This window comes from Mixophyes fleayi, chromosome 1 (genome assembly GCF_038048845.1).
Source record: "Mixophyes fleayi isolate aMixFle1 chromosome 1, aMixFle1.hap1, whole genome shotgun sequence".
Taxonomy (NCBI): domain Eukaryota; kingdom Metazoa; phylum Chordata; class Amphibia; order Anura; family Limnodynastidae; genus Mixophyes; species Mixophyes fleayi.
In genome coordinates, this window is record NC_134402.1 from 37,863,517 (window position 1) to 37,996,053 (window position 132,537).

A 132,537-nucleotide genomic window follows, 5' to 3' on the forward strand; every position below is an offset into this window, starting at 1 on the left:
CCTGGATACAGCTCAGTTGGTGCCCACATACTCTGCCCAGGAGGGGGGAAAGAACAAGGTTAAGGTCACGTCTCTGCTGGGTCATAGTATTTTGTATATTCTGGCAGTTAACTTAAAACAGAGCCCTTTCCATAATAACCCTAAAAGACATCTAGCAATATCAGGGCATCTAGGGTGCACCCCTTGGGTATAGGCAGTGTGTTTCAGTAATAAGGATTATAATGGCGGTCTGTAAAAAAAAAAAAAATAAAAAAAAAAAAAAATAAAAAAAAAAATCGAAGAATGTGTCTGGTGCTAGTTTCAGGCGACAGCTGAACCAGGAACATTAAGGCATATTTTACATTCTTATTTTTTAGGTGCTTCTTTACTTCCTGAAATGTTGGACACATTGTGTGTCTATAGAGAAACAAGATGGTGATCACACTTTATCAGGAGCTCCTTGCGAGCCAAATTAAGAAACTTCAAAATGACAGTGGGAGAGAGAGTGGCTGGTTGGGGAGCTCTAAAAGGTAGTCTGTGAGTTCCCTTCACACACAGCATCGGGGAAGAGTCTTGTGCAGTAACGGTATTAAATAGGTCACAGCAAAGGCACACACAGCTTTTCCCAGTACCTTTTCGGGTAAACCAACTAACCTGATATTATTAATATATAGAGATCTATAAGAAAAAAATAAAAATCTAATTTTGATAGACATTTTGATGATGACATTTAGAATTTTGATGATAGACATTACTCTGATCACTTGCTAATGGCCCTCACTGATATGGTGACAGTGTGTGAAATATATACCTGGGCCCTAAACCTGTGTTTTGTTTCATCTGCTCAATCCCAGAGCTTTTGCTTATAGTATCAGCATAAAGCACATCATAATACAACGACAAGAGTACAGAATGCAGCAGGTCAACCTTTTCTGTGCCAGCTACAGTAATAGAAAAGCAACAGAGGGTTTCACATCAGACCTGGGGGTAAATGTATTATGGTCCGATTTTTTCAACTCGCCGGAAATCGGCGACTTTACAGCTAAAATTTAAAGTGGCGCGGGCTTGTAATGGCAAGTTTGCCTTTACAAGCCATCGCCGCTTTAAATTTTCAATGCAAACTGGCCGATTTCCGTCGAGTTGAAAAAAATCGCAGCATCATACATTTACCCCCCGATATCTTACACTTCAGCATTAACCCACTGCAGCATCTACCAATGTTGATTACAAAATAGCATTGGCTCCTGCCCCTGTACAACAGCCATGCACAGCAGTCACCTAATGACAACTTACGCTAGTTAATAAACGGTTACCAAGAGAAGCTATTGCTATGACACAAAATGAAAATGAATAAGCTACTGAGGGTGAGAAGCATTAGAGATAACAACTGCAGATCCACAATGTAGATACATTTAAGATATACATGAAGGAATTCCGAAGGCAAGTTATAGTCTGTTTTAATGTGGCCACACACATTAATACCTGACCATTCAGAATAATCTCTGAACAGCTGGAACTGTACCCAAGTTGGCTGCAAATCTGCTTGCCACAATCTGACCATAGTAACTGTACCCCATGCGATCCGACCATTCCATACGAGTTAATGGATCTTTCCCTCTTCTTGGATTGTGATTATTAGAAATAGAGGATAATAAAAACTACTATCACAATCCAATTGTATGTGATTAGATAGAACAGGAAATCTAACTAGCCGATGCCCCTATAGGTATACATTTTGGTTCCCTGGCTTACTGGAAGAAGGGTGAGCAATCTGTCATCTGGTCTTTTGACACAATCCCCTAAAGAGGATATCTGTCCAAGCTGCTATACGCCTATGGACAGACTAGCCATAGAGGCAATTGTATGGTGGTCATGCTAAACACCCCAGATTGCATTGTGAAGCCAGCCTAATGCTATGCTTAAATAAAGTTGATAGATGGACAGAGAATACAGTGTAGCTTAATAACTTTGTAGAAGTAACATTTATCAACAATGTAGCTATAGATATCAACTGGATAGGATTGACCTTTAATTCTGCATTATTTGGTATGCGTGTAGGTAGAAGTGTGTGTATATTTGTATATACATTTAAATTTACAATATGACCACTGTAAATCAATGGAATTTGATAGTTCTACAATTGTTCCAGCAAAGCGTAAAAGGAAAATGTGTTGATTTTGGACGCTTAATGATTGTTTAAAACTTCATACAATTTTTTTATTGCTCTGCATTAAAAATATGTTTACTTCATTTCCATTACTCATCCACCATAATTAGTGAAATATTAAAATCAATGATTATTGAGTAGCGTGAATTTATATATAGTTAACTGTTAAAATAGCTGGTTTATACTGCTAACCATGCTGCTGCTTGAATAATTTGTTATAATTATTAACAGGAGAACTCTTTTCTCCTTTTAATCTTACTCCATCTACCTTTAGTCCTTGTGTAATAATCAGTTCAACCCAGTCTCAGCATGATCTTTCCAGGTTAAGCTAGGTACACACTACGCGGTTTTCGTCCAATAATCGGCTCAATCAGCCGACATACGACCGCTCGTTCAAAAGTCGGGTCAGTGTGTGCAGTGACACGATGGTGGAAAGTCTGCCCAAATGGACGATTGTCGCCTCATTTGGTTGGTCGTACCGTTTAATATTTTCGTTCCAATCTCGTTTCCGTTGTGTAGTGTGTATAAACTTCCGACCGATCCACAACAGTGAGTACGAAATTACAGTCATTGCTCACGACAACATGGTTGTAAAAAGTTGCTAAAGGGACGTCCGCTCTTCCCTTTCTCGTCCTAAACAAGGTTAGTGTGTATGCAGTCCATGGACCGAGCGATCGGACCATCGATCGCATGTAAAATCGCTCGGCATAAAAAGTTGGTGGAAAAATTCTGTAGTGTGTACCCAGCTTTAGTTGTGGAACTGGCCTCATTAGTTATTATTTACCTATGGATGACCTGAGTGCAATGTGATGACTTAACCTTTAATGATTTAATATAAATGTTGTCCTGCTTTTCTTCTCACCAGGTTATTTAATAGCCTTTTCTGTTACTTGTATTAACCCTCAGTCTGGCAGTTGCCCTGGTATAGGAGGACACCTGGGCAGTAACCTGAGGGCAGATGCCTGGATCTCCCCAGCTGTGACTGGCAGGGAGTGCTGAGACTTGTAGTACCACAAGCTGGAGGCCACCCTCTGCCTGATCCCCCCCCCCCCCAGGACACACCGATGGACCTGGGCTTACACATCTTACCCAATTCCCGAAGCCAAACTGCTCGATGGCATCGAGCAGCAGCTGCTCTTCCCTGCTCGTCCATCCTCCCTCCGCCTCTGGTCCCCACAGAGTGAACCGGCCGCCGTCCACCAGCTGATAGCCGTGCCACCGGCGGTGGTTACCGATCTCCGCCCCGGCCGAGAAGCATTCCGTGCACAGCTCGATGTCCTGGCACTCGGTGCAGCGGAGCCGCAGGCTGGTGACATCGGCCAGGCAGTAGACGCAGTATTTCTTGCCCAGGTCCGCCATCTTGGCCGCCGAGCTGTTGTTGGACTCCAACCGCTAAACCCCGCCCAGCATTTCCCGTCACGGGCGCTGCGCATGCGCCGGGGGTGCTCCCGCTTCTAATAGGCTCGGGGGCCCGTCTCTACCCGTATTGGACGTTAGAGGAGGGAGAGGTCTGGCTAGGGTTAGCCTACCAATCGGCAGCTGGAGCCGGGCTGGAGTCCCGCCCCCTGCACGCCGTCTCCATGGAAACCCTGGGGAAAGGTAAATACACAACTGGAGGGATCGGAGGCGAGCGATGCAGTCACCGGCACCCAGCACCGGCCAGACTGCAGCCACTGGCTTCACCGCACAGGAGGACCGGGCTGGGACCCAGCCAGCTGGAGACATGAGTGAGGGCGGAAAACAGCCAAGTACCGGTCAGGAAGATGCTGGAGAGGCAATTACAGGTCAGGAAGCTGCTCAAGAGCCAAGTACTGGTCAGGAAGATGCTCGAGAGCCAAGTGCTGGTCAAGAAGATGCTCGAGAACCTGGTACCAGTCATGAAGGCGATAGAGAACCTGGTACCAGTCATGAGGGCGATAGAGAACCTGGTACCAGTCGTAAAGGCGATAGAGAACCTGGTACCAGTCGTGAAGGCGATAGAGAACCTGGTACCAGTCGTGAAGGCGATAGAGAACCTGGTACCAGTCGTGAAGGTGATAGAGAACCTGGTACCAGTCATGAAGGCGACAGAGAGCATGGAACCAGTCATGAAGGTGACCGAGAGCCTGGTAAGGGGGTGGAAGGTGATAAAGAGCAGAGTGCAGAGGAGGAAGAGGGCAGGATTACCATAAATGAAGATATTTATTCATCACAGCCGCAAATTGAAGACCTTATGGGCTCACCCTCAGAACCCCACCCTGAATCTGCAGAGCAGGCTGTGATCCCAGAGGAAGGGGAGCTGGAGACGTCTGTGGAGACAGATCAGCGGGGTCCATATACAGCAGAGTATCAGGAGACTCTCCCTGAGGAACAGGAGGAGGACACCCAACCTCATGTAGACAAAGAAGAGGAAGGAGAAGATAACCCCCAAGAGGAAGTTGAGCAGTCGCAGGAGAACCCAAGGGAGACGTCTGAAAACGACCAGGTTCAGGAAGAACTTATCCAACTGTATCATTCTCTGGTTTTGGAAAGAGAGAAGGTCCAGCAGCAGAACTCTCAGCTCCAGCACAAATTGTATGAGTATTTCAGACGAAAGAAAGGAGAAGAAGCACGGCCGGAGATTGAGAAGCACATCTCTGATCAGGAGCAACGCTACCTCAAGTACCTGACCACACTGGAGGAGATGAGAAAGCAGTACCAAGAAAATGCTGCTCATCATGAGGAGCAGATTGAAGAGCTCAGTGGCCAGTGTCAGGCAGTTGTAAGTCAAATAGACAGGGAGTGGACTGCTTTCCAAGAGCAGAAGAAGAAAGTCGCCTTGTTTGGAGGCAGTCGACGAGGAACTGGGAAGCATGCAACAACTTCCTTTGCCCAAGAATTGGAACAACTGCAATTCAAGGAGGAGCGCAAGGAGAAGGAAGTCATCCAAGTACGTCTAGAGAACGTCAAGCTCAAAAATCAGATACATCGCTACGAATCTACTTTACGTTCCAGAGAAGAGTTGGCTGAAGGTTTGCACCTTATTGACTTTGAGCAGCTGAAAATTGAAAACCAGACATACAATGAGAAAATTGAAGAAAGAAACGAAGAGCTACTCAAGCTCAGAAAGAAAATTACTAACACGGTACAGGTGCTGACCCACTTGAAAGAAAAATTACAGTTTGTTCAGGCAGAAAACCAAGAGCAAAAAGAAAGATTGATGGAGGTAGAAGCACTGCTGGCCTACAAAAGGGACATTTTGACCAAAACCAAACAGGCTAGAGACAGCCTGAGGATGGACAACCTGAAACTAAAACAAAAATGTGGGCTGCTTGGCAACAAGGTTCTTCTTAGAGACTATGAAGACAAAGTAGATTCTACGGAGAAGCTTAGTCAGAGACTGGAGAGCCTAAAGCGACGTCATGCCGAACTAACTCTGACCAGTAAAGGCATAATAAAGAAAATAGATGAAGCCAAGTTTGTCTTGGAAGATTAAATAAAGTTTTCCAAACTTACTGTTATGATCTGTCACAAAAGTGTTTCTCAAAAAATATTGTATCACTTTAATTCTATATTAAAACTACATATTGTCCAATTTGTCATAGAATTATTATTATTGTACATGATGTGAGTGAGTTCTCTGTACAGTGCTGTGGAATCAGTGGCGCTATATAAATAAATGGTGATGTTGATGATGGATATAAGTGCAGGCGTTTGCAAAGATTCTTAACATTCTCAACAAATGCAAGCATTCAAGTTGTTATATAATTGCATGTTTGAAAAGTTACCATGAGGTAGCATTTGTTATGAAAATCCAATTATTCCTGTGTTGAAGTTTTTTGGGGAAAATATTCATTTGCAATAGCAGTGAAAGCTTCCACTTTTCCTGATCTATGAAGGTAAAATGTAATCTTATCCATAGATAAGCTAGAACATTGCCACCTAGAGGCCAAATAGTAGTTTACATGGCTAGTATTAGCAAACAGTGGTCATTGAACAAATCAACTAGCCCTAAATTAATGACTGTAAAACATATATTGTCTTTTTATTTTTTTTTTAAAGTATGTTTGCAGTGTAATGAGCTATCTTAAATCGCTAATGTTTAGAGAATCAGTACATGTTTCTGAGTGATCTAAGCAGCAGTTAAAGACTGCTAAACCTTAAATACAATTTGCTGTATATAAAATATGAGCTAATAACATTCTCACATATATGTCTCCATACCTTGACCAGAACCTCATATATTTGGCATGCAGCTATTGATCTTTTAAATCATCCTGGTATGATGCAGGTGAGCATATTATAACTGTCATATTTATCATTGTATCCATGTAGTGCACATGATATTTTTTCCTTTGGTGTTTCAACTTGAGAAAATATAGAATCCATTACATGAAAGATTTCCTCTTTAATCAGAGACTTGCTTTACGAAGAAATGAAACAGACACAGTATTAAGTGAGCACATGTACTTTGTATTTTTTTTTAATGAAGAACACCATATTCTACTATTTTCCCCTCTCCTCGTGGTCAAAATTGAGGAAGATGCAAATAGCGAAAGTCCATCCTTTAAATGAATGACCTGATTTTCGACTCAAAGGGTGAGTGTGAATTTTATTATAGTGTTTGCTGAAACCACTTCTTGTACATTACACATTATATACCGTTCTTTATCTGTTCCAACTGTGCTGGAGTCTATATTTTGCAATAAAAATGTTGCTGTAATACTTCTATTATATTTTCACTCTATCGTAGTTCATCTATAAACATATTAGCATTACAATGATAGAACACCTTTATGGCTTTTACCAGTCCTTATTTCGGAGGGACTTTTCCGACTTGAGGACCCAGAAAGGGGAATGGTCTTGCGATAATGTGGGCCTAGTTTGGACGGATCTGTGTGTGGGAGGAGCTTATTTGCATCCTTATTTTGCTTTTTGAAATGTTGGGAGGTATTGACCTATGATTCAACTTGGTTTAGCCTGACGTAGGGTACAAGATGGATGGAAACTAACAGTCATATGTTTTTTGCTTGTGTGAGATGATGTAACATAATGATTACACATATGTTTATTTAGTGAAATGTATTTGTAAAATATTGCCTAGAGGCTGGAGCGGCATTGTCCCAAAGGATTAAAAGTGAGTAATGGCCTTTAGATTTACAGTGATCAAATCATTGATAACCTTATTCGGTGCAGGCTCTGTGGAGTGTTTGGAACGATAGCCTGACTGAAGAGAGTCCAATAGGTTGTGTGAGGAAAGAAAGCCTGCAAATGTAGGCAATTCTCGAGAGAGAGATCGATCGAGAGAGAGAGATATCGAGAGAGAGAGATATCGAGAGAGAGAGAGAGATATCGAGAGAGAGAGAGAGATATCGAGAGAGAGAGAGAGAGAGAGAACAGGAGACAAGGATCTATATATTTGTGAGGGAATAGGATCAAGAGGACATGTTGTAGAGTAGGAACCTAAGAGGAGAGTAAATAGTTCAGAGTAGATTTACTAAAGCTTCTAAAAGGAAAAGTGGAGGTGTTGCCCATAGCAAACACTTAGATTCTAGCTATCATTTTGTAGAGTGTACTAAATAAATGATAGCTAGAATCTGATTGGTTCCTCCTCATTTGATCCCACAAATGAAGAGGAAGTTTCTACTCTCTTCTTATCTTCCTACTCTACCTCCTGTCCTCTTGAACCCATACCCTCACAAATTGGTAGGTCCCTGTCTCCTGTGCTCATTCCATCTCTAACTAAAATCTGTAACCTCTTTCTCTCTACTGGTATCTCTATTCAAGCATGCAGTGATTACTCCTATTCTAATAAAACAAAATTTTGACCCAAACTCTCTCTCAAATTACCGCCCCATCTCTCAGCGCCCGTACCTCTACAAAGTTCTCGAGAGAATTGCCTACACTCGCCTCACACGTTTCCTTTCTTCAAACAACCTATTGGATCCTCTTCAGTCAGGCTTTCGCTCTCAACACTCCACAGAGACTGCGCTGACCAAGGTTGTCAATGATCTGATCACAGCTAAAACTAAAAGGTGATTACTCTCTTCTAATTCTCCTGGATCTCTCTACTGCATTCGACAGTGTTGACCGCTCTCTCCTCATACAAATGCTACAATCCCTAGGTCTTGAAGGCACTGTCCTATCCTGCCAACCAAACACCCACAAAGGTGATAAGTTCGGCGCTCTCAGGAATGGGTAATGTATAATACCGAATAAAAAATGTATAAGTATCCAATATAGCCAATATAAAAGTGTAATACATTACTTCCAATAGGGATATATGCCAATACTGGCAAAAAAAGAAATGATGGTAATAGTGTTCAGGAGGATCACTATTTCCCCCTGCAGCACATTAAAGGGCTATAGACACCTTGAAAACCACAAATAAAAAAGATAGTAATGGCACTGGGGTAATAGAGGTTATCCAGACATATATACATACGTAATAATAATAATACGTGGAACCTAAATAAATATCCAGATCTGAAATTTAATAAAACAACCAGGTACATAAATATAAAAACAATAACAATCAATCTGGATCTCTCTACTGCGTTCGACACTGTTGACCACTCTCTCCTCATACAAACGCTACAATCCCTAGGTCTTGAAGGCACTGTCCTATCCTGGTTCTCATCCTACCTATCTAATCGCTCTTTCAGTGTTAATTTCTCTGGATCCACCTCTGCTCCGCTTCCTTTATCAGTTGGAGTTCCACAAGGCTCAGTCCTAGGTCCTCTGCTATTCTCTATCTACGCCACTTCACTCGGAAAACTAATAAAAGCACCTTTGGCTTTCAGTATCATTTCTATGTGGATGATACACAAATCTATCCATCCTTTCCTGATCTTTCACCATCTGTGTTGTCTCGCGTTACTGACTGTCTTTCTGCCATTTCATCATGGAAGTCCTCTCGCCAAGTCAAACTCAATCTATCAAAAACAGAATGAATAATTTCTCTTTCCTACCATTGCAGGACACTGCAAGACATTGGAGTATAGTAGTAGGACTAGGAGTTTAGGTACTTATTAACTTGTTTGATGTTCACACTCCTCCCCAAGCTTTGGGCGCAGGGTATTACGCACAGCCGTTCCAGAGCAATCCCTCCCTTAGAAGAAGCCTTGGTATGTCCCCATTGTCTCGCAGTGTCCCCCAATGGTAGGAAAGAGAAAAGTTGATTTTTACTTACCATAAAATCAATTGTGGGACACTGCACACCCTCCCTTGCTCTAAATAGTTCTGTTGTGTGAATTTTATAGTTATATTTTTTCCTCTATTGGTCTCTCCCTTTCCTCGTACGCTTGGTTAGTCAACACTGAGGTTTCTACAGGAGAGGAGGGGCATAGTATGGGAGGAGTGTGAAGATCAAACAAGTTGATAAGTGCCTAAACTCCTAGTCCCACTACTATACCCCAATGTCTCGCAGTGTCCCCCAATGGAGTCAGAGAAATTGATTTTACGGTGAGTAAAAATCTACTTATTCCCACCCAACAATAGAAGCTTCCTGCCTGACATTTCTATTTTTGTTGACATCATGACCATAAATCCCACCCTGCAAGCTCGCTGCCTAGGTGTATTCCTTGACTCACAATTATTCTTTGTTCCCCACATCAACTCTATATTTACATCATTCATACATCTAAAAAAAACATTTCCAGAATACGCACATATCTGACACAAGACACTGAAAAAACCTTAATTCATGCACTCATCATCTCCCGCATCGACTATTGTAATTCCCTCCTTACTGGTCTTCCCAAAATCAGACTTGAGCCCCTACAATCTGTTTTGCACACAGCAGCTAGATTGATTTTCCTTGATAATTGTTTTTCATCTGCTGAGCCACTCTGTCAGTCTCTACATTGGTTGCCTGTTTTTCAACAAATCCAATATAAAATTCTTCTACTAACCTACAAGGCCATCAACAAAATTACACCAACATACATCTCCTCACTTGTCTCAAAATATCTCCCAACTCGACACCTCCGTTCTGCATAAGATCTGCGTCTCTCTTGCGCTCTCATCACTTTCTCCCATTCTCGATTACAGGACTTTTTTCGGGCTGCACCCACTTTATGGAATTCACTCCCTCGCACTACAAGACTTTCCTCTTGTTTTCAAACCTTCAAGCGTTCTCTGAAAACCCACCTCTTCAGACAAGCTTTTAATATTCCTCTACCATCCTCTCAATCTCCCTAGGTTACCCTATTACCACCCTCTACACAGCTAACACAAGACGACAACCCTCTGACCAACATAGTTGTGTGACTAAGCATACAGCCCACTATACACTTTGTAACATTTGGATTGTAGCTGGACAAATATTTAATATGATGTAGCACTTAGCCTCTCTGTATGTATTACCCAGTATAGTTTTATTACTGTTTGTTCCCAAATGTAAAGCACTAGGGAATCTGCTGGCGCTATATAAATAAATGATGATTTGTCGCAACACCTCCACTTTTCCTTTTAGAAGCTTTAGTAAATATACCCCTTCATCTTCATTTGTGGGATCAATTGAAGAGAGGGTGCTAGTCAGGAATTGAGCTGGCTGTTTCTCGGGGAAGAGGATACCATTTCATGTCGGATTTGATCAATCTTGTCCTTGAAGCAGGAAGCAAGATTTTGGGCATTGATTGTAATTTGAGGGTTTGAGGTGGGAGAGTTGAGATGAGATTTAAATGCATTAAAAGGGCATTTGGGGTTTGAAGCCTGAGCAGAGATGAGAGAGTGGAAGTATGTTTGTTTAGCAGTGTCCAGAGCATTTTGATAGGAGTGATAGGTAGCAGTATATGTGAGGAAATCTGAAGTATGAGAAACGTTCTGCTTTGCGAAAACATTTTTGAAGATGTTGTGTTACTTTAGTGTGGCATGCTTCACACCGGAGTTGACACAGAGTATGAAGAGGAGCTTGAGCCACTTAATCAAAGACTGTTGATAGGGGTTTGGTTAAAATGTGCTACTGCCATATCAGGAGAAGAGAATGTAGGAATTGGGGAGAGAAGGTGTTGGAGAGAGGTGGAGAACTCTGTTTTGACAAGAGACTTTAGACTTTGTAGAAATGATCTTTTCTCTGGTTTACAATGCTGTGACAACACTTTCTAGCATTTAACAGAAACACCGGAAACAAAGTACAATACAATGGTAGATATTTGTTCTGAATTTTATAGTCTTCCTATTCACAGTGTTCTAAATGGAAATTTAGAAGTGTCGGTTTGGAAAATTTAAGTGAATGGAATTTGATAGTTTTACAATAAAGCAGCTGGAGAAGTGGCGGCAAGGTATAACACTGTATACTGGACCACCTTGACCACTGCCTATACACTATGATAGTCTGGACAGAGTGCTGCAGGTCTACTGTATAAGCCCTGCCCTTAATCCTATATCCCAAAGAAAGACATGAATTACTTTATTTTTCCAAGCTGTTCTGTCCTCATACACATACCTGCCTACTCTCCCAGAATGTCTGGGAGAATTCTGAATTTGAGGCTGCTAGGAGAGTAGGTCACGCTCCCACACTTGACCTTTGGACCTCCTGGAGGGGAGGGCCAACATATAGGTAAGTATGTGCTTACAGTATGTAGATGATTTGGTTCTGCTTCTCCAGAGGCATGCAAAAGTCATTCTTTAGATTTACTCACGAGCCTTGATCTAAATCAAGCCTGGCCAACCTTTGGCTCTACATGTGTTGTGAAACTACAAGCCCCAGCATGCTTTGGCAGTAGATAGCCAGGTGATAGCTGTCAGGGCATGCTGGGGCTTGTAGTTTCTCAACATCTGGAGAGCTACAGGTTAGCCAGGCCCGATCTAAATGGTCATACAACCTCTAAAGAAAACTGCTTCAGGAGATAACATAACACACGTCCATTGATACATTTCCAAGAGTAGTATTGCCCCATTACTCTAAACCCTGTACACATTTACAGGGATAAACATCATCTTGTAGCTTAGTACAGCACATCTATAGTAACTCAGGTCTCCCCCTCCTCATGCATGAAAGCTATTTCACCACTATATGATCTGTACTTAAACCTACTTCTGTGCTGCCATCTACAGGTGAACAAGCAGAATATAATTTTGTTCAAGTCTTCACTTAGGAATCAGGATTGACCTTCAAGATATACCTCTGCAGACCCCTGACTTTACTTTCTAGGTTGATGACTTATGCTCATATTTTGGTATTTTATGCTTTAGAATCATATTGCTTTATTCTACTTTTCTTGAGGTTTGTGCGGACAATGGAGTTTGTGGTCAATCTTTACAGCCTTCCCCACCTCACTATTAATCTGTCCTGCCAGGTTGAGCTCTTTCTAAGGGGCTGTGAGTATTAGCACACACTGGTTCATGTGGTAAGAGTGCCCATGTTTCTACACAATAGGCCGTGTGCATTCCCTAGACTGAGGGCACAATAATTCCTCTTCCCCCTTCCCGCGTACAAGTGCGAAGTTGAGTTCTACCATTTTCTTCTTTCTTTGTGCTAACAAAAGAACAATACTAGTAATAATTACCTATACAGGACAGTGATATTCAGTGGCTTCAAAATAATGGGTCAATTTCAAATCTTATCTTTGATATGTCTAAGCAACTTCCCAGATCATCAACAGTAAATATTACCCACAACGTATGCATCTTACTCACATACAAACCTGTGTATATGATATTCCCTGCCCCATATTTTTACAGTTGTGGAAATACATTCATAAATGGCTTCTACAATATTGGTCAGGAAACTATCACAGAAGCTATGTTTCAGCAGCATAGAGACGTTTCCCATCCCTTCACTGTATGGAAATAGACCTTCTCTTTAAAACTTATTTTGTGTGATTTATATAAACATTAAGGTTTGTTTTGCCAATATCATGGTGGAGATTCCATAAATATGTGGAACCCAGCTGGACGTTCGCTTTGGTCAGGCTAATGCAGAACTCAATTCTCCTCATGTACCATCAAACGGTCATCTCTAAAACTTTCTTCTAGGAGAACATGTTACATGATTACTGTCCAGGTAAAATAGATGCTGACACTTGTTCACAATGACAAAGAAATCCACAAAAAAAATGGTCTTTAGGGGTTATGTGGTTTCTGTAAAGCAAAATTATCAGTCACCAAAGTTAAAGCAGCCATTGGTGACAATGGAAGGAGGAGACAGGAAATTGAAAGTTGTTGAGGCAGCTAGTTCCATTAAGGAGACCGGGCAGATTACCAAAGATAGGTGATCTGTTCCCCAGCGCTTCCAGAGAAGGGGGTACATTGAGGCTCTGACAATTCAACTCTAGGGGTCATTTGGCTTGGGAAAACCATGAAGGAGTAGAAGACTGTTTAACTGCTGCCCAATGTTTTAGGAGCCCAGCTGGAATGCTAAATAACTGGTTCATTAGTTGGTCATAGTTACAGAGCTGCAACTTCTGCAAATGTGACTCATAAATAAAGCATAGTCTGTATGGCTGCTGGTGCTATATAAATAAATGTTGATGATGATGATAGAGCAAACACCATAGAACTTTACAATTGGGAACAAACAGAGAGAGAGAGAGGTAAGAGGGCCCTGCTCATAAGCTTACACTCTACGGGACAATGGGCGTTTGTTACATGAGGGTACATGCGACATATTGGTCCAGCCAGATTGCAAAGCTAAAACATTGCTATAACTTGATCATATAGCATACAAATCACATTTTGTCAGAGGGTTGTCTTGTGTTAGCTGTGTAGACGGTGGTAATAGGGTAACCTAACAAGAATAAGAGGGTGGTAGAGGAACATTATAAGCTTGCCTGAAGAGGTGGGTTTTCAGAGAACGCTTGAAGGTTTGAAGACTACAGGAAAGTCTTACTGTGCGAGGGAGAGAATTCAACAAAGTGGGTGCAGCCCAAAAAAAGTCCTGTAACCGGGAATGGGAGGAAGTGATGAGATTTGGAAGAGACGCAGATCTTCTGCATAAGAGGTGTCGAGTTGGGAGATATTTTGAGACAAGTGAGGAGATTAATGTCAGTACAGTTTTGTTGATGGCCTTGTATGTAAGCAGAAGTATTTTATATTGGATTCAGTAAAAAAAAACAAAAAACCACAACCAATGTAGAGACTGACAGCAGCTCAGAAGTGGAAGAATGGAAGAACAGTTTACAATAAAAATCAATCTAGTTGCTGCGTGGAAAATAGATTGCAGGGATGAGTCTGATTCGGGGGAAGACCAGTAAGGAGGGAATTGCAATAGTCAAATCCGTTTTTGAAGTGTTTTGTGCGAGATACCTGTGTATTCTGAAAATGTTTTTTAGATGTATGCAGTATGATGTAAATATAGAGTTGATCTGGGGAACAAAGAATAGTTCTGAGTCAAAGACCACAGCTAGGCAGCAAGCTTGCGAAGTGTGATTTATGGTCATATTGTCATCAGAAATAGAAATGTCAGGTAGGTAACTTCTGTTGGTGGGTGGGAATATCATTAACTCTGTTTTTGAAAGATTGAATTGTACTTGGCGAGAGGACATTCAAGATTAAATGGCAGAAAGACCGTCAGTACCACGAGACACAGACGGTGAGAGGTCAGGAGGGGATAGATAAACTTGGGAATCATCCACATAGAGATGGTACTGAAATCCAAAGGAGATTACTGTTCTCTCTACACCACTTCTCATGGAAAACTAATAGAGGACCTAGGACTGAGCCTTGGGGTACTCCAACTGATAAAGGAAGCGGAGCAGAGGTTGTTCCAGAGAAATAATCACTGAAAGATCGATTAGATGGATAGGATGAGAACCAGGATCGGACACTGTCTTGAAGGCCTAGGAATTGCAGCGTTTGTATGAGGAGAGTATGGTCAACAGCCACAAATGGAGCAGAGACCCAGGAGAATTAGAAGAGAGTAATGGCTTTTAATTTTAGCAGTGATCAAATCATTGACAACCAGTATCTGTAGAGTGTTGAGAACAAAAGCCTGACTGAAGAGGATTCAATATGTTGTTTGCGAAAAGGAAGCGTGTAAGCAATTCTCTCTAAAAGCTTGGAGGGGCATGTGAGAGATGGGGCGGTAATTTGAAAGTTTGGGTCAGAATTTAGTTTTTTTCAGAATATGAGTAATCACTGCGCACTTGAAGAATGACGGGGAGTTACCAGTAGAGAAAGATTGCAAATTTTAATTAGAGGTGGAATGAGCACATCATCATTTATTTATATAGCGCCACTGATTCCGCAGCGCTGTACAGAGAACTCACTCACATCAGTCCCTGCCCCATTGGAACTTACAGTCTAAATTCCCTAACATACACACGGGTCAATTTGATAGCAGCCAATTAGCCTACTAGTATGTTTTTGGAATGTGGGAGGAAACTGGAGCACCCGGAGAAAACCCACACACAGGAGACAGTGTTCACCGATTTGTGAGGGAATAGGATCAAAAGTACAGGAGACAGAGTAGGAAGATAAAAAGAGAGTGATAACTTCATCATTGGTAACCAAATTTGTGGGATTAAATGAAGAGAAGGTGTCAGTGTGCTGGGAAAGTATTGAGCCGATTGCTTGTTGAGGAAGATAATACCATTTCTAGTCTGATCTTATCAATCCTGTCCTTGAAGCAAGATCCTGGGCACAGAGAGTAGTCGGAGGGTTTGTGGTGGGAGGCTTCAGAAGAGATTTAAAATGTGTTAAAAAGGCATTTGGGGTTAGAAGCCCGAGCAGAGTTGAGAGATTAGAAGTTTTGCAGTGTCCAGAGCACTGCAGTTGATACTTGATAGGTGATGTCTCAGGGCAGTTTACCAGTCTGTCATCAAAATTATGTACAGTAAGATTTGTACAGCTGGTCAGGATCATCTGTCAACATATACTCTGGCTTTGTATGTCCAGCACCCAAATAGAGTAGGCAACAGCAATGAAAACTCGGCACAATGGGATTATTGTGAGGAGATCGATAGCGACTTGCGATCACTTAAGTTTCCGATCCCATTCCGGAAATGTAAGTTGGCCCAGTTTGCAGACATCCTGCTGGGGAACAGGTGGAAAAGCCCCAACCCCCATCACTTAAAACGATTGCTATACCAGAATAGAATACTATAGATGTTAATTGGAAGACCTGATCTCCTCAGCAAATGATAAAGCCTCAGACTTTGCTGCCATATGACTCTTGGCTGTAGTTTAAGGCCATCGATTGATATTCGAGATGTTCACTAACCCCCCCGTGTTTTTAGTTTTGGATCTGTATTTTTAAAGAAAAAAAAAAAACTGCTAAAAAATGCCAAAATCACATAATTTGACTTTTTTTTTTTTGTTTTGTTCCTACATTATTAACCTCGAAAACAAATCAATGAACACGTTCTTGGGCACCCAGGAACGTCCAAGCAAGCGCCAGGACAGTCTCCTAAATTCAATTCAGATGTAGGATTGGGGCACCAGCAGTGCAGAGCTTGCTCAAGAAAGGCAGCAGGCAGGTGCGAGTGCATCTGCACGCACAGTGAGAATTTTGGAGGATGTAGGATGGCCTGGTGTCAATGAAGGCCAGCAAAAAAGCAACTTCTCTTAAGGAAAAACTTCAGGGACAGACTATTATTCTGCAAAAGGTACAGGGATTGGACTGCTGAGGACTGGCGTAAAGTCATTTTCTCTGATGAATCCCCTTTGTTTGGGGCATCTGGAAAAACACTTGTCTGGAGCGCTACCATTAGTCCTGTGTCATGTCAACAGTAAAGCATCCTGAGACCATTCATGTGTGGGGTAGCTTCTCAGCCAAGGGAGTGGACTCACTCACAATTTTGCCTAAGAACAAAGCCATGAATAAAGAATGGTACCAAAACATCCTCCAAGAGCAACTTCTCCCAATCATCCAAGAACAGTTTGGTGAATAAACAATGCCTTTTCCAGCATGATGGAGCACCTTGCCATAAGGCAAAAGGGATAACGAATTGGCTCGGGGATCAGAACATCAAAATTTTGGGTCCATGACCAGGAAACTCCCCAGACCATAGTCCCATTGAGAACTTGCACTCAATCCTCAAGAGGCAGGTAGATAAACAAAAACCCACAAATTCTGACAAACTCCAAGCGTTGATTAGGCAAGAACAGGTGGCCATCAGTCAGTATGTGGCCCAGAAGTTGATTGACAGCATGCCAGGGCGAATTGCAGAGGTCTTCAAAAAGAAGGGTCAACATTGCAAATATTGACTCTTTGGATAAACTTAATGTAATAGTCAATAAAAGCCTTTGACACCTATTAAATGCTTGTAATCTTACTTCAGTATAACACAGCAACATTGACAAAAAAGGTCTAAAAACACTGAAGCAGCAAACTTTGTGAAAACCAATACTTGTGTCATTCTCAAAACTTTTGGCTATGATTATACACGTGAGCGCCAGAACTGGACCATGGAGCTATGGAAGAAGGTGGCCTGGTTTGATGAATCACGTTTTCTTTTACATCATATGATGACTGGACGCATAGGAGTCGTTTACCTGGGGAAGGAATGAAACCAGGATACACTATGGAAAGTAGGCAAGCCTTGATTCTTAGCGTTCATGTGGATGTTACATTGACATGTACCACCTACCTAAACATTGTTACAGACAACAGACCAAGTACACCCCTTCATGGCACCGGTACTCCCTGATGGCAGTGGCCTCTTTCAGCAGGATAATACGCCCTGCCACACTGCAAAAATTGTTCAGGAATGGTTTGAGGAACATGATAAAGGATGACAAAGTTTTCCAGATCTCAATCAGATCAAAGATCTGTGGGATGTGCTGGAAAAACAAGTCCGAGCCATGGAGGCCCAACCTCGCAACTTGCAGGACTTAAAGGATCTGATGTTAAGGCATAATTTCCACAAGAGTTCTGAAGGTCTCCTGTGGTATCTGGCACCAAGACCTTAACAGGTCAGAGCTGTTTTGGCAGCACAAGGGGGGACCTACACAATATTAGAGAGGAGGTTTTAATGTTGGGGGCTGATCGGTGTAGATAGAGAAATATGTCCATCTAGCTATATCAAACATAGAGGGCACTCACTGGTGTTCTTACAGAATTTTTAGATTGAAATAGTGCAACACATTGCTGAGTTCTGAGATCGCATAACACCTCCTTTACCAAGCCAACAATGAGAAACTCAAAAGTCATATTCATTGTTACTCAACAAAGTAGGCAAAAATACATTAAATCCACAGACACAAATTTTACATAAATTTATTTACTAAAACCATATTTACACTTCAAAAAAGTACAACCGAATACCTTCTTCCCAAACAAACAATTCTACAGAGATAACTGTACATTTTAAACATAATTGCATTGGGTTTTATCATTTTCATACAACTGCACAAGAAAGTGTGGTCTATTTTTGTTTGCTTTGTATTGTTTTATGATTTCACATGTTAACAGCATGATATCATTGAGTATTAAACAGTATATGTATTTTCAGGTCCTATAATGAAAAAACATTTAGATCATTGCATAAATATGTTAATTCTTAAAGCTGCACTAACCTCATACATTTCATACTTCAGTAACCTTCTCTCTCCCATAGCCAGGGCCCATGCAGAACCAGCAAATTAATTAAAATTTGCCATTTTAAAATGGCAGCAGAGCAGGCGATAATGCAAAGACCAATGACAAGCTGCAATCTCTTGGTCTACTTCCTGCTCCCATCCCAGTTCTCAGCCAGGGCTCAGAGAAGCACTCGATGAGCCCTGGGTAAAACGGATGCATGAAGGTTAGTAAAATGAAGCTTGTAGGTAGTAGTGCAGCTTTAAAAGAAAGTTTCAGAACCTTTGTCTTTTGTTCCCGCCTTCAACCTTCCAATATCATTATATAATTGCATTTTTTATTTTTAAGTTTCTACCCACAGTGGAGGCAGCCATTTTGTTGTGGTGAATATTGTGTTCCGATCACAAAAAACAGTTCCCTTCACTGTGTGTTAAGACACTTTGAGAGGAACTGTCCTTAGAGATTACACCAACATCCAAAGTAATGAAGCATAGGTACACAAGAGTTCCAGTGGTATAAATTAAAAAAAAAAAAAAAAACCACCCAAAAAACACTGATGTGCACAAATTCAAAATATCAGTAGTACTATATTCCAGATCCATAAAAAAACAAAAAACATTTAATTGCTGGGTAAGTCCACACCTTTCCATATTCGATTTGAGCGATATTTCCATCATTATTTACCACATATACACAAATGGCGTTTCTTTACGTCATGATCCCTGAATTGATGAGGAGACTCTAGTTCCTTAACAGTTTTTAAATAATGATTTGGTAGAATACGAACCAGCGAAACTGTATGGAGAAGCTAAATCCCGGACACACATCTTAATGTATTCTTACAAACCGCCATGTAGGAAAATGGAACGTTGCATTGGTAGTATAACTGTTTTTTTTCCCTGACACTATACAGAAGACAAAATATATACAAAAAAATATAGACATTTCTATAAATCATTTCCAACTATACACAACTAAAAAAACAGCAAAAGTGAACACAGAATTAGAAATTGATATTCCACTTCTTTTAATCATTCTGCATTGGGGAAGACTGCACACACGTGCATGAATGAATGAACTAACATATATATAATATTAGAAGTTTGTTTTAATGTGTGTCTATCAGTACCACTTTATATGGTGACAGCGACAGGCATGAAGTACCAGACAGTTGAGTGTGCTTTCGATTACTTCTCTAAACATTATGTAAGTGAAAACATCCTAGTGTTATGCATCTTTAACATGTAAATGAAAGTAATATTTCAGCTTCAATGCTTATGACAATAGGGATCAACGCTCATTGTAGTTTTAACAAACGCCAGTCAGCTTGTGCACGCTGCGTTTTTGCTTCATATAACGTTAATGGGTTTAGGTCATCAATTCCTTTGTCATATGTGAAGGGATTGTAGACGAACATTCCGAAACATTATCTTCCTTCCATCACTAGCAAAAGGATCTGGGGACACAATTTCACTTGCTCTGAGCCCCTCGGGTCTGCATTATGGAAAATACTCAATTGGTCCAAGCCAACCACAAGGGTGGAGCTCAGGAGTGGACCGGACTTGTTACCGTTTTCATATTTTTATTCCACCCAGCATTTGCTAAACTATGCTGCATAGTTACAGAAGTAATCATTAGGCACCACAGAGACCTATTTCTACAAGCACCCAGACTACAATTATGGAGCGCTACTCACGCTGCAAGGAACAGCACACTGAGCAGATGTAGAACGGCTTGTGAGTATGAACCCTAATACTGGTCCAGTTAGGCTATTAAAGACCTCTTAATGTTTTCGTATGCCATCAAATCTCTCAGATACTCATAGTAGCATATGCACCCTTCTTTACATGCGTTGACTGCCAGAAATTCCCTATACAAAACCACTGTGGACAGATAGAGCCCCCCCAAAATAAATAATCGTGTTTCCCTACCAAACTAAACTTTATAGTGCAAAGGCGCAAAAGTGAAAATTCAAAAAATGTCTTCTCATACGAAAGTGATCTTTAAGATAAAATGTACATATATTATACATATATATTAATCTCAACTCAGCAAAAAATTCTACTTGACCCTTACAGATTGCAAAATACATCATGAACTTTGGGGATACATAGATTTAGTCATGTTTGATCATTTTAAAATCACTGAAAAACAATCCAGCATTAGCCCATTATTTTTAAAGTGCTTAGTAGAACATAAATGACTGCTTTTTGATCACAAAATGCCAGCTAACCATTTAATAAATAAACAGGTATGTGTTCATTGAAGTCTAGTTTCCAGTGAATTGAACAGCGCATTTCAATATAAACAAACTGGCCGTGTGCGTTTTTCTCATGCTCCAGTGTTGTGACTGGTCTAGTCTTAGTCTGGACAACCTATGGATCTCCAGGTGTTCTGAAACTACAAGCACCAGCATGCTTTGTCAGCCCATAGCTGGCAGAGCATGCTGGGATTTGTAGTTTTTACAACACCTGAAGAGCCACAGGTTGTCTAGGCCTGTTCTAGTACACTTGGTGCAGCCTTCACTGATGGGTACACTTTAAAGGGTAAACCACCGGACATGCGCTGGATCAAGCTACATTATGGAATTATTGTTAACTACACAATCAGATGTTTTTAACTTTTTTTTTTTTTTTTAAGAATAATGGTGCAAACACCACAAAATATGCCTTAACCCATAGCAACTAATTAGAAATGTTATTTAGTACAATTTGCACTAGAATGATCAAAGCCAATAATGCTTGCTATTGTTCATAGGAGGCGGTCCTCACAATGACGGGTGGCACCTACTATACCGTATTCATGCAGACAGACAAGTGAACTGAGCAAGTGCAGTAAGAGATTTGTGCCTTTGAATTTTGGATACAGACATTGCCCCATATATCACACTTAGCCACCCAATTTCCAACCTGAAAAAAGGGAGAGAAAAAAAAAAAAAAGTGCCCAATCCCAAAGTACTGAGACATCTCTCAACTTCATAAATGACGACTGGTGCGATTTAAAGTGGTGACATCATCTCTGCCTATGTGGAAGAAGACTAGACCTTCCCAGGGGTAGGGGAGGCCCAGGGGCAGCCAGTTCCTCTATAACAGTGTTGTCTAACCTGTGACACTCCAGGTGTTGTGAAACTACAAGTCCCAGCATGCTTTACCAATATATAGCAGCTTATTGCTGGAAGGGTATGCTGGGACTTGTAGTTTCACAACACCTGGAGTGCCACAGGTTAGGAAAAACGGTTCTATAATACAGCATCATTCCACCTGGTCCCGGCAGTGCAGGTTTTCCAGATCTCCCTATCTATACAACTGATGTCTACTGATTAGGGACAAATTCATTTCCCCAGCAATTGTGAGAAGATCTGGAAAACATGCCCTGTTAAGCAGTCCAATAAGGGCCAGTGTTTAGAAACATTACTCAGTATTAGAATACCTTCACAATATAGAATATATGTAACAACCTCAAAATAAAACAGTTTTGAGTCTCTGATGGCTTAGTGACTTAGTGACTTCGTGATGTTCCTCCTCAGTAGAGCCGTATAAGCCCAACTACAATATTACTGATTTACGTGCATCTTTGGTGAGTGCCCATTGGATGTCAATAAAAGTACTTTTTTTTCTAAACAATTAAATGCCCATGTTTACAGGTTTACAAACCAATTGAGCAGCAGGTATAAATGTACAATAATCGGGATAAGGAAAATTATAGCAGATTCTGTAACATTCACATATGTGCTGTGGCCAAAACAGAAACACGGATATTAACATTATCCAATATGCCCTTGTATACTGTTAAATAAATGTTTTTTGTTTTATTCTTGCACCCCCAGTTTTAAATTAGACTAACACTCCCGCAAGCAGCAGAATGGCAGGTACAGTATTCAGCATTCCCACTAATCATGACATTATCTAGAGCCAGATCATCCACTAAACAACCTAGGCTACTGCATTGTGAGGCCTGGTTTACCGTAACCCATTTTTACATGTTTTTGTCAAAAAGAGTGGAATCTTGCCTACTTATGCTTCGATACTAAACCCCCAGCATAAGCCAAGTTAATCTTCGTGTCGCGTTACTTAGGACCATTTGGAATGTTAGTACTGTGACACCTCTTATGATGAGCTCTGATTGGACAGCTGCCCAGACATCCAATCAGAGTTTGAAAGAACAAAGTACCGATATGTTGTCAGCAATTGACATGACTCTGTCCAGAAGGGGCATTGGCCATGGATCACTTGCCAGGAATAAGAAACTCATGAACTTCAGGGGTTACCAGACCCTCATAGTTCTGCTAGCTGCATGGATGAGGTGTTACAGCATTCATTTTATTTTAGTTTTGTCTGGAGTTGTTGAATTGTAATGGGTAGAAAGGAAAATCAGTACAAGATATATATATATATATAATATACATATATAGTATATATACACACATATACGTATAATATATATATATATATATATATATATATATATATATATATATATATATATATATATATATATATATATATATATATATATATATATATATATATATATTATATATATATATATATAAATAATATATATTATTTTTTTAAATTATACTACAAAATGGTCTTTCACAATGAAAGCTACAACTTTCCTCCAATAGGATTCATCAGCTGCCGGATTACCTACTAAAAACATGGTCCCACGTGAAAAAATGCTTATTATGCCAGTTTTGTTCTTTGCAGTGGAAAAAGCAAAACTAAAATGGTATATAATTACACTACAGAGACACAACCTCATGGAACCAAGCCAATATGTGCCAGGCATAGCCTTGTTTCCCTATCCAGCGTCAACGTCCTGCTGATTTAACAGTGCCGAAACCATTTTCCGGAATAAAAGCTGATCAGAAAGTACAGACTTAAATAATTTAAGGCCATTTCCAGTGTTTTACACAGTCCTGAACTAGAATTATGTTCTCTCTCCGTGGAAAACAAAATCCATGACATTCCTGGGAACTCTACTCCATCCTGAGATAATATTCAGAGTTTAAGGTTGGGGCTCCTGTTCTCCATTTCACGATTATCTTTCTGTAGTGCTGACAGAATCTGGAACATAAGAAATAGAACAGACATAAAATTTCACTAAAGTAAAGAGAAGAGAATGAACATTTCAGAAGTGGCTTTTAACTGAAAGATCCAAGACACCTGCCGAGATCCAAAAATGTGCAGAATTTACAAATATTTACCTCAGACTGTGTCCTAAAAGTGTATATTTTACCTAAAAATACCAACCAGCAAAAACTTGGATTTTATTTTTCCCCCTTTTTGGTTTAAAGAACAGCTGAACAAAAATATATACCCAGATGTCATTCTGCAGGACCATCAGTGTTTGGGACCCTGACCAATACTGACATACAGGCTACCAAATATGGCATTCTCTCGGCTCAGTGACATGACCAGAATCTGCTCGCTGAAACATCAGTGTACCATGCAATCATAAAGGTCATTTCATCCTCATTGGGCCTCCGAAAATGTATCACCTGTATATCAAGTGATAACTAGCTTATGCCTATATGCAGAAGAACAGACCATAGCTGAAAACTAGAGATGCTCAGGCTTGGTTCCTCAAGAACCGAACACACCCAAACTTAGGGGATCAGAGTACCGAGCAGAGTCGGCTCGGTACTGTCACGTGCCCTCGGAATTGAAAACAAAGCAAAACGTCAGTGTGACGTCGTTGAATCTCGCAAGTTTTGAATTCCTTTTTAAGATCCAACATAGCGATGGGTGGGAGGGGGGGCGGACCCCCATTTTTCATTTCTGCCACTGCTGTGTGCCAATGTGTCCTAGATGTGCTAGGAACCGTGTGTTTGAGTCATTGCTCTGTCGCTTAGCATCCAGCCAGGTCGCTGCAGTATTTGTCCGAAAGTGTATGAAAATAATATTGTGACCTGTGAGGTGGTCAAAATTGACTGCAAATGACTTGAAATTAGTTTTAATAATAATGTAGGAACAAAAAAAACAAAAAAAAAAAAAAGAAAAGCAAAATTATGTGATTTTAGCATATTTTAGGATTTTTTCTAGAAAAAAATCAAAAACCAAAACACAAAGCTAATCCAGATCTAAAACCAGTTCATGGGGGTCAGGGAGCATCTCTACTGGAAACTCAACTTTATTTTTTTCCCATTGATGATAAAATAAAGTTGATTATGGTACTCAAAGACCAGTGTTTGAGCTGTTGAGCCTTCTGGTCATATGCAACCAAGTCTAAAGTTACCTAGTTCATCTGGAAAGAAATCCCAGTGGCTACACCTACATTTAGCAATGCCATAGTGCAGGCCTGGCCAACCTGTGGCTCTCCAGGCGTTGTGAAACTACAAGCCCCAGCATGCTTTGCCAGTAGATGGACAGCTGATAACTGGCAAAGCATGCTGGGACTTGTAGTTTGACAACAGCTGGGGAGTCCAGGTTGACTAGGGTGTAGTGGTTCATAAGGTATATACATGGTGTCCAGGGAAGTTGGCGGCAGGACTGTGTAAGCAGGTGTCAGTACCCGTCCAATCGGCTGCCGTCCAGCAGACACAGGCCGACCTGTACAGTACAATGTATAGTAGCCGGTATCTGTGACTACCCAATCATCCACTAGTCAGGGGAAGAGGAAATGTGTGCAAAACAAATTCCTTAACAAGGTAGACAACACTTTTAAATTACAAGAATAACTGGCGGCTATTGCTTACAGGGCTGAAAAAAATCCCCTATTTATATTTCGGGTTTATTTTTTATTTTCTACACGGTCTGATAACTTATTTCTGTATTATTGTAAGCAGTCTTTTGACTAGGCTACCCCAGGCTTGTCACACCCCCAACCACAGCCGCACCTGAGTCCACTTCTTGTTCCGGCTCTGCATCTGGATCGCAGCGATGGAGATGAACAAATCATCGGGGATCAAGTCCTCCGGCAGCTTCGTCAGAAACTGGGCAATGTGGATGAAATCCATCTTGGTTAAAATGTCTTCAAAAAGTTTAAGTATTCCTAAGGCAGTCCTGAACAAAAACTCCTCCCCATCACGGCAGAAGACGTCCCACACTCTGCACGCCAGATCCAGAGGTAGAGACTTACTGTACAGGGTGAAAATCCTGGAAGAGAACCACAGATGAATAAGCAATATTATTACACCGTAAGGACCATTCCAAAATCCTATGGTAAATAACTGTGTACTAATCTGGCGAGAGAGACTTGGAGGATTAAAAACAAACGGCTCCAGCTAAGTTTAATGTAAAAGAAACGCATAATATGTAAAATGCATGTATATTTCTACCCTAATTGAACCCATTACCTAATAACAATGCTCCAGTGCAGCCCATGACCACCAATTACTCCAGAGTCCAGACTAAGCTATTATACCTGAAGTCATTGGAGTTTCCAAGTTCCATCTGCCCTGTAGCCTAATGCCACCCGTAAATACTTGTAATGTCCTAGTATATGAGAGCACATCTTATACAGGATCTTGTATGTATATTAGAAGGTAGCAGACTGTAGGTGGAAGATTTTTACAGAGATCTTAGGTGACTTACAGCCGTAATACTTCACAATAAGGGGGCACATAATGCCTTGCACAAACATTACTAATTAATACTGAAGAGACGACTGGCCAGAAAGGGCCTTTAATAGTAATATATGTTTTTAAAGGAGTTTATACATATATTAAAATAACTTGTGTATTATAAATATGCTACAGTATTTAATTATAATTTAACCACGATTGGTGTTCTTCAAAACACACTTTTGCTTTATATTCATAAGTAGATGATCTTTCTTCTGGATTCTATACTGCCTACAAAGCTCGTACATTCTTCTAGTATCTGGAACTGGAGCTATATATTGAAACATGAATGTTGTATAAAAGAAATTGCATCAAAAAGACAAAAACTAAACACAGAAAATGGATTCATGCTTTCCATTAAACTGCACCTTCCTACACACCATCATCATCTATTTATTTATATAGCGCCACTAATCCGCAGCGCTGTACAGAGAACTCATTCACATCTGTCCCTGCCCCATTGGAGCTTACAATCTAAATTCCCTAACACACACACACACACACACACACCATACTTACCAACTCTCCCGGAATGTCCGGGAGACTCCCGCATTTTGCGAGAGTCTCACGGACTCCCGGGAGAGTGTGGCAATCTCCCGCATCTGGCTGAATTCTGCCCACTTCCTAGTGAAGTAGAATTAGGTCCAAAACGCAGCGATTCACCGGGAATCGCTGGGTCTGGCCCTGCCCCTACTGCCACGGGGCGGGGCCAAAATAATGCACATTCTGGAGCCCCGCCCCCATCACGTCCACCTCCCCCCCGGCAGGCTCCCGGAAGCCAACTTCAGCAAGTATGAGACACACACAGACCAAGAGAGACTAGGGGCAATTTAATAGCATCCCTACCAGTATGTTTTTGAAGTGTGAGAGGAGACCCACACAAACACGGGTAGAACATACAAACTCCACACCTTCTGTGGTATCTATAGACTACTCAAACTGCGTTCCTCAGACCGACATGGACCTAAACCTATCACTCCCTTTATTATCAAAAGTCCCATCCCCCTTGGAATAAACTACTTCAACCAGCTGGACTACACTTGACATTAAAAGATTTAAACATTCTCAAAAACACCCTAGGTCGGCCTGTAACTCCACCCTACATAACTTCTCTGTACATATACATTTTTGCCACATGAACATATACGTGACTGGTCCTCAGTACAACACAAGTTCTTTATTCAGTTTCCTTATTGCCTTTAGATTATAAACTATTTGGAGCAGGGCCCTGTAACCATGTTTTACTGTATGCTCCGGTATGGTTATCATAGTACTTTCAATGTATTGCATAGTGCTGCATAACATTTTGTAGCTATATCGGAAGATCTTGGTTAATTGGCTGCTATCAAACTGACCCTAGTGTGTGTGTGTGTGTGTGTGTGTGTGTGTGTGTGTGTATTTAGACTGTAAGCTCTATTGGGGCAGGGACTGATGTGAATGCATTGCGGAAATTGTGGCACTATATAAATAAAATGATGACGAACAGGACCCTGAGACAGCCTTTCCCTGGGGCATAAAGTCAGCAGCAGAACAGAGGAAGCCAGCAACCTGTGTCTCCCCTGCTGTTGTGGAAGTATAAGTCGCAGAACACCCTGCCATCCAGCAGTGAGGAATGCTGGGACTTGTGGTTCCCCAGGTTGCTCACCTCTGTTGTAAAATAACGATGTACAAAAACTAGACTACTCTGTAGTCTTGCAGTCATAAAAAACACTGTACTGGAATTCAATTCAACTCAACACACATTTGTACGTAAATATTTATAAAGTAAATATTTGTTTAGTATTCTCCCAGATCATTAGCGCTCATACTGTGTACAATACACACAATACAATTTGCTTCATGTACATTGCCTGCTGTGTTGTTGATCAAACCAACAATAATTATACTGCAGTGACAAATAACACACTTCCAATGTTAGTCTCCGCTGTGTGATGACACAGGTGTGCAGAAAACAGACTATAAAACAGCAATGGAAGCAGAAGTCTGCCGCACTTTGTAACAAAGACATGTTCCATCCAAGAAAATAGAATTTACATTGACCATTAAATGCATACCTTTGAAGATTTTTTTTTAACATTAATAGAGACAGCCTAATAAGAATGTACATTTATTACCACTTACACCATTATTGACAATAAACAACTATGAAACTGTGTCCCTCCCGCTCAGATGTGCAACACTTTCAAAACTGCTCCTCTGAATATTTATTTGCTTCAGCTGAGAAATTTTAATTTGGCCTAAAGTAAAGCCTCCCACAACCACACAGCAGAATTAAGTAGTCACCCCAGCTCTACTCGTAGGCTCTTGGATTTTGTGGAATTTGTAAATACATTGTGAAATATTGAAGCAAAACTCTGATTATATTGCCAGAATTTGGCACCTCTGTGAAACAGTCTGTTCCGTCGCAGGTTCGCTTATCCCTACCTTATACATTATCTAAATTAGCTGTTACAGTGGGCAGCAGCTCCTGCGATACTGAACTCATGTGATCATTTGAGCGCCACTGTCCTGAAAGCTGGCAGCTTGATGATGTCACAGGATGTTTCTCAGGAGCACACCGAGCATGCTCCTGCCAGTACCTGGGTGTGGTTTACAACTGGGCCTATGAGACAAATGGAAAAAGAAAAATGGCTGCACAAAGCGGGTCCCGGGACTTTGGGTATGGGGAGGGGGTAGTGCACCCCCCATATAAGTAAAGCTCAAATATATTATCAAGTTTCAAAATACTTTAAGCTTAGTATAAAAATTTGCCTTCTGTTTAGCATCTAAAAGACTTACTGGAGTTCACGTCAACAGGCTTAAAAAAGGTGCCCACCAGCGGCGAAACTACCATCAGTGCAAGAGTACAGTTACTATGGGCCCCAGAGGTCCCTGCTCTGCTCTTCCGAGCATGTGAGGGGCCAGTGCATGCTCCGTGAATCCACATTTGTTGTGCCCATTCCCCAATTTTGCTATACGGCCCAGCAATTACCTGTTCCGTTCCCGGACCCACATAGGTGAGATTCTACTCATTAATAGTTAAAACATCTGGTGTTCAGCCCATTAACAAAGCACGGCCGTTTTTGATATAGTAGAGAAACGGACACAGTAGACCAGGCTCACATGTACTGCAATACGTCGAACAAACAATCCCTGTTTAGACAGGTGTTGGCATTGTGAAGCGTGCCATGTGTATAGGTTAATAAACACTGTTAGGGCAGAGGCTTTAGTGCTGCTTGTTTGTTTGTGTTCTACAAGACTCCAGACTTGTCATTGACAGACATGAGTGTAGTACTCATTCTGACCAGCAGATGTCACACTGTGTTGGGTAAGACAGGAGTCATTTTAAATAAAATTTAATATACTCAGCAGCTATTTATATAGCGTTAGAGACCAGACAGACACACAGACTGGGGTCAATTTGATAGCAGCCAATTAACCTACTAGTATGTTTTTGGAGTGTGGGAGGAAACCGGAGCACCCAGAGGAAACCCACGCAAACACGGGGAGAACATACAAACTCCACACAGATAAGGCCATGGTCAGGAATCCAACTCATGACCCCAGCACTGTGAGGCAGAAGTGCTAACCACTAAGCCACCGTGCTGCCCATATACTCTAGGCCTAGCTCTAGAAATTATACTAAAATCCCTTATCCAGTGACAAGCATTCCAAATAATAGATCACATACCATTACATGTATGACATATTAACCATCGGGTTCAGACCGGTTCAACAGCACACAAAAAACATTACTCCAAATCAAGAAACAACAAGGTGCAAACCCAGACCATTTGTAGGCCTCCATTAAGGATTTGTTTAAAAAAAAAAAAAGTTAAATGTAATGAGTATTTTATAACCCTTTATCATAAAAATTAAAACATGACAAACACTAAATAGCTATAGGTCAAAAAGCTCAAACTCTGAAAGGAAATTTTCAAGCACGCTGGCTTTTAATTTCAGTAACTTCAGACAGATGTCTCTGGTTATGAATCCATCACTGTGTGCAGACCATTCCCGCTACCAACAAGACTGCAAGCTAACCCCCCAATCAGCGATACAAGATTAACAAGCTTCAATGCGTCTGCTTTGAGCAGCTGCTACATTGTCATCTAAAATATATTCAGACTTAACATAAATGTAACCAAGTTGTTAGCCTCTGTAATGCACAATGTTTGACATGTATTCATTGTTCAATAGTTGGATTAACTGTTCTTTAGAAGGAATCTTCATGTTTTAATAGATTTGAAAACATGCTGACATTGATTGACAGACCCCACTTACCAGTCTATTAGGTAGATATCTGGCGTCAGATTATTTTTCTTGAAGTGAGCAAACAACCTTGGCAAATTTTCTTCAAAAAAAACTTCAAACGATGCAAAGTAAGTTAACATCTGCAAGAACAAGAGATACATATGTAATTACTGCAGCAGACCAGCCAGTGTGTATTTGTGTGTATGAAATATATATCAGGTGGAAAAAAGTTAGAGATTTTTTCCCCCCAGGTGTATATTTTTTTTTAACCAGTATAGATAAAGACTACCTGCAGTCTGAAGCCCATGTTTACAGCTAATTGTCACGTCTACCTTGTCTAACAACCTGTTGTCCTAGACGGACACCATGAGGTCTTAGTATGACAGAAGTTCTATCATTTTCTTTCTGATATTTTTGCATAAAACCAAAGCTTTTCAACCCGTCACGGCACTAAGCTGACTGTTACAATCATTTAAAAGTATAAGGAAAAAATACGCCGGCGCTATGTAAACAATAGTAATATGCCGTACAGATTGTATGAACTATATTTTAATTGTGACACATTAATTGTAAATCCTTGTATTGATACATGTACCCCGATTCTGGTTTGGTGCGTTATGAATATATTAAGTGTGTTATACCACCACAAAGGCTGGGTACCCCAATCACATATGGAATGTTATGTCAATGTCTATCCAAGAGCAGCATAGAACCACGGTGCACTAATCCTTCCTTCTGTACCTTGGTGTAATAAACACTCTGCTGGTTTCTACAGACACACTTAATACGAACAGTGAAAATTTGTTTCTGGATGTTACAATGAAACTCTGGATGCTTGTACAAAGAGATCTCAACAATCCACAATATAATAATTTGTACAGAGACTTACAAGGCCATGGTCCACTCTGAAAAACGCCATCTGACAGGGTTTATTTAAGAGGTTAGAGAAAGCGATAAAGGCATCAGCAGTATCTAGGTTGAGAATCAGCACAGCAGCGATAAAGGACATGCCTTGTACCTGGAACAGGGATGACAAATGAGAGATGTTATCGGGGGGTACACACAAGGGAACGGCAGGTTCTATATTCACAGGCTGGAATCTAGGACAAACCTTATTTATGGTGCACAGTGGGAGCAGCATCTGCACCACAAGATAAAGGGTTTCTATTAAAACCAGAGGAAATATGTATTCAACAAAGCGGATACTTACATAACCCACATCAGGTCTGTAACAAGTGTAGGCCCCTAAAATACTGTGCAGCATATCGTGGTAAGGGCCACCCTGAAACAAGACATCAATAGTATTTTTAGTTACATCATTACTTAGCAGAGCCCCCTAAAGCCCAAGTCACATTGGGTCCCTGTAATAAACTGCAACATTATTTTCCCAGTTAAAGAGCAGCGACTCGTGTGACATACCCTATGGAAAACACATAATCCTATCTCTGGCAGCTACAGAACAGTGCATCGATCCAGGGCATATATGTAGGGCAGGCATGCTGGAACTTGTGGTTCCAAACAGCTGGTGTAAGAATAAAGGTTCCTTGTACACATCACATTCTCTGTAAAGATTATGGGCTAGATTTACAAAGCTGCGGGTTTGAAAAAGTGGGGATGTTGCCCATGGCAACCAATCAGATTCTAGTTATTTATTTAGTACCTTCTACAAAATGACAGCTAGAATCTGATTGGTTGCTATAGGCAACATCCCCACTTTTTCAAACCCGCAGCTTAGTATATGTAGCCCCATGTCTTTTGGTGCAGAAGCCCAGATGACAATCATACAAAGTCTCTCTCTAGCAGCAGACAGATTTTTATGTATTATATATGGTGCCTAAATTATGATCTAATAAATGTTGCACCGAATTGATTTCACACAATAGTTTTGCCAACATAAGAATTCTTTTTGCCCCCTTAACCAATAAATAATGCTTGTCCTTATAATTAGAGTATTATGTCTACTCTTAGGTTGTGAATGGACCGCATGTGGTTTGAGCTATCTGCAGGGGCAGGATCTGCCCCTCGGCCGATGCCATAGTGGGCTTAACTTGGGCTGGGTCACCATCATATTTCTTTTTCCCTTTAAAATGTTCCTTATAGGCTGCCGGTTCAAGTCTTGCCCACCCCAGGCCAATATTTGCCAGCCCACCCCTAGCTATCTGCCCATTCTGAATTGCTAGCAGTTGTGTCAGGACGTACCTTTTGGAAAATACACAGGTTTGGAAACGTCCGGGAAATATCCAGTTTTATGAGCTCCAAGCTGGCTTCCCGGTCGGCTGCAGACAAGCCCGAGTCTAGGTAAAGACATTTTTAGTAACGTCAGAATGTGTGAGCTACATATTACCTAGTTACTGTCAGGGCAAAGAGGATACCAGCTTCAGGCAGACAAGTCAGTCTCCCTGAGGAGTAATTTATTCCAGGGCAGTCAGGTTCCAAATACCACGTTTAATAGTCACTGTCATGGCCTAAAATAGCCGGTGATCATCTGTTACAAAGTCTATATTTCTTTTTGTATTTAATAGGTCACCATTTTTTTAATGGTTATTGCTGTAGTATTGTTATTGTAATATATATACAAGTGCTCATAATACAGATACAGATTTTCAACTGCTATATGTGAAATATATGGGCTTCCCAATTTTGGTAAAAGAGGGCAGCCGAGTAAATGCCAGTGCATGCCAATAACTGCCAACAGTTGTGTCATGACACCAGACTCGCTGGGTCACCGATGACTATATGTAAACTACAGTATATATCTTGGTTGTACATTTAACAATTTAGCTGCATTTCCTTTTGGTTTCCAAATATATTTATTAGAGGAATACTCCACACAAGTGGAGAAAGTCTCCCTGGCAACTGCACCACACCGAATTCTTAGTGCTCCGTGAGTCTCTCTGACAGTCTAATGTTATAGGACAAATAATAAGCCCGGCTGCCAGCCAGTAATTGGTGCAACTCTTCAGCAGAAGGATATAAATTTAAGTCCAGTGCTATATTGTATATAACAAGGCAGAATAAAAATGCAAAAAATGTCATTATAATGCCAACAAATATACACTAGACCAACTGCTTTTAGGTAGTACATTAAAAAGCTGCAGTACTAGCCCCTGGCTTCCCCCGCCTCTCGTTAAAGGGTGGTGCCTTTTAGTCATCTCAGCAACTGGGTTTCCTATGCACCACTCTGTATGGAAACGTGGGGGTAGATTTACGAGAACTTTTAAAAAGGGAAAGTGGAGATGTTGCCCATAGCAACAAGAGTCTAGCTCTCATTTATCTAGTACACTGTGGAGGTGTTGCCCATAGCAACCAGATACTAGTTATTTGCTAGGATGTGCTAGATAAATGATAGCTAGACCCTAATTGGTTGCTATGGGAAACATCTGCACTTTTTTTTTTTTTTTTTTTTTTTAAGTTCTAGTAAATCTACCCAATGGTGTACAGAGGTTAAACGTTGTCAGTCGCCCCTTTATACATTTCTTGGACTATTCTCCAAACCAAATAAAGAGGGAGAGACAACAAACTGCGGGGAACAGTCACCAGTACGCCGAATGCAGACATTTAAACAAGGTTTAGAGCAGCTGTGTAAAACACAAGTCCACCCGGCTGTAAGTGACACATTAGGAGGTGGAACAGTAGAAACTATTACCTTCATTTTCAACTTCAGACCCTCCCATGCTCAATGATTTCCATCGGTCCTTTGCACGAGATAAGCAAATGTCATAAAGCTCTACAAAATACACAATAATACACAATTACTCTTTAATAAGTTTCTAGAATACATTCACAAACATATGTAGAGTGGTTAATGGACACGTCCGAGTCTAATGATCTGCAATCATAACTCTTACTTAGACCTCTGTCCTTCGACCAGCACCCAAAGGATTATTAGTTAATGCATGCTAAAGAAAAGGACACTTATTTTTGCCTGCTCAATTATAAATGACAGCCTTTAGTTTGGCTTAGAAATTAAAGTGGCATATGTTAAACCTGCATATAAACTACAGGAACTGTAACATAGGTGATGCAGATTTATAGGCATATCTGAACAGCCTTTGTCTCCTTCCCATCTCCTGTCCAATCTTAGCCCCGGACATCATCCGGTGCCAACAAATTCTGTAACTATTAAAATCATTGCACCACTCTCTTGTAACAAGCGTCCTATCACAATCTAAAGCAAGTTGGGACAGTTTCTGTATAACTACATCTCCCATGATACTTTGTTGTTCATTCCTAGTAGAGCACAAAGCTCAGGTCAAATTGGGTCGTTATTGCAGTTTAATCCATTTTTATTGGTGAATATGCAGCTTTCTTATTGTCAATTAGAAATTTTTACTTAAGTTCTACTTTACAGTATAGTGGAACCGAAAATGACTGAAACAGACACAGACGCAGACTGCAGCCTTACCGTGAGTGATATTTAACTCATTGCCAATTGCCAAACTCCAGACTTTCCCTCTCACACTGGGTGGGATTCCCTGCCACCACAGCTCCCGGACTTTCCGAGAACAACACCTAGTGGGAAAACAGGAGGAGGAAAAGCGTGAGCAATATTTCTTGACACGTGTCCTATTTTGCAAATGTGGCGCTATGTTCTAACAATAGAGGCCAATCTGGGAGACCAGCTCTGCTACCACCACCTGCAAAAAAAAAAAAAAAAAAAATCCTATCTCAACCACTCGCCACCATGTAGCATAGAGATGGGTCCGAGGGAACCTGGAGCTGGGATCTTCATGGAAGAAAAGAAACCTGTGTCCTCTCCCGTACAGCAGAGTAGAGGGTTCCTATTCATGCATTATTGGATAGTACAGGGTGGACAAAGTCCTCCTCTGCTACTAGCTCGTAGCATAATATGGCGCCCAGCTTCTGGTACATGGGACAGGATGACCCCTCCTATTTATCCCCAGTCCCCAGTTAGTCTGCCCTCCTTGTGGTAGAGAGGGCTGGCCAAAATTGGCCTTCCCTTTAATCATGGTCATTGACCACAATTAAGAAGTCATTCTGCAACTGACAAGGATTAGGGAGGGGGCGGCAAAGTGGTGCTTAATTCCAGGACCGCCATTAAACATAAAACTAATGTTAAAAACCAATGTTTTAATCGTTATATATCTCGTTATGATGGACCTCAAATTAAAGTCCTTTTATGAAGAAGGCATGAACATAAACAGCGAGTATCGCACCTGAAAATCTCCCTCTCTGCCCCTTTATCTGCCTTTTAATAATCTAACTCTGTAAAAGGGAATCTGGTTGTTGCACTGCTCTACAGAACTACTGTCAGTGCATCTGCTCCATTACCGTAAGGAGCACCCTCACTCTCCTAGCTGATGCCCTCTGTCTGCGCAGACCACCGCTACACAAAGCCATGTGCCAAAGTAGAAGCAGAGGAGGCACTTGTACACCTAGTGGGGCATGGTGGGTCCAAAAGCTGCATATGCAGAGCGCAGCTACTGCTTGCGTTTCACTATTGAACTCCTATGTGCTTCACACCCTAAACCACCCTGTCACCTTGTGATCTTTGTATGTGAACTTAATCACCACAATAGGTGGCGTTCCAGCATCAGAGCATACTACCAACTTCTACTATGACAAAACGCCAAACACAACGTAATTAATTTCCGAAGGTCCCAGTCTATCTAGAATAACACTGGACAGTCAATAGGAATAACCTAATCTGTAAGATTAGTATAATATAAGCATCAGGAGGCCAATGTTCACATTATTCCAGCACGCTTACATTACGTCCAAAAACTAAAAGGGTATGTAAAGTATGGTTAAGTATTGAAAGCTGTGTGGTATAAAGCTGTATGCTATACCTGAAATAAAAAAAATACTTAATCTGTCCGGCATGCTATAACTTATTTCAGTGCAGTAAGTGCTTTCTGTATATCTCAAGTACAGCGCTGCGGACCTCTTGTGGTGCCTTATAAATAAAAGCTAAAAATAATATTAACAACAAAAACAACAGCAATTGTTCAAACGTTCAACTCCTTGCAAAGAGTACAGAGAAGGCTAAAAACTGCACAAATTTCGATAACCGGTTTGCAGCCACCTTGGAAATGGGAATGTTTTGTGTGTAGTGGAATCTCCCAAAAGAACAGGGACAAAAAAATTCTATATAACCAAACACACAGCAATTCTGTTTTTTTAAAATGACAATCACGTTATACTCCAAGTGGTTAGTGTAAAATAGTAAAGGAGAACTATATATTATTGGCAAGTTGCCAAAACCAGGCTTAAATGTCAGTAGAATTCTCCCCTTTGTGTCATTGTTGCACTTACATTGTTTCCCAGTTGGGTAGAATTTCATTGTTCCAAGTTAAAGCGGCATTCCCAATACTTTCTTCCACTTTACACCTCTCTTCCAATTGTTTTTTCCTTCTCTGGGCCTCTTTAAATTCTGAAAATAAAAATCCCAAAAATAAATCAGGATGTAGTGTACAACGCTCCAAGCTGCAATAAGAGCCACTTTCTAGGGGATGTTAAACAGCCCAGATGAAAGGAGATTAGTTACATACTTTGGGGACATTAGAAACTCTCTCAATGAGAAATCTGGCAGGAGGTAATGGTAAGATATTAACAAATCTTGGAACAGAAACAATCAGTGATAGACTGTGAAGTACATTCTCTAATGACTCCGCCTTAGAATATTTGTTAACTCTCCCCAGCAAGACTATGTACCAGTATCACCGGTTTGGATAATGTTGTTGGTAAACTATGAACTGTGCCCCAGCATTTTTGAAAAAAATTGCAAAACCCCAGACACAAGTATTTATAGCTGGTGAGGTCTGAACCATTATTTATAAATATGCTTATGGATTATACAGAGCCATGCTATCTATGTGGTACTGTATCTCTTAGTGTACATTTTAATGATGTATACAAAAAAAGGAAACAAAAAAAAGGCAGCACACAATCAAATTGAAATTCAAAGAATTATATTGTGTAGGAGGGGAAAAGAAATAACTGCGGCAGAGAGGAGAGAGTGACAGAGGTTTCCCAAAAAACTTCCTTCTGTGCACTCCCCATAGCACAACTCTCAAAGTGATCATACATACCCTAGACAAATAGCAATTCTACTATTACTATACGGGTCAGTGGTGGAAGTGGACATTTATAAGTGGTGCTATGGAAAATGTAATGTGATAGTGTTACAATGAAGGCAGTAGGAGAAGTGACAGTATGACATACCACCGTATACACCCCACTTCTACCACTGTATATACTGTATATATAATGTAAGTGACTGGAATGTGATAGTGTTACAATGAAGGCAGTAGGAGAAGTGACGGTATGACATACCACCGTATACACCCCACTTCTACCACTGTATATATAATGTAAGTGATGTAATGTGATAGTGTTACAATGAAGGCAGTAGGAGAAGTGACGGTATGACATACCACTGTATACACCCCACTTCTACCACTGTATATACTGTATATATAATGTAAGTGATGTAATGTGATAGTGTTACAATGAAGGCAGTAGTAGTAGCGACAGTATGGCATACCACCGTATACACCCCACTTCTACCACTGTATATACTGTATATATAATGTAAGTGACTGGAATGTGATAGTGTTACAATGAAGGCAGTAGTAGTAGCGACAGTATGACATACCACCGTATACCCCTCACTTCCACCACTGATAACTAGATAATGTATACACTTTAGGCAGCACAGTGGTTAGCATTGCTGCCTTACTGCACTGGGGTCATGGGTTCGATTCTAACCAAGGCCCTATCTGTGTGGAGTTTCTAGGTTCCCCTCGTATTTTCCTCTGGGTGCCTTGGTCACAGTCCACAAACATACTGGTGAGTTAATTGGCTTCTGATAGAAACAGCCGATATATTATGTGTTTGAAAATTTAGTATGTAAGCTCCAATGAGGGAGGGACTGATGTGACTGACAATCTCTGAACAGATACAATTGGTGCTATATAAACAACTGATAATAATAGTACACAATGCAAATGAATGTCAATTGGCAACACTATAATGAAACATTAACAGTAAATTGCAAATAACAAAAAAAAGGCACATACTACATGTTGATTTAAACAAGCGCACATACACTATACACATACACTACAAACACAAGGTGCTTACTTGCATGATCCAAGTGAAATCGATAAAAAGATAATCAGTATGTATTTTGTTGATGCCAATTTGCAACACCTTAATACAGTCACATAGCAAATAGCATACAAGTTTGCTGGGTAGGTTATTGCTTGTAAGACAAGAAGTGTTCCTTATGAACAAGCGATAGCATCCCTACGATGTTCACATAGAACTGGTTATACTGCTCATATTATGACAGCAAAAAGGGAGATTATTCATTGGACAGATTGTTCAGTAAATTACTGCCAGATATACAAGTCTCTCTCTTGGTGGAGAAACATGTGATACCGTTGTCACATTTGATTTCCTGGTGACTATAATGCTATTAACATGAAGTTGGGAACTGTACAACTGCTGCAGGGACACAAACACCTGGCCGCCGCGGTGAGGAGCCGTATAGGAGGTGCACCAGAACCTGCACCAGATAGGTGTAATCATCTCGCCATGATTATGTGGTGGAATTATTGGTGTCAGCATAGAGAAGGACAATGACTGTGGGATATTTATCCGGACCACTAAATCTGAAACGGAAAACAATCCAAGCTGAAAAAACCCATCTAGCACTTATCTTTTGTGGAGGTTACTGCTGAAAAGTGAGCAGGCGTGCAACATTGTGCACCAATCTAGAGGCGCTGTACAAGGAAAAACACCTTTGTTTTGCACCAGCATATGCACTTTGCATATGACCTTCACTGATTCTACCAATTACCTAGGGACACATTTATCGATGTTCGCATAAAGTGATGTTCGCAGCACAGTGGCTAAGTGGTTAGCACTTCTGCCTCACAGCACTGGGATCATGAGTTCAATTCCCGACCGTGGATTTATCTGTGTGGAGTTTGTATGTTCTCCCTGTGTTTACGTGGGTTTCCACCGGGTGCTCCGGTTTCCTCCCCACTCCAAAAACGTGTGTGTGTGTGTGTGTGTGTGTGTGTGTGTGTGTGTGAATTTAGACTGTAAGCCCCAAAGGGGCAGGGACTGATGTGAGTTCTCTGTACAGCGCTGCGGAATTAGTGGCGCCATATAAATAAATGATGATGAAGTGAAAAATAGTTTTCAATCCTTATCGCATTCATAAGGATTGAACAATTTCTGACATTTATGAAGAACGCAACACAAAAATAGCAGTTCCAAAAAAAATAACTTACCCCCCTCTTCGGAATGCGCCGCCTCCGGATCTCTTCCAGGTCTTCTTCGTTTCTTTTCTTACTGCAACTGCGCATGTCTAGTTCGAAGACCTGGACATGCGCACAAACATCTCTGCTTTGTCTCTGCAACTATAGCAGTGAGTGACAGGGAGGGATCATGTGATCCCTCCACACATGCACTGTCCAGCTCTGCTCTTCGGAGCAGAGCTGACATTTTTCAATTATGAAAAAGTTACCGAAAAAAACCCACCTTTTTTTCGGAACTTGTTAAATTACGGAAGGGAGTAGTCACCATGCTATTGAATGGTGACTGCTCCCAAAAACTAAAACAGAATGCAAAGCAGCAGATATCCACGATATCTGCTGTGTTGCACCTTTCATAAATATGCGGGACACTACAAGTGGCGTGGAATTTATGGCAAGTGTCTGAAAATGTAACATCACTACTTGTTAAATATGCCCCCTAATATGCTACATGACAGTGTGTATGGCTTAATAAAGACAGTAGATCTCATTCAACATCTGATCAGGATCATTCATATGCTCCATGTAATGGCTAAAAAAAAATAAAAAAAATAAAAAAATAAAAAAATAAATCTGGTGAAACGATGACAACATCCGTCAGTGTACAGTAATCACCCGGCCACACCAGCTCAGTAGGACCCGATCTGGCCACACAAATGAATGGCAGTACTGGATATGGACGCATTCAGGTTGGCCAATTTTTGGGTCACCAGCTTTGGTTGACCTGCAAGTCTTCGCAAGCCTTGCCAACCACAACTGGTTGTCTACCAATGCACACAGCTACAGTGCCATCTAAAAGGTGATTGATCAGGATATGGCAGGCGTGCGTAAATCAAGACAAATTACAGATTAAGTATCAGACTTGCGATAAAAAGGTCAATGTAGACAGACACGAATTCCGGCGTGTAACAGTGACCGGTTTCTAAGCATGTGTAAGGATAATGTAAATGTCATGTACAATCAATGGTTGCACTGTATTTCATTTAGAGTAGTGTCTTACTCACAGACAAGCTCCACTGGCATTTAAACTGTCATGGATGGACATAAAACAATGAAATAGTGGAACCACATTACACGATGCAGGAAATGTACACCGTTACCGTACTTCACCCCAATATGAATAAAACATGGACATTTGCACAAGTGCCTACACAGCCTTGTATTGATTGGAATGTTAGACGAGTGCTTATGGGTTGAAACATGATCTACATTTGTCAGCATACAAGTTTCCAGAAGGGAAGTTAATCAAAGACCCTAGCGATTACTACTCATTAACCCAAGATTTGCCAGATGGGCACACGTGCCCTTATCTAGCTGTCCTCATTTAAAAAGGTGAATCCGAGAAGATCATTTACTATCCTGTTCCGAGAAGGGATTTTGTTCCAGCATTCTGTGGTTTCCATACGGCTTTAAAAACCTAAAAAAGTTCTCCTTGTGGCAGTTTTTATGTATCTTTTTTATTTAACAATTTTAAAGCACTATAAGAAAACAAAGCAACTGAACAGGGGAAAGCATATCAAAATTTTATACCATCTCTCTTTAAGGCTATAAGCAAAGTTGTGAATACCAACAACTTGCCTGGGTCAGAGAGCCTAGAGGAAGCTTTCAGGGACTGCCATGGGCTCATTTGGAATCTGTGACAGACACCACATTCGATGTAGAGGATGTAGATTATGAAAGCAGGAAGTAAATGGTCAGTTATGTACAGGAAGCACTCAAACGTATTACTATATAGTTTGTCCCAGGGGAGCAATAGGGAGATCTCAGAGTTTAGGGCATTTTTGATTCAGCCGCTAATTTCCAAGGACACTCCTAAAGCATGCTGCAGCCCTACACCTGGCTTATGGAGGAGCTTGGAGCCAAGATGTGACAATCAGCATTTATGCATCGTAGCAAAGCAGGTCCATGTAACTCAATAGGTGCTTAATCTGCCTCTGCACAGCATTACTGTACAGCCCTGGTACATTAACATCCAGATGAGCCTCTCTAAATGAAAGGGCCCCAAGTGTAAGATACATGCCACTCTAAATATAACGGTAACTTACATAAAATGCTATAATCAGGTCCTATACAGGCAAGTACACACCATGAGGTACACTTCTGTTGTAGAGCTATGAACACCGACTACAATAAGCTGTTCATACAATCTGTATTGCTCTTTAGTATATAGACCTTGGTTGTCCACTGCGGTACATAAGGAGATCCAGCTATCGTAGACAATTATAGCAGCATCATGTGTAAAGATAAACAAAAGGTATGACAAGCTATTAAAGATATCCTAATGAGGAGAAAGTCAATATACATATTTAAAATGATGCATTATGTCCCAATATATTTTAAATTTCATTTTTACACAAGCTATTTAAAAATCATATTGTGAAAACACCCCTTTATCCCGGGACTCCCACTTGCTCATTTTACATCATTGTATATAGAACAGCACCTGATTTATGTATTTTTTATTTCTCCCCTGCAATATCCTGACGTTTAATCAAATGTTTGTTTTCCAAGGTCTGACACATACCGCATACACCACTGGAAACTAAATTATACTGCACCTCGCAGCAGCCATTCAGATCCAGGATCAAACAAACAAGACTGATAGATTGCTGCTTCCTGCGCTGGAATGTAGCAGCAAATAGAGGTCCCTTTATTATTCATACATACCTGATTGTTTATATTTATTTATATATATATATATATAGGATGTCAATATACATTAAGCGCACACACACATGTACATCTATACATACACACCTGATTATTATATACTACATATATAGGGGTTGTCAATATGCATTAAGCACACATGCAGGAATAAATAAAATCAACGCAACAAACATTAGTCTAGAACTGCCGGATCTCTCACTGTTGCGTAACTCTGATTGTCTTACTCCTGCCACTGGCTGAGGATCATGGGAGTTGTAGTCTGACAACGGCTGGACAGTGGCAATGTATTAGATATTGGGACTTGCCTCTCCTCTTAGCTTGGGCCACCATTTCTTCATATTCCTGTCTGTGCTTCTGGGCTTCCTCGGCAGGTTTGGCTGGCAGGTTTCTGGGAATAAATATAAACATTGCTCGGTCAGTTTGCTTATATCTGAACATACAGAATAAACATTTGCTGTATTAAAGGAGAACCAGTCACAAAGCTGTTCATTGTACGGGCTGAGCCATTATTGCTGCATTATTATGAATCTAAGGAGCACCCAATTGATATAGGCGAAAGTGCTCCGCCCACAAAATGGCTGCCTCCATTGGGTGTAGGTGATAACACGACCCATCCTGTAAACAGATATTTAACCCTTAATTTTAAAATCACATTTAAATATCATGCTGAGTAGGGATGTGCACCGGCCACTTTTGGTGTCTCGTGTTTTGGATTCGGATTTGCTTGAGGTTTTGGGTTCGGATTTGTTTCGCAAAACACCTAACGAAAGGTTTTGGATTCGGATTTATTTTGAAAAAAACATAAAAAGTGCTAAAAACCAGTTTTGTGTTTTTTTTTTTTCACTCTTACGCTATTATTAACCTCAATAACATTCAATAACAATCATTTCCACTAATTTCCAGTCTTTTATGAACACCTCACAATATTGTTTTTAGGCCAAAAGGTTGCACCGAGGTAGCTTGAGCACACAATGCCAAAAAAAGAGGTACAAGATGGAATTGTTCTGGGCCCTCCCTCCCACCCCTCGCGAGATTCGACGCGAGACTTGGACAGAGCCTCATTTTCATTTTTTTGCCTGCCGGAAATATCCGAACAGTGCTCGGATCCCGTTCGGATCCGCACTGTTCGGGTGGGCTCGGATTAGCGGAATCCGAGCCTGCTCATCTCTAATACTGAGGACTGTGCTCTTTCACTTCTTAGTGTGGGCAAATTTCTACCACACAATTAATCATTCTGTGTCTGGATGTTCTGATTGAACCAGGTTATCGTTAGATAGGGTAGTACATGTTATTTTTCACAGTGGTCATTATAAAGAGACTAGACTCTAAGAAGTATATTTACTAAACTGCAGGTTTGAAAAAGTGGAGATGTTGCCTATAGCAACCAATCAGATTCTAGTTATCATTTATTTAGTACATTCCACAAAATACAGCTAGAACCTGACTAGTTGCTATAGGCAACATCTCCACTTTTTCAAACCTGCAGTTTGAGCTATATTAACTTCCATCACAGTCTTCACATACAAGTAAAACATCTTCCATATATCTGTGTCTAAGGTGGTGCAACAAAAAGTTGTAGTATCATCATCATCAGCTATTTATTTAGCGTCACTAATTCCGCAGAGCTGTACAGAGAGCTCACTCACTCCAGTCCCTGCCCCATTGGAGCTTACAGTCTAAACTCCCTAACATACACAAACACCCAGACAAAGGTCAATTTGATTTGGAGGCTTCTGGGGTACCTCTTGGTAAGTTAGCTCAATTTAAAAACACATATGTATGGCCCAAATATATGGGACTCTCAATGTTTAGCGTTAGGACCACCCTATTAGCAAAAGCGCTGTGGAGTGGCGGGTGACTTAACATACATTTGCAAATGTGTACAACTGACACTTTTGCATTTTTATGCACAAGTAGAAATGGCAGCTCCTTTGCTGGCTATAGCAGTGTGCTAGGGGATTTTTCTCTGTGTTTGTTCCTTTCAGGATAACCCCACCCTTTCAAGCACCTGCTATGAGCCTATAAATTGATTAAGCAACTTCCACTTCTGTAGGGTCAATTTGATAGCAGCCAATTAATCTACCAGTATGTTTTTGGAGTGTGGGAGGAAACCAGATTACCCAGTGAAAACCCACGCAAACACGGGGAGAACATAACAAACTCCTCACAGATAAGTTCATGGACAGGAATCCAACTCATGACCCCAGCGCTGTGAGGCAGAAGTGCTAACCACTGAGCCACCGTGCTGCCCTACGAATTCATCTCTTATATTTTACATTAGACATCTACAAAGGTGAAAAAGCAAGTCTGACCATCTTTTAATATAACCCACACACTTGTGTGCTGTTCCACAGATAACATACATTGCAGATGAACTACACCAGGATTTAAAAAAGAAAAACAAAAAGCTGTCTGTAGTGACATTTCTCCTCATCATAAACCCAGTCACATACACTACAATACATCTCAGCCAGACAATTCATGTTTAGTTTATAAATCCATCACAAGGCTATAACTGAAAGCTCTCCTGTGACTTTCATTCTACAGAGCTGCTATCAGACTAAGAGATTAAAACCACTGCTGGGGCAGAAAATTGCAGTCATTGTGTACCATGAACCCAGAATATAAACATAAGTGCTGTACATATATCAGCAACCGCCCACGAAATACTGTGTGTGCAAGCTTCGTCCAGCTAGTGGGTGTATCTGCCTAAGACTGGGTGACAATCCAGCCCAACAATTTTTCAACGTACCAAAATGGTCACCATATATTTATTAATGGGCTCATTATCCTGCATATCAGAGACACACGACCTTGGTGATACAGCTTTGTGTGAGGGGTGACCTATTCATCATTTTAATATGTACAGTTTGGAGCAGAGAAGGGAACGGGGACATGATAGAAACTTTTAAATATACTAAGGGTTTAGATTGTACGCTCCTCTGAGCAGGGCCATCTCTCCTCCTGTTTCCACCACTTCTAACTCTGCTCTCCAGCTACTTAGCCCTCCTCCTCGAGGGTCCTCACCCCACGTCCACTCTCGCTCCCTCCTCCCCCCTGGGGGTCTCCCTGTCTTCCGCGCCCTCCTTCTTGGGCCCCGTCGTTTGCAGATCCTCGCTCCCCCTTCCCCGCCCTCTCTAGCTGTGCATTGAGCGTACTGAGTTGCTGTGCTTACTGTTTACTGTACTGTCTCCCATTGTATTGTGATTTTGTTTGTCTCTGTACGGCGCTGCGGATGCCTTGTGGCGCCTTATAAATAAATATTAATAATAATAATAATAATAATAATAATAATAATAATAATAATAATAATAACAACAACAAGGTGCAGGAGGGAAACATCCTTAAAAGGAAGAGAAGTATTAGAACACAAGGACATGGACTGGCACTGGAGGGAAGTAGGTTTAGAGGAAATTTTTTAAAAAATTACTTCAGAGAGGGTAGTGGATAAGTGGAATATCCTCCCATCAGAGGTGGTAGAGGCTAATACAGTAGAGCAATTTAAACATGTTTGGGATAGACATAAGGATAGCCTTAAAAGGATCAAATAGGTTCCGAGTTTGCAGTAGGTTAAAAATTAGGCAGACTAGATGGGCCAAGTGGTTCTTATCTCACGTCAAATTCTATGTTTCTATCTAGAACACCATGGCACACTGAAAAGTTCATCAATTGTCTTATTTTTCCCTTTTGGTTGTGGCCCTTTCATTTTTTTAATAAATCATTTTAATTAGCCCATCTTCTATGGTATCCAAATTAATACGACTAATAAGAGTAAATTCGGACACACATTTTTGATATTATTCCTATACAGTTCTGGCATTAGGGTAGGACAATAGACAGAAATTAGGAGGCAGGATTGCCAACACTTACAAATATTTTTACTGACAATTTTATACTTCATAACGGTCGGCGTCTTTTTTAACAAACCTGTTATGCCGTCTTACTTTTAATCCCACTAATGAAAGTAAAAAAAAAAATATAATCTACAACAAAATGGGGTTGATGGATTTCCAATGAAAGGTCTGCAAAAATATTTAATCTCATCATTCTTAATACAGTTCTATGTGTATTCTTGTAGTGACGATTGGGGAGTATTGATTTTTACTCACCATTCTTTTCTAACCAATGGGTAAAAATGTGACATTTACTACGGTCAGTAAATTTACTAACGCTTGGTCACCCTGACAGACAAGATTTTCTCTGCATCCCCCAGTGGTCTTTGATCGGACAGGAAGGACATAAAATTGCCATAAAATAAACACTCACGCTGGCCGGTCCTCCAATATCAGTGCAGTTGTTGACAAGGGCTCAAACACCAGGCTCTTCCTCACGTTCTGCTTGGGAGACGGGGACTTTGAAGCTCGATTTATCCTCTCTTCATATTCCTGGGGATAGACACACAAAATGAAGATTACGCATCTAAGACAATATTATTTTTGCGTGCCTTTCCCTCAGTTAGTGCTTGCAATATGAGATAATGATTGACAGGTTATATCCATATATAAACAGTATATAACTCATCATATAATCCTAACCGGCATAGCGAAAAGTCCAATCTTGTGCTATACCACGTTACCCATCAGTATCCCCATCCTGGTTCTACATAAAACCATTGTGATAATGGTGTGCATCAGCGGCAGAACGTTCATTTACACATTTAGATACAAACAAAAACAAACAAGAGGAGACATAACATTCTAAATTTAATCTGTATTAGTTTGGAAGGGAAACAAATACTCTGGATGATAGAATAGCAGTTTTTATTTTTGATCAATAGGTTTCGCAGTTTGGTCTTTTAAATAATCAGTGCAGTTATTGCTGCCTACAAAATAAATGTACAAATAAAAAGTGCCCATCCCTTGCCTTCATTCAGCTGCTGGTACCAATGCTCTGACAGCGTGCCAAGGAGGTAGCATTGCCACAGCGGCGTGGTGGGAGATTACTATAAGTGTCAGGTGACTGGACAGACAGCCAATCATCTATCCCACACACTGCACACCCCCTCAGGTACCTAGATGATTGAATAGCTAGGAGAGAGAGTTAGTCCCCTGCATTGAGCAGAGCTCTTCCCTGAATGCCATCAGCATGTGCTGGGAGCTGAATAAATGGTAACAGAGGGGGAACTCCCATTTATAGACTACAGTGGAGGGGTGTCCCTGAATATAGAGCAAGCATGGCCCAAAAGTGGTCACTCGTTAAACATTTCTACTGTCAATTAGTAAACTTGCGAGCAGGGCCATCTCACCTCTGTCTGTTTTACCCAGTTTGCTTATTAGTTTACTGTGTTTGTCCCCAATTGTAAGGCACTAAGGAATATGTTGGCGCTATATAAATAAATGATGATTGATGATGAATTAGTAGTCACTGACACGGCATCGGAGTGTCTAGTGAAAGTGAAAATAAATCCGTACAGACCTCTTGGACAAACACGGTCAGGTTTATCAGTCACAGCGAGCTCTGACCTGCTGTCAATCTGACAGATTACACAAAGTGTTCAGACTACAGCTGGCCTGATACAACGTGAGGCCCGACTGACGGAATGGATTACTAGCGGGCATGCTGGTAAATTCAGTTGGAAACTGACTGCAAACGTGGCCTGGAGAAGATCATACTGTTTGCCCAGGGGCCAAATCTCATCCAACTTGGCCACCTATTTTTGTGAACAAACTAGACACCAATCCGGTTGTCCGATGCCGGAGACACGTAAGAGGATCTGCCCGTGTGTAGCCAGATTAAGGGCAAAGGCACAGAGACAATCTGTAATAAATTAGTGCATTTCTCACAAGCTTTTAAAAATCAAGATAAAAAGTACTGTAAAAGCACGCTGCTGATAGCAGTAAGTTATACTACTGTGCTGTTAAAACAAGCTCTCCAATACATTCAATAAAGTAAATTTTTGGAAATATTGTTCTTTGTTTTTTTTTTTTTATTACTGCACCACTATGTGCCTATTGCGGATGTGTTCAGTGTTTGAAGCTGCCCTTTATTAATGCACCAAGAAAATGCAGAGTCAAAAACACATATGCATTGGCCTCAGCACCTATAATCATTAGTATATTACATTACACCGGATGTCCAGCAGTGGAGAAAATACATATTTTAGGAGTCTATTAGATTAAAAGGACGCTCAAAAGTTAGACGACACCAGACATAATTTCTTATTCGCATTGGCTCCCTGGCACCTGGGAGGAGTCCAGCAATGACTTGGATATATCAGAGCGTAACTCAATCAGAGCTAAAACTTTGTTCCTTTTTTATGACAGTGCACAGATAACAGAAGTGCAATATATGAAGGCTCTCAGAATTAAGAGCTGACTGTATTACATTCAAAGTACAAGGTGAAACATTGGTCAACTGCATTGTATTTTAATAGAAAAGGGCATTTAGCAAAAAGAGTGTGTGAAAGACAAATCAAATTTATTTTTTCCAAGACAAAATATCTCTATTGATTCAGTCATTGGAATTGTAGAATCTACAGTATGGGATGGAATACAGTCTCACACTCCCATTAATTATACAAGACATATCACATGGAAAGGCACTGTGCAAGTTTAAGAAGAAACTGAACAGAGCCCTTCAAATAATAAAAGGCTTAAAAAAAAAAAGCACCTCAATAAAACTTTAGCCGTATATATCTCCCCGTTACACAAGCTTCTTGCATAAAAGCGGGTCCATCGCCAGGCCACATTGTAAGGGATCATAAAACAGGGAGCACTTTCAGCTGACAGTCACAGCTAATTTTGATGACGGGCACTTTTTATTTACAGAGACTTAAGCAAAATATGCTGCCAATAATGCAGTATTGCAAAAGTCCATCATATAAATAAACACAAACCAGCAAGAATATTTTACGCTCATCCAACATTTGTCTGGTTCCGGTAGAAAAAAATAAAGCAACGATTTAATGCACTAATAAAATACAAGGTATAAAAAATAAATACATGACAAATGAAGCAAGCACATAAAACCTATAGAATGAAAGTCAAAAGGAATGCAATTAAAGCGTAAACAATTGCCCAAGTTGCTGAACAGAAACAAGAAATTTCAGCTATTCGCATATTTGAAGGGGAGTGTGTAGCCGAAATATACCCTATAATACATATATACTGTACACACATATATACACACCCTGTACTGAAGCTGCCCTTGTAGTGAGAGCATAACCTGAAGAAACAAATGGGAAATAACTATAGTGAGGAGGGGTTTTCATGCATCCACACCCAACAAGGTCACCTGTAATAAGGAGACCCACATACCACAGGGCCGGTCATACATTGTTACACTGTGACAGTCACACCTAGTAAGTCACCAGGACACAGGGTAGTGATGCTGGCCAAGACTCACTTACCATGAAAGCTGCAGTCCCCTCACAGACACCGAATCTGCTGCTGCCCCATCCTGATCATAAGAGGCCCTGCACGGAAGAGACAGGCGGCTGCAGAGAAGCATCCCAGAACGCCGGCAGCAGCCAGCTAGCACATCACGCCTGGAGATTACCAGGATCCCCACAGAGGCCCGTCACTTGCATCACAGGGCAGGGAGACAGGAGAGCTGGCTGCAACAGCCATTTCAATCAGCTGCAGATAGAGTACATCCAATCATCTAGCGCCAGCCTCCCCTCTCATGTCTTGCTGTACACAGAGAATGGCAGGAGGCACCAGCAGCTCTCCTGTCTCTCTGGACCACTAGATGTGGATTAACCCCTCTCAGACTCTGAGGAAGCAGCAGCAGAAGGACACACAGTGATGTTTGTTACCATATTAACAGCAACGGTTTCTATAGAGTGTTGGACATTTTTATGCAAACATGACCCTTTTCTTTTTATCAATACTCCAAATCTGATTGGCCAGACAGAGAAACGAAGATTCTGCAAACTGTCAGAAAGTTAAATCAGTCCCAGGCAAAACCCTAGAGAGGAGAGGGAATTTCATCAATTGTTAAAACCACTCTTGAGGGAAGATTTAAGAATTATTAAAAGTTCCCCACCATCCACCACCTCCCATAAGAATGACGTGGCTAATTATTTCACCATCTGTTTTGCTTCTGTGGCACTGGAATAAGCCACTATAAGCTAACTTGCTGCTTATAAGCTGACATCCTGTGATGACAGATCCTACATGCCGCAGAATCTCTGTAGGGTACAAAGCTGTTGGAGGCCACTTGTACACATGCACAAATCCGATGATTCTATTATATTGCCAACTATACTGAACGCTTATAGTCCTTAAAATAAACATGTGCACCACAGTTTGAGTTTACAGACAAAAGGAGAACAAGACCCTGACATCAGGTAGCTGTAACATCAGAAGTACACTGCTGCCATCCAGTTTTAGGAGTAACTTTTATAAATCTTTATGGATGTAAAACTTACCAGGGGCGTTAACACCTACCAAGTACCCTGATGCACCTATTTTGTTTTATTTTCTTTTTAACAATGCATGCACTAACATATGGAAATAAACAAAATGCACATAATGCAGTGGTTCCAAAAGTTTTGCAGTTCGCGGCACCCTTAGAGTCTCCAAAATTTTTTCAAGGCACCCCTCCAAAATAATTACTGAGCAGTTCTGTTTTAGAAGTAGTTGGGTCAAAAAAAATGTAATAAGTATTTAGGTCAGGACAGAAATACTTATTTAGTTGTATGTAAAAATGCCCCCTCTACATCCAGACACACTGCCCCCTCTCACACTGCCTCCCTCCTCTGCCCCCTCTCACACTGCCTCCCTCCTCTGCCCCCCTCTCACACTGCCTCCCTCCTCTGCCCCCTCTCACACTGCCTCCCTCCTCTGCCCCCTCTCACACTGCCTCCCTCCTCTGCCCCCTCTCACACTGCCTCCCTCCTCTGCTCCCTCTCACACTGCCTCCCTCCTCTGCTCCCTCTCACGCTGTCCCGCTGCCCCCTGTCCCTCCTCACTCTGCCCCCTCTGCCGCGGGAAAGTCAGAAACAAAACCAAAAAACAAACTCACCAATCCGCACGGTGCCGGGACCCAGCATTCTCCCTCTCTCTCACCCAGCTTGGCACTATAGTGACAAGCTGCGTGAGAGAGGAGGATGCTGGGTCCCGGCACCGTGCGGATTGGCGAGTTTGTTTTGGGTTTTTTCTGACTTTCCAGCGGCACCCCTGGGAGCCGCAGCGCACACTTTGGGAACCGCTGACATAAGGTTTATATGTATCCATAGAGGCTGATGGCTCACAAAATACAGCAGAACTAACAAATATAAAGAAAAAAGGGAAGTAGTAATAGAAGAAAGTCAAAACAATAGGATTTATATAGGGGTCTATCTATACCAGATTTTCTCTAACCACCCAAATTTGACATTTTCTTGGGAAATCCCTTTCTAACAATAACTAATTTTGACTTTATTTTTAAATTAACGCTCATGATTCCAAAAATGTGTATTTTATGGAAAATAAATCAAAATCACTGCTGGCACCATATTGCCTCCTCCCCATACTAAAAACAACCAGCCCCAAGCTGATCTTTACGGTGTCTGGTTAACATTACCAGGGGGCATGGTATCCCCAAGATCACACTAGACTGCCACAACCAGCTAGCGCAGAGGCTGCATGTAATACCACAGGGTGAATGGTGGAATTGATTTTTGGCCGTGACCAGCATGCATGGGGGCGTGGCTATAATATTAGACAGTGCTTGGCTGCTCTCCAACTCTTCCTATCCCTGTAATATACATGGGCAATGCTGCGTGCACTACTGTTAGGTGCACGCAGCTCTCCCTTTTCAAGCAGAGCCGTGTGAAGCGGGGGCAGGGTCCAGCCACCTCAATTATACAGTGCCCCAGGCATGGAGGGGATTCCAGGCACTAGGAAATCCCCTAGGACTGAGTTTAGTAAATAGGGAGGCTAAGTAAGTTCAGCCAGAAGGCCCCCTGCTAGTCAGACCAGGGTCCGGTTACAATCCAAGCCTAACTATATCGATTGTAGACACTGCCCATTTAATAATAAATAAAAAAAAAAAAAAAATCTTAGAATTAGTAGAAGTGGCGACTGATATATTGAAAGGCCTCTCCATTCAGGTGATAAAGTTACATGAAGGTGTATTACATTATATATACACACCATATATGAGCCATCTAGTAGGGTGAATGGGTTTGTCTGCCATTTGTTGCTCGTGACCGACAACGTGAAATTTGGAGGCTTCAAAATTTACAAGTTGGAGAAGTCTTATGAAAAGCACATAGCAAAGACTGGAGAATGCATTAATGGAAATATTAAACAAACAGCAAGCATTCGCCAAGACTTGGCATCCAACATAAAGGCTCTATTAAAACAGCAGTTCTAGTTTATTTGTCTCTTGTTTAACCAGGTCTGCAACCGGTACAGATCTATTTTTAAGTCTCATCTAGAACTCCTCCGGCTCATTACAGCTGATCCTTTCGCTGACTCAAATATTGTCTCTGCATTCAATTATTAAAATACTGTAAGAGGTAGTAATGTGCTATACATTGGTACGGCCTTTGAGATAAAAGTTTTTACAATGCAAAAAGACCTTTGCTGTTCTCCCAGCATAAAAGGTGGGATATATAGGTGTAGGTTTAGAAAACTGTGCTTTAAATAGTTATTTTTAGAAAATAAGGTAGAGAAACGTCATCTACGGAAGACTTTCATTTTGCCACACAATGGAGACTGAAACCGTTCTCCTCACCGTACAGATTGATATAGAAATTAAAATGTAACAACTAAAACTAAACACTGATAAGTGGAAAGCACAGAGGAGATTACTGGGTCACAAATATCGAACAGGGTGTTTAATAGGAAAAAAAGCTAAGTCACGTCATTGTAATTTCATATGTTGTGTGCAAATTTTCAAGGCAGATTCACAGTGCTTGCTATGTTTTGCATATTTTAAGGGTGTGTATAACCTTTAGGGTTTACTACGAAGAATATTTTTGCGACAAGCAAGATGTGATCAACCTGTATCACGATACAAAGGTTTAGGTTTTGTTTGTATTGCAAGAATAAAAAGTTGCACCACTTATACTGTAGAGTGCAAAAAACAGAGTGCGGATACAGCAATATATTTTTAATAGAAATTCCAACAGCAAAATTGAATAAGTGTCAGTGACAAGTAACCTTTAAGATCAATATGCATACAATGTGTTTGCTGCCCTTAAGGATAGTCAGTGTGCTGACCTTTCATGTTAACATGTAGAGAGGATTATGACGTACAACAGTGGTTAACAAAAAAAAACACATTGCAAGGTCTTCAAACACATTCACAGAGAAGAAGTCGATGGAATTTGAAGAAACCCAATGACAATAGAAATCAAATGGCTTCAAACGCATTTAGAGGTTTCCACTTGACTACTAATTATTGTAAAACTCCTTCCCCCGCCTAGGGGTAAATTAATTAAGCGGAGAGTTTTTTCCGTCGGGTTTGAAAAGTGGAGATGTTGCCTACAGCAACCAATCAGATTCTAGCTGTCATTTTGTAGAATGCACTTAATAAATGATAGCTAGAATCTGATTGGCTTTTCAAACTCATAGCTTGATGCATTTACCCCCTAGACTTTCTTTTTGGGTCGACAGACTGCCTCTAAGATTTGTGAGTGCCAGAGGACATGACCCCGGACTCTACATATTAGAGTACTGACTGAAAGACTGCAGCACTCTTCAATAATTATGTCATTGCTTCAAAATCTCCTACATAATTTATGTAAATACGTTTTGATTGCTCATAGCCCCGTTGTTGAAAGGCTTCAATTAAAAAGCTAATAAAATGAATGACAATTGTAAACTGTTTATACAGACAACTGTCTAGTCATAAAACTTATTTGTATATTTACAAGTAATTTAACTGTATTTCTAATTGTTTACTTGAACTTGCTATTCAGATGATGACACTATTTGGTGCTCTGATATGTTTATTTACATAAATTATAATTGCATTGAAACAATGGCAAAACACAGACCCTTTGCTCTCATTGGCCCTTAAACACCATCATCATCATTTATTTATATAGCGCCACTAATTCCGCAGTGCTGTACAGAGAACTCACCCACATCAGTCCCTACCCCATTGGGGCTTACAGTCTAAATTCCCTAACAAACACACAGACACACAGACACAGACTGGGGTCAATTTGTTAGCAGCCAATTAACCTACCAGTATATTTTGGGAGTGTGGGAGGAAACCAGAACACCCGGAGGAAACCCACGCAAACACGGGGAGAACATACAAACTCCTCATAGATAAGACCATGGTCGGGAATTGAACTCATGACCCCAGTGCTATAAGGCAGAAGTGCTAACCACTAACCACCGTGCTGCCCAAACATCTAAACACTCAGGCCCCAGGAAGCTATTATGCTTTGTCTTGCATCAATATTTAAACTAATTTTATCATCTCAGTAGAAAATGACAGCTAATTGCTGCCCACATTATTGTAGTATGCCAATTTATATGCATACAATTATGTAACACTGAATTCAATTAATCGCAAAGTGTCTCGCGGGCATTCCGGAGACAATTTGCGCTCATTTCTCCTCACGCCCGTAGAGGTGCGAGGAAAACTGAGCAGAGATTTAGACTGTAGTAACGGCAAAAGTACACAGCCACAATGTTCTGAGGAATAACAAATCAGATAACATTTCGGGTACAAATAATGCAAACTTTTTCTAAATTTTCTAGCAACGTTGGAACCTTATTATTTAATGCAATTTTCACTTGAATCAATGTTAATTTGGACAACAGGTAATTTTAAACCACAGACAAAGCATAATACGTTTTTTATTACGTATGATGATTGCTAAATGGCAGTTGACATAGCAATTTAAAGTACAATTAAGCATAACTTAAATAGCTGTAGGCAATTATCTGTTTGCAGAAACACTTGTAACATCAGGTATCCAGAATAGTCTGTGTACTTACCTTAGGGCTCATATGCATGAGTATTAAACAAAAAATGCAGCCTATTAAAGCAGCAATCCCACATTTATTTGTTCTTTAAATAGCAAGTTAAGCATGAATCCGATTGTCATTTTTCATAGCCATCATCTTACAAATCATTATCTCTTTTTCAAAAGCTCTCTGTCTGGCAAACAAAAATGGCTGCCAGACACAGACACCTTCAGTCTCCTACTGAGATACAGGCTCACCGCATGTCATGTGATGACAGAGGGGGGAGAAGGAGAAGGCCACTGTGCAGACAAACACCCTGTCTGCTCATTACATCATGTGCTGTGTGACTGTGGTTGCCATGGTAATATAGAATAATAAATCATTAATAGCTGCCAGAAGAGAAAAAAAAAAAAAAAACGCCACAACATTATTCTAATAGCCTGCCAAAACGATTTGTAAAAAAAATAATAAATAATAAATATACAGACAGGGTTTTTTCATGGGATTGCCACTTTAAGCATAGAAAAATCCTGGTACGCGTTTTTGTCAGAAGTATGTTATTTTCAAACCTCCCCGCAGCATAGTGTACTAAATACTTTAGGAGAGCTCCTACAGTCCCCCAAGCGTCAATGTTGAAACTGATAAAATGCCCGGTGAACGCCTGTCAGAAAGTACAGCATAGCTGGCTGTGCTACTTTTGCCTAGGTTCTACTTTGCTTGACAGAAAGTGACTGTACAGTTCAAGTTACTTACAGTATTTGGGGTGCTATTCGCATCAAAGCACATTCAAGGGGTTTTAAGAACACACGTTAAACACTTCAAAATAAACCCTGTGCATACAAGGCTGTACAGCTGTGAGTATCACATGGAGCAGAGCACGCATTCTTTATAACACTCCCGGGTCTTAGCACAGACATGTATGAACATATCAGAGGACTGAATCTTACCAATAAATGGATGTTCTGGGAATAGACATTATTAATAATTGAGACAGCACAGACTCCTTTGCCGTTTATTAATTTATTCACAATTGCTGATAGTGCTTATTATATGCTACCCAATCTCATACACCGGTATACTTCCTTGTCTTTCCAAATATAGGTTTATTTACCCAGAATGCTTGGGATTTCTACATATAGGGTTGTTTACTTGTTTTTTCAGTAGCATGCCTAAAATCTACAAGAACATTTACAAATAATGATCTTGTGTGGTACCCCAACACCGAAGGACTAGTATTGGTTAGGGTGGGGATTTAGTACAAAGGGAAAAAAAAAAAAAATGTATGAAAGACTTCATTTCTCAACTGCAATATAGCAGATAACATGGGAAACGCAAAATGTCTTTCATAGTGCAAAAATGGATTAGGGTTACTGCTGCCAGCAGCCAATTACCCTACCAGTATGCTTTTGGATTATGGGAGCAAACCCACACAAACACGGGGAGAACATACAAACTCCACACAGATAAGACTCTGGGTCAGGAATCGAACTCATGATCCCAGCGCCGAGAGACAGCAGTACTAACCAATGTGCCACCACACTGCAGTTTAAAGTATTTAAATTTATTAGATGTTTTTAAAGCTGCAGGGAAGCTTCAAGGCACAGAAATAAAACATGCTTTTAATGTGCTGCTAAAAGTGGACAAAGAGCTAGATTTTGTCCAAGCTTCAGCGAGATACGTTTTGGGTTGAGCATCTAAACCTATCTTACTACTCCCTTTATGATCGGACGTCTTTCACCCTTTCATGACAGTCCAATTGTCATGTTTTGAGAGATGCATAATTTTCACAAAGAATAAACCTTTTACGTTTTTTTAATCTATCCAAGTAAACTTTATTTTGTTTTATATAGGATTTGCAAGGCTTTCACAAGGTAGCATATTAGAATATTTAATTTATGGGATTTATACACAGAAAAATGGACACATTTCAGAAGAATAAGGATCCCAATAATGCACTTTGTATTGGTGCTATATAATATCTGCAAACTTTCTACAAAGTTATACATTTTAGATTTAAAAGTTTTATATAAATTTTTATGTACAGTATTAAACACCACATCAAACTTCATTGAAGTCTGAGCTGCCTTTTAAAGGGGTCTACTGGTCAGGAAATATAGGGGGAAACCGGTTTGGATACAGCCATTTTTCTTGATGGCCAATAAATGGATTCATAACCAGTCCACCCGCACATACAGTTGGGACAATTGGACAAATCTGAGCGCTCAGACATGAATATGTTCACGTTTGAACCACGTTACTTACAAGCCTCTACACCCAGATATGAAGACATAACACAATGAAAAGACAAAAACACAAAGTGTACAACCTCATTTAGCATAAAAATACCTGGTCAAACTAGAACAGAAAGAAAACAAGTTGGAATCCAAAACAAAAAAACTAAAGTTTACATCATAGACACAGATTTTTATCTTCCTAGAGCTTCAGAAACAAAAAGACTGAAAATATTGTTTCTTAAAAGGCATATCCATCCGATAGATCTTATGTCAGCCCAAAAGTCCTTCTGTCAATCTTAGAAGTGGCAGATATGAGGTTATCGAGTACATGGTGTGGCACCATTGGGGAAATTGCTTGCTTTGTAATATTGTAAGATATCTAGAATTGGCAAACTGAATCAATCTCTGCTTATAATCCCTAAGAGAAAGGGATAACAGAGAAATATATGTCACATGTAGTGAGCAGGGCAGCTTTGGAATGCCCCTCTGAGCTCTGTCTGCAATGCGATATCCTTCTCCTCCCCCCTCTGCCATCACATGACACGGTGAGAGCTGTGAGCCTGTGTCTGTGTAGCAGACTGACTGTATATAGCAGCCATATATCCTATGTAGAATTGCTGCTCTAATATAGCTATGTAACATTTACCATTATGGCACAACTAACTCATTTATGATCACCCAACCACATTAAGTAACGTGACCTATGAGAAAGGGAAATTTCCTTCAATCTATTGTGAACTAGGACAGGTGTTTGCACAAGTCTCTGTTCACCCTGAGAACACCAAGGATCCCTCCCATGGGAATGTGATTGAACTGTTAGCTAGATATGGATCCTATGGACTCCAAGAACCATTAGACCTAGCCTACCATGCCATGTGCACCAACCCCCATACTCCAAGTACCTTGGAGGGCTGCGAGATCCAGCACAAAAGATAGGGACAGTCTATCTAGAGGACTTCATCTCTGATGACACACAAGCGAGATGGGTTCAGACCTATATACAAGTGTATCCTTCTGTGATTACATCCAGGAAATGTCGACCACAATAGGTGCATAAGTCGCAGCTGATCTAGACTAGGATTGGAGGGACCAGAGAGGACCTTGTGTATTCCCCTCATTACTAAAGGGCTGCAATACTGCAGAACAGTCGTCCCTTTTACAGAAAGCCCAAACTTGCTCTCGTCGGATGGAGATGCCACAACATCCTTTACGTTGGCAGGAGGTCCAGACAACCATCCCCTTTATAGGAGGCTAGTCTCTGCCACCTATGAATAGGCAAAATAAGAAACAGATTGTCTACCTACAAAGGTAAAGTATTGGCTGTCCAATATAAGACATTAGGCAGCACCCCTGAGATTGCAGATTGGTCTCACTATTAAAATCTCTCACCACTAAAAGTACAGGGGCAGCAACAGAGGTGTAAAGTGTCCCAACTGGACTCCATATCTTCTGGCCTACCCTTTAGATTCTTTATAGGTCAGTCTTGAAGCTAGCCACTGTTATAAGCAGGGATTCACGTCCTTCAGCTAGTTTTTAACTGGTTGCAGATTTTATTTTACTCAAAATATTTATTCCGTTCAGGCACACGTCCCGATGACCAAACCACCTTTCTCCAGACAGATTTATATGACTGTCAAAACTATTGATGGGAAGAGCGTTTAAAATGAAGATTTGACTACATCATGCTTCATTAAAATGAGCAAACAGCAGAAACACATTAGGCGTCTCCAGTGTCATCTTACGAGAAGCCACAAATGAGTTGGGTAAACAGAACACAAAAGAATCTCACTGAGCACAACGATGGGGATTTCTCCGAACAGGATAAGTAGGAAGTAAAAGGTAAAAATGCAACAATTACCTTTTGTACTTTCCTCAGATCGCTCTCACGAGGTGGGACTTTGCCAAACAACTTCCAGCCGAGGTCATTCTGTTCTTTCCCCTGGATACTCTTCTTACGGGCAAATATGTTCCTAAATGCAGAAAATAATAAAGTTAGTTAGAAAGGTATAGACCATTCTAAAGGACTTTACACCTTAGAACCACCAACAGCACCGGTATGGCAGCTGGAACGCGGGAATGACTGTCCCCGCCAAAAGGATACGTAATAAAAATGGAGTCGTCCCAATGTAATGGACCGACGCAGTTTAGTTGTGAGCAAATAAATATGTACAGACTATAATATATAAAAGAATAATACTAATTAAGGATGGATAAAATCCAGCATGAGGTTTGGGATCAGAGAGTGCTTTTCCGCATGGCCACGCTGGGCAATTGCCCGGGGGCCCTATGAGCTTAGAGGTCTCAGGCAGGGCCCAGAAAAAAAAAAATTAGAAAATTATCTGTTTCATGGCGGCATCGAAGAGCCACAACAAGCGAGACAGAAGACCGAAGAGAAGAAATCAGAAGACAGAAGGTAATAGAAACGTGAGGGTAGCAAAAGCAGCATGCCGGAGGGCACAATGTGAAACAGGGGAGACAGATAAAGGGGAGCTAAAGAAACATGACCAATAAATATAAAACTTAATTTTATCGATAATTTACATTTTTATTCCTGTGAGTTGTTGTGTATGTAGGGGCCCCTGTGCACTGCTTAGCCCAGGGGCCTATAATGCTATTAAGATGGCACTGATTTGATATTATGCTGAACATGGTTGCAACATTGGCAACTTGTGTCCCAGGAGGTCCAGGAGGCAGGTGGATGTGTGGGGACAGGGCTCAAAGAATAGTGTAATTAGCCCCGCCCCCAAAGCAGTCATAACTTTTTTGCCAATAAAATTAGGGGGCGGGGCCACAATGACATGTACACGGTGCCACTAAGCCCTGCCCCCTCCCTTTAATTTGCAGAGCCAGACGGGAATCGAGAGAATAGCCTGCTCTCCCGGGAGTCCGACCCGAATTGTGTGTCTCCCGGACATTCCGGGAGAGTTGGCAAGTATGGAGTTGAATCCTTAAATAGCCATTATGACGTCAACATAAGCTCCTTGTAGTTTTTCAAAGCCAGCATGGTGACAACCTGTTGAATTACACAAACATTTGCGAAAAACTAACGTAAGACGTTCCTACAGGGAAAAAAAGAAATGACTTAAAAGAATAACAGTCAGATGAAATTAAGAGGCATTTTAGGAGCATATCTGACGCATGTTTATATTAAAGGAAGCTGGGATGTAGCCTCACAGTGACTAACCTGGAAAAATGTTAACTCGGATGAAAGATTAATCTAGTTACAGCATAACTATATTTGACTGCAGTGACTTTGAACCTTTTAAATATCACCCACAAGTTCACTGCCTGGCTCACCAAGACAATCGGTGAAAGACATATCTTCAGGTAGAAAACACTAACATACACTATGCTGACGTGGAGAATATCAGTTTCAATTGGTGTCTCTCAGAAACATTGATACACACGGGAAATTCAATATTGGAGAGAGGTCATGGTAAGCTCATGTAAAATACTTTATTCATTTTGTCAAATGTCTAGGATTTCCAGTTTTATATAGCAAACAGGTATTTCAGGAACTACAAACAGCTATAGGGCACAATCATATAAACACAAGTATTGTTTCAAAACCTGAACAATGGAAAACTGCCAAAAAGAACGTCATCATTGTTGTTATTCAATTGTGCCTAGTTCCCAATATATACTCCATACCAGGTTACATCTACAGCCTGGTAAAGGATTCCTAGCGTGCAACAGTCTTGAGCAAAAAAAATGGTTAGAATATTATAGCAGAAATCTATTAAGTGTAGAATTCCATTCTGAGCCGACAGTAACCGAAGAAGTTTAACAACCAGTCAGAGAAGTACTCCGGATTCTATCACCAGGATACATCACTGATGCACAAACTGTGGCACAGCCATATATTGTGTAAGTCAGACAGTTACATGGGGGTGGGAAAATGTGCTACTATATGAGGGAATATGGGAGGGGGGGGGGGTGATGCAATACTGGGGAGGGATTAGAAAAGAGTGGGTAACAGCGGTAATGGGGGCCAAATGTGTAACAAGGGAGGGTCAGGTGGTTAGATCTTAGTACATATAGCCCTGCATTTTTTTTTTTTTTTTTTTTAATTAAAAAAATTTAATTTGCATCAAGCCTTATTGCAAGATATTGCTTGCAATGTAAAAACTTGCATGACATATCAGTCGTCATTAAACAGCTGTTAGCCATCTTTTCCACAACCCTTTGGGATATGATCCATTTCTCGCTTTATTGATTAGATAAAGTTATAAGTGTTTGTGGACATTGTATCTACTGAAGCTTTTAACAAAGAACCTTAACACGAGTTACCTTTCTCCAATTGTTGTAGGCCTTCTTCCGTTTTGGACTGAAGCCTATTTACACCAAATTAGCAGCATATTACTCTCTGTGTGCGGTGCTACTCTGAATATCAACAACACACACTAATATATATATATATATATATATATATATATATATATATATATATATATATATATATATATATATATATATATATATATATATATATATTATTCACAACAGCATTTAAGACAGAAAATCTGCTGTGCATAAACGGAAAGATATTTTCCTCTACAATTATAACTTTTAAAACAAAACAAAAAAACCTCCCTTCTAAATAAGCTCCTGCCATTTTTGCATATACAAATTAAATTATATAAAATACACATATTAATATTTAGATCAGGGTTGTCCAACCCGTGGCCCGCGGGCCGCATGCGGCCCGGCACGCCTGTAAATGTGGCCCAGAAGGAGTTTTGGTTGTAGCAAGGGGGCAGCACTGTTAACGGAAAAAAAAAATCCTGCAAAAAAACGGAGAAAATACTTACCACGTCAGCTGGTACTCCGGCTCCCTCCCTTGTCTCCTCCTCCGTGCGGTGCTCGCAGTGAATGTCGGGCGTGATGTCATCACGCACAACATCCATTGCGGAGCGCAGCACAGAGGAGTCACCCACGCGAGAAGAACAATCAGCAGCACAGAATTGGAGAAAAGAAGAGAAGAGGACAGGAGAACAAGCCGATTAAAAGTTGAGTAATTAGCAAAATAGGTCCCAATTTGGGGTCAGAGTGATGTATATGTCAGGTACCGCAGGCCTGGTCAAGGCACCCCGATAGACAATGCCTGGCTTAAATGCACTTTATTGATATTGCATCGAAACAATACAAAAAGTGATTATAGTATAATAACTAGAGAGGATTTTTTGAACAGGGCGATTGAAAGGTAAGTATAGGGGGGATTTGAAAAAAAAGATATATATATAAAATCACTTTTTTTCTCATATATATCTATAATATAAATGCTTAGTGGCATGTGTTAGTCTGTCTGCAGCGCCACCTGATGGGCGGAGTTATACACTGACCTACTAAATTCTTAGTGTGTGTGTGGAAAAAAAAAAATTCAGAAAGGGCTGAAATTTGGTATACTAAGATGTTTTTAATTTAATTTGTTAATTGTTAAGTGTTTATAAAGACTTAAAAAAAATATATATATATTTCTTGAAGGATAAGTGACAGTTGGGAGTGGTTGGTGGTTGCCGGCAGTGACAATGGGGAGTGGTTGGTGGTTGCTGGGGGTGACAGAGTGAGAGGAGTGCGATACTCAGGACTGCTGAGAGAGATCCCTGTGTCTGGATAGACATCTGGATAGATGTGGCGATAAAAATGAAGGATGAGGTGGTGACATGTGGACAAAACCACGTTAAAAAAGGGCGCTTGCGTCGGGAAGTAACGCTCTTCCCCTGAGGAGGCCTGGGCTATGGCCCAAATGCATGACAAGAACCTTTTTAACACCTTAAGTAGCTTGATTTGACTAGAATGCATGAGTATCATGCACGGGTTAACATATATACACACACACATATATATATATATATATATATATATATATATATATATATGTTAACTATGTTTTCTATGTTTTTGGGATGATCAGCTATCGTTCTTGTTAGTGTATCTTATGTGCGGCCCAAACCAACTCGTCGTCTTCCAATGTGGCCCAGGGAAGCTAAAAGGTTGGACACCCCTGATTTAGATGTAGTGATGTAATGAATGCTGCTGGATCCAAATTTGGAGGGCAGACACAACCAACTAGTTTCCAGCAACACTTGTAAATCCCTTTTACACCAGTTTAAAAAGCCCAAATATGCTCTTCTGTTTACAGTCCAGATTTCGCTGCTTTTTAAAGCTTACAATCAGTTCTGTGGAACCTGGGACACAGGGTGACAATCCAATGGTCCAAGATGACAAGCAGATGGTGGGATTCAAACTGGAACCACCAACATGTCTGTCAGTAATCGTTACTCAGTCACTTTAAATTATCAAGGTTTGAAAAAGTGGAGATGTTGCCTATAGCAACCAGATTCTAGTTATCATTTACTTAGTACATTCTACAAAATGACAGCTAGAGCCCGATTGGTTGATATAGACAACATCTCCACTTTTTCCAAACACGCAGGTTGATAAATTTACCCCCTAGGGCCCGATTCATGTTTGGACGCAACATGCATTTTAAAAAAAAAGTGCACAGAACTTGTGCATAGTTCCAACCATATGCAAAACCAACATAAATCAGGCCCTAATATGATAGTTACAGCTATGGAAAACGGACAATTAGAATAAATAGTAAAATAAAAAAAAAAAAAAAAAAAAGTGTTTACTCCACAAACAGACTCATTGTTCATTGAATCTGGAGTCGATTACAGTCAGCAACTCAAATACACACCTCAAGTAGAATTATAGCACTCAACATTATTCATAAATCAAATATATAGGTACATTCTGTGGTTTGCCGACACACACCTTTTCACAGAGGTAATAACTTATTTTTAATATTACAGAGTTGACACAGCTGCACGAAGCCGTATTCTTATTTTAAATGTCACAGCCGACTTGAAATAATTTCTCCCATTCCAAATGATAATTATACAGAATAGCATGATATAAAAAAATAATTAAAAATAGGATTTACAGCAGCCAAGACATCATTTCAGGGTTATAGCTTCACTACAATGATATCACAACCAACAAACATTTAGGGGGGTATTCAATTGTTGCTCCGGGCGCCGCCGGAACGAGCGCGTTAAAACTATTACTGTTTATACGGTAATTACTCGCTCAATTTCAGCTCGCAGCTCCCTGAGCAGCGAGCTGCAATTGAGCGAGTAAATTACCGTATGAACGGTAATTACGCGCAATATTACCGTATAAACGGTAATAGTTTTAACGCGCTCATTCCGGCGGCGCCCGGAGCAACAATTGAATACCCCCCTTAGAATAAACACATCGGGGCATAGTCAATTGTTGGCGTTATAGCCAAAAATCTCGAGACGCGCGCACTATTACCGTTATTACGGTAATAGTGCGCGTAAATACCATTATTACGGTAGTTTTCTCGCTGGATTTCAGGGAGCTGCGAGCTGAATACAGCTTACTATTACCATAATAACAGTAATAGTTTTGACACCGCGGGGATTCTAAACAATTGAATATGCCCCATAATGTCTTAATTCATTTTCACCAATGATTCCAAGTGGATGCACAGGGAAAAGGGGAGAGCAGTGCCTCAAAGAAAGTGCCAGGTTGTAGTCACAAATTCAGTGCAAGAAGACGGAGATCGGTATGACCCAAGACAGCTTTTGGGACGACTGTAGCCGGCACCACTAACTGTGGAACAAAAAAATAATAATGGGAAAGTGGACTGGTGTTAGGAAGAACTTGAAGCAATTTTATCTTTGAAGACACAATCGACACTTTGTGATGCAAAAGAGCCTAAACCAATTTTCCCAGGACATATATTCTAAGGGAGGCTTACAACGCAGTATGCCAACTAATCCAGAAAGTCCTGATGCTTTTGCATTAATAATCTTCGTGTAGAACGGACCTGAATCATACCAATACTTAAGCATTTCTCCTTCACTATGCCAAATACTTCCTGCAGCAGGTGGCCATGCTTCTCTAACAAAGCAGACACAGAGAGACTGACAGGCGGGCAGACTTGCACCGATTGGTTTATTCATGAATAGGGGCTAGGTCAGTACTGTCACAGTAGCTCAAGGTATACTTATTAGGCCCCCATCAGCACCAACCTTCAGATATCCAATTGTGTATGGAGTGTAATCTGAGCCACAGTGCAGCAGACAGATTAACACTGAATAATGTATTTTACCTTCATGACTTATCTGAAAGTTTCAAAGTTCAGGTTTAGTGGTTCTATAAAGCTAGGGGGTAATTATGTTACATGGGTGACCTGGCTTTCTGCTACAAAAGTAAGAAAGTCTGACCAGTGGCAAATGCAAGACGACCTGCAAAAGTAACACTGAAAGCAAATTTAGAGAAACGAGGGAGGATGGTATCAAAAGCTATAGGATTATGAAGACTATTAAATTATATCTACTAATTAACTTTTCTAAGAATATTATCACCACTTCTCATCCACATTAAGCATTTAATTTGACATTTTTCTTTATTTCCAAGAAATAAAACTACAAAATCTGTGCCAACAGAGGTGTCCGTCACGTGGCACAGGTATTTCCAGGAGAGTTTCCTCCACGTGGCACCAGGCCTCAAGCCAGCGAAAAGAAATGCAAATAGTATTACTGGTTACCAATGAAGCCCCAGGAACTTACCCAAGTGTAACAATGAGTGGATAAACGCTCACATCCAGCACAAAAGTAAAGTGTGTGCGACAAACAAACCGTGTGTATGGAAACACTAAACACTTCACTGCTATTGTTTCTGTACACAAAGGCTGCAGACGCTAAAATTACACAGGGTATAGTCAAGTTATAAGCGGAGATTCATTTTATTTTATTTTCCTATCTATGCTCTGTAAAACATCGATGCATATATCAGTCTGCAAACAAAACCTTGTATCTAGATATTTGCATTTACTACCTGGAATGAGCTGGTCTATATTACAGGTTAGGAACAAATAGTCTGAATAACAACCATAGCACCTATGCCCCAGTGGCCAAGCTAAAGTCTGGAAATTGAAGGAGGACTCGTTTCCATTTACAGAGAAATTAATTTAAAATAAAGCACCTGAGATATGAGGTTTACCCGGCAAGATTTTGGAGAAAGTGTGTTTTGCAAGTGGGGTGGGGGCAGGTTCTAGCAGTGGTCCATTAAATTTGCATTGGGAAGAACCAGAATTTACAATGTTAAAATTATGAATATTTTCAATGTCTAACTAATGCCAAAAATGTCAGCTTGGTAAGAGGCCCCGAATCTACACGGCGCCTAAATCCATCGCTTGTACAACGGCATAAATGGTCCAATAGGGCAGGAGCCAGGGTTCATGAAGACTAGTAATCTAGAAGGACTTCGAGGAGGCAAGATCATGGGCGACAATGTGGATAACATACCCGGTAAGAGAAAAGGAATCAGTGACAAATGGACAAAGCATTGTAGGATGAGTGACTAAAGCATTAAGATGACCATTTATGACATTGCAAAATACAGGGGGGGGGGAAGAGTGTGAAAGGAACTAGAGACTAAAGGTTATACATAATACACGGCAAGAATATATTTTACATGGTTTTCTACAAGATCTAACATGCAGTGTAGAGACGGAGAACGGGGGTATGAGGAGGTGTTGGTATTTCAGAATCATATATTACCTGTTATTTACATCGCATTTATCAGAAGTGTGCTCACACCACAAGCAGTTGACGGTCTTTACAGGACTGGTAATCACCGTTTGGTTCTGTACTATGTAACCAACACATTTAAAAACAACTTAAAGCGCAGCGGTCGCCTACACACTGCCAACCAGTGAGCGGCCCCACACTTCCTGACCATGCCACCCATCAATTCACTAGCTACCAAGGCAATCACATAGGTAACAGGCACATCGTCTGCCTACATGCCAGTCACCTATTGAACGGATGGGCTGCATTGTCATGGTTATTTCATCAGCCTCTAAACTGGATAGATATATATATATATACCCCCGCAGGGGCAAACGCAGGATTTGCGATGGGGTTTCCCCACCACGCCACCAGTGGGCATGACCGGCATACATGGGGGCGTGGCTATATTAGACAGTGCTTGGCTGCTCTCCAACTCTTCCTATCCCTATAATATACATGGGCAATGCTGCGTGCACTACTGTTAGGTGCACTCAGCTCTCCCTTTTCAAGCAGAGCCGTATGAAACGGGGGCAGGGTCCAGCCACCTCAATTATACAGTGTCCCAGGCTTGGAGGGGGGTTTCCAGGCACTAGGAATCCCCCCCCCCTCGGTTTGCCTATGCCCTGCAAGTAGCCAACAGTCACGTTACAGAATCAGCAGGACGACAGCTCGTCAGTGAAGCCATGGAACTAAGGTTTATTACCACCAGCCTACTAACCGCAGTGCACAGGCCAAGTTCCACAGCAGAGATCAACTTTGTGAACTTTTTACTGCAGACAGTAAAAATGAAGTTTGCCCCTTTGGTAACAAACATAGAAATAATTAAATAATTTATGTAACCAAGCTGATTAATGATTTATTACTAGGGCAAAAGCAAAAGGTTAATGAGTGCAAAGGCAGTAAATAAAGATTGACAAAAAGGGAGAGAGATATAGGTTTTCCTGCACTTGAAAACTAGTGTCCTCTGAAAATTCCCCAGGCACTGCTGAGTTCAGAGCCTTTAAATAAACCCTGCAACCAATAAGTATATCAATGTATGAAAATGTTTTTGCAGCATTTATACTGGCCTTGTGGGAACAGTCATGTTTAGAAGAGATATAGCTCATTACAGCCAAAACTCTACATCAGAACTTCACCTATGGCTCACGGGTATCTAGGAGTATGTTTCCTAGTCATTTACAGTGGATCATCCTGTGTACTTACCACTATTACTTCATATTCAAAAAAACAAGTTAGTATAATTCCCAATTTCCTATTCCTTTTGTTTATTAATATAATACTTGACAGAAAATTCGCTAAAAAGAAAAACCTTATTAAATAATAAATGAGGCACCAATCACAACACCGATACACAGACAATTTTGTTTGTGTCCTAAAAAGTTTAAAATTCCCTGATCTACATAGACAGCAAAACTATAAACCATCTTAATTGGAGAAGCATACAACACACAAAGTCAACTATAAATATCGAACACGAATTATAGAGCATTTTACACGGATTATGAATGATATTAAGCAATGTTTTATATGGGTGAAACACAAGTTAACCATTCTCCCCACCCGCTTTAAATGCCTTGACCGGGAGTAAACTTTGGCATAAGTTCTACGTTTCCGCAAAAGCTTATAACTTCACCATAATGGATTGTGCAAGCTCTGATCAATTATCAGTGCATGTAAAGGGACCAAAAAAAGCCAGAAGAACACATTGATGACACTTCTAATGCGTGTTACTTTGTAAGTAATACATAATACACTGGTGTCAGGGACAATGTGCATTGTACAATAGCATAACCAATATCTCAGCAGCAGAATAAGGATTTACCAGACATTAAAAAGGAAAGATTAGATGTCCCCCTTTTGAACATCAATGTCTCATCGTCTTACATTTCACCAGTCAAAATATCCAACGTTAAAATATCTGTCTATATCCTGCGTGTAAAAACACCAAGAGGAGGATACAAACAGGAAGTTTTGCAATTCAAATTGGATCTGTAACACACAAATGATCAAAGTTTCACATTATCACACAATCTACTGTAAAGTAAACATATATAAAGCAGCAAAAAAACATTCCTGTAAGCCTTACCAGGCCAAGTATAAGCAAAACGTCAAACAAAACAAAGACTCGGAACGGACAAGTGTCAAACACTTTTACTCATTAAACATTATTAAGAGTCTTCATGCCCACTGAGCAGCAAACTTTATACTATCAAGACAATAAGATTAAAGGGGAAAATAAAAAAAACAATTCAAAATCAACTGGACAATACAACCAAAACCAAACTAATAAATGTAGTTGTGTAAAATGTAGAAGTTGTCCTTAACTTTTCTGCACTGTTGAATACACACCTGTCCACTAAGAAGAGCAATGGGGGTGCAGCCATGATAGAACAGATTCCAGCAGTCTTGGGGAGCCTAGAAGGACCTCAGCTCACGACTCAACAGGCTCATCTTTTAGCAGGATAATAATCCACAGCAGAGGGTTTAGTGGTGAAATGTTAAACCCATCTTCCTCAGCTGCCAGGAAGCTCCGAGCAGGGGAGAGGGAGAGAGACTGCTGAGCTTTACAATCCTGCTGGCTGCTGCGTCAACAGGGAAGGGCACAAACAAGAGTAATCACAGGGCTGTACTGCAGGGACACTTTACACACCCACAGATACCTGGTACGTAAACCACTCACTCAGGTTACATTCTGCTCACTAGGAGGATTTATAGATCACAGAGGTACAAGCCAGGATTAGATGTGGGCTACCTGTACAACTAGTGATTGATAGAAGTTGCAGTTAAACAAAAAGTGGATAAAAGTTTATATAAAACCCAAACAAATAAAAAATAAAATAAAAAAATAGTTATAAAATTCAACACAAAATGCCAACTTATTCTGCGATCCCGATTTTGCCAGATCCACAAAAAGCAAAAGAATGATAGGCTAGACAGTGGGCTGTTATGAATGAATAGTGTCTCTGTACAGCTCTGCATACTATGTAGGTGCCATATAAAAAGGATATGCGGGTGTCAAAGGACCATTATCCTAACAATAATCATAAACTGGCTAGTCTAGTCCCTACATTTGTCAGCTGAAGGGGGTGTGGCATGTAGGGAAATGGGTGTGGCCTCCTCTCCAAATGGGCGTCACTTTGGTGGATGTGGGTGTGGTTTGGACAGATCAGCCAGGACATAGTTTGACATTAATCTCTGATCCGGAATGCTGTCAGGTATGCAGTAACTAGGTCTAAACTTTTCCGCATTGATGGAAAATAAGAGCAGTTCTGACAGCCCCAGACTGGTGGAAAGGAGACAGAAAAGAAGTGATAGAGCATTACAGGTGATGTACACTATAAAGGTACATATGAACCAGTGATGTGTTAGTCTCCAGCACTGCATGACAGGTTCACTTTTACTCCCGAGACATTCTCACAGACTTAGAGTAATACGTATAGATGTTAAAGTTATTTTTAGTCACTTTAAATTAAAAGGTCAGGACTATAGTATGTAAGCAAGGTTGCATATCTGTACATTTAAAATGTCCAGATAATGGCGTCTGAGAGGGCACCAGTTGTTCTATAATACTATGGTATTTGTGCATATTCTGTTACTAACCTGATGAGCACACACTGTTTTTTTTCCCACCTTAGTCTTTGCAGAGAGACCACGTGGTGCAGAATAGAGTTTCGGTAATGTAAAACAAGTACGGGTATTTCATCATCATCAATATATATATATATTATATATTATATATATATATATATATATATATATATATTTCTGGCAACTCATCTGCAACAGTGGAGATGCCTAGATTAGTGATGGCTAACCTGTGACACTCCAGGTGTTGTGAAACTACAAGCCCCAGCATGCTTTGCCAGTTATCTACTGGCAAAGCATGCTGGGGCTTGTAGTTTTACAACACCTGGAGTGTCACAGGTTAGCCATCACTGGCCTAGATAAAGTAAATAACGAAATGAGCATGTGAAGAGCCCTTATCACAGAGTCTCTCATGTGAGCCACACCGACAAGTGTTAATACTCATCTATAGCGTCTCAGCGAGCCTAACCTGGCACTTAAAGTTTGTAATATTAGGCACATGTCTGTGTTGTAAGTATAGGATTCTACACTGGAACAAATTTTTTCAGCTGTATTTCATACTGCAATTAATATTTCTTGTTTTTACTCAAGATATTGTACCCGTTATATAATTAAATAAGTACAGATTGTATTCTCATTAATTACATCCACATGGCGTATATGTTGTATATAACATTTATAAATGAAGACCTATGTAATTTATTATTATTAAATGGCACTGTTCCTTTAAATGGAGCAGAGTTTTGCCTGACATAAGAGGGATGGGGATTTGTCTGACAAAACACAAAGTTCTGTTTCTGTCCATATGGGGTCTAATAAAAGGTTTTGCAATGCCAAGTGCTTCTCTACATCAAGTTTTCGCTATACACACACACACACACAATACATAGATACCTAGTTATCTATATCTCTCTAAATACAATTCTATTTCCGCCACACAAACAGAAACAAGGATGACAACTCTCAGCGATTGTAAAGCAGTGACGAACTCTGACAAACATGCAAAGCAGCCATGAGACATCCGACTTCCACAGAAATCTTCAGTCATCAATTTGCTGTCTGAAACCATAAATTATATCTACTGCAATCTGATTTTTTGGATTCAGCTGTAAAATTAAATTGTCAACTGTCCTAAAACTTCAAGGAAATAAGACCAAAATTGACCAACTTTTGGACTGTGGGCCAGAATCAGCCCAACGAGACACTTTATGCGCTGTCCATGTAAATACCATGAGGTGTGTGTAGCTCCCCGTGTGCCTATAGACTGTAAATAACGAGACATGCATACATATCAGTTCCCAACAGCAAACTGTTTCAGTAAGTACATGTGAATGGGTCAGGAATCTTACATCTCTGTGTGAATGATAACCATCATCTCTCCATAGGGAGGGCAGCATTAAAGTTGCACAACAGTCATTTCAGATTAAACCTGCCCGAAATTGCAGCGGGTATAGGCCCAAATCACTGTCTCCTCGTTCAAACGTCAGCCAGAACGACTGGTAAATCTAGTCCGATGATCAGAACTTTCCACGTATATGGTCATCACCAGACAGTACTAACCGGGCCTAGTATACCCTAACACCGAGACCAGATTATTTTATATGCATGTGGCCAAATCGGATACAGAACCAGTTACTTGGTCTGAGCACTTAAAAAGGTATATACACTGTACGTTTGTGATGCACATGTGTCAATAATCTCAAATTATGAGACCAGATGAAGAATCAATGACTTGGCTTTGGGCACAGGCTGACTGCCACATGACATACACTCAGAACGTTCATGTGCTTACAGACATAGACCGTGCCATAAAGAATTACCACAAAGAGGCCCATTCAGAATTAGGAGCAAATTTGGACCTTGACAAACCATGTTGTGAAGCCAGGGATTCTAATCCCATTTTCTTTTTTTTTTTTTTTTTTTTACTTCCAGAGAAAATACAGCCAGCTTTTGCAAAGAGCACACAAATACTAAGCAGCATTAGTTAGCACTGACTGTAGTGCAGCGCTCCCTCTAATCAGTCCACACATGGTATATTTGCCCCTCTGCAGCGCAAAATAGTTTTGACAAGGGGCAAAATTGCACCTTCTAGCTGCATTTATTCCGAACTCTAAATGAGCGCAAAAGTATTAACACAATCCCATTCAGTAGCACTAGTTATTAGGATAGATAATCCACTTTAACAGTCCATACAAAGCAGTTTGCCAGGCAATGTTTGCAAACATTCTAAGGGGCATATTCAATTAGCTTTTGGATTCGCGGTAACACGCGTTGCCGCGAAAAGTGCGCGTTCTTGCGGGTATTACGGTACCGCATTAACGCGGATTTTCGTTCGCAACCCTATGGGCTGCGAACGAAAATACCTGAATCAGCAGACTGATCGGGACTTCAGTCGTTCATTAAATCGTTACTGATAACAAATCGGTCTAAAGTGTTTGTAGTGTGTACCCAGCTTAACACAATATCTTTGGAGGTGCCAAATTAAGAAGTTATTGCTTGATAAAAAAAAGCAAAATAAAGTAAAAATTTACTACTTTACATGATCACCAGAGGCAGGGAGTCCAAGGCTCTCTGGACGTTGTGGAACAACAATGCCAACAAGCCCTTTAACCCACTGCTGGACTTCTAGTGTCGCAGCAGCTGGTGGGCCACATGTTTGCTACCTCTGATGATATCTATCATCAGCTATTTATATAGCGCCACTGATTCTGCAGCGCTGTACATAGAACTCACTCACATCAGTCCCTGCCCCATTGGAGCTTACAGTCTAAATTCCCTAACACACACACACAGACAGAGACTAAGGGCAATTTTGATAGCAGCCAATTAACCTACTAATATTGCAGCCTTGCTGGTCAACGCTTCCCTATGGCTGATCATTTATTATACCTATGGCGAAAAATGAAACCTCTGAGGTTAACGAAGCAACGCATTCAATGTCCGATACACATGTAGGTGGCTAAACTGTATGAGAACTCTGTGGCCTGTTAATCCATTGAGAACATAACCACACACAGGCCTCGTAGTTGTGTTCTAATACCAACACGCTTGATGGTTGAGCGAACAATTTCAATTGGATGGTTATCAGGCACCATTTATTTTCGGGCTAGGCACGTTTCAATAAACACCAATAACCAGCTGCTGTGTGGCCAGCATACGAGAGGGGGTTGCATAATACTGCCCTACAGAATACAAACAGTTAAGATGACAAGTGTACCCCTCACCTCTATTTACACAGACCTGGAGGTGTAACTGTGGGACCAGAATGACAGCTCAGAGTGAAAGGTGTGGAGTTCAATAGGTCATCCATTGTTCTCAGAGTCAGATTATCAATAAATTCACCAGGAGACCTAATCTGGACTGATCCTGCTGCTCAAAACAGGTGGAGGTATAGGACCACAGACTAGAAATACATGGAGTACCGTGTGGTCACGCAATGGGATGTTTATAAACATCCCTCAATGACGGTGGTAGGACGAGCAATGGAGCCAAAAAGACCATGTTATTCTGTTCCTGGCTCAATGACCTATATATAAAATAACATTCACATTTGAATATGAAGTTCTGTGGTTCGGGAACGTGCACAGTAACCAGGTTCTGTATGATCAAATAAATTAGCTGCACTTCCATGGGGGATCGGACCGTGGTAATCACCACCAGGCCTTTTAGAAAAACAAATTCAAGACGGAAAGCTCTGTAAACTAAGATCATTGATCATCAAGAGCTGTAAACAATTGACACCATTGCAATTAGAACATTTGTTATTTTGGAATGTTCAGCACTTGGAGACTAACAGGATTCTAGAGCCTCATCTCCTTCTACAGGTGTCTACTAGAGCTTCCTAGCCGATGCCTCATATCAGAACCACAACTAAGTAAATTAACATAATTATATCAGATGCAATGAATAATACATAATACCTGTATCAATTACTACAATTTACAGGGCATGCAGTGTACATAATAAGACTACACACCCTTAATGACATTGCAGGTGTGTGATGTAAAGCCTGAAATCACGATAAATCAAGTCATTTTCCAACTATAACAACAACAATTTCCCATAGCCGGGCTATAGGGTGGGGTAGAAAGATGAAAGCCAGTTCTCACAAATAAAACAAAAGGGCAACATTTTGAAAAAAAAAAACAAAAAAAACATTCCATCACCCAAACCATGTGTGTAAATGTCTTCTGATCGGATAAACCTTTTGGACTTGGAACGGCACAGTCATCCATCCCACTGATAACTTATGGAATCATGTAAAGAGAGTCGTGCACAGGGGATCCACTCACAATCTGATGGGCTTAGAGTGGGATAGAACTGTAAGACCAGGTGGTAAATGTATCAAGGTGCGATTTTGCAAATCCAGCAATTTTCTTGGGAGAGTTGAAACTCGCTGATGTATGAAGCTGAGATTTCATGTAAAATCGCCAGAGTTGTGTTTCTGTCAAAATCTCTATTTCCAAAATCGATAGAGATCAAAGTCCCGACTGTTTGCCACTCTAGCTATACAAGTCTCAAATGTATGAAGCTGCGATTAAGCAAATTCTCCTGAGTTTGCTGTAAAAATCGCCAGATACAACTCACTGCTTCCTAGCTACGTGATTAGTAAGCACATCACTGTTACACTGTTCTGTCTATAGAGCCGGAGGTCCAGCAGCTGTCAAAAGTTTAACAGATAAAAGTTTAAAAAAAAAAAAAAAAAAAAACCACGGGGTCCCCCCGCCAGACCACTATTAACCCTAGTGCTGCCAGCTTAGTGCTGGTTACGTGAAAATCGGGGAAAAAAATTGTGTGGGGTCCCCCGATTTTCACTTAACCAGCATTAAATTAACCAGCACTAGACAAACCAGCCTGGCGTGGGTGGCACTATAGCAGGGGGACACGCGACAGAGCCCCCCTGCCATAATGATAAACCAACACCAGGCTGTTCAGCGCTGGTCTGCATTCCCTAGGGAGTGGGGTCTGCCGAAATAAGACGAGCGGGGCTTCCCGCTAGGAATAACCAGCCTAGTGCTGAAAGCACTAGGGCTCTTCCTACCCCGTGGGCTGTGGGTAGTAACACCAAAAATAATGAAAAATAACAAAGCAGATGCCATTTTGTTTTGGGCTACCCTAAACAGTCTGGGCATGCTGATGCTTGTAACTACATGCACCAGCATACCCATGGCAAAATCAGGGGGCCCCACGCAAATCCATACCCCCCCCCCGATTTTCCTGTAACCAGCAGTAGTCTGGCAGCACTAGGGTTGACCCCACGCTTTTTTTTTTTCTTCGTCAGAGATGACCAGCGATTTTTAAGATCAGAGTAAAAAAAAATAATAAATAAATAAATCGCAATTTAATACATCTGGAGACTTGGGGACTAAAATCGCGGGTTATCACCCGCAATTTGCTACAATTTTAGAACACTGAAAAAAAATAAAAACTATCGGACCTTGATACATTTACCCCCTGGTGTGTGCAGCTGATTGAGACTTATTAAGACTCACTGCTATAACAAAAGCAAAAGGTGCTTCCAGAAAATATTAGTATAGGAGTATGCACACTTATGCAACTGGGTATTGTAGGTTTTTCTTTTGGGGGGGGGGGGGGGGGGGGGTTTCCCTGACAATTGTTTCTTTTTCCACTTGAATTTTGTTGCAAAGTCACATTAAAAATGTGGAAAAAATTGATTTTATTTATCTTGATTTCAGGCGTTACTTTGAAAACCACCTGCAATTTCAAGTATAGTGTGTAGTGTAGACACTGCATAACCGCCAATTTTAATATAACAACATACACTGGTATATACTATAATTAACATTCTAAAGATACATCAGTCAAAACAGTAATTGAATCCTGTAGATAAAGTATTTACAGGTTGTATACTTAAGAGATCCAGTCTGTCTATAGGGATCATTTCAATACACAAATGTAAGATATTTGGGGTCAGCAGTCTACACTTCATGTAAATACTGGAAACCATTTTCCTCATGGACATACACAGGGCATTAATATTTATTGTACACATAACACTGAATAAAAAGGGAACTTTCAGTACGGTCGCCAGTATATCTGAATGGAACAAGACTAAATATTTGGTTTCAAATATCGCGGCTCCTCTGCAATATTCACCACTTTACCAGATAGATATACAGCTAAAGAAAATATATCAAATCTAAGAGGAGTCTAATTAATGTTCACTTAACAGACATCCCGTATCTTAACACCAATCCCTGCTGCTGTCAGGAACTAGCTATGTTAGCGCACTCTAGTGGCCACTGAAGAGTATGACCTTAACATTAGTCAACATTATTTTTATTTAAAAGGCTATTTTCTAAGCAGAGGACAGTCCAAACTGGTAATCATGAGAACGCAGCCTAGCAATTCATTCAGCCCACAAATGGCTACCTCTACTGTATGCAGGCGACAGGTGCGCCTAAGGTGGAGAGGTCACTGACGGCTGCTTATTTTTAGTGCTCAATACCTGGATAAAGAAAATGTTCTGCCACCGTCAACCTTATCAAACAAGATATTTAGTGTAATCCCCCAAAAAAATTGCCAGCTGGGGGGCATAAAGAAGCAGCCGGGTGGGGCGGCACTTGTAATACTTTGCAATAATAATGACAAATGTTGGAGGTTATTGCCCACACCTGCCAGGACTGGTCAGACTGGTGGTCAGTGGTCTAACACACACTGCTGGCTGTAGTGCTCATATAGCGCCTGTTCTAATCGGAGAAACAATGGTTTATTCTATTATAATAGGACTCTATCGGGGTCCAAGAGCTGGGTGGCAAATAAAAACAGCCAGATGGAGCACCCAAGAAATAGGTGCTGAGGGGGGACAGTGGTATTACTTATTTAACCAAGTTCCATTACAGATATTGGGGGGGGGGGTGTTGATATTTTGAAGGTTAATACTCTTTAGAAACTTTCACCTTAATGTTGACCAAACTTTTATAAAAAATTGTGACTACACAATATTACAATCTCTCACTAGACGGGCCGAATAATTGGATCACATTCCGAATATGGCTAAAAACCTTCCTCACTATTTCTAGGTCAGCCAACCCCACGTGCACCTTTGTGGGTAATCAGCCAACCTGATTATCTGTCTGGCAGGATCAATTGTGATCTTATTTTCATACGCTACAAAAGGACCACACACTGTGCAATGGCCACTCCATTTGCTAAAAATTACCCAAATCTGCATGTGTGTGTGTGTGGGCAGCAGAATTAGTCACCTGCTATGAATACTTTTGTAGGCGATGCATCATTCCTATGGAACACCAAGGTAAGATCATTACTATGGATGCCAAAAGCACATGGTAGTTAAACCCCGGCACCAAAGATTTATCGCCTATGAAGGATATCTGTAAAATACAGTGCTCAGGCTGGACAACCTCTATCTTGTCATTTCACAGATTCCTCCAATAAGAAAGGGGGTGGGGGATACTACTTGATTAAAAACTATTGCAGCAATGTCAATGATTCCGAGTGAATGGACAGGCTGCATTCTGATGAATAAATAGTTCCGTCCATAAAATCATGGCTTCCACTGAGCATACGGGACAGGTAGACAAATTGCATAACGTTTAAGCCGCTATGTAAAGAGAGACTAATAATAGACTACAGAAAGTCACTTGCTACACAGGTAAAAGGGACTTTCCTGCTGACGCATTTCACAACACAATGCTTTGACATACTACATAAAGAAAGGTCTGGAAGTGCCGTAGTAGTCCAGGTGTGGCTGGGAGCGATCAGACTGTAAGCTGGAATTAGAAAGTCTCTGATACTAGATCCACATATCACACCTCTCCACAGCAGCGCTGCAACCAATAGCTCATTAAATAGTCTGTCCCCATCTACGGTTGTATGGAAGTGCTGGGACAGGTAGACATCATATGGTATAGGAAAGGAATGAGGACACACGCCGTAACAAGATAGCAGCCCACCTAATGAATTGTTTATGCGTTTTACCATCGAGCTACAATGCACCCCACCGGGAGCCAGGATTAGTGTGACAGATCAGGTTTTTACCTTATTTATAATTTACAGGTTTGCTGCACTGAGAGCAAAACCAACCAGGTGTGGGATAGCTGCAGGAAACAGCGAACTGGAAATGGATTACGGGGCCTCAGATGACAACGTCATCTGTCAACAGAACGGCAGACAGACCCTGCAACGTTTTCAAGAGCTACGACAGCAGCAAGAAGTAGGGTTTGAAAAGATCACACTCGCCACAACATTTTGCGTTTCTCATAGGCGCGGTATTGTTAGTGCAAAGTTGCCCAAGTTAACAGCAACTTGTCAGTTTTGGTTGGAACTGTCCTTTAATATCAGACAGCGTGGACTTTTAAGATAAAAAGCCTATATTCTAGAGCGGGAATGTCCAACTGGAAGACCATCCACAGCAAGTAGATAAGAGCAAACTGCACTTTCAGAGAGTTTAAATGAAAAATCACTCTGCTGCATGAATCCAACATTTTTGTTGGCTAAAAGTCCATCAATTTCATTGGATGTAGCTGTGGGGCTTTATTCTATTGGCTATGCACACAAGAGCATTGCATTGTCCCTGCCCTTGAGGAGCTTCTAGTGCAGAGAGACCACTAACCACCACTGAAAAGTAATACAATAAAAATGTATATAAGGGGAACGAAGGGTAATGTTTGGGGGGTGAAGGGAGACTAGAAAATATTGAGAAATTTTATTACATGAATTGTATTTGTAACAAACAAAGCAACAGGCAATGTAATGGAATAAAGTACCCCCCCTTGATAAAAACTAATCCTAACATTTCATAAAGAGTAGTTAGTTTATAAGGAAAGCATCTTGTATTGTAACCATCTACTCTCGTACTATTCATTTATGTGGTCTCCCTCTGGTTATGGAGCCCTGCCCAGTGATCCTCCTGTTCTGTATGCTGGATGTTCTATCTATGCTGGTTATACTCTATGCAGGACCATCCTGGGTGATTCTTTACAGTTTAATTTTATGAACATGCAGAGCACTGAACATGTGGTTTTTCATGCTATTAAAGAATGCTGCGTACTTTATATTTGGCACCCCACTATGTGTGTCCACGTAAATATAGCCATTTATACTGATGTTGGACAGCACTGTCCTATAATAAGCATGTAAGAAAGACCCTTGTACATTGATGGATGACTAAAAACACAAAAAAACAAATATATTTAACCCACTTTATCCCTAAGTCTCAATATACCCACTCCGCCTAGCTGTACTGGACTCAGGGTTCACTAAAACTACTCTCCTGTCTCCTACCTTGATCTGGCTGCCACGATATAAAACAGCCCCCTCACTTTAGGGCTTTAGCCCTAAACAAGACAGTATCTAAATGTACCTCTGACACACACACACACAGTCTCTGAACCAAACCTCAACCATGGGACACCAAGGGGAGCCACTACCACAAAAGTTTTCCATCACTGCCCAGTGCCAACGGATTAAGTATTTTGCCAACACGGATTTCTGTCACTATAAATTCATCCTTTTGTTTATGGTATGATGACACATCATCACTACTGGGTAATTTACCACAAAAACGTACGAGAAGGTTATGTGGGAGGTCGGACACAGCGCTAGACTAACGTGAACAGCCTGTAGCAAACGTCTGCATGCCATGGTGGGGGAGGGGGGGAATTCGATTCAGTGTGAGGTGCCACAATTCATGAGGTTCTTCAATCTCAAAAAGGTCTCTGCGAGAATAAAAGGGACAAAGTTATGACAAAACAGCCACAGCTGATCCCTTTGTCCTCTGTAAAATTGGACTATTTCAGTGTTTGCTACTTATTGAAGCTCTTTTACAGCTTTGCAAAAACTCCTCGGTCACTGGGGGCTCACCTTCTTGAGTAAGGGAAGGAGGAGTTCCACAATATAAAGCTATTAAATATATAAATATAAAATATAATATTAAATATAGTAAAGTCACAAATATCAGGAAGGAAAGGAAAAAACAAAATCTAGACAATAACGTTAAAAAAATATTTCGCTTAAAAAGATCTTTGTGAGTGGGAAGTTCACCGGCGGCATCGATGCAAACTCTGACTATGTCAAACACAGGATAAGAGGACAGCTGGACATCTATGGGAAGCACAACTTTTTTTTAGTTTCGGGTTAGAGTGCTCTTGAATGGTGCTCAGCACATTAACATATGCAATATATATGAGAGATATAATTTTAAGCCTGTGCAGCAGACAAGCAATGAGCGGAGGAGTTTGGGAGGGAAGAAGGGGATAATGTTCAATTCCAAAACTTGGTAACATTTTTAAAGAAGCTAAGAAAGTGAGTGTGTGTGTGTGTGTGTGTGTGTGTGTATACACATGCCTCCTGATGAAGTCACCTGCATCGAAACATGTAGAGGGAGTAGATGCTTAATTACAAGTGGGAGAGCTGCGCTGTTCTGCACGGGATGTTTTAGAAGGAAAAGTAAGCTCAATTGTAATCTGATGTACTGGCACGATTTTACGTTTTATGAATTAATCTCTTACATCTCATAACACACTATGGAAGCGCCCCCTTTGTGTTTGAGATTTTAGAAATCTGTTTGTCCCGTGGAGATTGGGTCTTGAAAGGGGAAGAGGCGCAGATTACGATCTGCTGGTGCATTTTGAAGGTGCGGACACACAGGAGCACCTTCGATTTCCATTTATTCTACAGACACTTGTCTTAATTGGACATTTTGTGTGGTAGTGTGCACTGATAGATAGATAATCTCTTAACATTGGTCAAAAAAAGGGAAAGTAGTTTAAGTGGGCAGCACAGTGGCTCAGTGGTTAGCACTTTTGCTGCACAGAACTGGGGTCATGAGTTTGATTCCCGACCATGGCCTTATCTGTGTGGAGTATGTATGTTCTCTCCGTGTTTGCGTGGGTTTCCTCCGAGTGCTCCGGTTTCCTCCCACACTCCAAAACCATACTGGTAGGTTAATTGGCTGATTTCATATTGATGCTAGTCTGTATGTGTATTACAGAATTTAGACTGTAAGCTCCAATCGGGCAGGGACTGATGTGAGAGAGTTCTCTGTACAGCGCTGCAGAATCAGTGGGTGCTATATAAATAAATGGTGGTGATGAAATGGTGATGAAGTGTTTCTTTAAAGGTTCCTGAATGTGAAGTACATTGTCGCACGGTTATGCCTATTTGTGAGAACTTGTGGTTTCCTTCGTAGAGACGGTGTGACTCGGTATTGTGTTGACTACCGTTTACCGGCAGCTTTAATAAAGTGTTTTAGTGAAAGGATTATGTGTAAGCAATCATTTATTCCAAGGCGGTAACTACCGCTTCCATGTTTCATTAACTATTACTGCGCTAGGCTAGGTTCTCAGACCCCTCTCCCCATAGCATTGTGGGATTTCCTAAAAGCCAGATGGTGAGCACAACCTTGGAGGTCTACAAAGCTGCCTTAGAAGAAGTAATAATAATTACATATATGAAAAGTATATCGATTGTTTAAAATGTAAAAATACAAAAGTAAAGTTTAAGTTCCGTTCACACCTTTGCGCTTTTTCGTTATTTGTTCTCTGAACCGATTACAAAAAAAAAAAAAGTTTACTATACAACAGCAATGTTCTGGGTAGCAAGTGTGAGCACGCTGCCGTTTTCATATAATTCATATCAGTACATATTTTTATCCACTCACTGAAGTCAGGAAAAGAAAAAAAAAAAAAGATAAACAGCCGAGTACGTTCAGCAATCCAAATATATAGTGAGCACTAACTGACCCCTCTGTAACTTCCTTCCTGTAATCATATTGGCACATTTATTACGAAGAGAATAGTGTAAGAACAACAGGGAATCATTCAAGTCCAAATCTCAATAATAACCGCCTTGCTATCATTTTTGGGTAATGACGAGTAAATATACATAACGGTAGTATATTAAATCCCCAGGCTTCAATCTCCGACAGTGGGTGTAAGCGCAAACACAACACAAAGTCCAAAATCCAGCTAACGTCAATACCAAACAGCTGCCAATGTATTATCTGAGAGGATACACGTTATATCACTGCAGGGCCTAAAATTTTGGACAGAGACGTTAGAACAAGGAACATGAAAAGCAATTCCACATTTTTTTTTAGAAATTTGTAAAACAATCTCCATCACCCTTACCTAAATTAGGGCGAGGGAGGGTTCTTCCATTGAGGCCTATGATGAAGTTGAGTCTCCACGAAATAAATTTACAAACATTTAAAAAAAATAATCTGCTTCCTTTGTGTATTAAATCAGACACCAGTCTATTTGTACTGCCCTCAGGTAAGACACCAAGGGCTAGATTTACTAAAATGCGTGTTTGAAAAAGTGGAGATGTTGCCTATAGCAACCAATCAGATTCTAACTTTCATTTATTTAGTGCATTCTACAAATGACAGCTAGAATCTGATTGGTTGCTATAGGCAACATCTACAAAATTCTTTCAAAACTGCAGTTTAGTAAATATACCCCCAAGATGCTTGGTGAATAAAACAGTGTTGTATTCAAGGGCACAAATAAAACTGCCTGTTTATAAGAATACGCAGCTGAAAAACAGAGACCGGGGAAACCAGAAACAAAACAATGCATTCAGCAAGAGTTGCAGAAGTGCATGTACAAACCAATAAAAATAAAAAAATGTTACGTTACGTTAGTACATAAATAATAATTAAATAACAATACCTGTTTAAGAAGTCACTAAGTGGTCCCAATATTTTTATTTTACTTTCTGACCCCGCCTCCTGCGCATAGCTCTTGGAACCGGCATCAGCGCCGTCTTTCATGGAGCTCAAAGTAACATCTGAAAAATGTGTTTCATCGTTCTCCAGATTGACAATCGCACTGGAGTTGCTTGTAACCAAGAAGTCCACAATGTCCTCGTTGCTCACCGATAACGTGGTGGAAAAATCGGTGCTGATGCTGGACACACTACAGTCAGAGATGTCGTCGCTCCTGTTGAGAGATGTCGGGCTGTAGAGTTTTGCCGTGTCATAGCCGGACCTGGGGAAGGTGGAGGACTTCCAGATGACGTGTTCGGTCTCCGTGCTCCTCAGAGAGGGCGTACCGCCACTGGGGATGCTCTTAGAACTCTGAAAGATCCTCTCATCTCCAGCGCTGCCGTTTATACCGTTCGTTTTTACGCTGCAATGGACGGGTTCTGGGTTGGCAATCTCCAGAGTAGGGATACCAGAGTCCACGGACGTCACACTTTTGCTCTCGCCGACTGAAGCAAAATGACCGCGCCTGAAGTCTGGTAGAGCACAAGACTGCGAACCCTTCCGGTTCCATTTGCCGAGATTGTCGATATCGCCGTCGACACTGATGTCATGGACCTCGATAAACCCAATGTTCTTGACGTTTGCTGGCAACTCGTTATTCATGTTAGACCAATCGGTAGCTGAAGACACAAACAAAACAAAAATATAGATGAATAAAGTGGAATATTTACGAGCGTGTATCTCAACACAGGTAAAAGAAACCATCTGTGTCCAATTAATCTACTCACGCAGGTGACTATTTGGAAACCAGCTACATTCGTTGGACCAATGTAATCTTACCTCTGGGCCTGAACACCTAGAAACTAGATCTATCTAAGTTGGTCAACAAAGTGTGTGGGTCACAAGTTCAATTCCCGACCATGGCCTTATCTGTGTGGAGTTTGTATGTTCTCTCCATGTTTGCGTGGGATTCCTCCGGGTGATCCGGTTTTCTCCCACACTCCAAAAACATACTGGTAGGTTAATTGGCTGCTATCAAAATTGACGTGTGTATGTTAGGGAATTTAGACTGTAAGCTCCAATGGGGCAGGGACTGATGTGAGCGAGTTCTCTGCACAGCGCTGCGGAAATTAGTGGCTCTATATAAATAAATGGCGATGATGAAAGTTGGACAGAGATTACGTCTGTCGGTCACACATGGAGAGATTCACACACAGATAAACCAAAACATGGCTAACATACCAAGTAACTATGGGCCTCATTTAGAGAGCAAAGCAAAAAAGGTGCAGATTTGGTCCTGGGAAAACTACGTTGCAATGTAACGAGTACAAATTGTCTTTATTGTTATATGCATGTAGGGAAAACATTGACTACATTTGCATATAGCACACAAATGCTGGACAGCTTTATTTTTACACTGCAATTTAGAGTTGCGCCAAGATTCCCCCCCACCTCCCAGCTCTAAATCTGTCTGCACATTTTATAATGCCTCCCTCTGCAGTGCATCATGGTTTCATAAAAGGTATTCCACCCCCCCACCCCCCTTTCCTCCAAACTGTAAACAAGGCCCAATATGACCAATTTGGTTTGGCTCTTAAATGATACAGTAAAAAAAATAAAAATAAAAAATTGTACCAATATAAAGTTACTGTTGATAATAACCAATAAGCATTAAAATATTATTTCTGATCTAATGCACTTTTGAAAATTCATTTAAAGTCAAAGTCATTTGTGAAATAAATAATAATAATAATAATAATAATAATAATAATAATAATAATAATAATAATACTAGCGGCTGGTACCCGTCTCTGAAAAGGATATAAAATCTTATTAGCTCTGTGTAGGTTTTACAATAAAAGTACATTTACTTTCATCAAGATATTTGCCTAGGTGATTTCGTACCCACTGGTACATGAGGCTGCCTTTCAGCAAACCCACTACCAAGTAAAGAGTTAATAATGTAACCTGGAATCCATACAAGCCTATACCCACATAGAACCTCAGACCAACCATTAAACTCAGTGGTGGACGGGTGATAATTTGGGGTGGTTTCTGCAGCCACAGGACATGGATATCTCACAATCATTGGTCCACCATAAACTCTGCTTTATTCCAGAGCGTACTAGAGGAAAACATGAGGCTGTCTGTCCGTCAACGGAAGCTTGCCCGATAAATGGATCATACGGCGAAACAAGAAATCTAAACACACTAGCAAAACCACAGCTGAATGGCTGAAAAAACATAACATAAAAAAAAAACAAAAAAAACAAAAAACAAACCAAACAAACTAAAAACAAAACACAAAACAAGGTTTTGGAATGGGCAAGTTAAAGTTCAGACCTGAACCCCAAAGAGATACTGTGGTGGACCTTATGAGAGCTGTGCATAAATGCTCAAGATATCAATGCACTCAAGCAGTTGTACGAGGAGTGAACAAAATTCCTCAAAATAGAATGTAAGAGACAGACTCACACAGATCAACTACTTCAAGCTACTGCTGCCAAAGCTACTTAATCACTGTGGGGTCATGTCATCATGTAGGATGATTTTTGCTAAATAAATGATGAAGTAAAATAGGTCATGTGCTATTTATGACATGAGATTACATATATACAATTTTAGGACTCGGGGATGACTAGATGATTGTTAATGAATGCTCGATATGTAAACAGAATTAAAAGAGGTTGTGCTTTCTGTTTCACATGACTGTGGCTCCAACATGTTCACACTTGCAGATCACCGCAGGGTTTTTTTTACAATTAACACAGATCAGCCAGGTGTTGGCCACAGTTCCCATTACAACAGCCGGAGCAACTCGTTTGTGTTTCTTTATGAACTCACATGATCACAAGTGAACACCGCGTTACAAAAAAGGAATACTAACCATGATAAAAGGGAGGCATTATTCTGCAAACAGACCTCTGTACTTTGCTTGCATAACTGAATAGATCTGCCCATTAGTAGAGTATATAATAGTACATTAATATTTGTGCAGAAATGTCTGCATACCCCCCCCTATTATTCAGACATGTCCAGCCCATGTCAAACTGCCCGACATCAATACAACGTGCAGAAACACACAATGTATTACTGTGCACAACCTAAGATTTAACTTATTTCAAGCACCCTTGTAAAGCAACAGAGCCATTAACTCGTTTGCTGTTTTCCTTTAGTATTTAAGCTGGCCATAGACGTATAGATCATGATGGCATATAGCAAATTAGTTTGATATGGAAACACGCCTGAACAGTCAGAAACAGTGATGTACGATTAAAAAACCCATTAGAAGCGGTCAGGCAGGATGGGATATCTGGTTGGCCAATGACACAACTCAGACGTATCGGTCAGAAGATGTTGGCGATGTCAGGTACGGTCTGACAAATAACCAACATGCGTGTCGGATTTGCCTATAACGTTGGGACTAAGGCTCACAATCAGATGTACGGTTACCTGCACAGACCAGAAACCACGTGTACAAAGACAAATGCTCCATCACTAGTCTATCTTAAAACACCTTTAGTACTATCTGAAATGCTGGTTTAAAAACATTTCACTAGTCTCAATCTTCATCTTTCCCATTCTTCAACTAACAGATAAATTAACCAAATACATTCCCTCTCACCAGTTCGCAGAGTCCCCCAATCCCTCGACGACCTATAATATAAATACTTATTACTTAAATATATCTTGCTAAATTTACAAACGGCATTTTCTCTGCGTAAAACTATTTCCACACAGATTGTGATTCACTGAAGTATGTGACTTTTGACAGGTTGGTCGATCCGAGTCTGCCTATATCCTGTTTGTTTTTCCAATTTCCACATCTCCTCAAAGAAGAAGGTTGTGTTTTCTCTTCTCCCCCACACCCGGTCTGACAGAACAGAAGCAAATTTGGATGTATCATTCTGTCCAGTTATATGTTTTGGTAAATCATCCTCTCAAACTTTAAAAGCAGAATACATTATAATCATGTACCCTAATGGCCAGGTTACACGGGCGATTTTGTAGTTGCGGAATTCTACAAGCTTAACAATCATAACAGATTGATCGTTATAGCTCGTTCCCCCATGTGCTCTGCTACACAGGGGCAAAGATCTCCTGCCATGTCACAATTTAATCTCCTCCGTAGAGTTTAATGCGATGAGTGAGATGGAAGGGGGAGGGGGGGGGGGGGGTCAATGTAGCCCAGGCCTAGTATCTATCAGCCCTTAGAGGCTTAATGTGCAGCATTTAACTCTGACCCCTTCTATACAGAGCATGGAAGATTCCAATGCAGGCAGCGCAGGGAACACGAATTCTCCTTTATAACAGGATGCCTATTCAAAGACATAACACACGAGAACCGACGAGGAGAATACATCTTAATAAACGGTCAGTTTACACACAGATTAATGTGCCACTTACATTGCCTAAAGATCAGTTGACCCTATGCTACCTGCCATGCAGTCATTATTGCATTTGAATATTTATTTTTCCAGCTACAACAGTATACAGCATGTTTACATGTTAAAACAATAAAGATAAGTCACTACTGCAATGCATTTAAATGGGAAGAAAACTACCTCCAGGCTGCTGCCTAAGGGCTGGCCAAGCCAACGCCGTAAACTCTTTGACATGTTCCTCAAACCATTCATGAACAATTTTTGCAGTGCGGCAGAGCGCCTCATCCTGCTGAAAGGAAATTCCTTTACCATGAAGGGGAGTACTTGGTCTGCAACAATGTTTAGGTAGGTGGTACGTGCCAATGTAACATCCACATGAATGCCAGGACCTAATGTATCCCAGTAGAACATTGCCCAGAGCATCACACTGCCTCCTCCAGCTTGCTGCCTTCCCATAATGCATCTTGGTGCCATCTCTACCCTTTGGAGATGCTCCGACCCAGACATAACAGTTTGGCCCTTGTCAAAGTCGCTCAGATCCTTATGCTTGCCCCTTTATCCTGCTTCCAACAATCAACATCCCGAAATGACTGTTCACACACCAATATATCCCACCCAATGACAGGTGCCCTTGTAACAAGATAACCAATGTTATTCACTTGACTTGTCAGCGGGTTTTAATGCTGTGGCTGATTGGTGTATAAATCTACACACCTTGCACTTCTCCGAAGCCACACCTTATTAACTGAATGTTTTAGACACATTTGCTGCTCACCTTTACTAAACAATGTCCTTGTCACAGTGACAGCTTCCGTCCCTAAGCCACACCCATTTGTGTTGAGACACATAGAAATAAAAAGTCCTGTTTACTTTCTTAACTCCAGTCCTCATGCACCCCCAACAGCTCATGTTTTCAGGATTTCTCCAATCATACACAGGACACTTGGCTGGATCTGTGATTATCCTCGTTTCCACAGAAATTCTCAAAACTGGAGCTGTTGTAGTGGTGTGAGGACTGGAGTTACCGTAAGGAACACCGCTTTATAGGTGTGGTGTGCTACTGTGTGCAATATCATCCCATTATCATAAATGCCCCATAAAGGCAGACAACCTGTGTCTTTATAGCTTAGAGCAAAATGAGGGTTGTAGTTGAACGAAAGCAATAAAACATAGCTCCCTTGAGCTTGATCCTTTACCACACATACCAAAATGACCCATTTCATTTGGTACATAACACTCAGCCTCCATTTTGCAGTGTCCTGGGCTGAATTAAAGTGGGCCTGTCACCTACACACAGTGGGGACATGCATTTTAGGAGCTGAACCAGCATGTAGATAATTAATGTGCTAAGAACCAGTGACATCACTGAGGCATTGCCTGGCTAATATTCTGAGGCACAGTTCACAATGAGGTACAACATCCTAGTGACTTGATAAACTACAAAATATCTCACAGATGTGAGAGATTGATCCAATAAAAAGGTTTTGGTGGAGTCCTCCTTTAAATGCTATTTTTTTTTAAAAAAAACAAAACAAAACACCAGACAGTTAGGGGCCACGTTATTCCTAGAATAACGCGGCTTGCGCACTATTATCGTTACTACAGTAAAAGTTTGCAGCATTACTGTTACTGCTGTTATTTTAATGTTGATTTTTGCTTGCAGCCCTCAGGGCCGCGGGCAAAGATCCAGGTGAAAATTACTGTATTAACGGTAAAACAATTAGCAACGCGTTATTCACACACTAACATTGCCAAATTGAATCAGCCACAGATATAGTTTCATGGACTTAGCAAAGAGTACACTTAGGACTTGTGCCCTGAACTACTTTGTCAGTTTTTCTTTCCTTTAAATTTATAGATATGTTTTCTAATACATATTTCTCTTTTTTTCTTAACAACATCACATTATTCCAATAGCCTGAGATTTGAGTATTTGGAAGAAATACAAAACAGGCGATTATGCAGTGTGCTTTTTTAAGACACAACTGATTTGAAAAGTAAAAAAAGCAGAATTATTTTATTTTATTACAGTCCCATACATATTTACTGCAGCTCCTAGCCACCAAACATTGCCACTGAGTACAAGCCTTTTACCATATAATTGTAATGCACAAAAAAAACTTTTTATTATTAATTAGTAATGAAGAAGAGCCATTATAAACAAACAAACCATGTGTCACAAACCACACTCTGAAGGTGTAGGTCTGTAACTTTAGGGCAGGACTAAACTTGGCAGCAGGAATTATTTTGCAATGTGACGAATGCCAAAGATGAAAACAAAAGCATCTTAAAGAGGGGGGGGGGAAGAAAGAAAGAGTCCAGTGACCTTGCAAAACTAACAGGATGCAGCTCTTGACAGCTGGCAAAGCAAGAGACACTCACGTGTTGTCACGCATGATACATACTTTTAAGAATACGCGGCAAGTGGATTTATTTTCACTCCACACACATTCTAGAACCTGGCAAAGTTATCCCGTTGTGCCCCGCAGGTGAACTGGAAATGCAATAAGCTGGCATTACCTTGGTAATGGTGACCTCCATTCCTCTCCAGCTCATGTTGTGACATCGCCAGCCAAACTTGCAAAATTTAAAGGAAGTGGCACCGTGCTCCAGACATGTCATGCTAGGCCATTTTTTTTTTCCAGAAGTTGATAAAATCCTTAAAAAACAAAAATAATTTATAAACAGAATTAAATAAGAGTTCTTACTGCTCAGAAACAAAGCAATTAAATCACTTAAAGTTAACCAGTCCATCATAATTTAGTTAATATTGAACACTTTAATAATACAACTATGTATGCCTTCACTGCTGCCCTTTAAGGTGTACCCACTCACCTAAGCAATATTCAGCCTATCAATTCACTAGTAACATCACTTAGCTAGACCATTTACCATGCATTGCTGATTCAGTAGGATGTATTGTCATGATAATTAGTCCAGCCCAGAAAATGGCTGCTTCCACTTTGTATAGGTAACAGGTGTGTTTTAATTATGCACTCATCACAAATGACAATGTTTTGCAGACAAATATCCCCTCCTCCAACATATATTGTTGATCTATTTTGCAGTATAGGCCAAACTATTTAAAAATTTGCTGCAATTAATATTCAGGGGGGAAGAAAGCAAAGCAAAAGTGCCATCAGTATCTGTATCCAGCTGGTTAATAAAACATAGATGCATATATCTGATTAAACCTGTGTAACAAAACAACATCATCAATGTTCACATTGCTTATAAGTTATATATAGCCACACTGAATGCCTACATTGTAACTTGAATAAAAAACAACAAACAACAATAGACATTAAAATAATAAAAAGTTGCACATAGCTGCCCTGACTTGTGAACTTGCAGCCCCCCTACCTCCCAGTGTACTGAAGCCCTCCCAGCTCACTCTGTAGAGACAACTGCACACACTTCCTGCCTCTCTCCTGAACACATTAATAGCTGCAGTCTCTCACAGAGCGCTGTGAACTCTGCAGACCCCCCTCTCCCAGGCTGCAGACCCCCTCTGTGCAGCTGAGCACACAGACCTCTGGCTGGGGGGGCTCGGGGCGGTCTCTGCTGGGGACACTCTGCCCGGCGCTGCAGGTGCTGGTCTGGTTCCTGGAAGGGAGGTCCTTGCTCGGCCTGTCTAACCCTCCTCCTCCAGAGCTGTCCCTCCTTCCCTGTGCAGTCTACCTATGTCCCTGTGCAGACTGTCTCCTCCTCCTCCTCAGATTCCTCCTCTGTCTCATGCAGTCTCTTACATGGAGGTCTCCTGTAATGCCCGTCTGTGGGGACTTGTTATATAATGTGCAGACACAGGGCTGCCATGTGTGCTGGGGTCATGGGAGCTATTGTTCTGCAGGGTTCAGTATCGTCAGTCAGTATTGTCTAATGACAGTTTTATAGCAGATTCTTGGGAGCAATTTTACTGACACGTTTAGTTATTCAAATATTCCTCCAAGAGGAAATGAATTGGACAACATGAGAAAGCCCACTAAGCACGTGTGTCAGGCATTAGTATGACACCTCTATATGCAGCAGGGGTATGTCCGGGACAGGGCACTAGTATAATACAAGGAGTTTGACTGTCTTTTATTAAATGCGTTTGGTTCACATTTTATTCTCACAGGTGTTGTGTATGTAAATGAGAGAGGAGAGAAAAAGTCGGCAGGAAGTAGGTCAGAGAGAATAAATATATATATATATATATATATATATACACACTACTAGATAAATAATTAATGTAAGACACCATTATAGTTATATGTCAGTTAAACTTAGATTTCATTGCTTAACATATATGTATAATTACATTGTGTGTAGATATATATAGATATATGTATTATTTATAGTACGTAGAGTCATGGCCAAAAGTTTTGAGAATGACACAAGTATTGGTTTTTTTAACAAAATTTGCTCCTTCAGTGTTTTTAGACCTTTTTCTCAGATGTTGCTATGTTATACCGAAGTAAAATTACAAGCATTTCATAAGTGTCAAAGGCTTTTATTGACAATTACATTGTTTATGCAAAGAGTCAATATTTGCAGTGTTGACCCTTCTTTTTGAAGATCTCTGCAATTCGCCCTGGCATGCTGTCAATCAACATCTGGGCCACATACTGACTGATGGCCGCCCATTCTTGTCCTATCAATGCTTGGAGTTTGTCAGAATTTGTGGGTTTTTGAAGATTGACCACAAGGTCTTAATGGGATTCGGGTCTGGGGAGTTTCCTGGCCATGGACCCAAAATTTCAATGTTTTGATCCCTGAGCCACTTAGCTATCACTTTTGCTTTATGGCAAGGTGCTCCATCATGCTGGAAAAGGCATTGTTCATCACCAAACTGTTCTTTGATGGTTGGGAGAAGTTGCTCTTGGAGGATGTTTTGGTACCATTCTTTATTCATGGCTGTGTTCTTAGGCAAAATTGTGAGAGCCCACTCCTTTGGCTGAGAATGAACCCCACACATACTTTACTGTTGGCATGACACAGGACTGATGATAGCATTCACCTTTCCTTCTCCGGACAAGTGTTTTTCCAGATGCCCCAAACAAGCTGAAAGGGGATTCATCACAGAAAATGACTTTATCCCAGTCCTCAGCAGTCCAATCCCTGTATCTTTTGCAGAATATCAGTCTGTCCCTGATGTTTTTTCTTGAGAGAAGTGGCTTCTTTGCTGACCCTCTGCACACCAGGATATCCTCCAAAAGTCTTTGCCTCGCTGTGCGTGCAGATGCCCTAACACCTGCCTGTTGCCATTCCCGAGCAAGCTCTGCACTGGCGGTACCCCAATCCCACAGCTAAATCAACTGCAGGAGACGGTCCTGGTACTTGGGGGACTTTCTTGGGCGCCCTGAAGCCTTCTTCACAACTATTGAACCTCTCTCCTTAAAGTTCTTGATGATCCGATAAGTAGTTGATTTAGGTGCAATCTTACTAGCAGCAATATCCTTGCCTGTGAAGCCCTTAATGATGACTGCATGTGTTTCCTTGCAGATAGCCATGGTTAACAGAGGAAGAACAATGATTTCAAGCACCACCCTCCTTTTAAAGCTTCCAGTCTGTTATTATAACTCAATCAGCATGACAGAGGGATCTCCAGCCTTGTCCTCGTCAACACTCTCACCTGTGTTATCGAGAGAATCACTGACCTGATGTCGTCTGGTCCTTTTGTGGCAGGGCTGAAAATGCAGTGGAAATGTTGTTTTTGGGATAAAGTTCATTGTCATGGCAAAGAGGGACTTTGAAATTAATTGCAATTCATCTGATCACTCTTCATGACATTCTGGAGTATATGCAAATTGGCATCATAAAAACAGCAGACTTTGAGATAAATAATATTTGTGTCATTTTCATAACTTCTGGCCATGACTGTACATTGGGAAAATTGGGGGTGTATATGGCGTCACTTCTCCTACAGCCTCCATTGTAAAACTAACACATTCCATACACTTACATTTTCCATACTGCCACTTCTAAATTTCCTCACCGTCACTTGTAATTTTTCACTTCAACCACTGTGTGTGTGTGTGTATATATATATATATATATATATATATATATATATATATATATATATATAGGGTGTATGTGATGTCACTGACTGGAATGTGATAGTTTTACAATGAAGACAGTATTGATCACTATATATATTTCTATTAATGTAATGATGTATTAGATGATCATAGTGAAGCTTTATAAGAGCTGTATTGCAGCTAGTTGGACAGTTCCGTAGTGCTACAGCAGGAAAATAAACTGTTTACAAGATGTCCTGGATCCCAGATATGATATCCCTGTGGGTGTGCTAGTTTTAGGATGGAGGGTACCAGAGGAAAGATGCTGGTTGGTAGATTTAAACTTTTATAGGTCCTGCTGACTGTCTCCTTGTTATTAGCTTATAATGCCACTAGAATTAGAGAGTAATCCCTCAGCGAATATGGTGGAAGTGATAAAAGGAAACTAAATACACATTATAAGAACAAAGGACTAGCACCATAATAAGTTTGACTTTTAAGTAATGATGTACTAGATGATCATAGTGAAGCTTTTTAAGAGATTTGGATATGTGTTTGGTGTACGAGATTATTAGTTGACTCAGACAGAGATGCATAGGAAAACCTGCGATGTTAGTGTACCATAATGCCTGGAGTGTGGGTAGCCGAACATTGCGGACAATTTAATTTTCCCCAAAATGTTTAAAGTTTTATGAGCCACATCGAATAGCCAAATGGTTGTGCACATATAAGCTGTAAATACCTTTTTTAAGGTAAACATTTTGGAAAGTTCAATTTATGGTGACCAATGGTCTTTTAAAAATTATTTAAAGTATACCTGTCCGTTACACTCAGTGGGGTAAATTTATCAAGCTGCGAGTTTCTGTCTTTTCAGGTATAAGGGGGGTTAGGGTCCCAGTGAGACCTCTCGTTGGTGTATTCTGGGCAGAACTCTGACCCAGGGAGCCTGTTCTTAGTTTGCATTCGGACACCCCTGCACCCATTGGGATAAACCAACGCGAGGTGGCCCAGTTGGATCCTGGCCAGGTTTTAGGGAGGTTAGGGTCCCGGTCGGACCTCCCTTTGGTATACCTCTCTTATTAGCATTTTGCCTCTTACAGTTCAGCCCTATCACTTTCTAAACAATCCTTCTATAAAGCTCTCATTTCAGTCCAATCCTCCAACCCCTGTCGCCTTTTTGCCACCTTCTACTCCCTCCTCTCCCCTCCCACACTCCCACTCCCCTCCTCGCTCTCTGCTATCGACTTTGCTACCCACTTCACCTCCAAAACTGAGTCAATACATCATGACATCTACCAGCAGTCCTTTCTTGCCCCAACCTCACTCCTCCCTACCCACTTTGTCCCCCCTCCCTCCCTCCGCTGTGGATACTATCTCCATCCCCTCCTCCCCACTTGCTAGCCAACCCTCCTTATCTTCCTTCATTCTGGTATCTGCAGATGAAGTCCGCACCCTTCTCTCCTCCTCACCCCCTCCACCTGCTCACAGGAACCCATTCTCTCCCATCTCCACTCCCTGTCTATTGAGGTCTGCTCCCACTTTGCTCACCTTTTCAACCTTTCCCTCTCCTACGGAATCTTCCCCTCCTCCTTTAAACATGCTCTCATCTCCCCCATACTTAAGAAACCATCCCTCGACCCTGCCTCTCTCTCTCTCTAATTACCATCCTATTTCCCTCCAAACTTCTAGAACGGTTTGTCTACAACATCTCCCCTCCTTTCTCTCTTTTCACTCACTTCTTGACCCACTCCAGTCCAGTTTTCAACCCCTCCATTCCACCGAAACTGCCCTCACTAAGGTCACTAATTACCTACTCTTCGCTAAATCCAAAGGACACTCTTCCCTCCTTCAATCCTCCTCCCCCTACATCTCCAACCTCATCTCTACCTACACTCCTTGCCGTCCCCTCCGCTCTGCCAATGACCGCCGCCTCACTGCTTTACTAATCACTTCTTCCCACTACTGCCTCCAGGACATTGCCCGGGCTGCTCCTCAGTTGTGGAATGATCTCCCATGCTCCATCTGGTTAGCCTTTTCTCTCAAAGGCTTCAAGCATGCTCTTAAAACTAATTTCTTTATTCAAACCTATCATTTTCCTCCTAACTACCTTGTCACGGCTTTCTCCCCCAGTCGATACCATCCTATTTGTGTCTCCCCCTTGTCTTTCGGATGTAAGCTCTCACAAGCAGGGCCCTCTTTCCTTGTGTTCTCCTAATATTCTATCACCCTTGGAACCTCTTGGCCTGTTTTCCTAGCCCTGTTTTCTTAAGCTTAGACCTATCTCCCGCTGATTACGACCATCACTCTTACTCACTGTCCCTCATATAATTTGATCTACAATACAGTGTTACCTGTATTTTTATTCATTCAGTATGTCTGTTTTTTGTATTTTGTTAGTCATGTATCATGTTATGAGTAATGGATCGCTGCTTTCTGTATATGTCAGGTACGGTGATGCGGACCTTTTGTGGCGCTTTATAAAAAAAGATAATAATAATAATACACTGGGCAGAACTTTGTCCCAGGAAGTCTGTTCTGAGTCTTCCACTGGATGGATTTGGATGAAAACTTCACAGGCTGATAACATTGGATCCCAGAAGATATACTAAGGGGTTGAGTTCCCCGTCAGACCTCTCATTGGTGTACGCTGGCCAGAACTTTGACCCGGGGAGCCTGTTCTGAGCCTTACACTGGATGGATTTGGATGAAAACTTCACAGAGGGATGGCAAATGGTCTGGAATGCCTAATGGAGTGGTTGAGGTCCCAGTCGGACCTCCCGTTAGTTTACGCTGTGGTAATAACTATGCAACTGATATTAATGTGTAAGTTGCATAGTTACCACAGCCTAGGTACTTAAACCTATTTACATTACATGTCATCTGTCATTTAACATTCTAGTTTGCGATTTTGTCTAAGGGGTATATTTACTAAACTGCAGGTTTGAAAAAGTGGAGATGTTGCCTATAGCAACCAATCAGAATCAAGCTATCATTTATTTAGTACATTATATAAAATGACAGCTAGAATCTGATTGGTTGCTATAGACAACATCTCCACTCTTTAGTAAATATACCCCTAAGTCTTTGTATAGCAAGGTACTATCCTGCTCTATATTAATAACCTTACATAGCTTAGTGTCATCAGCAAATAGGCGCACCTCACATTCTGGGCCATCTACAACGTCATTAATAAGAAGACTTTAAAGGACAATACTTTAGCCCAGACTGACTATGTTACAATGATAAACCCATGAGCATTATTTATCAAGGATCGTTTTTTTCTGATTTTCTGTGATTTTTCCTATGGTATTTAAAACTGCATTTTTATAATAGACAAAACTCAGTGCCTCTTTTTGCTGGATAGCTATAACAAACCACAATCAGTGTCTTTTCCTCCATGTACAGTCAGGTCCATAAATATTGGGACATCGACACAATTCTCATATTTTGGGCTCTATACACCACCACAATGGATTGGAAATGAAACAAACAAGATGGGCTTTAACTGCAGACTTTCAGCTTTAATTTGAGGGTATTTACATCCAAATCAGGTGAATGGTGTAGGAATTACAACGGTTTCTATATGTACCTCCCACTTTTTAAGGGACCAAAAGTAATGGGACAATTGACTCTAAAGCTATTTCATGAACATGTGTGGGCTATTCCCTCGTTATTTCATCATCAATTAAGCAGGTTAAAGGTCTGGAGTTGATTCTAGGTGTGACATTTGCATTTGGAATCTGTTGCTGTCGACTCTCAATATGAGATCCAAAGAGCTGTCACTATCAGTGAAACAAGCCATCATTAGGCTGAAAAATCAAAACAAACCCATCAGAGAGATAGCAAAAACATTAGGTGTGGCCAAATCAACTGTTTGGAACATTCTTAAAAAGAAAGAACACACCGGAGAGCTCAGCAATACCAAAAGACACAGAAGACCACGGAAAACAACTGTGGTGGATGACAGAAGAATTTTTTTCCCTGGTGAAGAAAAACCCCTTCACAACAGTTGGCCAAATCAAGAACACTCTCCAGGAGTTAGGTGTATATGTGTCAAAGTCAACAATCAAGAGAAAACTTCACATGAGTGAATATAGAGGGTTCACCACAGGATGTAAACCATTTGTGAGCCACAAAAACAGGAAGACCAGGGGGTAAATGTATCAAGCTGAGAGTTTTCTGGCGGGTTTGAAAAGCCAATCGGATTCTAGCTATCATTTATTTAGTGCATTCTACAAAATGATAGCTAGAATCTGATTGGTTGCTATAGGCAACATCTCCACTTTTCAAACCCGCCGGAAAACTCTCAGCTTGATACATTTAGCCCCAGATTAGAGTTTGTCAAACAACATCAAAAAAGCCATTGCAGTTCTGGAACAACATCCTATGGACAGATGAGACAAAGGTCAACTTGTACCAGACTGATGGGAAGAGAAGAGTATGGAGAAGGAAAGGAACTGCTCATGATCCAAAACATACCATCAGTGAAGCATGGTGGTGGTAGTGTCATGGCGTGGTCATGTATGGCTGCTAATGGAACTGGTTCCCTTGTATTTATTGATGATGTGACTGTTGACAAAAGCAGCGGGATGAATTATGAAGTGCTCCGGGCAATATTATCTGCTCATATTCAGTCAAATGCTTCAGAACTCATTGGACGGTGCTTCACAGTGCAGATGGACAATGACCCGAAGCATACTGCAAAAGCAACCAAAGAGTTTTTTAAGGCTAACAAGTGCAATGTTATGCAATGGCCAAGTCAATCACCTGACCTGAATCCGATTGAGCATGCATTTCACTTGATGAAGACAAAACTGAAGGGAAAATGCACAAAGAACAAGCAGGAACTGAAGACATTTGGAGTAGAGACCTGACAGAGCATCACCAGGGATGAAACGCAGCGTCTGGTGATGTCTATGCCTTCCAGACCTCAGGCTGTAATTGACTGCAAAGGATTTGCAACAAAGTATTAAAAAGTGAAAGTTTGATGTAGGATTGTTTAGTTTGTCCCATTACTTTTGGTCCCTTAAAAAGTGTGAGGCACATATAGAAACCTGTCACGGGCACTAGGAGTCTTTACCCAGGGATCACCAGATGGTAGGCTTACCAGAGCAATGTAGATGGTAATAGGGTACTCTGGTAGCTGGGTGATCACGGAACATGAAATGATGGCCGATGAGATGCTCAGGAAAGTCTATGACTAGCAACACTGGTAATAATGAGATAATAATACACAAGGAACTGTATGGACAAGGACACGTGAAGATAGTCAGTGGTCTGCGATAGCAAGTTGTACCACTGCTATAGTGAGGAGGAATGTCCAACAGAAACAAGGAGGTGATGAGAGTCAGCGGTCTGCGGGTAGCAAGTTGTACCGCTGTCTGAGTGAAGGAATGGAATCCAAGTGGAGGTATCCAGGTAGTCAGTGGTCTGCGGTAGCAAGTTGTACCACTGCTATGTGAGAGGAGGATGGAACAGGTGATACCGGAAACAGGGATCAGTGGTCTGACCTCAGCAAGTTGTACCACTGAATATATATGTGAGGAGGTGCACGGAGGAAGACTGCAACACAGGATATACACAGGCACCTTATACACGATCCACAGTAATATGCACAATATAGATATATATATATATAAATGACTGAGCAGGTCTGCAATCTAGAAAGTCTCTTGAAGTAGTCCAGCACAATGATAACACAGTCAATGATGGCAATAGACTCAGCGGATAGCAGACTCCAGAGAGAACCAAACACAGTCCAGCAAGATATGCAATACACAGCACAGTCAATGAGAAGTATGCATACCGTGGTTCAGCAGTAGCAGTCAGATGGGATAGCAGCGGTACCTGAGCGGCTAGAGGCCGACTGGATAGAAAGTCCCTGGGCAGGTGAGGCAGAGGTCTAGCAGGTGCAGCGCACAGGTGAGTAGACCAACAGGGACACGAATCCACAGGAGTCAGCAACACGTGGAACTGGACTCATAGGAGACCCAGGAGAATAGAGATGATCCAGCAGAGGGTAGTAGATGAGATACAAATCCAGTGCTGACAGGAGGGTAGAGACCAGTGGAACACGTGAAGGCGTGGAGAGTGGATCAGCAGGAGATGGACGATAGCGCTGACCACAGCAGCAGGGCTCAGCGGCACACGGAGGTAACCAGTAGCAACCACAGGAACCAACAGCGATGGGAAACAGGAGTGCAGCGCAGGGCAGGAGCTGTTGATCACGAAGTGTAGCAGATGGTCATGAAAGCGGCAGTCTCGAGGAAGTCACAGCAAAGATGAGATGAGACTGTAGTGCACGGAGGCAGCGGATAGTAATCAGCTGGCAGTCACGATGTTGAACACAGGCGAGTTGCAAGCAGGAGACTGTAGTGCACGGAGGCAGCGGGTAGTAGCCAGCTGGCAGTCACGATGATGAACACAGGCGAGTTGCAAGCAGGAGCCCGTAGTGCACGGAGGCAGCGGATAGTAGTCAGCTGGCAGTCACGATGATGAACACAGGCGAGTTGCAAGCAGGAGACTGTAGTGCACGGAGGCAGCGGATAGGAATCAGCAAACAGACTTGATGAGAAGCAGGTGAGTGAAGTAAAAGCTGGAGTGCACGGAGGCAGCGGATAGCAATGAGCAAACAGTCACATTGATATAAAATAACGTTGAAGTGGTTTAGAAGACTGTAGTGCACGGAGGCAGCGGATAGGAATCAGCACACAGTCCTGATGATACAGTTGATGGTAGAAGTGGTATGGGAACCACAGCAGTAGAAGTGGTTTAGAAGACTGTAGTGCACGGAGGCAGCGGATAGGAATCAGCAAACAGTCCTGATGATACAGTTGATGGTAGAAGTGGTATGGAAACCACAGGAATAGAAGTGGTTTGGAAACCACAGGAATCAGCAGCGCTGAATACACGAGGAATACAGGAACACCTTCAGAGACTCATGAGGAATGAGACTCCAAGATCAGGCAACGTGGTGTTGACCACAGGTGCTTAATATAGGGAGGTTGCCTGATCTGCCAATTGAGTTAAAGGGGTATACACTGAAGTATAGAAAAGGGCTGCGCATGCGCAGACCCTCAGGATGGTGGACGACCACGGTTCCTAAATGTCCGGGAAGAGGCACTCACGGTCCGGTGAGTGACAGTACCCCCCCTTTTAAAGGTGGGCACAGAACGCCTGGAACCGGGCTTGTCCGGATTTTTGGAGTAAAACTTCTTCAAAAGGGCAGGAGCATTAAGATCCAAGAGCGCTCCTCAGGACCAAAGCCCTTCCAATGAACGAGGAAGTGGAGGACTCCTCGCGAAATTTTTGCATCTAGTACCTCGGTAATCTCAAAATCCTCCTCCTGATGAACTTGAACTGGCTGCGGAGCTGAGGGAGGAGTTGAAAAACGGTTGATAATAAGAGGTTTGAGCAAAGATACATGGAAGGCATTAGAAATCCGAAGACTCTTAGGAAGAAGGAGTTTCACACATACTGGATTGATAACTTGAATGATCCTATATGGACCAATAAAACGAGGGGCGAATATCATGGATGGAACCTTCAAACGAATATTTTTTGTGGATAACCAGACACGATCTCCAATTTTTAGTGGTGGAATAGCCCGCCTCTTCTTATCAGCGAAAGATTTATATTTGACAGATGTCTTCTTTAAACAGGTTCTGACCTGAGACCAGATATTTTTAAAGGTCTGACAAACAGTTTCCACCGCAGGAACTTGGGTGGGCGGGAGGGCAGGAAATTCCGGAAAAGACGGATGGTGACCGTAGACCACAAAGAATGGAGTTTTGGATGATGACTCATGGTACATGTTGTTATGGGCGAACTCAGCCCAAGGGAGTAACTCTACCCAGTTGTCTTGATTGGCTGATGAAAATATCCTTATAAAAGTCTCAAGATCTTGATTGACACGTTCGGTTTGTCCATTGGATTGTGGATGGTAAGAAGATGAGAGTGCTAATCGTATGCCCAAGGTTTTACAAAGGGCTCGCCAGAATCTGGACACGAATTGTACTCCTCTATCAGACACAATCTCAGATGGACATCCATGGATACGGAAGATCTCTTTAATGAAATGTTCAGCCAGGATAGACGAGGAAGGCAAACCAGACAGAGGGATGAAATGAGCCATCTTCGAAAATCTGTCCACTACCACCCAAATAGTGTTATGGTTCTTACTAGGTGGTAAGTCAGTAACGAAATCCATACTAATATGGGTCCATGGTTTGGACGGAATGGGTAGTGGTCGCAGCAACCCTGCTGGGGTTCTGCGGGAGGATTTGAATTGCGAACATAATTCACAGGAAGCAATGAACTCTTTGACGTCTCTCCTCATTGAAGGCCACCAGTAACTTCGAGAGAGGATCTCAAAAGTCTTGTGTTCACCGGCGTGTCCAGAAAAACGAGAGGCATGGAACCACGAAAGGATTTTCCTCCTTAGAGTAGGAGGCACGAGGGTCTTCCCAAATGGTAGCGTTTTGGTGGATGAAGCAGCCAGTGAGATACATTTGGGGTCTAGAATGGTATGGTTGGAAACCTCTTCTATATCAGAGGACGTAACAAAGGCTCTAGATAAGGCATCAGCTTTTTTGTTCTTGGCAGCTGGTTTGAAGGTAATTATTAATTCAAAACGGGAAAAGAAAAGAGACCATCTTGCTTGACGAGGGTTCAAGCATTGGGCAGACTGGAGATATGACAAGTTCTTATGATCCGTGAAGATCGTCACCGGATGGCGAGCTCCCTCCAACAAGTATCTCCATTCCTCTAATGCGGCTTTGATAGCCAGTAATTCCTTGTCTCCGATGGTATAATTCTTCTCTGCGGGTAGGAGACCCCGAGAATAGAAGGCACAAGGGTGGAATTTTTGCTGTTCCGAGCGTTGGGAGAGAATAGCTCCTAAGCCCACATTAGAGGCATCTACTTCTAGGAAAAAGGGGAGTGTCACATCAGGCTGACGAAGGATTGGAGCCGAAGAGAAGGACTCTTTTAATGTTTGAAAGGCTTGAATAGCCTCAGTAGACCATTGCTTAGGATTAGCCCCTTTTCGAGTCAGGGCCACAATAGGAGATGCAATGGAAGAAAAGTCTTGAATGAAGCGTCTATAGTAATTGGCAAAACCTAAAAAACGCTGGATCGCACGAAGAGTAGTTGGCTGGGGCCAATGTAGTACAGCATTTACTTTGTCAGGATCCATCTTCAGACCAACTCCGGAAACAATATACCCCAAGAATGGAATCTGGGGTAATTCGAATGAACATTTTTCTAATTTACAGAACAATGAATTTTTCCGTAGCCTGGAGAGGACTTCTGCCACATGTTGGTGGTGAGAAGGCAGGTCCTGTGAAAAAATCAATATGTCGTCCAGGTAGACGACGACACATACATATAATAAGTCCCGAAAAATCTCATTGATGAAGCCCTGAAAAACAGCGGGGGCATTACATAGCCCGAAAGGCATTACCAGATATTCGTAATGCCCGTCTCTGGTGTTAAACGCTGTCTTCCATTCGTCACCGGAACGGATTCTGATTAAATTGTAGGCACCACGAAGATCCAACTTAGTAAAAATACGGGCTCCCTTGATGCGGTCAAATAGCTCAGTGATCAACGGAATGGGATACCGATTCTTGATAGTAATGGCATTGAGTCCACGAAAATCTATACAAGGGCGTAATGATCCATCCTTCTTTTTGACAAAGAAGAACCCAGCTCCAGCGGGCGAGGTGGAAGGTCGAATGAACCCACGCTGGAGGTTCTCCCGTATATATTCAGATGTAGCTTGAGTTTCAGGTAACGAGAGTGGATAGACCCGGCCCCTGGGAGGGGTCTTGCCAGGAAGAAGATCAATCGGACAATCCCAAGAACGATGAGGAGGAAGACGTTCAGACTGAGCTTTATCAAAAACATCGGTAAATGAAGCATATTGAGGAGGGAGTCCCGGTGAAATAGCTGAGATGGAAGCTTGCTGTACCTTGAGAGGAATGACTTGGGAAAGGCAATGATGGTGACAGTCAGGCCCCCAAGACGTGACTTGAGGGGTGCGCCAGTCAATCTGGGGAGAGTGACACTGAAGCCATGGAAGGCCTAGGACAATCGGACTTGTCGTAACAGGAAGAATTAAAAACGATATCTCTTCATGATGCAGAGCACCAATCTGAAGGGTTACTGGAGACGTACTCTGGGTGATGAGACCGTTGATGAGACGTGATCCATCGATAGCCGTCACAGTAATGGGAGTTTTTAAGGTAATCATTGGTAGAGACCATTGATTTACTAACGATTTGGAAATAAAATTTCCTGCTGCTCCGGAATCAATCAATGCCTGTGACTCAAAGGTTTTGGTAGCAAAGGAAATAGTCACATCAAAAGCGCAGACTTTAGATTTCATAGACGATGGAGAGGACTCCAGGGACCCTAACTTCACCTCTCCAGAACTAGTTAGGGCCTGGCATTTCCCGATCTCTTAGGGCAGGAGCTGAGGACATGAGTGGAATCAGCACAATAGATACAGAGTCTATTCTTGACTCTTCGTTTCCTCTCCTCAGAAGATAACTTGGAACGTCCTATCTCCATGGGAATCACAGCGGGTGACACTGGACGAAATTGAGGGTTAGAGCGAAGAGGTGCTTTAGCAGAAGTCGTTCTCTCAGCCTCTCTTTCACGAAATCTCATATCAACACGATGGCATAGAGAGATCAAATCTTCAAGGGACGAAGGAAGCTCTTGAGTAGTCAGTGCATCTTTAATTTTATCGGAAAGCCCCTGCCAGAAGGCGGCAACTAGGGCTTCAGTGTTCCACTGAAGTTCAGAGGCTAAGATCCTAAATTGAATGACGTACTGGCCTACAGTATGAGATCCTTGTCGCAGACGGAGGATGCTGGAAGCAGCGGAGGTCACACGACCTGGTTCATCGAACACACTTCGGAATGTAGAAATGAATTTGGCACTATCTTGTAATATTGGATCGTTCCTCTCCCACAGAGGGGAGGCCCAAGCCAGGGCTTGTCCTGAAAACAAAGAGATAAGATAGGCCACTCTGGAACGATGGGTAGAAAAATTTTGAGGTTGGAGCTCAAAATGGACTGAACATTGGTTAAGGAAACCCCTACAAGTTTTGGGGTCTCCATCGTACTTTGACGGAGTAGGCAGGTGAAGCGTGGAAGCTGTAGACACCTGGGATGGCAATGGGGAAACGGAGGAAAGCACAGGAGCTTCAGTAGTAGCTGTCACAGTCTGTCCAGATGTTCCTTGGGAGGTTAATGACTGATAACACTGAAGTAACAGCTGTTGGCGGGCATCCTGTTGTTCCACACGGCTAACCAGATGTTGCAGCATCTCTTTGGCGGTAGGTTCCGCATCTGGGTCTGTCATGGCCTGATCTTACTGTCACGGGCACTAGGAGTCTTTACCCAGGGATCACCAGATGGTAGGCTTACCAGAGCAATGTAGATGGTAATAGGGTACTCTGGTAGCTGGGTGATCACGGAACATGAAATGATGGCCGATGAGATGCTCAGGAAAGTCTATGACTAGCAACACTGGTAATAATGAGATAATAATACACAAGGAACTGTATGGACAAGGACACGTGAAGATAGTCAGTGGTCTGCGATAGCAAGTTGTACCACTGCTATAGTGAGGAGGAATGTCCAACAGAAACAAGGAGGTGATGAGAGTCAGCGGTCTGCGGGTAGCAAGTTGTACCGCTGTCTGAGTGAAGGAATGGAATCCAAGTGGAGGTATCCAGGTAGTCAGTGGTCTGCGGTAGCAAGTTGTACCACTGCTATGTGAGAGGAGGATGGAACAGGTGATATCGGAAACAGGGATCAGTGGTCTGACCTCAGCAAGTTGTACCACTGAATATATATGTGAGGAGGTGCACGGAGGAAGACTGCAACACAGGATATACACAGGCACCTTATACACGATCCACAGTAATATGCACAATATAGATATATATATATATAAATGACTGAGCAGGTCTGCAATCTAGAAAGTCTCTTGAAGTAGTCCAGCACAATGATAACACAGTCAATGATGGCAATAGACTCAGCGGATAGCAGACTCCAGAGAGAACCAAACACAGTCCAGCAAGATATGCAATACACAGCACAGTCAATGAGAAGTATGCATACCGTGGTTCAGCAGTAGCAGTCAGATGGGATAGCAGCGGTACCTGAGCGGCTAGAGGCCGACTGGATAGAAAGTCCCTGGGCAGGTGAGGCAGAGGTCTAGCAGGTGCAGCGCACATGTGAGTAGACCAACAGGGACACGAATCCACAGGAGTCAGCAACACGTGGAACTGGACTCATAGGAGACCCAGGAGAATAGAGATGATCCAGCAGAGGGTAGTAGATGAGATACAAATCCAGTGCTGACAGGAGGGTAGAGACCAGTGGAACACGTGAAGGCGTGGAGAGTGGATCAGCAGGAGATGGACGATAGCGCTGACCACAGCAGCAGGGCTCAGCGGCACACGGAGGTAACCAGTAGCAACCACAGGAACCAACAGCGATGGGAAACAGGAGTGCAGCGCAGGGCAGGAGCTGTTGATCACGAAGTGTAGCAGATGGTCATGAAAGCGGCAGTCTCGAGGAAGTCACAGCAAAGATGAGATGAGACTGTAGTGCACGGAGGCAGCGGATAGTAATCAGCTGGCAGTCACGATGTTGAACACAGGCGAGTTGCAAGCAGGAGACTGTAGTGCACGGAGGCAGCGGGTAGTAGCCAGCTGGCAGTCACGATGATGAACACAGGCGAGTTGCAAGCAGGAGCCCGTAGTGCACGGAGGCAGCGGATAGTAGTCAGCTGGCAGTCACGATGATGAACACAGGCGAGTTGCAAGCAGGAGACTGTAGTGCACGGAGGCAGCGGATAGGAATCAGCAAACAGACTTGATGAGAAGCAGGTGAGTGAAGTAAAAGCTGGAGTGCACGGAGGCAGCGGATAGCAATGAGCAAACAGTCACATTGATATAAAATAACGTTGAAGTGGTTTAGAAGACTGTAGTGCACGGAGGCAGCGGATAGGAATCAGCACACAGTCCTGATGATACAGTTGATGGTAGAAGTGGTATGGGAACCACAGCAGTAGAAGTGGTTTAGAAGACTGTAGTGCACGGAGGCAGCGGATAGGAATCAGCAAACAGTCCTGATGATACAGTTGATGGTAGAAGTGGTATGGAAACCACAGGAATAGAAGTGGTTTGGAAACCACAGGAATCAGCAGCGCTGAATACACGAGGAATACAGGAACACCTTCAGAGACTCATGAGGAATGAGACTCCAAGATCAGGCAACGTGGTGTTGACCACAGGTGCTTAATATAGGGAGGTTGCCTGATCTGCCAATTGAGTTAAAGGGGTATACACTGAAGTATAGAAAAGGGCTGCGCATGCGCAGACCCTCAGGATGGTGGACGACCACGGTTCCTAAATGTCCGGGAAGAGGCACTCACGGTCCGGTGAGTGACAAAACCGTTGTAATTCCTACACCGTTCACCTGATTTGGATGTAAATACCCTCAAATTAAAGCTGAAAGTCTACAGTTAATCTTGTTTGTTTCATTTCCAATCCATTGTGGTGGTGTATAGAGCCCAAAATATGAGAATTGTGTCGATGTCCCAATATTTATGGACCTGACTGTATATCTACCCCTTAAGACTCTACATTGTCCGAATCTTTAGGGATGTTCTCCTGCTGGGCTGGTATTTGCTGCTTCAGTGTTTTTAGACCTTTTTGTCAGATGTTGCTATGGTATACTGAAGTAAAATTGCAAGCATTTCATAAGTGTCAAAGGCTTTTACTGACAATTATACTATATAGTTTATCGAAAGAGTCAATGTTTGTAGTGTTGACCCTTCTTTTTGAAGACCTCTGCAATTCGCCCTGGCATGCTGTCAATCAACTTCTGGGCCACATACTGGCTGATGGCCGCCCATTCTTGCCTAATCAATGCTTGGAGTTTGTCAGAATTCGAGGGTTTTTGTTTGTCCAGCTACATTTTGCAGACTATCAGTCTGTCCTTGATGTTTTACCTGGAGAGAAGTGGCTTCTTTGCTGGCCTTCTTGACACCTGGTCATCCTCCAAAAGTCTTCACCTCACTGTGTGTGCAGATGCACTCACAGCTGCCTGCTGCCATTCCTGAGCAAGCTCTGCACTGGTGGGAGTGGATTGACATCTGGGGAATTTGAAGGCACCTTGAACTGTTTGTTATGTCATAATTGTCCCCAAACCATTCCTGAATGAAACCATCTACTATATACTTCTATATTAACTGCCCAGTCATGAATTCCATTGATTCAACTCTCAGTTATACCCACAATATAGAGACTACAGCCTAGTGACAAACCAGTCCCATCCTCCGAAGAGTCCAAATTCTCTTTCTTCTACCAGATTCTGACCCATTTATTTACCTCCCTAAACTGTCACATGCTTTTTGGTGCAGAAAATGGCCCCAGTAGTATTTCAGAAAATATTGCTTTAGAGGCGTTGGCTTCAGGTTTACAGCCTAATTCCCTGTAATGATATACATTGTATACTTACTATTGTTTTGGTGGGATTTATAGGTTTATATTTTTATTATAGTTATGCTATTCGTATATTATGAATTTTGCTTGGCAGCTTTTGTTTGTCAAATTGTGAAGATAAAACTTCCTGTATGAAACCCTGAGCTTGTCTATAATCACCCAAAGATTATATTCACTGCCAACTTTGGTATAATATGACCAATGATGAGAAATTAGCTTTTGCTGAAACACCAGTTTAGTTTTTCTACAACATTATTTTCACTAACACAATATCTAAACACAAAGCTATGATCAGGGGGGTATATGTGTGTTTCCTGAGCATGCGCAGTGGTAGGAATTATAGCTCTGATGTGCAGACAGCCCACTTCAGGAGCATATATACTGCCAGGGGAACACTCTGGATGCTATTGCTTATGTAACAACTGAGCAGAGACCCTTTACAAGAAGGTGGTGGTGGATGAGGCAGGACTGGATGCAGAAAGAGGAGGAGGTGGTACTACCAAAATAAGAGGAGGTATTGGAATGAGAGGGTATGGAACAGGAAGCAGGTGGTGGTGGCACCAGTGTTTGTAGAAGGAGGCAGGGTTGGGCACAGGAGGAGGAGGCAGGACTGTATACACAAGAAAGGGGTGGTGGTAGCCGGATGTGGAAGCAGACGCAGGACGATGCTGGAGGAGGAGGAAGTGGTACTATCATAATATGGAGATGGAGGCAGGACACAAAAAGGGGAGGTGGTGGTACCAGGGTATGGAGAAGGAGGAAGGCCTGGACAGAGGAAGAGGAGGTGGTGGAACCAGGGTATGGAGGATGAGGAAAGACTGGACACAGGAGAAGGAGGTGGTGGTACCTAGATATGGAGGAGGATGAAGGACTGGACAGAGGAAGAGGAGGTGGTAGAACTAGGATTTGAAGAATGAGGAAAGACTGGACACAGGAGAAGGAGGTGGTGGTATCAGGATATGGAGGAGGATGAAGGACTGGACAGAGGAAGAGGAGGTGGTAGAACCAGGGTTTGGAGAATGAGGAAAGACTGGACACAGGAGAAGGAGGTGGTGGTATCAGGATATGGAGGAGGAGGAAGGTCTGGACAGATCGAGAGGAGGTGGTGGTATCAGGATATGGAGGAGGAGGAAGGACTGGACAGAGGAAGAGGAGGTGGTAGAACCAGGGTTTGGAGAATGAGGAAAGACTGGACACAGGAGAAGGAGGTGGTGGTATCAGGATATGGAGGAGGAGGAAAGACTGGACAGAGGGAGAGGAGGTGGTGGTATCAGGATATGGAGGAGGAGGAAGGACTGGACAGAGGAAGAGGAGGTGGTAGAACCAGGGTTTGAAGAATGAGGAAAGACTGGACACAGGAGAAGGAGGTGGTGGTATCAGGATATGGAGGAGGAGGAAAGACTGGACAGAGGGAGAGGAGGTTGTGGTATCAGGATATGGAGGAGGAGGAAGGACTGGACAGAGGAAGAGGAGGTGGTAGAACCAGGGTTTGAAGAATGAGGAAAGACTGGACACAGGAGAAGGAGGTGGTGGTATCAAGATATGGAGGAGGAAGGATGCCGTGCTGCTTCAGGATCCTGTTGTAATAAGAGTAAGCTGTGTTGATCTGCCAAAGTGTATTACGTTTATTATTATCATTTATTTATATGGTGCTACATAAAACCACAGCACTGTAAAGTGGGGAAGTAGAACATAGTACAGGTGGATGAGATGGAGACCAGAATCCTGGAGGTGGCAGGGTCCTGCTCGTGAGAGCTGACAATCCTGCAGTTAGTTTATGTTCCTGCCTTCCAAGTGTACAGTAATTCCCCACAGACATCACGTACCCCTATTTCACATGCTCAGCATAACTGTACTGTGGATACCAACACAGCTCCATTTGTACCTAGACTTAATTTGACCAAGTATACATCCGTTTCATTTTCATCATTTCACCAGAAATTAATAGTTGCCCCAACTCTGTCCCCCCACACAATAAAGGTTTATTATTTTGTGGCACTCTAACCACAAAAAATATATTGACTTCATTGTCTGTGGTACAGGACATGTGTGTTCTAGATAGACTTTTATGCAGTCCCTCTACTGTTGTGAGCATATACGAGTTTGACACAGAAACATATTAGTTTTTCTTAAGCTGAGTATACATTTATGCAATTATTGTGCAGCGTATGCGATTCACGACTGTTTGGTCAGGTATTGCAAGAGTGTGTTTGCTCCCATGATCATGTTTTACCCTACCAAACCACATTGCAAAAGTTGATTTGGTTTTCTAAACTTCCTAAAAATCACAATGGAACGATGTATTTTCAGCAGATGGTGATGAGAGCTGAAGATCACAGATTTGATCATGATTCTGCATGCTCATCGGGACTCTCAGTCATGGTGGAATCGTTAGAGACATTGCATCAGAAGTATGATAGCCTAGGGGTGTATCCAGCTTTACTTTCTTCACTGGGTGGTTTTATACAATGCTGTTATATAGCTCCCAACATTCAGAATCACGAAAGTGGTACAAAATAAGCCCCACCTGAACTCCGGTCGGTTACAAGCAAACTCCGCCCACAAATGACCATATTTGGTCAAAACCCCACCCTCTTCCCCTCCACTGGTAACATATACAAAACAATATATAATATATAAAACATATACAATATATAAAACAACCCAGCAGTATTTTCATTACAGTTTGTGAACTTCATAGACTGAACAATAAATAAACGTAGGTGCTAAAGCCATGCTAATCAACTGACACATAATAAAATGCGCTCCCCACAATGTTGTGCTCCCCTTTTCTTTGTAGTTATTCCCATTGCTCTGTAAATAGAAAGATATCAGCATAAATGTGTTTAAGTGTAATTTAATGCTATTAAATTAATTGCATGGGGATCTGATGGATCATGACTTCCAACTTCATCCCTAATTAATCGTGGTAGTAGGATAAAGAATAAACCAAGATTAGGACATCATTCAAAGGTAGTCATGGTAATTAATCCATAATTGCCAGCTCCAGGTTTGCTTCTTTTAATGCGCTGTAGTTGTAATAATAGGAAGAAGTAACAAAGATAATAAAAGGCTTTTGCATAATAAAGGTACTTCTATTCCTGCAGATTTCTCATTGAAAACTTGCTAGAAAGTGTTTATGATACAGTGTAGTTCTATAATAACTATAATTACTTTCATACAGCCAGGGCTGGATCACCCGTTAGGCAACCTAGGCCCCCGTCTCGGGACCTATCCACAACCACCAGGCAGATGCTGAGGGCCTACAATGCTTAGCTGGTTATCCGCATTATGGGAATGATTGGGGTCATCATCATCAGCTATTTATATAGCGCCACTAATTCCGCAGCGCTGTATAGAGAACTCAAATCAATTCCTGCCCCAATAGAGGTTACAGTCTAAATTCCCTAACACACACACACACACACAGACGGACATAGAAAGGGAGATTAGGGTCAATTTTGATAGCAGCCAATTAACCTACTAGTATGTTTTTGGAGTGTGGGAGGAAACCGGAGCACCCGGAGGAAACCCACGCAAACACGGGGAGAACATACAAACTCCGCACGGATAAGGCCATGGTCGAAAATCGCTAATGCTCTGCTTCCCGGTGGCTGGCCCGTCCTGCAGGACTGGCCACCAAAGCCTTGCGCCACGGAACAAAGGTCTGTTCCTTCCTTTTTCTTCTGCTTTTCATTCAATCTCCTCCGCTCTCAGCCCAGCTGGTGAGAGACTGAGTGAGAAGAAGGAGAAGCTGTCAGCAATGGGGGATTGGTGAAGATTAAGTGAGGGGCCTGGGACAGTGGGGAGGATGCTCCCAGGCTCCCCCTGGCCTTGCCTTGGAGCACAAGTTCGGTTGCTGCGCAGGGGCAAGGAATGTGTGTCTCGAATAGGGGGAGAGTCCCCAGAGCAGAGACCCCTGGAGAAAAGCGGGGGGTTGCTGCAAGTGGCAGCATGCAGACACTAAGGGATGTAAGAGCAGAGACCCCTGGAGAGAGGGTTGACCATGACTTTGAGACACCTTCCACTCGGATTTCAGGAAAAGAAAAGGAACTAAGTGATCTAGAATTATCCAAGATTTTACCGGTGCTTCAGGTCACAAGAACTCAGGAAGAAAGTAAAGTTCTTCAAAAAGTGCCGCAGACCATGAAGGTTACCAGCCTCTGCAGCAGTTGGTGGGGCCAAAAGTCAGCTACATCAGGAAGCTGAGTTCCTGTCCTCGTCTATTGCTCTACTGAAAGCAGACCAAGTGTGTCGCAGCAGAGCAAAGGTTCAGTACACCCCGCCAGCTTCTAGTTCCCCACGGCGACCTCCAGTGTGCACTCTGGTAATACTGTTTCAGGGGAAAAGGTGCTGGGCAGTGAAATGAACTGAAATTTGCAAACACTGTAACCTCAGAACCTAAAGATTGGCCAGTTATGCAAAAAGGTTTCGGCCTCATAAGAACTATAATAGAAATGTGATTATCTGTTTTAGATGTGGTGGCTTAGGCCATATTGCGGTTAATTGTTCACGTGACTTTGATTTTGTGCAAGGTGATAATTCTTATGTGCATCGCAGAGTGTCTTTATATGCCCAGCTACCCTGTAATGCAGACAAACAGGCTGACAGATTAATGTGTGAAGTCACTATAGAAGGTAAAAAGGTAAAGGCTCTGCTAGATTCTGGCAGTACAATTTCTCTTGTGAAAGCAGAGTTAGTGAGCCCCTTAAAATGTCAAGGGAAAACTGTTGGGTAACCTGCATACACGGGGATACACTGCGTTCTGTTGCCGAGGACGTAAACATAAAAACACAGTATGGTTTTGTGGTAGTCACTGTGGGACTATTTCCTGGTTTGAAATTTGATGCGATATTGGGGAGAGATTTTTCCCACTTTTGGAAGCTATGGGAGACCCAGTTGATTGCAAAAAGGAATAGCTCAAACCTGCATGGTAAAGTCACTGATACAGTTCCCCAGTTCACGGACCTACCATGAGAGATTTAGGGGATCCGAGTGTTCCACCCGTGGGGGATATGTGACAGAGTCACTGGTTTGAATGGCAGGTATCCATGTCCCAGGCTGTCTCCCTTATATGATCTTAAACCCAGGGAAATTGCTCTGAATAGGAAGCATCATCCAAAAGGGTATGTTCAGCTTCAGGAAAAGCTGGTAAGGGTCCCTGGTGTTTGTATGGAGAGAGCAGAGTGGGCTCCATGCAAAAGGCCCAGTCCGGGTCTTCTGGTTAGCAGGATCCCAGCAGACTAATTAGGACCTTCAGCTGAGTGAGGGATGTAAACGGCTGCAGCTCTTCCTCAGTCTCTATCAGTCCTGGGGAGGAGGCTAGATGCTGGATGCTGGAGGCCAGATGCTAGATGCTGGAGGCTAGATGCTGGAGGCTAGATGCTGGAGGCCAGATGCTGGAGGCTAGATGCTGGAAGCCTCCTGACAGACGCTGCTGTGATGAGCAACTTTGTTAATTTGTTTGGTAGGTGTCTGGGACACAAGGTTCCACACTTCAGAGAGGGTGTTGAAGAATGTTTAAGTAAGTGCCGGACTGGCAAGTTTTTTATTTATGTTTAGTTTACTTTGATTATGCTAATAAAACTGGTTGAGGCCAGTTACACCATAAAACCCTGCATTCAAGTAAATCACTGCTGATGTTCATCGCCATATTCCCCTCACGCAGTCACTATATATATCATTTTCAAATATATGCAGCATGCACCTGAACTATTACCATGCGACACAAGCGTTTCAAGTGTCCAGGTTTATATAGCTTAGCATGAAGCCCCGCTTGCATGTAATTTAATATACTACTTTTTTCTAATTCATTAACACCAATGAGTCTCATGTTTCAATAAAAAATATAACTAAAAAGCATGTGAATTTTAGCAAAGTTTAATTCAATTGAATGACTAGAAAACTGTGCCTGATGGTCAAATAACCATCATCCGAAAGACCTACAAGGGACGGGTCAAACTCTCTGATGCATTAGTGCTGCACAATTGCACCTGTTACAACTGCACGGCAAACAGCTAGCCTGGATTGTAGAGAAAAAGTGGCAGAATTCTGGAGAATATCTTTGATACAGTATGAAATAATTTGCTCCTGTATTTTGGCTGATTTGCATATTACCATAACCCAGGCTGAATTAATTAACTGATATTAAAAGTTTGGGTGTGGTTTATAAACCGGCCCTTGTTTACATGTCAGCCTCCATACCTGAGAGGTGAGTGTGTAGGACAGTTAACGTTGGGTGCAAGCTTAAATGTTTTGATTAAAATATGAACCAACACTTTATACTTTCATTTTGCTACAGATTTGCAATAGCTAGGATAAGTGCTGATAGCAAATGTTTATAACGACTGCTAATTTATTTTCTATTGTGATATTAAAAGTATACCTTTAACATGAATTAATGCAAGTGGATTATTGGAAAACATGGATATATCATTATTTATTATATCATATCAGAAGTTACATTTGCTCAGCTAGAGAAGGAATAGTAATGCATGTGTATGGTCCCTGTATACTCCAAGTACTCACTCTGAACTTTGATATATAATATAAAATATATTCTTAGGTTAAAATACTTATTTTGGTCCTTTTTATGTAAAGTAAATCTGACCACATAGGCTACTGTGTGGTTGTTCAGCTTGATTACCAAACAACAGGAACGGTGGCTAATTTGGCCATATGGGAAATGTGGGCTTAATTTGAGAGAACTGGTGATTCCACAATCAAGCTGAAATGTGGGATTGCAAAGGGCCACATTCTTAGGCTAGGTACACACTGGAGGTTTTTCAGCCAATCTTTGGGCCAATCAGCCGATTTACGACCGTTTGGTCAGATATTGTGTTAGTGTGTATACTTACATGATAAATGACAGTCATCCCAAAGTGCCGATCGTCCTTTCATTTGTTTGGTCGGCATGTTTGATAATCACGATTATAGAGTATACAGAGTCATGGGGCTAGATTTACTAAGCTGCGGGTTTGAAAAAGTGGGGATGTTGCCTATAGCAACCAATCAGATTCTAGCTGTCATTTATTTGGTACCTTCTACAAAATGACAGCTAGAATCTGATTGGTTGCTATAGGCAACATCCCCACTTTTTCAAACCCGCAGCTTAGTAAATCTAGCCCATGGTGTTTTCAGCTGATGCCGGAAATGAACGTGTCCTGGCGACTAAATGCAGAGAGTGCTGTAGATGGAATAATTAGTTCTGAGACTGAATATTTAATTTCAGTGTCACAGAAGCTAACGAAATTCGTTATTACATGTGGATAACTATAACAAGGTGGTTAATCAGTGTGACAGGAATGAATGAATGAATGACTATTGTGTTGTCATTCTCTAAATGACTACAGGACCCAATGAAGAGCACAGATCTGGAGGTAAATCGTGTGTAGTGTGTGTGTATGAATCGCCCCGACTGGTCGGACCTTCAGTCGTAGGTACAATCGTTGTAGATAACAGATTGGTTGGAAAACTCTTCAGTGTGCACCTAGCCTTAGTTGGCCAATTACACTAGCACCTGCATAGGACCAGTAGCCAATCGGATATTGCTGCCAGCTGATCATAATCTAGTTAGATTTCAGTTTATTTCAAATGGTCTGAAGTCATGGTGGGTTGGGGTCTCTGCCAAGTAACAATTGCCAAAATATCATTGAAAATACATATATGTGGTGCCTGCTGACACGGTGTCTGGTCATCGGCCAACAGCATGAATCCAGTTGTTGATCTGGCTGGATTTCCAGATCTTAAAGTATTTGGCAACCTTAATTATTGATATTCTTGATCTGACGCCTGCACTGAGGGTATACCGGTATGCTGTTTGATTAATGTCTTTACATTACAGGCCAATAAATACCCCTTTATCAATAAACATTTCCCTATAGCTGCTTCAGCTCTGTAGCATCGCATAATTATAGGCACACCCCTGTCTATAATGCATATGTTTTTAAATCACTTTTGACCTTCATTCCAGGAGCTTGTACACTATTGGTCATGTTATGGCTGAGTAGACTTGTTTGTTGATAACATAAGACATGTTTTTTTGTTTACTAAAAATTGAATGGTAACATGTAGAAGACTATACTGAATAGGACTAAACAACATTGGCTCTCCATCTCTACTATTGAATATAGAGTACCATGTTTTAGAATCATATATCCCAATAGTCTGCATTTTGGTGGGTTGTAGAATGCTCAGAAGGCCAGGACAATGAATTTTGGAGCACAGCCCTGCTGTCTGCTGTAACATTCATTTGTAATACATCACTAAACTTAAAGGAGAACTGCAGGTTTGGGTTTTGTTTTATTTTGTCTTGAAAAAAAATCCACTTCTTCCAACTGTTGCAGCCTCCATAGTGGTGCCCCAAGGTGTTCTACTGTGCAGAGAGCGCATGGAGAATAGAGCCAGCGGGGTGTTGTAGCTGGTGAATATTTTATAAAGGCCATGAATTCTGAACGGCAGGATCCCCATGATTTTATTAGTTGGGAGGAAAGAGGTCCTTAAAAAATATTTACCTGAAGCTCTCTTTCAATATTAACAAAGGTATATGTAAAGCTCTTATATCATGGCCTTTTAATTATGTATCCTTGTTAATATTCTAATTGCAGGCTATTTGTCCACAGCGATCAACCATTGTATGGGCAGCATGGTGGCTCAGTGGTTAGCACTTCTGCCTCATAGCACTGGGGTCATGAGTTCAATTCCTGACCATGGCCTTATCTGCGTGGAGTTTGTATGTTCTCCCCATATTTGTGTGGGTTTCCTCTGGGTGCTCCGCTTTCCTCCTACACTCCAAAAACATACTAGTGGGCTAATTGGCTGCTATCAATATTGACCCTAGTCTCTCTGTCTGTGTGTGTTAGGGAATTTAGACTGTAAGCTCCAATGGGACAGGAACAGATGTGAATGTCAAATATTCTCTGTACAACGCTGCGGAATTAGTAGCGCTATATAAATAAATGATGATGATTTTAAGCTCCATAATCTGCCTGCAATATCCTTGTATACACCATCAATCCTTTCCCTCCAACGTCAATAACTGATCTCAGATATCTCCAGGTTGGTTAAGCTACTATAACTCGTGTCACTAGTAGATCTGTTTTATTAAGCAGTGTACATGTTAGGTTTACAGGTTATTTAAGCCGTCTCTGCCTGTCCTACAGCCAATATTTATCTCTTGAAATTGTACTATAAGTGTCTCACACCACGGAGCTTAGTGCGCGTTATTAATGAGGACACAGAGAAAGTATATAACCTATTCTCGTTAGGATGGGAATTGACTGTAGGAAAGATTAACAGTAGCAGCGATGGAATACAGAACACACCTCCCTGGAGAGTCAGCCTGAGCAGTAGCATCTACCAGCACCTGCTGCTATCCCTCCTCCAATTACCTGGCTCCTGAACGCCACCGGCAATCAGTTTTATATTAAGCCAGCTGGGATTCCTCATTGAATGCTACTGACTATAAAAAAATATCAAAGGGGCACAGTCTCCATGGTTGTTGCTAAAATACAGCTGAAAACTGACCGGTAAATGAAACACAACCTTAGAAGAAAGATAGTTAATGATTATAAAAATATAAAAGACATGAGAGGGTGCAGTTTTTCTCTACTTCTCTTTGCAAAAATCCATGTGTCTTACAGTAAGCAGCTGGATGCAGCTCACAGTTGGTCTATACCACAGTCAGTGGGACGTGTAGACTAATGTTCAGGGGTTAGATTAGTGTATGGCGGCAATCAGATTACGGAATCAGATTACGGGAGAGTGGTGGCATGGAGCATTGGGTCATGGGGTAAGTACTGTGTTACTATTCGGTGCCAGGATAGGTTACAAAATGAATAAGTGCAGTTGCCGTAGGGCTGGGGTATAGCCAGAGAGGATTTGACACGTGAATTGCAGACACCCTCTATTAGTGACACTAATCAGGCAACACTAACCATTTTCCTGTCTCTTGTTATCAAGCTCACTGAGGTCCAAATTAAATTTGGATAGGTGGTGTTTTTCTGCTATTATGGCAGGAGTGGCTCAACCTCTGCAGTCTACCATGTTAATTACCCAGTGTTGATTAAACACAAGTATTATTCATTGGTGTTGAGAAATAAATCACAGGTACTGCTGTCACTGAAGTTATATTAATTACTTTTAGATTTTGTTACCTTCCTATTCTCTCTTCCAGGCCTGGCCAACCTGCGGCTCTCCGGATTTTGTGAAACTACAAGTCCCAGCAAATCTTTTTTTGATTAGATATTGTATTGTCTGAATCTCCTATATATACATTGTATGAAATTGTAGAAATATTTTTAAACAGCAGTTTAACTGGCTGATGATTTGTATTCTGCCTCCTTCTTTACTAAATATTTATTAGTCAAATACTATTTTATCAATTCATTTTGGTTCTCTGTTGTCAACACATTTTTTAATAAACACATTAAATTAATTTGTATTAAGCAATATGGGTATTTGTTCTGATTATGATCTGTGTTTAAGATAACAGTGGATCATTTATAAAAGGTGCTCTGCTGGTTGAGAAAGGAAACCATTAATGTTTTAATCCACATGGGATTGGATGGAATTGCTACACGTCTATTTGATCATTTTATATTACTTATGAAAGTCGATAGTTTTGTTTAAAAGGAAAAGTGTGGATTAGTATTCTGACGCTGGATACATGCGATAAAATGTGGGAAGTGATTACATCTGATTGGCCAGAGTGACTGTAAATAGAGCCGTAACTGAATGTGGCCCACTTCCTCTGATGAAACCACTGAGAGTTGTGAGCGGAGAAACGCGTTAGCATTTGGTGACGGATACTCTGTGAGAATCTTGCTGATTACTAGGAGATCGGTGTTACTCTTGCAATCTTAGGAATCATTGCGTCTGAGTATACGGCACAAATCTGCCGAGCTAGCTCCTGTTAAGACAGTTTTGAACTATCCAATCGTTCTATGCATACTGAGTTTTTATCACCTGACCCACTAATATGGTTTGAGAAATATCTGAATAGCATACATGCTCTGAACAAACATTTCTGAAGTCCACCTAACTTCAAGATCTCCAGGGTATATTGTGGGTTTGAAAAAAGTGGAGATGTTGCCTATAGCAACCAATCAGATTCTAGTTATCATTTATTTAGTACATTCTACAAAATGACAGCTAGAATCTGATTGGTTGCTATAGGCCACATCTCCACTTTTTCAAACCTGCAGTTTAGTAACTATACCCCTTAGAGATTTCAACATTATTAGATCACAGAAGCAATTGTTTCATTTTAAAGATTAAATGTATTCAATTAGATATTTATTGTATCAAGCGATTCTACAAGGGCTGTCTGGCAAATTATTTTTTTATATATTTGTTTTAATAACAGTGGTGATTGATTTGAGCTTTCTCTATTTTTGTTTAAGTCCCAGCATGCTCTGGTAATTTTCGGCTGGCTATCTACTGAAAAAGCATGCTGGGGCTTGTAGTTTCACAACATAAGTATATTGTACCTATAGTACTATTGTCCCATAACATCTCTTGACTTTTTATATTGATATTGATGTGAAGTGCCCTGTGTCGTTATTGTAACCATTCATTATTGCTCATGCTGTAGAATGTATGAGCTCCTACTTAGATTTATAAATGCAATGAAAAGATGACATTTGCAGACGTTGTTCCATGGCAAATAATTAAAAAGATTAGCTTGTGTAATTCTCAGAATATATACAGAACTCTAGAAACTCATACATAAGGTCTACAGCAGTCACATTATGATGCAGTATTCCATTGCCACAGCTAGAGGCCAGTATAGCTGCATGTAGCTCAGATAGCTTGGGGATGAAATCAACAATGCAGACGAATGTGTTTTAATTATTTGTTAGTACAAACAAATCATAAAATACACATTCTATGACATACCAACCTAAGTTGGTGGTAATATCTAAATTATTCAATCATATTAAGCTGCTATTTCTATTCACAAACAAGATAGATTAAGAACGAAAGGAATCTGACACTATCATCATCATCATCATCATCATCATCACCATTTATTTATATAGCACCACTGATTCCGCAGCGCTGTACAGAGAACGCACTCACATCAGTCCCTGCCCCATTGGAGGTTACAGTCTAAGTTCCCTAACACACAGACAGAGAGGCTAGGGGCAAATTTGATAGCAGCCAAATAACCTAGCAGTATATTTTTAGAGTGTGGGAGGAAACCGGAGCATCCGGAGGAAACCCACGCAAACACGGGGAGAACATACAAACTCCACACAGATAAGGCCATGGTCGGGAATTGAACTCATGACCCCAGCGCTGTGAGGCAGAATGCTAACCACTGAGCCACCGTGCTGCCCACGCACTATAATTTTATCAAGAAAATATCAATGCTGCCTCTCCTTGTCCCAACCGTGCTGCACCACCGGTAACCGCAGAGGAATGCCGATCGTCTATTATTGGTGGCTGATAATGTTGCTGCCTTACATTAGCCACACACTTCCCTCGCCAGCAGCTACAATTGTTATTCTGAACCTTAGGTACCTGTTGTTTCCCACACCTTTTTTAATTGTAAGCTCATTTGGACAGGACCCAAAATGACATTTCAGACTTATTCCTATAATTTCTTCTTTTGGTGAGAAATGTGTCTTGGGGAGTACGCTCACTGTCAGAACTATGTTCATTGACTTTAGGAGACCTAAATTTCTTAGTTAAATCTCTAAACACATATTAATCTGATGGACTCTCTCCCTGTCTGGATAATTCTCTCAAATGGAACATTTGAGTGTATGTTCCACAATATTAAAACCACCTGCTTAATATTGTGTAGGTCCCCCTCATTTTGCCAAAACAGATTTGATTCAGGTGTGGGCTCCACAAGACCTCTGAAGGTCTCCTGTGGTATCTGGCACCAAGACTTTAGCAGCAGATCCTTTAAGTCCTGTAAGTTGTGAGGTGAAGTCTCCATGGCTTAGACTTGTTTTTCCAGCACATCCCACAGATGGTCGATCGGATTGAGATCTGGGAAATTTGGAGGCCAAGTCAACACCTAGGGGTAAATATATTAACATGCGGGTTCTTCAACACCCGCGAGTTCAGCGTCTTCAACGATTAAATTTAAAGCGGCGCTGCATTGTAAAGGGAAACTTCCCTTTACAAGGCAGCGCCGCTTTAAATTTAATCGGCGAAGACGCTGAACTCGCGGGTGTTGAAGAACCCGCATGTTAATACATTTACCCCCTAGTACGCTTTGTCATGTTCTTAAAACCATTCCTGAAAAAAGTTTTGCAGTGTGGCTGGGTGCATGATCCTGCTGAAAGTGGCTACTACCATCAGGGAATACCGTTGCCATGAAGGGGTGTACTTGGTTTGCAACAATGTTTAGGTAGGTGGTACTTGTCAAAGTAACATCCACATGAAGCCAGGACCTATGGTTTCCAAGCAGAAGATTGCTCAGAGCATCACACTGCCTCTACCGGATTGCCTTCTTCCCATAATGCACCCTGGTGCCATTTCTTCCCAGGTACAAAGCACAAGCACCCGGCCGTCCACATGATGTAAAAGAAAATGTGATTCATCAGAACAGACCACCTTCTTCCATTGATCCATTGCCCAGTTCTGGTGTCCACTTGCCCATTGTAGGCAATTTTTGGTGGTAGGGTTCAGCATGGGCACTCTGACTGAAATATGTTCTTAGTGCTTAAAGTGTGAGGTGCACACATACACCACTAAGAACATATATATATTAACTGGGAACAGGTGCCATCCCCTGGGGTAGATGGTAGTGTACAGCACCAGAGAAGTCACACAAGACCAGACAGTTTTATTAAGCAGTAAAAATTAAAGAATACTTCAAAATAAACTCCTTGCCTCGGGCACTAATTAAACACACAGAAACACCCTCCCTCATGTGAAGGACCTTGTGTCCCACACACATACAAAATATACAACTTATTAATCATCATTTGCAGTGTCTCTCAGGAGGCATCCAACCTCCTCCTCAGGTCTGAGACAGAGGAAACTGCCTAGCAGCTTTTTGTTAACACCTTGCAGGTGCACCTCCTGATTACTAGCACTTGCTAGCTGGTCAGAAAATCCGAAATGAGGTTTATAAATGGAGCCCACCCTTCTCTCTCCATTTATACCCCAGGGACCCTTATACTGCCTTTTCCTATAGCTGAACACGCTTTTTGGGAAGTTTTTTCACACACACACAATCTCACTGGGGTTTAAAAACATAGAAGCAACACAGCCTGGAAATATAATATACCTCTGTCATTCACCGCTTGCCCAGTGCTCCTGTCACAATGTATACACACACAGTGTGTGTGTGTGTGTGTGTGTGTGTGTGTGTGTGTGTGTGTGTGTGTGTGTGTGTGTGTGTGTGTGTGTGTGTGTGTGTGTGTGTGTGTGTGTGTGTGTGTGTGTGTGTGTGTGTGTGTGTGTGTGTGTGTGTGTGTGTGTATATATATATATATATATATATATATATATATTATATTATATATAAATATATATATTTATTACATAGGCGGAAGTATGTCAACACCCCTGCTAATTAGCGTCTTTGGCCATTTTAGCTGCACCCATTGCTAACAGGTGAATAACATCATACAGTTATGCAATCTCTCTAGTCAAACATAGCAGTAGAATAGGTTGTACTTAAGGGCTCAGTGACTTTCAATGTGGGACTATGTTTCATCTTTCTAATAAGTCAGTTTGTCAAATTTATAGACAGGTAGAGCTGTCCTGGTCAACTGTAAGTGCTGTTATTGTGAATTGGAAAAGTCTAGGAGCAAAAGTCTAGGAGCAACAACAGCTCAGCAGTAAGCTACACAGGCACATAGAATGGACCTGCAGAGTGCTGAAGTGCATAGTTCATAAAAATAGTCTGTCTCCAGTTGCAGCACCCAATACCGAGTTCCAACTTCACTCTGGTAGCGACGTCCACACAAGAACTATCCAGAGAGAGCTTCATGGATTGGGTTTCCATGGCCAAGCAGCCACACACAAGCCTCAGATCACCATGCACAATGCCAAATACCGACTACGTTCAGTTCATTTTTTTTGTTTGCTTCTATGGGAGTCATTACGAAAAGGTGAAAGGCCGGATCAGACAAGAAAGAAGTCACACTGGAAGTATATTAGGTCAGCTCCTCCTTTCCTTTAGAGTCTTCTGAATCTTCCCCATTATAACAAACAGCTCAAAAAGAAGTATCTTACCAGTGCATAACAATAATATAGTACAATGGGAGGAAACTATGCTGCTGGGACGGAATCAAATTAAATTAACAGTTAATATTTTTCTTGTTTGCTTCTCTTCCCTCCATTGCAGCCATCACTAATTGCCCCATATGCAAGCAGTTAATTCACTGTTTGTTCCAGGGTAACTACAGCAAGCAGACTGTCTGTAATGTTTGGTAAAATTATGTAGAGTTGTCCATCCTGAAGCCTTGCACAGTGGTTCGGTTGAGGCTTGTACACAACTCTGGTCAAACTGGCTTGACAGAAACCGTGCAGGCAGGTTCACCAGCCCAATCTGACTACTATTCAATGCAGACACTATTCTATTGAATTATATACATTAAAGAGATCATTCGCGTGACATATACACAATAGAATATTCTATTATTAATATTTATTTATATAGCAGCAACATATTCCGTAGCTGGTTACAACGGCTATCAACACAGTATTAAAATAAGACTGGGTATTACAGACAGAGAGGTAAGAGGACCTTACTCACAAGTTACAATCTATAGATTCCAGCGGCCGATATTCTACAAGGAGAGTATTCTAGTAATCTCTATACAATACAGAGTGTCCTAGTGACCAATATACAATAAAGAGAACACTTTAGGTACCTCTATAGGATACGTAGAGCATCTTAATAAACAATATACATATCTTGCCTGTTTGGGGCTGCCATTTCTCATGGCTTGCCCACCTATACAGCTCCTGGAGGTTTGCAGTACTGGCACAGCCCCGGTGATGCTGGCGTCTGTCTGGATCTCCTAGTAACATCCCTGGCATTCTGCCGAATTCAGCTCTGCCAGCCTGTCGACATCATTGTACAGTGCCTGAACGGAACTATAAGGAGGTCTCCTCTTCAGTAAATGCTAGGCAATTGTGTTTCCAGTTCCTTGTTTAACCATTGTTCTCCTGTATACTGTCTTGACTCTTAATGTCCACAGGTAATGCAGTTGCGTGCTTTGTTAGCTATTTGTGGGGTTACTATTCAGGCCAAACCTCTGCTTCCAGCCGTTGACATCCAACTGCTAGAGTGCAGGTAATAAATTTATTTTCTTCATATCCGTGACAAACGGGAATTCTAATAACCACTGGTAAAAATACAATGTATGCTAGGGTCTACTATTCAATGCCCACCAATTTCTGGAGAGCAGATCTCTGGTGACTTTCTAAAGCCACCACTCCCCCTTATGTTGGCTTTACAATATTGATCCCAGATCTCTGGTTGCTTTCCTATGCAGAACTCAGATCTCTAATGGGTGTATATAATGCATCCCCCCCAAATGACAACCCCGAGGTCTCTGGTGGCTTTCTAATTCCACCCTTTCATGCTTCTGGTATACATACCACAGACCTATGGTGGCATTCCGATGGAGACCTTAGATCTCCCCCAGCCCCATACGACAGTATTACTATACAAACTCCAGATCTCCAGTGGCTTAATAATGCTGTCTCAGCCATCTTTTCTCTATTGGCGATAGATGCCCCTCCAACACCCCCAAAAGAAATCCTAAAGGTCAATTGTTAACCTTGAAAGTTTGTTTACAATGTTCAATGTGTCCACTATTTTAGGGTTAAACAAATCTGTTTTTTCCTTGAGCTCTCCCTATTCACTATCTGAAGATTCAATTCAGGAGACCTACTGTATCCTGCCCAGTTCTATACACATACATAAACCTGGACCTTTTAGGCCTTTTGTTAGTGTGAAGCTCCTCCTTTGACACACAATACTTAATTATCCATCTAAATAACTCTTTAAAATTGTTTCAGGGGTTGCCCAGTATCTTCTCTATGTGGCATACAATTTATACATAGGGCTTCTTTATAATCCACTATAATCCATCCCATTCTGCTGTGTTTTACGTTTTTCCTTCTACAGGCTCCACAAGAGTATTGAAAAATAGTATTTTTGTACTTACTATAAAATCTCTTTCTCGTAGTCCATTGGGGAACAACACACAGTCAACCCAACAAACTCTCAGAGCAAGGGTTGGCGCGCAGTGTCCCCCAATGGACGAGAAAGGAATTTTACGGTAAGTACAAAAATCCCATTTACTCTCACGTCCTATTGGGGGACACTGCAATACATAGAGGACATACCAAAGCTGCCCCTAAGGGAGGGACTGCTGTGAGACGGCTGCACGTAAAAACCTTTACAGCCAAAGCTGGCATCCTGAGATGCAAAGCCTTGCACCCTGTAGAACTTCACAAAAGTGTACACAGACGACCACATAGCCACCAGGCATAACTGTTTGGTTGAAGCTCCGCGATGCGCTGCCCAAGAAGCACCCCCAGCCATCGAATGAACTGACAAACAACCTGGCAATGGCCTAGCTGACCTTGTGTAATCCATTTGATGGTGGAAGTGATCCACTGAGGTATTGACACCTTGGAGGCCGGACAGTCTAGTTTCTTAGAAACAAAAGGAGAGCTTGGTGCGAAGCACTGCCTGGTCTGCATGAAAAACAAGAAAGGAGGGGGGACAAGACAATGCCCCCCAACTCGAATACTCGGCGCGCTGAAGACACTGGCAGAAAAAAAACGCCACTTTCCAAGTGAGATACCGAAGATCCAGACTCTAAGGGTTCAAATGGTTCTTTGACCAATGCTTGAAGAACCAAGTTCAGATCTCATGGGTCCACCAGATGTACAAGTGGAGGAAGGACATGAAGCGCACCTCTGTAAAAGTCTGAACTCCCAGCAGGAAGGTCAGGCTGTGCTGGAAATAAATGGACAATGCTGAAACTTGCAACTATAAGGAGGCTACACACAATCCCTTGTTTAATCCTGCCTGAAGGAAGGCAAGCAACCTAGAAAAGGTTGAAACGAGAAATGTGAAAGCTATTTGTTTCACACCAAAGAACATAAGCCTTCCAGATTCTATAGTAACTGCCAGCAGATGAAGGCTTCCTGGCTTTGATCATGGTTTTTACCACTACTGCAGAAAAGCCCTTTGCTTTCAGAAACAAGGTCTCAATAGCCACTTCTTTAAAGCCAGCCGACTAAACAAGTGGCAGTGAAGAGGTCATTGTTTGAGTAAGGCTGGTGGAGAGGCAGTCTGAAAAGAAGGATCTACTGTCATACCTAGAAGTTCCAAGTGTCAAGCTCGGTGCGGCCAGTTCGAGCCCACCAGGATAGTGGTCACCCGTTCCCTCTTCAGCTTCTTGAGAACCATCGGAAGCATGGGAAGGGGAGGAATAAGTAGACCAGGTAAAACCGCTAGGGAATCACCATGGCGCCCACAAACCCTGGCACAGGATCCTTGGATTTTGCGCAGAAGAGGGGAACCGTGACGTTCAACCACAACGCCATCAGATCTACATTTGGACAACCCCATCGTTGAACTAGGTGATCGAACAACTCCTGATTTAAGGACCATTCTCCTGGATTGACCTTGTTGCGGCTTAGATAATCAGCTTCCCAGTTGTCTACTCCGGGAATGAAGATTGCTGGAATGTGTCGCTCTGCCCACAACATTATCCTGGTCGATGCCTTCATGGCTCTGGCACTGCGAGTGCCACCCTGAATGTATGCGACTGCTGTTGTATTGTCAAACTGAATTCTGACCAGTCTTCCCTGCCGGAAGAGTTATCCCCGACGAAGCCTTCTAGGTGAAACGCGTTGGTCACGTACACACGACGACTGGATACACATCATCATTACTAGCCTGTCGTCCCGTTATCGGCACGAAGAAGGTTGTTTTGGTATCTTACCGCATGCGCATTTGGAACGAGTCGCGGCCGCAACCCTTCCACCGCACACAGCTTCCGGTTACTGTATTGGACGCAGCTCAGCTCTGAGAAGACGCAGACATCATCCCTGACGAGGGTAAATCCTACAGTTGGTACCACGGACTCTCTATGCCGGATTTTACTTACACGTAGCACTGGAATATTTTTGGATGCCGAGGGAGACATACTGTCTATTATCGGATCTGCCCTTAAGGATATTCATAGACTTTATCCATTTGGACTTTGTGTTGCATCAGCTATTGCCGGTCTCTGTGGTGTCTTCTGGTTTGCTGGCTGTGTCATACCAGACCTATTTGGCCACTTTGTGACCTTTCCGTTCACTCTATACAATTGAGGAATTGTGTTTTATATGCCTTTACATTTATAGCTTGAACCTGCTATATATGTTTTGATATGTCCAAAGAATAAATTGAACATATTTTGCAAATATTCCTGTCACCACTTGCATTGTACTACCTGCTAGCCTATCCCAGGGCTTGTATGCTAGCTGTTCGTTGCCTTTTGACCCTATCAGGCAATTTTAGGAGCACTAACAGTACTGGTATCAATGGTTATTGCGCCATAGGGGACTTTTCCTATATCTAGCTATCCTTAGGGTTGGGACTACCCTTCCTGTCCCCCAGGCAGCATCACTCACCCCTATATTGAAAGGGAGCGCGGTAGCCCACCCTCCTTTTCATTCCCTGCCGAAACACCTGAGCTTGGATTTAGCACATTGTAAATTGCTCGTAACTCCAGCACACTGAAGGGAAGAGATGAATCCAGAGTGTTCCACAGACCATGGAAAATGAGAGTCGACATGAATCCTCCCCACCTCAATAAACTGGCATCCGTGGTGACAATTGTCCACTCCCACATCTGGAAAGATTGGCCCATGGAGAGATGTGACCTGAGCAGCCACCAAGTAAGGGACTGGAGGATAGGGAATGATAAGTCTGATCATCTGCTTGTAAAGGTGGGATATTGCATATTTACGCAGGAGTTCCCACTGGACCGCTCGCAAGTGGAACCGAGTCATTGCTTGGTTCACCTCTTATCTCGCAAACCGCTCCTTCTGTGTACCCATTTCTGGTTCATCTCCCCCCGCCCTCACTGTAGGAGTTTCTCAGGGCTCGGTTCTTGGACCTCTACACTTTTCTCTCTACACTACCTCGCTGGGTGATCTTATCACCTCTTTTGGGGCCCGATTCATTAAGGATCTTAAATGAAGAGGATTTTTAATTCACTCTCCTGGACAAAACCATTTTACATTGCAAGGGGTGCAAATGAGTGTTCTGTTTTGCACATAAGTTAAGATCCTTAATGAATCAGACCCTTGGTCTCCAATATCACTTCGACGCTGGTGACATTCAACTTTACATCTCTTCTCCTGATCTTTTCCCCGTGCTCCTCTCTCGTGTATCCGACTGCCTTTCCGCCACCTCCTCCTCTTCGTTTTCTCAAAATTAACATCACTAAAACGGAGCTCATTGTCTTCCTGCTTCTAAATCTTCCTCTCATCTTATCTCTATCACTGTTAACAATACCATCATCACCATTTATTTATATAGCGCCACTAATTCCGCAGCACTGTACAGAGAACTCATTCACATCAGTCCCTGTCCCATTGAGGTTAAGTCTAAATTCACTAATACACACACACACACAAAGACAGACAGACAGACAGACAGACATAGGGTCAATTTGTTAGCAGCCAATTAACCTACCAGTATTTTTTTGGAGTGTGGGAGGAAACCGGAGCACCCGGAGGAAACCCACTCAAACACGGGGAGAACATACAAACTCCTCACAGATAAGGTCATGGTCGGGAATTGAACTCATGACCCCAGTGCTGTAAGGCAGAGGTGCTAACCACTACGCCACTGTGCTGCCCATCTCATTTGTTCCTCTACTCCACTGCCTGGGTGTCACCCTTTTTTCCTCCCTCTTCTTTGCCCCCCACATCCAATCTCTCCCCCAATCCTGTCGCCTTCAACTCCGCAATATTGCCCGCATCCGGCCCTTCCTATCTCAGGTTGCCACCAAACCATTATCCACGCACTCGTCATTTCCCATCTTGACTACTGCAACCTTCCACTCACTGGTCTCCCCCACCTTGCCCCCCCAAGGTCAATACTTAATGCTGCTGCAAGCCTCATCTTCCTCTCCCGCCATTCTTCCTCTGCCTCCCCTCTCTGTCTTTCTCTTCACTGGCTTTCTTTCACCTACAGAATCCTCTTCAAACTCCTCACCTACTCGGCCCTCTCCCACTCCACTGCCCCCTACATCTCCAACATCCGCTCTACCCACAGCCTATCCCCTGCGTTCTGCCAATGACAGTCGCCTCTCCTCCACTCTGATGACCTCCAGAATTCAAGATTTCTCCCGGGCTGCCCCCCTCCACTGCAATGACCTCCCACGCTCCATCAGACTTTCCCCTAATTTCTGCATCTTTAAACAGGCACTTAAAACTCAGTTTTTCCTCAAAGCCTACCAGCCATCCACCTAACCTGCTCTCCATGTCTGTTGTCCTCACCTCTCTTCCCCTATCCCGCCTCTCTTTAGATTGTGCCTCCTGTCCATTTGTCCTCTCTTTAGGATGTAAACTGACAAGCAGGGCCCCTCTTCCCTCCTGTCTCTACCTATTCTTCTGCTCCATCTTCAATGTGTGAGCTATGTTTGGAGCTGTGAAGTCCTGGTACTTTTTGTTTATTGTTCTGTATGTTTTACCCAGTATGGTCCAGTCTGTATTTTGTACGGTGCTGCAGAAATCTTGTGGTGCCCTAGAAATAAAGATTAATAATAAACTGAGCATAAGGCACAGCCTTGCAGACTGATACCAAGGTGCCCCACAGCATCACGTGTTGCAGCAGACACACTTGTCGCTTACTCAAGAGGTCCCGGACAGGTTGATTATCTAACCATGAGCCTCCAGGAAGGACACGACTATCTGAATATGATGGGGCAGGTTCTGGAAGGATAAGGTATTACCGTGATATCCTGAGAACGGAGAAGGGCCGCCATTTCTGCCCTCACTTTGATGAAAACCTTCTGGGCGGTTGCCAGACCAAAAGGTAATGCCCTGAAGTGGTAATGGTCATCCCTTACTGCAAAGCGTAGCAATCATCTATAGGCCTGCCATATGGGGACAAGTACGTAAGCATCCTTTATGTCTAGAGAAGCAATGAATTCTTTCTGTTCAATGGCAATGGCTTGACCTGGGAGATTCCTTCTTGAATCCTCGGACTTTGACCTGTAGGTTCAGCGTCTTTATATTTAGGATTGGTCTGAAGGAGTCATCCAGCTTTGGGACTAGGAAAAAAGATAGGAGTAAAACTCCAAACCCCTTTCTGGTGGCAGGACTGGAATGATAACCCCCGGGTCCAGCAGGTTCTGGATTGTTACCTGGAGCCCTTTGCGCCGAATACCGCAGGCTGGAAGCCCCGTGGTGAAAAAACGGCCAAGAGAGAAATGGGGCAGGTCTACGACATCCTCGTGACAATGACCCTTATTCAGGGGACTAACGATGATTCTAGGCACTTGTCCCGAAACAAAAGACGCAATCCCACGACACCTCTGCGTAAGAGGCTCGCATCAAGCGAAGGACTCGGTCGGCTTGGGAAATTCTCTTCTAAAAGGGCTATGACTCCTCCCCCACTAGAGGAAGCATTTGACTAAACTTTGGCAGGGGATCCGCTAGCTCTGTTAAAGGGACGAAAGGCTCAGAACCTGGGATGTTTAGGCTTGGCCTGCACAGGACTTTTACCTCCCACGTAGCTTCATAGATGAGCCGGTCTAACCTAGCTCCAAAAAGGGAGATGCCATAAAATGGTACGGTTTGTAAGGTGCGTTTGGAATCCGCGGACCAAGCGCGCAGCCATAGGGAAAGTCTAGCTACTATATCTAGTGCAGAAAGTTTTGCAGTGACCAAATTAACATCCAATGATACCTGACCAATAAAGTCAAAAGCCTCTAAAATCTGTTAGGACCAATAAGTTGTTAGTAAGAGGAAATGTCCCCGAGACCCCTAACTACACTGTCCATGCTTGAATGGCCTTATTGACCCAGGCTGTGGACATACACAGCCTGAAGACACTACCGACAAAGGGGAACACCCTCTTCTACTGGTAAGGTGGTTGGTATAGTCAACCTGGCTATGGGAGGGTCTACTTTTGAAAGCACCTCCCATTTATTACAGCTTGCTGCCGGGAGAGGGTAGTTAGCTTTACATTTTTCCAGACATGTGAAAACAGCAGTCAAGACTTTTCCCAGGCGACCTTGATCATAGCCATTATTTGGGGAACAGGAAATAAGCTGTTTCATCTGCATTTAAAAAGCAAAAAAAACAGCTGCACCGGACAGCTCTGGGTTGACAAACCCTAACGTATGCCAAACTCCCAGCATCCCCTGAGCGGTGCATGACTACCACACTAGCGCGTCACCAAAATTTGTGAATCTCACCTTTTCTTCCTCTGATGAATAATCTGAAGTAGATTAATTCCCTAGATTCCTGTGAAGCCCGACGCCTATGAGATGGTCTTTTTGCAACATTTATTAAGCCTTCCAGCGAGAAAGGGACTTTAACCAAACCTTGGCCTGAGACCACAAGAGTCTGTGCTAAAGAGGATTCCACCTGGGACATCCTAGCAATAGATTGGCCGGTCTGTGAGCCTCACTGGTGTGGGCCAGAAACAGAAGTGGAGGATTGACCTACCTCACCGTGTGATATTACCCTTGTGAGCTCTGCTAAAGTTGAAGTCAAAGAACGCAGCCAAACAGGTTCTTCCGTGGACATAGACGCAGACTGGGTCTGGCTCTGGTCCCGGATCACTGTCTCAAAAGCTGCACACAGGGCCTCTGAGTCAGACGGTCGACAAGACAATTTTGTGATACAATTTACACAATTCCAATGCGTGACAAACCTTGCAGCAGTTCCCTTCTTAGAGGTCCCTTTATATATTTTCACCATGAGACAGACAGACATTATAAAAAGGTAAAAAGAATCAATATATGCCGCTCCGCTTTAGAGCTGCTTGTAGCTACCTCTGGGCAAAAACACCTAATAAGCCCAAAACATAGTTTGACAGCAAACAAATATGAGGAACTGACAAGCGCTCCTATATACCTAGAGATCTGGGTGTGTCAATCAAATAAATTATACACAAACATCTAAGGTAAAATGCAGCGTGTACTACTTATAACCCATAGGCCATAGCCCAGCAAAGGTCCCCCTCTAAAAATGATAAGTAAATAAAATGAATAAAGTAAAATCCAGGGCAGGAGCCCTGAAGAACTGGAAAACATGCCCGACTCCTGAGGCACAACTAAACTGAGGCTCCTTTCTGTGGGAG

The 132,537-nt window shown here is 41.8% G+C and overlaps 3 protein-coding genes across 4 annotated transcripts in view; 1 reads left to right on the forward strand and 2 right to left on the reverse strand.

The window, feature by feature from the left end:
• TADA2B (transcriptional adaptor 2B) overlaps nucleotides 1–3,547 on the reverse strand; it is a 9,485-nt gene extending 5,938 nt beyond the window's left edge. Inside the window, exon 1 of the mRNA XM_075194446.1 lies at nucleotides 3,236–3,547. Coding sequence (XP_075050547.1) covers nucleotides 3,236–3,505 — 270 coding nt within the window. The 5' untranslated portion in view covers nucleotides 3,506–3,547. The remainder of the gene's footprint in view (nucleotides 1–3,235) is intronic.
• CFAP184 (cilia and flagella associated protein 184) lies at nucleotides 3,525–5,699 on the forward strand. The gene has a single exon (XM_075194445.1). The coding sequence runs from the start codon at nucleotides 3,780–3,782 to the stop codon at nucleotides 5,598–5,600; it is 1,821 nt and encodes a 606-aa protein (XP_075050546.1). The 5' UTR covers nucleotides 3,525–3,779; the 3' UTR covers nucleotides 5,601–5,699.
• Nucleotides 5,700–23,149: 17,450 nt separating this feature from the next.
• Nucleotides 23,150–91,325, reverse strand: TBC1D14 (TBC1 domain family member 14). 2 transcript variants are annotated; one of them, XM_075194459.1, is made up of 15 exons: nucleotides 91,226–91,325; nucleotides 90,213–90,351; nucleotides 83,273–83,987; nucleotides 59,279–59,390; nucleotides 46,593–46,711; nucleotides 42,632–42,714; nucleotides 36,643–36,760; nucleotides 34,772–34,878; nucleotides 34,013–34,093; nucleotides 32,566–32,660; nucleotides 31,577–31,648; nucleotides 31,256–31,384; nucleotides 30,397–30,506; nucleotides 25,408–25,666; nucleotides 23,150–23,635 (listed from the first exon to the last, which is right to left on the reverse strand). In XM_075194459.1, the coding sequence occupies exons 2-15, from the start codon at nucleotides 90,256–90,258 to the stop codon at nucleotides 23,570–23,572; spliced, it is 2,112 nt and encodes a 703-aa protein (XP_075050560.1). In that variant the 5' UTR covers nucleotides 90,259–90,351; nucleotides 91,226–91,325; the 3' UTR covers nucleotides 23,150–23,569. The 2 variants fall into 2 exon arrangements, with proteins under 2 accessions (XP_075050560.1, XP_075050565.1); XM_075194464.1 differs by lacking the exons at nucleotides 83,273–83,987; nucleotides 90,213–90,351; nucleotides 91,226–91,325 and adding an exon at nucleotides 69,381–69,741.
• Between the last annotated feature and the right edge of the window lie 41,212 nt (nucleotides 91,326–132,537).

Coding starts and splice junctions, on each gene's coding strand:
- TBC1D14 (XM_075194459.1), bottom strand. CDS start 90,258: ATGTCACAACATGAGCTGGAGAGGAATGGAGGTCACCATTACCAAG. Junction 42,715..46,592: donor ATATTGGAGGACCGGCCAGC/GTGAGTGTTTAT, acceptor ATTTATTCCCAG/AAACCTGCCAGCCAAACCTG. Junction 25,667..30,396: donor GATATCTACCTAATAGACTG/GTAAGTGGGGTC, acceptor GTTCTCTTCCAG/GATTTTCACCCTGTACAGTA.
- CFAP184 (XM_075194445.1), top strand. CDS start 3,780: ATGCAGTCACCGGCACCCAGCACCGGCCAGACTGCAGCCACTGGCTTC.